General features: G+C 40.8%; 2 protein-coding genes and 1 long non-coding RNA gene across 9 annotated transcripts; 1 reads left to right on the forward strand and 2 right to left on the reverse strand.

Moving 5' to 3' along the window:
* Nucleotides 1–6,273: 6,273 nt before the first annotated feature.
* TRA2B (transformer 2 beta homolog) lies at nucleotides 6,274–28,029 on the reverse strand. Of its 7 annotated transcripts, none has more exons than XR_014263501.1 (10): nucleotides 27,818–28,026; nucleotides 16,215–16,348; nucleotides 15,004–15,166; nucleotides 12,946–13,134; nucleotides 10,435–10,550; nucleotides 10,010–10,093; nucleotides 8,541–8,600; nucleotides 7,908–7,955; nucleotides 7,746–7,816; nucleotides 6,274–7,269 (listed from the first exon to the last, which is right to left on the reverse strand). XR_014263501.1 is itself a non-coding variant. In XM_082461564.1 (9 exons), exons 1-9 carry the CDS (start codon nucleotides 27,851–27,853, stop codon nucleotides 7,259–7,261), a joined length of 864 nt encoding a protein of 287 aa, XP_082317690.1. In that variant the 5' UTR covers nucleotides 27,854–28,025; the 3' UTR covers nucleotides 6,274–7,258. The 7 variants fall into 7 exon arrangements, 5 of the variants coding, with proteins under 5 accessions (XP_082317690.1, XP_082317689.1, XP_082317688.1 ...); XR_014263502.1 differs by having other exon boundaries at nucleotides 7,746–7,819; XM_082461564.1 differs by lacking the exon at nucleotides 7,908–7,955 and having other exon boundaries at nucleotides 27,818–28,025.
* A 5,474-nt stretch (nucleotides 28,030–33,503) lies between these two features.
* On the reverse strand, nucleotides 33,504–88,370 carry LOC309660683. Its single transcript, XR_014263540.1, has 3 exons — nucleotides 83,047–88,370; nucleotides 78,888–78,959; nucleotides 33,504–33,731 (listed from the first exon to the last, which is right to left on the reverse strand). It is a non-coding gene; the product is annotated as an uncharacterized lncRNA (long non-coding RNA).
* LOC309659567 (nmrA-like family domain-containing protein 1) lies at nucleotides 47,048–76,594 on the forward strand (the record flags this gene model as incomplete). The annotated part of the gene is made up of 6 exons (XM_082459447.1): nucleotides 47,048–47,087; nucleotides 57,409–57,775; nucleotides 57,996–58,072; nucleotides 58,756–58,872; nucleotides 62,688–62,863; nucleotides 69,607–76,594. 6 exons carry the CDS (start codon nucleotides 47,048–47,050, stop codon nucleotides 69,784–69,786), a joined length of 957 nt encoding a protein of 318 aa, XP_082315573.1. The 3' UTR covers nucleotides 69,787–76,594.
* Nucleotides 88,371–126,248: the final 37,878 nt, after the last annotated feature.

Consider the following 126,248-nt stretch of genomic DNA (forward strand, 5'->3'; position numbering starts at 1 on the left):
CCACTCTTCATCGCGGTGCGCGGGCCTCTCACTATCGCGGCCTCTCTCGTTGCGGAGCACAGGCTCCAGACGCGCAGGCTCAGTAATTGTGGCTCACGGGCCCAGTTGCTCCGCGGCATGTGGGATCTTCCCAGACCAGGGCTCGAACCCGTGTCCCCCGCATTGGCAGGCAGACTCTCAACCACTGCGCCACCAGGGAAGCCCCCCTGTCTCTTTTTTAAGTTAGCCTTGCTAGAAGCTTATCAATATTTTTGAAATTTTCAAAGAACCAGCTTTTGTTTTGCTTTTCTCTATTGATTTCCTGTTTTCAATTTCATTGGTTTCTGCTCTAATTTTTGTTGTTTCCTTTTTTCTGCTTACTTTGGATATAACTTGCTCTCCTTTTCCTGATTTCCTAAGGTGGAAGCTTAGGAAATTGATTTTAGACCTTTCTTCTTTTCTAATATTCACATTCAATGCTATAAATTTCCCTCTAAGCACTGTTTCCATTGCATCTCACAATTTTTAATTCAAAGTATTTTAAAATTTTTGAGATTTTCACAATGACCTATGTGTTATTTAGAAGTGTGTTGTTTAATCTCCAATTATTTGGGGATTTTTCCAATTCTCTGTTATTGATTTCTAGTTTAATTCCATTGTGGTCTGAGAGCAGGCATTGTATGTTTTTTTTTTTAATTTGTTTAGTTTAATTTTACGGCCCAGAATGTTATCTAGGTGAACTTGAGAAAAATGTGTATTCTGCTGTTGGTGGTGATGAAGCTATCTATAGATGTCCATTATATCCAGTTGATTGTTGGTGGTGCTGAGTTCAGCTATGTCCTTACTGATTTTCTGCCTGTTGGATCTGTTCATTTATGAGAGGGGAGTTGAAGTCTCTATCCAAGCTAGTGGATTTATCTATTTCTTCTTGCAGTTCTATCAGTTTTTGCTACACATATTTTGACACTCTGTTGTTAGGTGCATAAGGATTCTTGTATCTTCTTGAAGATCCCTTTATCAGTATGCCTCTTTTTATTAACCCTGGTAATTTTCCTTGCTCTGAAGTCTACTCTGTCTGAAATTAGTAAGAGTACAGTAAGTCCTCTACATACGAACAAGTTCTGTTCCGAGAGCACGTTCATAAGTCCAGTTTGTTCCTAAGTCCAACAAAGTTAACCTAGGTACCCAACTAACACAATTGGCTGCAGTGTACCAGCTATATCACTGCTTTTATGCTTGCTTCCAGACATCATGGGCTTGAAATAAAGATACTGTGCTCTATACAGTAAAGTACACAAAAGCACAACCACTTGTAGAGGATGCACACACATGACAATGTACACTAGGCACATGAACTGACGTATGTGATTGGACATGCAAATGCACATTTGCATCTTTGAAAGTTCGTAACTTGAAGGTTCGTGTGTAGGGGACTTATTGTACTCCTGCTTTCTTTTCATTAGTATTAGCATGGTACATCTTTCTTCATCCATTTACTTTTAATCTATACTTGTCTACAATAAACCCACTTTATTTTTTTGATCCACTTTGATAATGTCTTTTGTGTATTTATACCATTGACATTCGAAGTGATTACTGATATAGTTAGATTAACATCTACCGTGTTTGTTACTATTTTTATGTTACACTTGTTCTTTGTACCTATTTTTGTTCTTTTTGTGGTTTTGAGCATATTTCCATTTTCTTTTCTTAGCACATCAGTTATACATTTTTACTTTTAAGTGGTTATCCTAGAGTTTGCAATATACAGCTAATCCAAATCCACTTTAAAATACTACTACACTGCTTCACCAGTAGTGTACTTTTTAATAAAGTAATTATAGTTCCTTCCTAGCATCCCTTGTATCATTGGTCATTATTTACATATAAGAATATGCAAATATACACATATATGACATATGTAAGCATAATCAAACACACTGTTAACATTTTGTTCAAAATAATTGTTAGGTCAATTAAGAATAAAAAATTTTTATTTTACCTTCACTAATCCTTCTTTGATGCTCTTCCTTTATGTAGATCTGTTTATAATCTATATTATTTTCCTTTTCTCTCAAGAGCTTATCTTGCAAGGCAGGTGTACTAGCAACGAATTCTTTCAATCCTGATAGTCTGAGAGTCTTCACTGTTCACTTTTGAAGGATAATTTCACAAGGCACAGAAATTCTACATTGGTGGGTTTTTTTCTCTCAACATTTTAAGTAACACATCACTCTCTTCTTTCATGGTTTCTGAGAAGTCAGATATAATTCTTATCTTTGCTCCTCTATAGGTAAAATGCGTTTTTCCTCTGGCTTCTTTCAGGATTTTTAATCTTCAATTATTTGTAGGTTGAAAATGACATGCCTTGTTGTGGTTTTGGGGCATTTACCCTGTTTGGTGTTCTGAGTTTTTTGGATCTGTGCTTTGGCATCCAGTCTGTTCAGGCTGCTCTAACAAAGTATCATAAACTGGATTGGCTTATAAACAGAAATTTCTTATAGTTCTGGAGGCTGGGAAATCCAAGATCGAGACACTGGCAGATTCAATGTCTGGTGAAGATCCACCTCCTGATTCAGTTATCTTTTCACTGTTGTGCTTGCATGGTGGAAGGAGCAAGGGAGCTCTCTGGTGTCTAATCCCATTTATGAGGGCCCCATCATCATGACCTAATTACCTCCCAAAGGCCTAAGCTCCAAATAACATGACATTAGAGATGAAGTTTCAACATATTATTCTGAAGACAACACAGTCTATAATACACATTAACTTGGGTAAATTCTCAATCATTGTTTAAAATATTTCTTCTGTTCTTCTTTTAGTATTACCATTACATATGAGCTATACCTTTTGCAGTTGTCTTAGTTCTTGGGTTTTGGGAGGTTTTTTTGGTGTTTTTTTTTTTCCAGTTTTGGCAGTTTCTATTGAGAATTCCTTAAGCTCAGCAGTTCCTTCCTTAGCTACATCCTGTTTTATTATCTGGTAAAGGCACTTCTTTATTTCTGCAGTGTTTTTGATCTCTAGCATTTTTTGATTTCTTCTTCGTTTGCATCTTTGCTTGCATTGCCCATCTGTTCCTGCATGCTGTCTACTTTATCCATTACAGTCCTTTGCATATTAAACAGTGGTTTTAAGTTCCCAGTCTGTTAATTCCAACATCCCTGCCATATCTAAGTCTGGTTCTAATGCCTACTGTCACTTCAAACTGTGGCTTTTGCCTTTTAATATGCCTTGTATTTTTTTTTCCCTGTTAGCTGGACATAATGTACTGGCTATAAGGAATTGCTGTAAGCCTTTAGAAATGTGGTGGTAAGGTATGGGTGGAGGGAAAACCATCTATACTCCTGTGATTAGTGTGTCTTCTAGTGTGCCTATGCCTCTGCCCTGTAAACTTCACAAGTGCTTCTGAGCCCCTGCCCCCACACACCACCACCATTCCTGGCCTCTTATTTGGGACACGATAGCTAGAGCAAGCTGGAGTTGGGTATTTCCCTTTTCCACATCAGCTAGGCTCTGATAAAATCCCAGCATGTTGGGCTCTAGGTTAAATAGTTTCTCCTGGGGCCAGATCTTTACAAGGTACAGAATGCTCTGGTGAATGGTTTTTGCAGAGGTTTCTGCTTGTGGGTTTCAACTCCACTAAGTTGAGATTCCAATGTATTTGCCCATCTCTCCAATTCGGGGGGCAGCAGTTTGCCCTATGACCTTACCTCTCTTACGGATGGAAAAAGCGCTATTGATTTTTTGTTGTTCAGCTTTTACTTGTTGTTAGGATGGAGTGGTGACTTCCAGTTTCCTTACATGCAGGACTAGAAGTCAGAAGTAATTTGATAACCTTTAAATTCAAATAGCACATTTAGACTGGAGAGAATTATCATGATATACAATTATCAGATAATTTGCTTTATATTGCCTAACGGGACAATCTTTTTGCATGGGGAGAGAAAAGAGATACAGTATTTGTCTTATCAATCAGATAATTTTTAGCTTTAAATAAACTATATAGCCATTACATTGAAAAAATAAAATCAACTTAAACTTAATTAAGGAGACTCTTAGCTTTTAATAGCTTAAGGAAATTCAGTTTAAAACTTTTTGAAGGTTAAAAAATTTTAAGCTGCTTACATTTTAAAGTATGTTTTAAAACAAACTGTAATTATAAAGGTCAAGCAGGCAATAAGCAAGAATCAGCATTAGGGAATTGGTCCCAAGCCTAAAAAGTACCATAATAGATACTCAGTTCCAAGTTTTCTGTCTCCATCTTGCCTCCTCCTTCCTCCTCTCCACAAGTGGCTTATTGTTGGAATTTCTACTCCAGTTTAGTAAAGCTGAGGAAGCTCCTGCTTCTAATATCCAAAAGAAAAGTTGCAAGATGAGGTTGGAGAGACCTGGTGGGTTGAGGGGTTAGTGAAGGTCCTTGCAGATCACTAAAAAAAAAAAATTGGATTTGTATCTAAATGCAAGAGGAAACCATTGAAGGATTTTAAAACAAAGGGATGATGTGATCTGATTTACCTCTTAAGACATTGACTGCTTAATGAAAAATGGATTAGAGGGAATACAAATTGAGACTAGAGATGGCTACCAATTAAGCATCACTAATGACAAGGAGTTATCAGTCAAGATTCTTGATTATAAATAAAAGATGCCAGCTGACTTAAGCAGATACAGGAGATTTTTGGGGTCTGTTTTCAAGTTTGCAGACTGCAGGAGGAAAGAAAAATCAGGCCTGGAAGGAAGTTTAATAGCCACATCACGAAGTCAGTCTGGTGAGGTCATCACCACTGCCAAACTGTGGACACCACAGCCTGTCCCACTGCTGCCACTGACACAAGACAAGGAATCTGCCGGCTAGAGAGATAACCACCTCCCTATCCCCTAGTTCCACACTCCCCCTCACATATTGCTGACATGTTTAAGGCACTTATCATCCACTCTACTCACCTGAATAATTTTCTACTATCCCTACTTCTTGGGTTTAAGGTTTAAAGTTTGCATACACCTGACTGACCAAGCCTAGGTTCACAGGCATATGCTGTAGATGCAAAGGATGGGTAAACAAGCATCTGGGATTTGGGGCATCTATGGTGTTAGGTGGGCTCTGCCTCTCAGCAGGACTCAGTTTGGGGAATATCCCAATGGTAGGTCTGCATGCTGGGAAGCTGAGAAAATGACACCTATCTAATACCAGCTTGGAAAACTTGCTTTTGCCTATGAGAAAAGATGTAACGTTACTCTTCCAAGGAGGCTGAGCCATGTGGAACAGATACACACACCTGCAGTCTATCAGTCAACCCCAGCTGTCCTACAGATGAGTGAGAGCCTGGATGAGATCAGCAGCTAAGTACCTGTTGTGTGCCTCTGAGTTTTAATGACTGATTATGCAGCAACAGTTGATCAGATACACTCAGAGTATTCTGAGATTCCCCCAAAGGTGACAAAAAAGGTTGGCAATTAAATGTAAGAAAGCTTTAATTATGGGAACAAAATGTTCCATAATGTGAACAGTAAGTCTTAAAGGGACCTGTTTGTACCAAATTCTACTGTGAGGGAGTGACCATTTACCTTCCATACACATGGTCTTCAAAATTCTTATGCTTATATACTATTTTATGGCTTACAAAACCCCTTTTTGTAAACCAGGTGACCACCATCACAGCACACTAACAGATTACTACTTGCTTTCTTATCCCAGAACAGGAAAGGAGTCTCACCACTCTTCAGCCTATCTCAACCTGTCCAGTAAGTTTAGCAAATTTAGGCCTACAAATAATGCCTACACTCCATTACCAGTATATTTAATCATCTGGTTACCCAGATTAAAGGCAGAATGACATCATGATTAAGAGTACAGAGTATGGATTGAGACTGGTCAAGTTCAGATCCCAGCATTGCTGTTTTAATAGCTGTTTGACCTAAGGTGAATTACCACACCATTTTGATTGATGCAGACTGAATATATTAATATATGGGAAGTGCTTTACAAAGTACCTGGGACACGCTATACTGTATTTAAGTAACAATACAAAGGTCAGCAGGCTAACAAACTTTAATTACCTGCCTATAGCAATTTCCCTAGAATTGACCATGACCTAAACTAAGAAGAATGTGCATTTCAGGCACCTTCAGGGCAAGTGTGGAGATGATCACTCCATTACCTAGTTACTCACTTCAATTTATCTGCCAGGAATACACAACTTATCTATTTAAAACATCAATAACAACAAAAAGAAATCTTAATTATATATGTAGCAAGGTTAAAACAAAATCTTTATAAACTGAGTTGTACCAGCCTTTTACTCTTTTCATTTGCGTTTATTTAAACACAGTTCTCAAAACATTTGAGTGAAATTGGGCCTCCTTTGGTAAGCAAAGGACCTGAAAATAATATTTAAAAAATGAACAGGCAAAGTCTTCAGTTCATCCACAACACAGGTGTAGTGTTCCCTTCTCTTTTTCTCAATCTCTGAAGCACCCAGTTTTTCCATATAATCTAAAAGCTAAAAGAACAAGAGTACATTTGTGGTGGAATGTATTGTCACTTGCTGATAACTAGTTGAAATACCATTATCCCCTTGTAACAGCTTTAAGAAATAGCCTTTTAAAGGCATTCATTGTGTAACTCTTATTCCCTGCTATATATATAATACAGATTATATAAACGCCGACAAATTCACATTTATGTTAAGCATTAGCTGTATTGAAAGATCTTTAGGTCTAATACTAGCAGTATAGAGTTACAGAGCATAATTTATCACTTAATTGCAGGTATATTAAGTATGGTATGTTTTATGGACTGGAGGAAAACGGGCATTTTTGTTCTTGAATTTACTACTGACAGTCTATTCTGAACAGTTCTGCTAACCATTGATATGTTAGAAAGAAAAGTAAAAACCAAACTTTATTGTTGCTTTTTGCCATTTGGTAGCATTTTACACAGGCTTCGATCTTCAGAATACCCTGGATTCAGTAGAAAAACCATTTAAATGAAGTTTTGTACAATAGAAACTTCTCAGCAGTCAAAATTTAGACTGTAAAAAAATACATGCAAAACATACTTTTCTGAAAACACTTAACTTTGAACAAAGCACCGAACTACACAAATGCAGAATGAAAACAGCATTTCAACTCCACCAAAAGTAGTCATCATAAAAGGTGTAAAAGTCACCTAACTTCACTAGGCACTGTTCACTTTTTAAACAGGAGACAATAAAAAATATTGTCCACAAACAATATCCCAACTCTAGGGCAGGTTTCAGAAAGTCTTCAACTTCATGCTTTAATAGCGACCTAGGAAGAAAAGAAACAAATATGCTTCAATACTGAAGTGTGTACTTTTAATGTTGAGAATTTTAAACTACTCTGCCATCAGGAAATTCCTATGCACCAGATTCTCTCCTGTGAAAATAGAGGAAAACATTCACATAAAGATTACACTAAGACAACCAATGTTAAACAGAAATAGCTGGGAGTATATCTAACTCAACCTGAAAGCTAAGGTTTTAAGTCACTCAAATGTTTCCAAGCTGTACAAACATTACAAGGACTCCTAAAAAGAAAAGCTACAAATGGTGACAGAATATATTTACTATTTTAATAAGTAACAAGAGTAAGATCCAAGGGTTGTTTTCCTATACTTCCTTGAACCAAAAGTTGGAGATAAATATAGATAAAACTAATTGAATTCACCCATTATCTGCTGTGTTTGGTAAGTCACAGCAAGCCATGCTATTATAATAAAATCATATAAATCAATAAAAACTTACGAGGTGAGTATGATCGAGATCTGGAACGTGATCTGTATCCTCCACGACTATAGTAGGGAGAAGGTGACCGTCTTCTGTAAACAAATGTCAACACCATCTAAGACTACTGATATTATATATGATCCCTTTGTCACTTTCCAAAACTAAAAGACCCTCACTGACCTTGAAAAATATTGCATTAGTCACAGGATTTCAAGGTCTGTTTTAGTCCTGAGAATGAAGCACACTATCAGGCCCAGTACCAAATAACCCCTCAAACTATCAGAGGTTGAATACTCCTTGCTATATTTCATCCACTGATCATCCGCTAATTAACATTATACTTAACAGAATTTAAAATGGCTTAGAGAAGGAAAAAAAAAAAATCTTTACCACTAATTTTAACTATACGCTATGAGCACCCAAAACAAAATTTCATTCATAGTGCTTCAAAGTGATTTAGTTCTGCGTAAGAAAGATCAACTTGAATACTCACTTGCTATTCTGAGATACATATAAAAAGCTAATAAAACTATCAGGAATAATATTATCTTAGTTTCTGCCATATCTCATGTTAAGGTACAAAATGGTACCACTGAGTAAATGACCTAGTGTAAGCACAATTAATTTCTGTGAACACACAAATTAAGCCATGTACACACTGTCATTTGGCTTCAGTTACAGTATATTCATAAACTTCATGCAATCCAATTCTGTGTAACGCCAACTATAATTTACCAAAATACTAATAACGAAAATGTCTTTATGTGAGCCATTCTACTATTGTACAGATTTTCAAATCTTCTCCTGGCATACCTGTATATCTGATCCCTGTCTTGAGCAGCTCTCCATCCTCCTCCTCCTCCACCTCCTCCTCTGTGAAGGCAGAAAAGCAACATATATTCATTTAAAGAAATTTTGAAAGTATACAATTCATGCAATAAAATTAAAACTCACAGAAGTGAAAGCTAGCTGCTTTTGCCACCTCTTTACAAACTGGCATAGAGCTCTCCCTGGTGGTTAAAATGAATATCATTAGAAGTAAATGCTCATATGAATTAAAATAAAAATAAAATATTAAGACCCTAATCTTTGCAGCCTGCACAAATCAATCCCTTAAGTGTCACTCAGTACAGAAATGCCACTTTTAAGAAAGTTTCTTTTTGTCAGTGTTAAATGTCAGGACTGTCAACTTCTTAAAACATTACTGAATAGTGTGCAAAAAAAGACATCCACACCTCAACACCACACTAAAATAAGGTGTCATGGATTAACTGTTGTGGTCAATACTTATTACACAATTTACATTTTGACAAGCAAGGCAGGGTCTGAATTACCTGCTGTTGCTAATAAAATAGAGAACTTTACTTCATTTTTGCCTTTCAAAGTATTCCCAGTGTCATGAACATTTCCCTGCCAACCCCCAAAAAATATATCAATATTTTTGGTAATAAACTTCTTACCATTATTACACTAAATTATTGTCCTTAAATAATTACTTCTTTGGATTCTTCCAAGAATCAATCTCCCCTGCCCTTTAGTGCACGATTCCCTAGATACCAAAAATTGCTTTATAAAGCAATAACATTCAAAATACAGCTTATGAAACTCACTTTAAAAACAAAAAAGGGGGGCTTCCCTGGTGGCACAGTGGTTAAGAATCTGCCTGCCAATTCAGGGGACACGGGTTCGAGCCCTGGTCTGGGAAGATCCCACATGCCGCAGAGCAGCTAGGCCCGTGAGCCACCACTACTGAGCCTGTGCTCTGCAATGGAAAAGGCCGCGACAGTGAGAGGCCCGCGCACCGTGATGAAGAGTGGCCCCCACTTGCCGGAACTGGAGAAAGCCCTCGCACAGAAACGAAGACCCAACACACCCAAAAATAAATAAATAAATTTATAAAAACAAAAAAGGGGGGAAAAACTGAAGTATAGTCTATAATTTTGTTTTCACTGTCATGTTTTGAAACCAAGGATTTCAGTTGGTTTACAACTTGGTATTTAAAAAATATACATACGAAGATAAATTAAACCGTGCCGCCAATGCAGGGGACTCGGGTTCGATCCCTGGTCAGGGAACTAAGATGCCGCATGGCGTGGCCAAAACAAACACCTAGTGTAAACTCTGGGCCTGGATTTTAGTATTAAAGGTAATGACTTGTATCAAAGGCTAAAACTCAGGTATGTATAGTGCTGCTTTAAATTATGTTGCAACTGATTCAGGAGAAGAGCTGGCTTGTCCTTCAATTTTTTGGCAACTTAAACTTTGTATTATGCTTAACTTACCTGTATGACCTGCTGTAATAGTCCCGATCATCGTAGCCTCGATCATATCCCCTGTCGTAGTAATCTCGACGGCGTGAGCTGCCACTATGAGCAACAGTAAGTAAGATTCGTACGAACTTAAAATCTTACCTATAATAATGGTTAAGTTTCCAGCATGGGAAAAATGGTCTGGTGAAAATCAATTACCCAGCAAAGCCAAATCTATGGCATTTCTTTATGATAAAAGTGGGATGTGATCTATTAAATGATACCAATCAAAATGTGTGGTACCAACAGAATGTTTCCACTGAATATACTGTATTGACTTTGAGTTTTAGCCAGTTTGAAATGCCAAAGGTTCCCCCCCCCCCAACTATGTGTAGTTCTTGGAGAAACTGAACAAACTGAACTGTCAGTATTTTTAACAACCTTGAAAATAAACTTACTAGGTAGGTCTCCCCATGTAAATTCCTGGTGTTGGGGTATGTGGTCTCTTTGTTATAGAGAAATCAACTCTGATCCTACGTCCATCAAGCTCCATTCCATTGGCACGCTCTTTCGCCTTCAAAAGGTATGTAAGTTGTTATATACACCCTGGACAAAGCCCCAAATTATCCAACAGCTATAAACAGGGTCCAACTGGATGTTTCAGCTAGGCCACAACATTATGGCTGACAGCTTATTAATAGGCTTTTCCGCCTATTAAATCTTTATTTATAAAAGCTAGCCCAGAAAAGCTTACCCAAAAAACCACAAAAGCCAATTTAACCCATGAAATATTTTATCTAACACAGTGCTTGTAGCTCTAAAGCAGTACATAGCTGGCAACTTATGACCCATGAGCTAAGAATTTAAATGGGTGAGGGGAAAAACAAAATCAACAGTATTTCATCATAAATGGAATTCAAAATTCAGTGACCATAAATGTTTTACTGAAGGATAGCCCCACTCATTAATTTGCATATTATATGGCTACTTCTACATTACAATGACAAGGTTGAAAAGTTGTCATTAAGATCTTATGGTGCACAAGGCCCCAAATATGTACTGTCTAATCCTTTACACAAGTTTATGGCTCCTTGCTATGGAAGCAAAAGGTTGGAATGAGGATGAAGAAAGCTTGAATTACATATAGTTCTCTTATCTAGAACACAGACTGAATAAAACAGTATGTACTTAAGAAAAAAATATCCCATTCCAAAGACTTAGCAGTTTGTTCACAATTTAAAGAAACACCCCTCCACCTAAATAGAATTTAAACTTCTAATTCCAAGTATGCTATTTTCTAGTTTGATTGTTTCTGCCTCAAGATAGTTTCTGGCACTACACTGATTCAGATACAAAATATGCTATCTTTAGCAAAAAAAAAAAAAAATTTAGGGAAACCAGGAAGCTTATACTGTTCAATTATTACCAAAATGAAGTGAACGACATATTAAAGCATCCCTTAAATCTCTTAAATTATAATTACTCGCATTTCAGCTTTCAATTTCAATTCTTCTTTTAGTAGATCAGCTTTATTTTAAAATCTATGGTTTTTAAAAATTATATAATCTTTACAAAGTTACATATACATATAAAAGAAAATGTATAACCATATAATCTCATTTAGAACTCAATTACTCATCTCAACATTGACCTCAGATGGCCTGTCATTTAAGTTTCTCAAGCTTTTCCTTATACTGTATCTAAAGTCCAGATTTCTTAAATGTGGCCTAGATTCTCACACTGAATTTTTACTTTAGTCTACATAATAAAAAATTTTAACTGGCAGTCCAGTGGTTAGGACTCAGTGCTTTCACTGCCATGGCCTGGGTTCAATCCCTGGTTGGGGAACTAAGATCCCACAAGCCATGCAGCACGGCCAAAAAAAACCTCTAAATATAAAATCACTTGCTAGTATACATTCAAAACCAGTTCCTTTCTCCTGAGTCATAGTCATAGCTTTATCACTTTTTAATGTTTTTCTCCATTTTAGAAAGTAATTTGGGGGGGACTTCGCTGGTGGCGCAGTGGTTTAGAATCCACCTGCCAATGCAGGGGACACGGGTTTGATCCCTGGTCCAGGAAGATCTTACATGCCACGGAGCAACTAGCCCATGCGCCACAACTACTGAAGCCCACGCACCTAGAGCCCATGCTCTGCAACAAGAGAAGCCACTGCGATGAGAAGCCTGCGCACAAGAGTAGCCCCTGCTCGACACAACTAGAGAAAGCCTGTGCCTAGCAACAAAGACCCAATGCAGCCAAAAATTAAAAAAAAAAAAAAAAAGAATTTGAGGGCTTCCCTTGGTGGTGCAGTGGTTAATAATCTGCCTGCCTATACAGGGGACACAGATTCAAGCCCTGGTCCAGGAAGATCCCACATGCTGCAGAGCAACTAAGCCTGTGCACCGCAACTACTGAAGTCCATGTGCCTAGAGCCCATGTTCCGCAACAAGAGAAGCCACCAGGATGAGAAGCCTGCACACCGCAACGAAGAGTAGCCCCCGCGTGCCACAACTAGAGAAAGCCCGCACACAGCAACGAAGACCCAACGCAGCCAAAAATAAATAAATAAATTTTAAAAAACAGTAATTTGATATAAACAGTGATTAAATATTCCAAATGAGTATTAATATTCTTATATTTTAGAAATATCTGTATCTAGACACATATCACACCTGGAAACAGTTGACTATGTTGGGATTTACTTCAAATAATGTGGTGTAGAGGACTCAGTTGGAATATAGAACCAAACTGTCATACTTTTCTGTTACTCTAACAAATATTTGAAAATGTCCACATTAGAAGGTTTTTTAAAAAAATTCAACATTGATCAGTATATCTTCCCAAACGAATGTATTTCCTTTAGCTCAAGCTATATATAGTTACTAAAGCAAAAACTGTCCTTATCCAAGTAAAAATAGTTAAAAATAGAACTGGTATTTTTAAAAAGATACAAGACTTTTACTTACTTCCTTGGCATCATCTACATTTTCAAAATATACAAAGGCAAATCCTCTTGAACGTCTTGACTGCTGGTCATATACAATAGACACATCAGCAATTGGGCCATATTTAGAGAACACTTCTCTTAGATCTCTTTCTGTAGTGTATAAGCTCAATCCAAATACTCCAAGACAACAGTTGGGATCAGGATTTGCCTAGAAATAGAAAAATGGATTTTGAACTTTAAAACGTGTCATAAATCAAAGTTAAAAAAAAAAAAAAAGGAACTATGCATAAATTAGCCAAAAATGTCACACTAACCCTAAAAGACAACGAAATAAAATGCTATTCTAAATTAATGTTACAACACCACCACAAGCATGTTTAAGAACGTGTAGGGAAAACGGCAAAAGGGGTAATTTCAACTTAGAGTCAAGTGGACGGGAAACAGCAGCTCATACTACTGAAAAGCACCTGACATTTTTTTTTTTGGAGATTGGAGGACAATTTGCCCAAGGGATTCACCTTCTAGGGCTTTATTCTAAGAAATGGCCACACACTCAACAATATGCACACATATGGATAATCAGAATAGCACTGTCTCTATAAGCCAGAGGGGGAAAAAACGGCATACTGTTAAAATGTTGAATTACGATATACCACTCACACAATGGGAGGCTCTAAATCGCCAGAAAGATATAGAAGAGCATGTTCAGCCTGATTTTATTTCTATAGAAACATCGCATACATAAAGTGTTTATATATATACACATAAATGTAACCAAAGATGAGTACCAAACTGTTTTTAACAGGTATTAAGTAGCTTGCAATTATAACCGTAAGGAAAATAATGAACCAAATGTTGCTGACACTCACACTCCAGTTGCCGTAATGAATTTGCCCAAGGTTTCATTTATGTCATACATACATTTACTGCAGTCAAATTCCATCCCACTTTCAAAAACAAACACTCCCTTTAGATATACTTGTATTATATTATACAATGAAATCACAATATGAAAACACTAAACGCCATCTCATTTGGAACTTCTTGTAGAAGATAAAGAAGCCTCAATACCTGAAAGAAACTTGCTTAAAAGTAAATGGGAGGGGCTTCCCTGGTGGCGCAGTGGTTAAGAATCTGCCTGCCAATGCAGGGACACGGGTTCGAGCCCTGGTCTGGGAAGATCCCACATGCCGCGGAGCCACCAAGCCCGTGAGCCACGGCTACTGAGCCCGCGCGTCTGGAGCCTGTGCTCCACAACTGGAGAGGCCGCAACAGCGAGAGGCCCGCGCACCGCGATGAAGAGTGGCCCCCGCTCGCCGCAACTGGAGAAAGCCCTTGCACAGAAACGAAGACCCAACACAGCCAAAAAAGAAAGTAAACGGGAGGACTTCCCTGATGGCGCAGTGGTTGAGAGTCTGCCTGCCAATGCAGGGGACACGGGTTCGAGCCCTGGTCTGGGAAGATCCCACATGCCGCGGAGCAACTAGGCCTGTGAACCACAACTACTGAGCCTGGGCACCTGAAGCCTGTGCCCCATAACAAGAAAGGCCGCAACAGTGAGAGGCCCACGCACTGTGATGAAGAGTGGCCCCCGCTTGCCGCAACTAGAGAAAGCCCTCGCACAGAAACGAAGACCCAACACAGCCAAAAAAAAAAAAAAGTAAATGGGAAAAAATCAGGACAGCATTCTGTAAAGTGTATTAAAACAAACCCAGAAAACTTGAATAACATTAGTATGAAACATACAGACCTATTATCTAGTCTACTAATAGTAATGTATAATAGAGATTTTTTTTATTTGATGGGCTGTTAATATGACAATACCTTGTTAATGTGACAATATCTTAAATGTGACCAATAACACAAATGTAGACAATTACGTGGGTGGTGTCTTTTAAAAAGAGACAATCTCAAAACACCAAAAAGGCTCTACAGGTAACTCATGCTAAAAGCTCCACTGTCAAATAATATCAGTTCTAACATCAAACAAAACAAAAAAAAGAAGGGAACATATTATTTATTATTATAAAGTGGCTTTAAACAGTCCACTGCTTTAAAAACATTTTTTTCATCTTACCCGATTCCCAACATGACGCCTGCGAGTAGACATGGGAGAATGACTGTGGCTATGCCGTCTTCGATAATCTCTACTGTAAGATCTGCTACGGGATCTTCTATGGGAGCGGGACCGAGATCGTGACCTTGTATAATGCCTTCGAGAACTTCTTCTGGATCTAGACCTGAAAGACAAAGGCTTCAAGGTTATGACTAAATAGCTAACAGTAAGATATGGCTTTCAATTCTTTCAATACTCTATTCTAGAGTTAAACTACAAAAGTTGGAACACACAATTCAGGCGTATAGCGGGATCGATAACTTTTCTTCTGTATATAGTCATTTCTACTCTGTTAGGAAGAGTTCCAAAAACCACTACCAACTAAAGCTCCCTTACATCATATCTTAAAATAATTTAGAGATTAATCTTAACACAATTATCTTTCGAAAACCATAAAACATGCATTTCATACTAGCTTGATTTGCACCCACCTTTACCCCTCAGAATACCACCCTCTATTTTTCTGCTTCTTGCATTATGCCCACTATTCACTTAAGATAAAATCACCATCACAGTTTTCTCCAACAGTGTTTTAAAACCAGTTACTCTTAACTACAGTGATCATATGAACTGTCATTTAAACCAAGGAGGATACATTTTAAGAGAGAAAGGGGGCGCTGTTAATTATGCCTTACAATAGGCATAAACTCGGGCTGACCTGGGCAAACCAAGATGTATAGCTTACTCTTGACGAACATTAAAAAAAAAAAAAAAAGCGCTGCATTAAGGTGTTTTTGTTTTATACATACATTTGTCATACTAGACTATACCTATTTATCAAGAATTGCAGTTACTGAAAGCCAATGTTCTGCAGTCTATTTGCCATACTAATAAGCAGTTCACTTAAACTCAGTGAATCCTCACAATTCTGAACAACTGGTACTATTACTAATTCGCCTTTTATAGATAAGGAAGCTAAGACTGAAAAAGGTTAAGTAATCTGCCCAAGCCAGAAAAAAATAGAGGTAAGATTTGAACCCTAACGCCAAAAACCCAGGCTCTTAACCACTTAGTCTTCTATCTCCCAGATCTTAACGATTAAGTTCATTTCTAGTACCAATATTAAATAAGCCAACAAATGAACTGACCCTCTCTATCTTCCTAGTTTACAAAAGCACACACCAATTTGAAAGCTAAGAGTAACAAGAAAATCCCAAGACAGTCTTTCTTACCTAGATTCAGATCTGGACCTGGACTTTGATCTGGAACGCCTGGAATCTTCCTTGGAGCGAGACCTTGCAGGGGTATGCCTTGCAGATTTCCCAGATCCATGAGCACTTCCACTTCTGGAAGCAGAACGGGATTCCTACACGTAGATGTCAAAAGTTTAATTTGTATACTTTCTGGGCAACTTTAAAAACAAATAAGCTGTGGTGAGATAAATGGTGAGGGAAAGCAATCCCCTTCCAAGATAAGAAAACATAGGTAAGGGCAGGAACTGAATATACCTGGTATAATAGTTACGTTGCTCCAATTGACATAAGCCAATTAACTTGAACTTCCACCTTTTTTTAGGGAGCAGGGATAAGAGTTAACTGACCCCACTCTTCAGAAATGGGTGCCAAAGCCAAGCAGTTAAGGGAACTGCCCAAGGATTGTTTTGGGAATGTTACTCCATAAAGACTAGGGTGAGAAAGAACCTTATTAACTATCACACCTATACCTCACACCTATTTCAATCAAGTTGCCACCAACAAAAAAAAAACCCTATGAAATTCATTAAAACTTACTGTATAATCAAGTTTTATTTATTGCTGAGTGGGAAAAGACAAGGACGGTAACTGTTTCAAGTCCCAGAGAAAGGTAGAAACCTAGTGGAAAGCAAGAACCAGCTTGAAGGACACTAGATCTGTAGAGCCTGTCCATCTAACCATGGTAGGAAGTCCTTAAAAATCTCAAAGCAACCAGATGGAGCTATAACAAAAAGGCAGTGAATTAACTGCAGAGGTAAGAATTAAGAGGGTACCAGAGATCTTACTCAGTTAAGTGTAGATGAGCCAGTGCCAATCGATGGGGAACTGAGAATAAGCAGTTAGAAAAGTTACATAAAGGACATATTAAAACCAGAACAGTTTAGATCATGGGTTCCTAATCTAGGTTTAGGAAGGGAAGTTCAGGAAATCTAGGTATATACTGTATACCCAAACTTTCCCCTATCGTAACTGGAACCAGCTGGTAGGTAGGTAATACAAAAAAGATTTCTAAAAGAAACTAGCAAAGAAATGGGTAAACAGGATAACTAGTTCATCAGTGAACCAAAGGCATATAATTAGTGGAAAAAGCAAATATGTATAGAAAGAACTGGACCTAGTGAAATGTTCTGCCAAGACACCAAAACAAATAGTGGAATGGACAAGAGAATCCACTCAGTCTGATAGCTAACCAAGGTAACATCAAACCAAGACAACCTTTATTCCAGGTTATCCATCTTCAGCAAATTAAAAGGCATTAGTCTAATGAATCTTCCTGCCCAACACAGGATAAACAGCCAGACTCAAAAGGAATCAACACTACAGGTAAGTCACTGTAGGGGTAAGAATCAATGTTGAAGTTGCACAGAAGTTATCAAAGAGACCTCCCTGCGTGGAAGACCCTCAGAATAAATACTCTGGCCATTCTTGAAAGGATAGAAAATACGAAATTCTTTTAAATCACAGCCCAAAACATTTTAGAATATGTTCTGTGACTTAAGAGCATAGTGGAGAAAATCTGGAAGATCCTTCCTATGATGCAACACAGAAGAGACAAATTAAAGCTTAAAGTTTAGAACAGGGAACATAAGAGTTAACTCAGTGGGCAAAATGAGTTCTGGTCTCTACACCCAAAACAACTCTAAAAACTTTACAGATTTCAAAGTCATTATGAAACATGGTGTGAAGTGACATGAAACACGACAGCCCCGTCTCCTTCCTGGCATGAGTTAGTAAAGAGATTCAAAGATGGTCCCTAATTATTAGTGAAAACAGCTGCTTTTACCATCAAGGAGTGGTTAGAAGTGGTTAAAGTGGTTTGGGGACCCCAACCAACAATCCCTTAGCTTTCTCTGGCAAATATTCTAAAGAGACATTTTAAAGGACAATCCACACCTCCTCCTCCTCGAACAAAGAAGTTCTCAAACTGGGGATGCACTTTCTGCCATCATGTCAACAGGCAAAAGCTAATCTAGAAGAGAAGGTAGAAATAGGGACCCAAAAGCTATTTACTAAATACCTTTGTTTACTCCAATGCTAGAAAGATTACTTCACAGAATGATCATGACTTTTAATGGAAACCAACGAAAACAATTTGCTCTGGCAGGAAGAGAATATGGGTGCCTCACAGTAAGAGTTAAAAGATTACCAATAAAGTAACTGTAGTTAACAGAATCAGTCTAGGGATCTGAAAAAGGAAGAAAGAGTAGAAAAAGTCAAGATCCTCTTTTAAGCCTCTTGCTTCAGTAAACAGAAAAGCCTTATTCCAAGTTGAGATGCTTTACCAGTCCAAGAGGAAAAAGAAAGTACTTCTAGCCTCAGAATAAACCTTAATGAGGTTTCCCCATGAAATTCTAGCAGATCAAGAGTCAAAGATACAGTATTTGTGAAATTATCTTAAGACTTTTCACTCAACCTCTAAAACTAATTGGCTATATGCAGATCCATTTTGTGAGCAATCACTTCTCAGACCAAGAATAGGGGAAACCACCAGAATGCTAAGATTTTTTTTCCTTCTGTACTGACACTTGTTAGGCTAACACAGAAAACAATGCCTCTACCTCCTACCTTTCTTGTCAGGGGTAGTCTTAAAGTTAAACCTTTTTGCAGTTATGTTGGCCATTAGCTGGTTTGGAACTATGCGCAAGGATATTTAGCCTGTCTAGAAGAAATGACAACTAAAATTATTAGCCAAATCTAAAAGCATAAAGTTAGCTTTAAACCTTGGTCCATGGTCAAATCTGTAAAACCAGCTGGAAAAGCCCCTACACGCAAGGAAAATTTCAAGTCCACTTTCAGGGCTGTCAAAACAATAAATGTCAACACATTAAAATCCTACCAAAAGAAGCACTACTCTGAACATCAATATCTCAAGGAAAAGGGTCATATACTTAAAGTTAGCATGAATAACAAAGCCAAAATTCCCTGAAAGCTGCTCAGGGAATCAAGTTCTTATAGATTGGATCTTAATCATATACTAATACACAATCTATACGGAACACATCAGGGAAAAACAAACTCAACCTTCCAACAAAATACCAACCAGTGTCTACTTATTCTGATAATGGCAGTATCTTAGAAAAACTTTCTGAAAGAAATGAAAGAAGTGGGAAAAACCATCCAATCACTAGGTTTCTCATACATTTTAAAAACTAGATGCACTAAATTACATTTTGAACAGTGGCTCTTAGAGCTATGCAGTAAATGTACCTAGCACTTAAAAACACATCCCTAACTAAAACTTATGTTAGGTCTGGAATTGAGCATCTGTATTTCTTAGAAACACCATAGGTGTTTATAATGCTTAGTTAAGTCTCACTGACTTAATCAATTTCAAGCTTTATACTTCTTACCTGATTTTTTTCCCCAACAAAGTCATTTTCCTGAAACCTTGTTTTTTGTCACCTTCTCTGCCCCCACCTGCCCCCTGGCATTAATCAGCCCTCCTGAGGGCATGTACCTTACACCTGTCCCAGAATAAGAGGCCTGTCTCCCCCATACTCCCCAGACAGGGGGTAGAGGGATGCACTCTCATACTCAAAGATGCTTTGGCCAGGGCAGGAGAGGAACCTGAATGGATGAGATGGTCCACTAGCATCAATGTTTATTTTTGGTTTACATCTTTCCAGCTTGTGCCATATAATCGAATTCCAAACTGCTTCTTCCCCTTAGATGACTAACAGGTCTTTTCTCTATTGGACCCCAAGGACCTTTCAGATCTCTTGATAAAAGAATCCATGAGCTTAAATAGAAATATAACATCCATTCTCATCACTTGCCTCAGCTTTCTGCCTAAACTGTAATTCAGAATGCAAAATCAACATTACCAATTTAATGTTATTAGTTTACATGTGGCAAGTTTTACAAAGCAATAATCGGGACAAAGCAAATACTGGAAACTATTGCCTATAAATGGAAATAATTTTCTTCTGCTTGTAAGATACAGAAATATTACAAAAGCACAAATCTGACACTAACAGGCCCTAAAATCTCAGAAAATGGATTCCTCTAGAATGTCATTTAGACCACTTTTTCCAAAAGCTGTTAAGGTCTGACAACTCTCAAAGTTTTTTAGGCTATCTTCATTTCAGGGAGAAGTGATAGCCTTGGCTTTCCCAATAGGGTAGAAGCCATCTGTTGGTTGGCTACTACTGGGTATTATTTTGACACATGCACTTGTCCCATCCAACTGAAAGTAACAAGACTGCACCAATCATTTTTTTCTATTCAGCTAAAACATAACAAACACACAGAAGGGAAAATGACAGAACTTTGGCGTCTATTTCCCCAGTAAGTGGAGGGAGTAGGGAACCAGAATAGAGCTACTTTATGATCTGTATCTCTCACATCATTTTAACGGTTAAGTGTTAATAACAGAAAATGAGAAAAGGGAAAAAAACACCTACTACTTTTGCCACTTTTCAGTTAGATATCCTGTTCACTTATGTGACCCACCTCATTCTAAGGGAAGTCCCTATAACTTTTTAGCAGTAACCCCAGTCACTGAGCTGGAATAACAATTAAACAGAAAAGAATTAAGAATCATCTTGTGAATTTAGCACACATGCACCTTAAAGTTAGGGCCTAAGTGGTCACAGCTTTCCGCTACTGCCATCCAGAAAGAAATTAACGCTTTCATAAACGCCAAAAGAAACTATCCTGTCCAATGCTTTGCTTGGATTTTCGGGGTTTGGTTCTATAACCAACCTGGTGACATTCTTTAGGAAAACTTCGACAAACTTAAGAAAACATTCTACTATGTATTACTCTGTACTGAACGATAGGGGTCTGTGCATTAAGAGTCCAGGGGGGTGGCACAGACAGACCACCAACTCCAACTCTGGAGGTACTCACTCATGCCCCAGGACCAGCAAAGTTAGAGATGAAAAATTCAGGAGACAACATGAAGCTGGCTGTTACCCAAACTGAAGAGCTCATTCCTGCCTCCTATTTGACTACAAAGGGTTATTATTATTTCTTAAAATTGCATTTCAATCATTTGACTAAGAAGTTAAAATTAGAATTACCTAATTTAAACGTTTCCCCTGGAAGGCACTTCTTTACCCTGTATATATTTCTTCTATTAAACAAATAATGCATGCATGTTTAGCAAAATATACAGGGACACATAAACAGACTAGTAATTACTTAGCGTAGTGCTTTCTGATTCCAGATTACTTCTTATCTTAACTTCATTTTTATTTCTTTTCTTCATTCTTCCGTTTCAAATTCTGACTTCTTTCATCTTCCCCACTTCACACAAATTGCTCAATATTCTACAAGTGGGACTTCTGGTCTGATAATTAGCATGCATTCTTTCTTTTATTTTTTCAAATTTCAGCTTCACTTATTCCTGAGCTTCAAATACTCATTTATAAAACTTGTCAAATGACGACTTCCGCATTTTCCTTCTTCAACATTAACCTTAATAGAAAAAGAACAGGATGAAGAATATTTTAAAACTCCAGGATAAAATCCAGTGCCAAAACTGAAACTAGAAAAAAAAAAAAATCCCTCTTGTTGTTTTGGATTTTTAGAAAAGCTAGAATACGCAGCTCAAAAAACTGAAACTAGTTTCCTGTTGGCTCTAAAATATATAATCAATCTCTTTTGTCTACTCCAAGTAGATTTATCATGCTTAAACTGAATGTGAAGTGCACAACTGAACATTTACTGTTCAACTGACATTTTAAGAACTATAATTACATTTCACACTTCTTATCGTATTCATCAATAGAAAGTATGTTCAGTGTCAAAAGCACATCTCTAGTCAAAAAGTGACATGTAAATACAAAAGTGCAAGAAAGGAAAGCACGGACAATTCATTTGCACAATGATGACAAGGCTGAGGGGTGAAGAAGTTTACAAATTGTGACTAAGGGCAAGATATGTATTTAACGTCACACATTTTTTTTAACTGCAAAAGTAGCTCTGTAAAAAAACAATTATCAGGGAACTTGAAAATTTGGACTATAGTGTTCAACCCACCCCTAGAAAGCTGCTCTAGTGAGATTTTATAATATAAATGGCCCAACTTACTAAATTTAGAACTAAAATCATTAAAAAGACCAAATCAAATCAACCAACTACTATATGCAAGTAGCTATGAAGAAAGCCAAACAAACTTGAATCCAACAGTGGTGTTTTCAAAGAATTTTTGGTAAAATCTCCCCCCTCAATGAACAAAGTATTAAAATCTTCTGCGGTCCAAAGCAATCCTACTTTTAAAGGTGGCAATATTGGGAGAAAATTACAGCTCACCTCCTGAAATTATTAAAAAGACTCAATATCACTTAACAGATCAATAAAGTATAATAGTGTCTACTGAACACCTTAATCAAAATAACTGCCCTCATAAAACATCCTAGTCTCCCTGAACTTCACCTTATGATCTTTCACTGTTAACAATTTCCTCTCCTAGTTTTTCTGAAAATAAAACTTTCTGGAAAAAAAAAAAAAAAACCAAACCAGACAGAGAGTGAGAGATAAATTTTTATACCTATCTGATCAAAAAGACAACCATGCATGGCTATGATGGAAGTGTTGTGATGTCTTTTCTAAGAGGGTAAGCATAATCTTCAGTCCAGTTTTTCAATGTTAATCATTGCTCATTTAATCCAAGGAAAAATTTAAATAACTTTTTATTTAAGGGAGTCACAGTAATTCGTTTTAATATCCATCACTAAAATGTAATGGGAAATGTTTACTGCCAGCACAAATGTAATCGTGGAATCAGAATGCCCAAGCAGGTTTCCTCTTAAGGCCTCCTAAAGTTTAAATACAGGGCTTCGGTGCAGAAGATGCTGGAATAGAGGCCAAAGCTCTAGATACCACAAGTTCTCAATATGGACCCCTTCCTGCTATTTCATTACTCCTTCCCAACATTCTCCCTTCTTTTATATTTGAAAAACAAAACACACCGCTAGATAATATAAATACTAGGTTCATTCAAACCTCAGCTAAGTTCAAGTGGCCACTTCATAAAACCAGAACAACAACTACTGGGCTAATGTTATACACATATGGTTAAGAGATCCTACTTACAAATAAGCAGAAATTTGTCCCATCACCAACACAATTTTTGTTAAAATAATTCTAGGGACTACAACTGGAATTTATGTAACATTAAAAACGTGCAAACTCATTAGGTTGATCGACAAGGTAGTATTTTAAAAACTAGGAGGAGGTAAAGAAAAACTCATCGAATCTGCTATAAAGATCAATGCTAATATCAACGTAAGGACTATTCTATTTCTTTCTGCAGCTAAACTCTACCGGAAGGTTGGTTGGATAGAAAAATCCTCAAAGACTGAAAATTTCTGAAAAAACTGTCATCTGACACGCCTAAATGAGCTCTAAGCCCAAGCTTTTAAAAGACCTCTTGCAAAAACAGTACAGACTCTGAATTTACATTCATAAAACATTCAGTGATTTCCAGAAGCGCAAGTATGTTTTACTGTTTCAGAAGACTACTTTTTAATCTAATATCTAAGGAAAAAAACAAAAAACCCAAAAAGGGTCCTCATCCATGCTGTCATATTCAGCAATCTTGTTGATAAAAATCAGAATGTAACCTCCAAAACCCAACTCAAAGCAAAGATTTTTGGGGAATTTAAAGACTAATTTGCTATAATGAAGAACTCCCCAACCCCAGCTTAAAAACAACACTAAGTGACACCCTCCCCCAAAAAACTAAATTGGGTGAACACTTAAAATTCCCAATCACCACATCGCTGTAGGTCATAAGAAAATAATACAATTATGAGTAAAAAACTAATCAACATAATACGCAATGCTAAGGCTCAAAAGATATACACAACTGTAGCATTGTCCTCTTGGGCAAAATGTCAACAACTATGCAAGTATTAATATTTACCAGGCTTTGGATTTTATTGGAGATAAGGAATGGGAAAAAGCCGTACAAGGCAAATTCCATTTAACACACCTCTCATCTTCTGAATTCGTCTTCACTCTTTTCACAAAACCAATAGTACTTACCTTATAATTACTTGTAATTTCAGTATGAACATGCCACCTTCTAGTTCCAGGCCATATCCGTAACATTAAATCATTCTTAGTTAAGACCAAGAAAAATATTCTTCAACCTGGTTTCAAGAGACTTGTGCCTAACCAGACTCACACCAAAACAAAACTATTTCCTCCCACCAACATTAATTTAATCTTCTAGGAAGACACAGATCGATGTTTTAGTTTTCAAAATTTGGATTTAGAGTTAGGAGCTAAAAATAATTCAAAAAGACAACCCAAGATTAAGCAGAAGAGGAAAAAAACTGCAGAATCTGAAAGGCAGTTTGATGGGATAGTATCCAAATGCTATTCATCTCTACAAAGAAAAAGACTAAAGATAATATACCTATATTGTATACACATTACTTCTACAAAAATAGGCAACACCATCAAGAGTATTTATTGCAATCTTGATAGCAAGCAAATTAAAATGATGTGGTCCATACAAATAGCATTTCCTTAGTTTCTGGTTTCTCTAGGTAAAGACCCATTTGTACAAGCTGAAGAAATTAATTAGGAGGGTAGAACATTAAACCAGTGCCAAGAACAAACGTCACCACACCCTAAAGAGTGTGACCATAATTGGGCCTTACAAGATTTATCACCCCCCTCACTATTACCATGCACCTCTAAACTTGGCTACATGACTCTATCATGTTCTTATTCTCCCAAATTGTGGCATGACATATCTGCTAAAAGCACCTCTCTTTATTCCAAAGGTGCTTTGCAAAAAATGTGAGCAATTTTGGGAAATGACTGGAAGAAATTAGAACTTGGAAATGAATAATATCTTACTTTAACATGGATTTGGCCAGATCAGGGAAGTCAGCTCTAATTAGAAACAGGTTTTAATTTAAATCTATCAACTCTGACATGAAAAATCCCAGATACAGGTTAAAAGGTAGATTCTACCTTAACTGAAAGTGTGAAATGAACCACAAAAATTCAGGAACGCACCCTAGCTGCACATTGAAAACAAGACAAAGGAACAGAAGGAACCACAACTCTAAGTGTCAATATTCACGCAGTAAGTAAACACGCTATCAACAACCAAGTCAAGGATAATTTATTGCTCGCACCCCACCCCAGTCTGTATAGGAATCGAACTTATAATAAAGTCTAAAGGAGAAGAAAAAACATTTCTAGAACGGCGGGGCCGGTGGGGCAGGAGGTGGTTCCAGCTGATAAGATTTTAGTGATTACATTAACATTAGCTGATTAGACTGGTAGGTATTAGTGATTTACATCAACAATTTGTAATGTTTGAAAACTCAGAGTGGAATGAAAGTAATTTTTCAGGCTCCAGATAAGCTATTCATGGCAGGCCATGTCCAAGATTATTACCCCGAATGCAACGGTTTTCCCACTGTTTTCAGGCACTTTCAAAAGGAAGTTTCTAGCCAATCCGACCTGAGTGTTCTACCTAGTGTTTTAAATGGCATTATATTTAAATCATTCCACTAAACTTTATGGTTTTGCCACGCATTCTTTGGGAGTCCCAAAGTATTTGTTTTAGGTATAGTCCAACCATTTCAGGTTCCAATAAACCAACTGGAAAGCAATCTACATACAAAACAAACGCCAAAGAAAACAATGTGGAAGTACTCAACAACGTCAGAGTTCAGAAAAACTCTTCCAACAAGTCAAGACTCTGTAAGACAAAATGTCAATTTCTAACAGGTACCTTTAAATTTTTTATTACTTTGTCTCCCTCCTTCCATAAGAATTTATTGAATAACCATTCTATGTAATGGGATTGTGATATAACTAGGATGTATATTCTACTAACAAAAAGTACCAATTCAAAAACTTGATTAGCGGGATGACAATGTCTCTTGAGCTGCCTCAAACCAGGACCTAATTCTTGAAATTGTTTCCTCCCTTACGTAAAAAATACCCTAACTTTCCTTTGGGGAATTTTTCATCTTCTCAAACACACCAGCACAAGTAACTTAGTCAGGTTTATTCAACTGAGAGCTCTAGTCAGGGACCATTTTGTAGTCTCAAAACAATGCAAAAGTATCCTATAATTGCTTTAATAGCTGAAGACTAAAATTATTATTTGCTTTCCAGTCCAAACACCGACGCCTAGTTTCGACAGTATATTCAACCGGCAGAAACCATAACCCACAGCTTTAACAACTTGTGAACTTGATCCAAGCTTTCTCACCCTAAGACTGAGCTTAAAAAATAATCGCACACACACCGGTGACAGTGGCAATCAATCGTCTTACGGAAAAACATATAAAGCCAATACTGATCTACATAGGTAAAGGCGGGGCTGATTAGTTCAAACCAAATTAATCAGACTTGGCTCCAAAGTTACACAGTAAATTCACTAAGACTCGAAGAGCTAAGAAGTTTCTCTATAAAAACGCCCTTCTAATGAACCAACTAGAATTTGTTTCATGAGTTTGAGAAGATATTTAAATAGATTTACCTGACAATTACAGATAAACTGTAAAAACACCCAACCTAATCCCATCAAGTAAAAGAAAAAAAAAAAATCAAGTTCCATGGTGCTTTTTATTATCCTTCTTCTAACAAACCTCCAAATAAGCAAGATCCTGGCAAGACTGACATTTCTGCATCTTAGTACTCACGGACCCGCAACCAAGCTTTGTATCATGCTTTCCAAGCCCGGGAACTTTCTTATTTCTGCAGTTTATCCAACCCTCACCGAACCCCACATTTTGGAGTGGAAACTTTAAAAAGTGCACCAACACAACTTGTGCTTCACAGAATAGAAATGCCTCAAAACAAAGAAAACAACGGCGGCGTAAATTGCTGCCCGCCAATTTCTCCTCCACCATCTCGCAGAAAAAAATCTACTCCCTCAAACAAGAAAATCTCAGCGACCCCGTGGTCTACTCTGTATACGGAAAACGATATTGGATTTGAAAGCCCTTTCGGTATCAAAGAAAAGCACTCCATTTAGGCCGAACACAAAGCTCGCGCGCAATCCCCTCAAACTAACGGGTCCAGAACTTAGCCTACCTCAGACTAGTTTCCCCGTTTTAAAAGAGGCCCCCAAGAACACCTTAGATTCCGATTCTTTCGGGGCCCGGAATATGATCCTGTCTTAACCTAAATTCTGAGCAAAAAAATCCCAACGAACGCTGCCTTTCTGCCCGCCCCTCCCCCGCGGCCTGGAGATTGTCGCGCGGCTCCTCCGCCATTTTGTGCCTCTGGCAGCGCGCCCGGCCCGCCAGCCCAAGATGGCTGCGGCGAGGTTTCACAGGAGAGCAACGGCGAAACGAGATACCGCTCCCCTCCCCCACCACGGAGGGGACGCAGCGGCCATTTTTAATTCCCCCCCACCCCCATAACGGAAAAAACCGCCGTTTCGGGTAAAGGGCCACCTAAACCCGCCGGCGGCCTCCTTCACGGATAAAAACACTATCCACGAGGGCTTTTAAACCTCTAACTCCCATCCCTCCCGGTCTCAGACTTCGGAGTCGAAATCGCCCCAGTCTCCCGGTCCGAGGCCGACGGGCCTGGAAAGAGATGCAAGAAGCTGGGACCACACAGCCGCCCCCTGCACCACCGCTACGTACCCGCTCGCCGTAGTTCTGCTCGCCGCTGTCGCTCATGACTTCTAGCTGCTGTCGCCGCCCGACGTGCTTCAATCGAAGCTGCCAACCTCTTGCGCCTTCTATCTAGAGGCTCAGCCGCGGCCCCGCACCACGCACTGGTTCCCGAGCCGCTGAGAGAAGAAACGCTGCGCACCGCCTCCGCTCGGGCTCTAAGTCTCCCGGATGTGACGCGGCGCTCTTTAACCAGGCCCCACCCCCTCCCAGAAGGCGCGCTTTCTTGGTTCCGCCCCTCCGCGCTCGGCTTTCCCTTTCCAGCAGTGGCGCGTCCCGAACTGTACGTGACGTAAGCCCCGCCCCTCGCGCCGCGCTAACCCCATCTCCGGGTCTTTTTGAGGCGGGAAAGAAAGCGCGCCAGTGGCCTCAGTGGTGGTCGCCACGGGCGTGGTGATGTCACCGGCCACGCCTGACTCTCTTCTGGAACTTTCTGGGAAGCTGTCGTGGAGGGTGGGGGAAGGGAGGGAGGAGAGGCCCGCCGTTTCTCCCATCCTTATTTCCGTTCTTCCGCTTTGTTCGTTTCTCTTTTTGTGTGTCTTCATTTGGTTGGAGAGGGAGGATGTCCGTATACTGGGTTCCGTGCTTTACTTTGGTTTTCTGTAGCTTCAGTTGTGGATCTTTCCTACCTGAAAACCCTTCATTTGAGCATCTGTTAAATACCAAAGCACTTTACCAGATCTTGATGTACTGAAATCAGACACAATCTCTAATCTGAAGTTAGTGGTCTAATAAGGGAGAACTGTTAAACATACATTTGCAAACTAAGATTTTGCGTTAGAGAGATGTACAGCTATAGCGGTGTCACAAGGAGTGAAGATTAATTATGCCATCACCCAACAACATGACATAGTAGAAAGAGTCCAAACTTGGAAGTTCAGACATCCCTCTGGGCCTGTTGTTTTCCTTTAGAAAAAACAAAGTATGGTACCCAGCTGTTGAGGTACTTTGATACCTGTAAAGGGCCATTTGATTTTTTAAAACAGCTTTCTTGAGATATAATTCACATGCCACGCAATACTCCTGTTTAAAGTGTATAATTCAAGTGGTTTTTGTATTTACGGAGTTGTGCAACCATCACAATTTCAGAACAGTTTCATCACCCCCAAAAAGAAACCTGTCATTAATAGTCCTGGTACATCTTCCCCCTCACATTTCCCCCCCACCCCCCCCCACACACAACCCTCCCAGCTCTAAGGAATCTAAAATCTGCTTTGTCTATAGTTTTGCCTATTCTGGACATTTCCTATAAATGGAATTGTATATGTAATATGAAATCCTTTGTGACTGGCTTCTTTAACAGTATAAAGTTTTCAGTGTTCGTCTGTGCTGTAGCATGTATCACTATTTCAGTCCTTTTTATTGCTGAGTAATATTTCGTTGTATAAATGTATCACATTTTATTTATCCACTCATCAGTTGGTAGACTTTTGAGTGGTTTCCACTTTTTAGCTATTATGAAGTATGCTGCTGTGAACATTCATGTACAAGTTTTTGGATGAACATATATTTTCAGTTCTTTGGGGAATATACCTAGTAATGGAATTGGTGGGTTGTATGGTAACTCTATGTTTAACTTTCAGAGGAACTGCCATTTAATTATAGCCACCCTAGTGGGTGTGAAGTGGTATGCCATTGTGGTTTTGATTTGCCTATCCCTAATAATGATGTTGAGCATATTTCATGTGTTTATTGGCCATTTGTAGATCTTGTTTAGGGAAATGTCTATTCAGATACCTTGCCCATTATTACTTTTATTATTGAGTTGTAAAAAGTGGCAGTTTGATTCTTGCTTGTTTAAAATAGTCATCTGGGGACTTCTTGGTGGCGCAGTGGTTAAGAATCTGCCTGCCAGTGCAGGGGACACTGGTTCGAGCCCTGGTCTGGGAAGATTCCACATGCAGTGGAGCAACTAAGACCATGTGCCACAACTACTGAGCCTGCGCTCTAGACCCTGCGAGCCACAACTACTGAGCCCGCGTGCCACAACTACTGAAGCCTGCACACCTAGAGCCTGTGCTCCGCAACAAGAGAAGCCACCACAATGAGAAGCCCGTGCACTGCAACAGAGTGGTCCCTGCGTGCTGCAACTAGAGAAAAGCCCATGCACAGCAACGAAGACCCAATGCAGCCAAAAATAAATAAATAAATAAATAGTCATCTGGAACAGTATTAGGTTTTTAAGGTACCTGAGACCCAGAGATTTCATGATGACTTAAGGTGACAATTGTCCTCTCTTTTTGCATACTCTCCAGAGCCAACCTCATCTGCTTTCATGGTTTCAATCAGGGACCTATATGATTACGGTTTCCAAATCTGTATTTTTAGACTTGAACATCCCCCACCCGTCCAGTTCCATGTTTAAATTCTAGTTGGAATATTTACCCGGATACTTCAGAGGCTTACAAAAATTAGCATATCCAAAATTAAAATAAGCATTTTAATAATCTATTCCTCCTTTGCCCTCGAAACATCTCTGCTAAAACTTTCTTCTCTCTCTCCCTAATTTAATTAGTTAACACTTCTCATCAATTCAACTTCCCATACATTTTTAAAATTTATCTTTTTTTTCTCCATTCCTCTCATCACCATTTGTCAGGGCTTCATCAACTCACTTATCTGGTGAAGTGCATATTATCTTAGAAACTAAAGTGTTTGTAGAGTTTTTACCTCTTTAAACACTGTATTTCAAGTTCTAATAAGAGGAAATCAGGTTATAAAAAAATAAAAATATAACCTTGGACCTGGAATCATAGTTCACAAAGATGAAATGATAAAGGGTGTATCTGAGAAAACAACTCTAGTACACTTTTCTCCAATAACTGTGTTTGGAATTTTGCAATGATCCCTTGTGCTTTTGTGCATTTAATAATTTCTAATCATTTTATCAGCTAGGCTGTACCATTTCTAAACTTTTTTGTATCCTCCCTGGGATGAAGAGATTAAATTTATTTCCTCCTTTTTAACACCTACATACTTGTCAGTGTGATGTAATTTAAAAATTAAGTCAGGAGCAAAATGTTAATTGTAAAATCTATGTGAGTCAGTAATATGGGTGTTTATTGTACAATTCTCTTCACTGTTTGAACATTTTCATAATAAAATGTTGAGAGAAAAAAATGTAAGTCAGGTCATGGTATAACATGCTTTGAAACCATCAATGGCTTCTCAAAACTTTTAGGACAAAGTCCAAAAACCTTAATACAATCTGCAATTCACTGCATGATTCATTCCTTATCTGCCACTCTCTCCCTTGTTTGCTATGCTATAGGCATACAGTTTCTCATGCCCCATGTATGCTCAAAGCTGGACCTCTGAATGAGCTGTTCCCTCTTCCTGGGACACTTAACAACTACCTTCCACCCAGCACACACCTAAACCTGGGCTCCTACTCAGATCTCAGGCCTTGTCTTTCTTCCTGGTTTAGAATAGATCAGATCTCTTGTTTATATACTCTTATAAGCACCCCTCATATTGTTCACAATAATTGTAATTAAACAATAGTAATTATATAATTATTTTTGTGATTTTGGCTTTTACATCTGTCTTCCCCACTAGACTAAATTCCTTGAGGACAGGGCCCATGCCTAGTTTGTCCACCTTTATACCTAGTACCAGTGCCTGGCACGTAGTAACCCTTCAGTAACACTTGAGTGAATGAAAGAAAGCAAAGTATGAATTTAAAATTTAAAACTAAAATTTTAAAATTAAAATGGGTAGGCAACAACATGCCTTTATAGGTCCCTGAGGAGGGGACTGACTTGCTGAAAGGAGGGAAGATTGTCCTGGCAAAGATATGGACGTCAGGCTGGAGGGTTTATGTGTCAATTCATGTCTGTATCTTCAGCACCTTGCACAGGGCCAGGCTGTTGAATGAGTGACCTTGTGGAACATGGTTCCTGTACAGTAACTATGAGGTGAGGAGGACTGGACTCCCATGGCAGCAAGAATGGAGATTAAGCAGTGGGTGGGGAGACTCTGAAAGGGTGGACTTGACTGGTCTTGATGATGGGAATATGAGGAGAAAAGGAAAAGAGATAGTAAAAAAAAATGACCACAAAAAGTTTATGTCTTGGTTGGGGAGATATATACAGGAGTAAATAATGTGCCCACTTGCGAGTACTCTCTAACTGAGGCTTACTCCTACAACTTAGGGGAAAGCCAGAGGCTGGCCCCAAATTTAATTATCATGTCCCTTTATAGAATCTAGGCCCTCTCCCCCAATGTCCCTTTATATTAAACTTTCTCTATTCATATTACTATGTGGCTTATCTCTCCTGATTGGACCCTGACTGATTCAGAATTGCTCACAGGAGGGGTCCCCCAAGATACTACTGGGATGTGGAAGTGAAGGAGGGAGAAAATCTAGACCAACTTCTGGGTTCTGGCTTGGGTGACCAGGTAGAAGGACAATGGTACCATTATCTAAGGGAAAATAAGGGAAGGTGGGGCAGAATGATGAGTTCAAGAAACATCCAAATGAAGATATCTAGTGAGTACTGGTTATAACAGTCTGGGGCTCAGGGTAAGTCTGGGTGGAATATACAACCAGAACTAGGATTACCAGTATAGAGATGGTCAAGAAAACCTTACACTGAATAAGCAAGATCCTCAAAGGAGTGATGTGAGGATGTCCTCATGTAACAGAGAAGAACAAACCTGACTCCATATTGGATCTATTCTTTTAGCTCTAACCTTTGTGCTCTGGTGCCTGTGCTTAGTCATGCTGGCTCTGTACCTTCCTTTAAAAGAATGTTGCCTATAGCCTGAAATATACATAATAGCCCTGTCTCAAGGCTCCGTCTCCCAGGCTTGACCTATAAAGCCATAACACTTTTCATTCATATAAAGATAAAGAGTTGTAGATCGTTCATATAGAGATAAAAAGTTGTAGAACAGAAAATAACATTTGTCTTATTGGAGGTTTTCAGGAACATAGTGACTGGAGCTACATGGACAGCGACAAGATCAAAGGATTATCACATCCCCTCTGGGGTCTGGCTGGCACCAAGAAGTCTGCAACCACCAGCCACACCCCCTTCCCTTTTACCATAAAGAAGCCTGAATTCTAACTTGGGTAAGATGATTCTTTGGAACACTAGCTGCCGTCTTCTTGGTCTGCTGGATTTCTGAACAAAGTTGCTATTCCTTACCCCAACACCCCATGTCTCTATTTATTGGCCTATCATGCAGCTAGCAGTATGAGCTTGGATTCAGTAACAGAGAACTAATAGCAGAGAAAGTGACTGAACACTCATTCATTGCTTGGAAACATGAATATGGAAATCACAAGTTGGAGACTTAGTTAAGGCTGGTTTTCATGAACCAGCTAATTTTTTATTTATTTATTTGTATTTATTTATTTTTTTGGCTGCTTTGGGTCTTCGTTGCTGCACGCGGGCTTTCTCTAGTTGTGGTGAGCAGGGGCTACTCTTTGTTGCCGTGAGTGGGCTTCTCATTGTGGTGGCTTCTCTTGTTGCGGAGCAAGGGCTCTAGGCGTGCAGGCTTCAGTAGTTGTGGCTCGTGGGCTCTAGAGCACAGGCTCAGTAGCTGTGGCACATGGGCTTAGTTGCTCTGCAGCATGTGGGATCTTCCCGGACCAGCGCTCAAACCCGTGTCCCCTGCATTGGCAGGCGGATTCTTTTTTTTTTTATAATGAGTGAGTTCTCTTTCTGTTTTTTTTTTTTTTTTTTTTAAATTATTTATTTATTTATTTATTTTTGGCTGTGTTGGGTCTTCGTTTCTGTGCGAGGGTTTTCTCTAGTTGCGGCAAGCGGGCCCACTCTTCATCGCGGTGCGCGGGCCTCACTATTGCGGCCTCTCTTGTTGGCAGGCGGATTCTTAACCACTGCACCACCAGGGAAGTCCATGAACCAGCTTAGAACTGAGAGGAAATTAGAAAAACATTTATTATTATTATTGTTGGCCACACCACGTGGCATGCGGGATCTTAGTCCCCCGACCAGGGATCAAACCGGCGCCCCCTGCAGTGGAAGCACAGAGTCTTAACCACTGGCCCACCAGGGAAGCCCCTAGGAAAACATTTAGTTAGTAATGATGGCTATGGCTGTATAATGTAAATAATTGTGGTGAAACAACCAATCATTTTGGAGAGTCCTGAGCACTAAAGAAAAACTCAGCCTATGAAAAAATAAAAGAATTAAATTAGACACCTTCTCCAGATACCTAAGAGAAACCTGGGAAAGGGATAAAAGTAGCAAAAATTAGAATACCAAAATAACAAAATGTAGCAATCAGACATTTAGCATATAAAGAAAACATTTGCCTTAGTATTATTATTACATTACTAATGTAGGCTGAGGATAAAAAAATTCAAACAATGTGCAATGTAAAAAGTGAAAATCCTTTTTCCTATTCTTTTTTCTTTCCAGCTCACTCCTCAGAGGTTACCTCAGTTAAAAATTTAGTGTATAAACCTTTAGACCTTTGATAGGTAAAAAAATTTTTTTTTAATTTTAATAAAACACATATATCTGGACTTCCCTGGTGGGCAGTGGTTAAGAATCTGCCTGCCAATGTAGGGGAGACGGGTTTGATCCCCAGTCTGGGAAGATCCCACATGCCGCGGAGCAACTAAGCCCGTGTGCCACGACTACTGAGCCTGCGCTCTAGAGCCCGTGTGCCACAACTACTGAAGCCCGCACGCCTAGAGCCCACGTTCCGCAACAAGAGAAGCCACTGCAATGAGAAGCCCGCGCACCACAATAAAGAGTAGACCCCGCTCACCACAACTAGAGAAAGCCGCGCGCAGCAACGAAGACCCCACGCAGGCAAAAATAAATAAATAAATAGATTTCTTTTTTAAAAAAAAACACATGATATCATGGTATACATATTCCTTTATTTTAACATACTATTCTGAAACTTGGCTTTTTTCACTTAGCGATCTAAAATACGCTAAATATCTTTCCATATTAGTATATACAGATTTAGCTCAAATTTTAAAAATAGTTACATGGTATTCCATTGTAAACATGTACCATGATCTATTTTACTACTCCGTTTTTATGAAGATGAGAAGCCGGTATTTCAAGAGCAGTGAAAACAGTGTTCCTGGGAGGAAATCAGCCAGGGCACACATGCACTAAAGTGAGAACGTTTGTCAGTTTCCAGGAGCCTAGAGACCAGATCACGGGATCCCTGTGAGTACAGCTGAGTACCGGAGGGGGCTGGTGGTGCTGAGAGCAGGGTCTAGACTGTCTGGGGTTAAACACTGCCTCCACCATTACTGAGAGACCCTGGGCGAATTTAAACCCTGTGCCTTGTTTGCCTTGTCTGTAAATTAGAAATTATAAGCATACCTACTTCATAGGCTTCTTGTTAGGATTCCTTGAGTTAGTAAATATAAAACATTTAGAGTAATTGTCAAGCTGATAATAAGTTAGCAATTATTATGTAGGTCATAGAAAGGGTGTTGGATGTTATTTTATTTTATTTATTTTTTAACATATGCAATCTAAATTAATTAATTAATTATTTTATTTTTTGGCTGCACTGGGTCTTTGTTACTGCGCTCAGGCTTTCTCTAGTTGCGGTCAGCGGGGTCTACTCTTCGCTGTGGTGCAAAGGCTTCTTTCTCATTGCGGTGGCTTCTCTTGTTGCAGAGCATGGGCTCCAGGCGCGCAGGCTTCAGTAGTTGTGGCACGCAGGCTCAGTAGTTGTGGTGCATGGGCTTAGCTGCTCTGTGTCATGTTGAATCCTCCCGGACCAGGGATCGAACCCATGTCCCCTGCACTGGCAGACAGATTCTTAGCCGCTAAGCCACCAGGGAAGTCCCTGGATATTATTTAAATGTAATGGAAAGCATTGAAATGTTTTCAGCAGGGGAATGGCTTAACTCAGTTTTTATTTTTACAGGACCACACTCTCCATTGGATGGAAAATGGGTTGGAGGGAGGTGAAAACTAGACCAGTTAGGAAGCTATTGCATTGGTCCAGGAAAGAGACCATTGCAATAGGGTGGTGGCAAAGGAGATGGAGAGAAATGGACAGATTTTAGATCTATTTTGGAGACAGAATTGAGCGGACTAGTAGGAGGGTGAGGGGATGGAGACGTGAAGAAGCACTCAAGAAAGGCTGTGGGTGCTCCAGACTGAGATGCGGGAGCCTGAAAGGGAAAGAGTTAAAGACAGGAAAGGGGGAGGTGGGAGGGGGAGGGGGGGATTAGTGTTTGATTTTGAACTCAGTAAGTTTGAGATGTTATGATCTATCAAAGTGGAAGTTGTCAAGTAGGCAGTTTGATATACAAATACAAAATTGGATATACATTAAAGTCATAATACATCTGGACTTCATAAATCATATTTGTTGTCAATCATGAATTTTTATTCTGCAGGTAGTTATTAAGCAACAAATTATGCATTGAACACTAAAATATTTTGTTGGCAATGGAACATTTTAATTGGATTCTTTTCTCTAATTAGAAAAGTGATGTATCTTGCATGTATACTATTGACTATAATATTCTACCATATGGCTGCACATAATTTAATTGTTTCCTTGTTTTTTCTAATTTTTCGACATTTGAAATAATGCTTCAATGAATATTTTTTGTACATAAATCTATATCTGAGATCTTAATTTTTTTTTTTTTTTTTGCTTAGGATAGGTTTGTAGGAAAATAAATAATTTGTCAAGTGTGATTTTTTTAGTATTTTTTTTTTTAGTAGTACAATATTATTGTCTATATTCACTATACTGTGCATTAGATCTCTCTTTTTTAGGACTTTTGAAGCATATCGTCAACTTACTTTCCAGAAAAGTTGTACTAATTTACACTCCTAGTCACAATCTATGAAAGTTCACCATATCATTCATCAAAATTAAAATATTCGTTAAACTAAGAGGTGAAACATGACATCTGGTAGTTGTTTAATTTGCATTTCTTTAACAACCAGTGACAGGATTATCTCTGCTAATCTCCTATTGCTTTTACCACTGACAGATGGCTGTGATTCTCCTGGCATGCAGTCTTCTCTCTGCCCTCATTATCCCTTTCACCTGGTTTATTCCTACCCAATTCTTCACTTTCATCTCCAGTGACACCCCTTCAGTTCTGACTGCCCTCCTTCCTGCCTCTAGTGTATGTCTATTTTCTTTGATTTATGTTCTCATAGACCCATGCTCCTCTCCTTCAGAGAACTTATTTCAGCTTGTAATTATATATTTATTAGCATAAGTGTTTGATTAATGCTTATTTTCCCCCAAATCCTAAGCTTCAAGAAAGTGCAGGAATATTTTGTTCATCATTGAATCCCCACTCCATAAACAGTTGTGGAATGAATTGATAGACAAAACAAATGAATAGGAGGTGGGAAGAGAGAGGCACTATAATTGGGTAACCTGGGTCACGTGCCTACCCCTGTGCTGGGAGGTAGGTCTATTACTGAGAAAAGAAGCAGTGGCACAAATAAGGTTAATGGGAAATTACTGTGAGCTGGGCAGCTGTCCCAATTTGTATTGACCACAAGACATTCTAAATTTTCTTGTAGTCAGAACTACAGATTTTCTTTGTTAGGAAAATCTTTATTACATATAGGCTGAAAAGGTTCTATCTCATCCTGAATAAAATTAATGTACCCTTACGTTTTCCTCTAGGTATTTCCTTTTTATGGTTTCCTTTAAACATTTGATAGCAGTTGGACAGTTCTTATGATGAAAATGTAGAAAAAAACACAAACAAGGTTTGGCATACAGGAATAAATTTTCTGAACTGGATAGAAGTGAAAGAGAGAGTAAAACTCTCTTTGTGTTCTTATACATGACAGACAAATCTGATATATTTTTGGGGGGCGGGCCACACTGTGTGGCTTGAGGGGATCTTAGTTCCTCCATCAAGGATCAAACCCGTGCCTTCTGCAGCGGAAGGGTGAAGTTGTAACCCCTGGACCACCAGGGAAGTCCCACCTCTCAGTTTTCTTATGGAGACTCTGGTGCTATAGCTTTTTTGATACCCTCCCTATTAAGGTCCTAAACTGGCTACAAGTGTACTGAGAGATTTTGTTTATGAAGTCTTTCCTTACTCATAATTTACAAAGATAATCTATACTTTCTTCTACTTACTGTTTTCATCTGTCACATTTAGGTTAAATTCCATCTGGAGTCTACTTTTGTGTGTGGTGTGAGATATAGATCATTTTGTTTTTCCCATATAGATATAACCAGTTTCCCCAACATTGGATATTTAAATAACTTGTCTTTTCCTATGTGGTGCTGCTTTCATTGTATATTACATTCCCATACATGTTTATCTTGAAGCTATCTATTCTGTTCCATGGGTCTATCTGACTGGGCTTACAACAATACTGCATTTTTTTAAAAAATTGGGCTTCATAATACATCTTTTTGTTGTTGCTGTTGTTGTTTTGCATAGTACATCTTTAAAACTGGTAGGACAATCCCCCTTTTGTGATGGTCTTTTTGATGTGTAACCTTGGCTGTTTTTTTTTTTTTTTTAACCACTATGCACTTTCCTTGGCTGGTTATTTACTCAGTCAAAACGAATCTAGGTGTTGTTGTGAAGGTATTTTGTAGATGTGATTAAAGCCCATTAATCTGTTAACTTTAAGTAAGGAAAATAATCTTAGATAAACTGGGTGGGCCTGATCCAATCAGTTTAAAGGCCTTGAGAGCAGAGCTGGGGCTTCTCTGTAGAAGAAGACATTTGTCCTCTGGACTGCAGCTTCAGGCTGTACCTGAGAGTCCCAGCCTGTCCTCTGTGACAGCCTGCCCTATGAATTTCAGACTTGTATAGGCAAACCCAAAATTATGTGAGCCAATTTCTTGCAATAAATTTCTTAATATATATCTCTGACTGGTTCTGTTTCTCTGGTTTAAGCCTGACTGATACGTCCTCTTTATGCTTTTACATTTTTAATTTCTTTTTTTTTCTTTTGTTTTTTTCTCTTCATTTCTTATGTTTTTTTTTTTTAAAACAAAGATTGACTTAGTTATTTGTAAAACTTTATTCTATAAATTTATTTATTTATTTATGGCTGCGTTGGGTCTTCGTTGCTGCGCGGGGCTTTCTCTAGTTGCGACAAGTGGAGGCTACTCTTTGTTGAGGTGCGCGGGCTTCTCACTGCAGTGGCTTCTCTTGTTGCGGAGCATGGGCTCTAGGCGCGAGGGCTTCAGTAGTTGTGGCACGTGGGCTCTAGATCACAGGCTCAGTAGTTGTGGCACATGGACTTAGTTGCTCCACGGCATGTGGAATCTTCCTGGACCAGGGCTCGAACCCGTGTCCCCTGCATTGGCAGGCGGATTCTTAACCACTGTGCCACCAGGGAAGTCCCAAACTTTATTCTTCTAAACAAATCGTAGAGATGTTTACTGAGTTCCTAAAAAAATCCATGTGAAATTTTGATTGCATCAGATTTATTGGTTAACTTGGGGGGAACTGACATCTTTATAATATTGTTATCCATTCCAAGAGGATGGCTGCCTTTGCATTTATTGAACTTCTATATATCCTTCATAAAAGTTTTAAAGTTTTTTTTTTTCACATCTTATGCAGTCTTCATTAATGTCCACATACTTTACATTTTGGGGGCTTATTGTGAATAGTATTTTATTTTAAATTATATTTTCTGGTTGGTTATTGATGCTGTGAGAAATGCTATTGGGTTTTTGAAAGGTTGGTTTTAATATGCAGAAAACTTATTGACCTTTCTTATTAGTTCTAACAGTTTGTATCTAGATTCTATTGCTCTTTCTATATAGGTGATACATTCATTTACAAATAGCAGTAGTCTTATCTCTTCCTTTCCTGTTTTTATGCCTCTTATATCTTGTCATTACTTGATATAAGGTAGAAGGAGGGATCTAAAGATTTAAAGAAATGGGAACCTTGTAGTGGATTTCTCTTTTTCAGTCTGTTCACCTACCTTCTAGCTATGTCCTGAAAGAACCCAGAAGATTGTTCTCTCACTAAAGGAGAAATACTTTCATGAAATGAATACTGACTTCAAAAAATAGAGGTATAGTGACTGTTCTTTGTCAGTAAAAGCTTTTGTGGATAATATGAGGTAGAGGATGACCCAATATTCCTAATATGGACCAATAAAACGAATGCCAACTAGTCAAGATATTCCTGGAATTACTATAGTTGTTCTGGAGGTACTGGCCATTCACAGGATTCAGAATCACACCATCAACATTTAAACCAGAATAGATCATTTCTACCATGTGGTGCCAAACCTTAACCAGAACAGATATGTTTGGAAAGCACGAGATCCAGATGCCTAGATTTACATCGGCTCATTTTACCCCAAACATTTTATTAGCTTCTCAGTAACGTGTTTCTGCATTTTTGGCAATGGATAATTTGCACTCCACATACAGTGTTTTGTTGGAGTTTTACCATCGCAATTTTACCATATTTAGCAAGTGACATAAACCCTGTACTGGATTTCTGACTTATAGACTAAGAGTTATTATGGGAAGAAGAGCCAGTGGAAGCCCCGGGAACTCTCGCTTCCTATCAAAATGTGGAATTTTGTAGAATCACAGGCATTAGTGCCCATACCAAAGGCTTCTGAGATACAAAGATGGCAATTCCTATATTAGACGTGTTTAAAGCACCAGTTTGACAGTGGAAAAGGCAGATGAGTCTTAGCAGGTGAATATCAGCGGATTATCTTAAACTTAATCAGGTGATGACCACAATCACAATTGCTATTCCAGATGGGAGCTTCTTCGGGGAGGAAATCACACAAGTCCTGGTGACTGGTATATAGCTATTTATCTAGCAGGTTATATTTATTTTTGATTCCAATAAACTGAGGATACCTTTAACCTAGAAGGGACAGCAATACACCTTAATTGTCTCCCATTGAGGTTAGGTCAACTGGCTGTGTGCTACAGGAAACTATTGTTTCATCAATCCACAGGTTGGTACACACTAGTCTATTACATTGATGACATTTGGCTGCAATGACCTATAGAACTGTAAGCAGTTACCCTAGATGCCTTTGAAAAAAAAAAAAAAGAAAAAAAAATATATGCCAGACGGTGGGAGAAAAATCCCATGAAATTACAACGGTTTGTTGTCTCAGTGAAGTTTCTGGGGACCAGATGATTTCTTTCTAAATGGAAGGACTAATTATTGCGCCACTAAGAAAGAGGAATAATTCTTGGTGGGTTGTTGACCAGAGCTGCCATGTTTAGTGGTAAAAGTTCATGGAAAACTTCAGTAATCTTACACAGGCAGATGTAATTCTAAGATTAGTGGTAAAAGTTCATGGAAAACTTCAGTAATCTTACATAGGCAGATGTAATTCTAAGATGTAATTTAATTCCACTAAGATTTCAAGTCTCTGAGGAATAAAAGTTTGATCAGCTGAGATTCTGCTGGCTATAGACAAAGATAGGGATGGGTAGTTGAGAAGTCAAGTTATAAATACCAACTGTGGCCTTGGATTCACTTGCAAAATTGAGAACTTTAAAATCTACTGGCATTTTCAGGTACATATTTATATATTTTAGAATAGTTTTTGTCTTTGTTCTCCCTTTCCCCCAATATTTTATATAGAAAAAGATGCCTGTTAATTTTATAATTTAAAGAATAGTGGACAAATTTTCAAGAGAATTAGTCAACTTCTTTAATTAAACAATTGAAGAGAATTAAGAGACTTAAAAGACAGATAAGCATCACTCCAAGATCCTGGATCCTGGGTGCAATAATTGAGATTTTGGCTTAAGCACTTTTAGGAATAGCTAAAGACCTAAGAGGTTGTTGCATTATGTTAGATGTTATTTTCTTTAAAGAGGTGTAAGTGTGGGAAGAAACATACATGTTGATTTCGGGAAGCCAAAGGGGTAGACCATCGTGGAAATTCGTCTCTCACTTAGCATCTGAATTCCTTCCCTATGTTTGGGGGAATTGTCACACGCAGCAGCATCTGCCCCCCATTATAGAAGCCATGGATCCCAGATCTCTGCTTTCCCTGCAGCCAGCAACCACCCCAGTCTTGGAATCAGAAGTTAGTGATACATCAGTACCGCTTTTTTAGAGTCCATATATATGTGTTAGCATACAGTATTTATTTTTCTCTTTCTGACTTACTTCACTCTGTATGACAGACTCTAGGTCCATCCACCTCACTACAAATAACTCAATTTCGTTCCTTTTTATGGCTGAGTAATATTTCAGTGTATACGCCAATAAGGATGTGAAGAAAAAAAAAGAAGTTAGTGATACAAAGAAACTGATGTTGTACAGAGTACATTCTGGAAGTGGTAGCGACACAGCAGCAGCTGTCTAGTTGAGGTTTTACTGGGTCAAGTTAATCACACCCGGAGGTAAGAGGCAAACTTAGGCAAAGAAGTGCACAGCTGAGTGTTGGGAGCAAAGTCCTGCCCATTCTCTTCACTGGGTGGACGGAAAAAGCAGACTCCTTCCATCAAGGGGACCCTAAATGAATGCTTTGCCATCAGCTTAGGACGCCTTCAAACCACAAAGAAAAAGGCATCACTGACTCTTCTCTTCGAGCGCATAGTCTCTTTTTTTTTTTAAACAAATTTTATTTATTTATTTATTTTTGGCTGTGTTGGGTCTTCATTGCTGCATGCCAGCTTTCTCTAGTTGCGGCGAGCGGGGGCTACTCTTTAGTTGTGGTGCACGGGCTTCTCGCTGTGGTGGCTTCTCTTGTTGCGGAGCGTGGGCTCTAGGTGTGCGGGCTTCAATAGTTGTGGCACGTGGGCTCAGTAGTTGTGGTGCACGGGCTTAGTTGCTCCGCGGCATGTGGGATCTTCCTGGACCAGGGCTTGAACCCGTGTCCACTGCATTGGCAGGCAGATTCTTAACCACTGCACCACCAGGGAACCCCCGAGCACGGAGTCTCTTAACGGGTTGCTACTTGCCCTGGTAGGGATTAGCCTAGTTAAAAAGCCACAGGGTGTTTTTTTGTTTTGTTTTTCCCACCCATCATAAATGTTTACAGGCTGGTACATGCCCATTTTAGCTTTTCCTGTTCCGTCACTTTAAACTCCTTATTTTTCTTTAAACATGATTTTTTTTTTTTTTTGGCTGTGTTGGGTCTTCGTTGTGGTGTGTGTGCTTCTCATTCGGTGGCTTCTCTTGTTGCAGAGCATGGGCTCTAGGTGAGCGGGCTTCGGTAGTTGTGGCACGCGGGCTCAGTAGTTGTGGTGCATGGGCTTAGTTACTCCGTGGCATGTGGGATCTTCCTAGACCAGGGATCTAACCCGTGTCCCCTGCATTGGCAGGCGGATTCTTAACCACTTCACCACCAGGGAAGTCCCCAAACACTGTTCATTCACCTTTTTTTTAACTGTGTTGTATATTATATCCCCAGAAATTATTATCTTATAAATGAAAGTTTGTACCTGTTGACAGATCTGTTCTTTGTTTCTATGAATTCAGTTTTTTTAGATGCCACATATAAACAAGGTCACACAGTATTTGCCTTTCTCTGACATTTCACTTAGCATAATGCCCTCATGGTCCATCCCTGCTGTCATGGTGTCGCAAATGGTAAGATTTCCTTTTTGTGGTTGAATAACATTCCACTGTGTGTAGATACTACATTTTCTTTATCCTTTCATCCATCAATTTACACTTAGGTTGTTTCCATGGGTTGGCTATTGTAAATAATGCTGAATGAATGTCTCCTCAAAATAGTGATTTTGTTTTATTCGGATATACACCCAGAAGTGGAATTGCCGGGTAGTATTGTAGTTATGTTTTTAATTTTTTGAGGAACCTCCATACTGTTTTCTGTGATGTCTGCATCAATTTACATTCCCACCAACAGTGCGCAAGTGTTCCCTTTTCTCCACATCCTTGTCGCCGGTGCTTGTTATCTCTTGTCTTTTATTTTTTTTCCCCCTGTGCTATATAGTAGGTCCTTGCTGGTTATCTATTTAAAATATAGCAGTGTGTACATGTCAATCCCAAACTCCCAATCTATCCCTCCCCCCAGACTTCCCCCTGGTAACCATAAGTTCTTTCTCTAAGTCTGTGAGTCTGACAATATTTTATTTGTGAGATTCTTCCAGGTTGTTGCATGTTGCAATAGTTCATTCTTTCTTGTTCCTGTAAGGTATGCCAGTGTATGAATATGTCACACTTTATCCAACCCACTCTTGATAGACATTTGGGGTGTTTCCAAATTTTGGGTACCATGAACTGTGCTCTATGTCCTCATAGATTTTTAAAAAATTTTGTTTAATTTATTTTTTAATAAATTTATTTATTTAGTTTTTGGCTGCTTTGGGTCTTCGTTGCTGTGTGCAGGCTTTCTCTAGTTGCAGCGAGCGGGGGCTACTCTTCGTTGCAGTGTGTGGGCTTCTCATTGCGGTGGCTTCTCTTGTTGCGGAGCAAGGCTGTAGGCGCGCGGGCTCAGTAGTTGTGGCACACGGGCTTAGTTGCCCTGCAGCATGTGGGATCTTCCCAGAAGAGGGATCAAACCCGTGTCCCCTGCATTGGCAGGTGGACTCTTAACCACTGGACCACCAGGGAAGTCCTCCTCATAGATTTTTAATTTTCTTTGCAGTCAACTCTTACGATGTGCGTGTCATAGTACTATGCTGTAATCAAAGTGTGAGAGCAATCACTGTCACGCCAAGTCCTCTGGCTCTACCACCAACAGATTGCATAAAATCACTCAGGTACTCTTAGGCTGTATATGTGTGAGTGTGTGTGTGTGCATACATATTTTTCTTTACAACATGGAATCACAACATATATGTGGTTCTCTATTCTGCTGATTTCATATAACTTTATATTGTGAGCATTTTCCCCTATTGTGAAAATTCTTAGAAAACGTAATTTTTAATGGAGATATACCATTCTGTCTTACGGCTTTGCCATCATGTATTTAATTAATTCCCTAGTGGCAGACATTTAGATCATCTCCAGTTGTTTTCAATACGAATAGCGCTATGGATAAACTTCCTTGAATATAAATCTTTGTCCATTTTGCACGTCTGTTTGGAATGGCACTGAGAACTCTCCATACGGCTAGGGTATGGCTGTATGTAGCTTAGGGTAGCAGAGGTACCATATATCTTTCCTGTGACATGAAATGGACAGATGTGCATGATCAACTCTTCCAATCTGTAACAACTCCAGAATTTACCCTCAGTTTCCTTATGGGTTATGCAGTAGAGTGGGGCAGTTGGGAGAATCGCTTCCTCTTGCAAGGATAATCAGGCAGGAGCAGGTGATATGAGTAGGAGGGTGGAGGGACAGGCAAGGGGCAGACAGCCTGCAGACCCACGATCTTCCCCCTGTTTCGAATCCATCTTCATATCCTTTTGGCAGAGGGCCCCAGGTATTCCTGTGGTAGCTGCTATTTTCAGCTCCTCTTCATCTGTGCTGCAGAGTCTGTGCCCTACATCTTTCCCATTAACTTCACTCCACCAATTATTCATTCATTCATTCAACAAATATTTAATGTGCACCTGCCATGTGCCAGATATAGCTGTAGGCATTGGATATATACACAAGTGAATAAAACAAAGTCAGTGCCCTTGTTGAGTACACAGTCTAGTTGTTGGGGGGCGGGGAGCAGAAATAAACACATGAGCAAATAAACACACCTGTAACATGTCAGGTCATGAACGTTATGAAGAAAAATAAAGCAGAGTATGAGGGAAGGAGAGACCCATCTTTAATCCACAAATGTGTTCAAGTGTTTCCTGATGAAATAAAACTTTATTGCATCTTGTAACCACAGTTCACTCTCATTTCCTTTATAGGGAGATATCGACACTTGCTTTCGTCACTTCCCCACCTCACAATCTCTCAACCAGCTGCAGCCTCAGACCCAATAGTTCCAGTTCTGAGCTCATTCCCCCCGCCCCCAAGTCCCATTCCTGCTCCTCCAGTTGGCAGAATTATATTTAGTCCTTTCTCACTTTCCCTTTCTCCACATCCAATCAATCATGAAGACCTCCTCAACTTACCTCCTAAATATCTTTCACTTCACCCCCATTGTCACTGCCTCTATTGGTTTGCTAGGGCTGCTATACCAAAGTACCACAAAGTGGGTTGATTAAACTACAGAAATTTATTGTCTCATAGTTCCGGAGGTTGGAAATCCAGATTTTGGTAGGGTTGATTCCTTCTGAGGGCTGTGAGGGAAGGATCTGCTCCAGGCCTCTCTCCTTGGCTTGTAGATGGCCACCTTCATGTTCACATGGTGTTCTCCTTGTATCTCCACATCATCTTCCCTCTGTACTTATCTCTGTGTTCAAATTTCCCCTTTTTATAAGGACACCAGTCATATTGGATTAGGCACACTCTAATGATCTCACTTTACCTTGATTACCTCTGTATATACTCTCTCTTCAAATAAGGTCACATCCTGAGGTACTGGGAGTTAGGAATTTTGGAGGGACACAATTCAACATAGGAATTTTGGAGGGACACAATTCAACCCAAAACATTGCCTTTGTTCAAGCCTTTGTCATTTCTCACCTGTATTATTTCTTTAGTCTCCTTAGGAGAGTCCCTGCTTCCAGCATCATCTTCTTTCAACCCACCCTCCACTCTGCTGCCAGAGGACCACATAAAACTTGCTGTGGCTGCCAGGAAAATTCAGGCTTCTTGCCAATGCCTACCAGCCCTTTGTGTTCTGGCTTCTGCCATCCTTCCTAGTCTTACTTCCTACCATTCATATAGCATTACTGCAGCCATCGTTGAGCTCTTTGCCATGATTGCCCTGCCTCTGAACTTGACTATGTGTGGTTCCTCTTGCCTGGGATGGTCTCTCTTCCTCCTCTCCCTGACTGAACAACTCATGTGGTCTTCAGGCCAGCTCCAGCATCATCTCCTCTAAAAAGCCTTCCTTAACACCCCCAGTCTGGGTTTTGTGTCTTTACTCCAGGACCTATGCTCCCTCTGCATTTCTCTCTGCTGTACTTTTACTTATTTACTCACTAATTCAATGCCTAGTATACCAAAGGCACTCAATACACGTTTGCTGAACACATGAGTAAGTGAATAAATGAATCCTCCTGTAGAAAATTGCAGTGTTAGAGTGAGTAAGCTAGCTGGTGAGAACAAAAGTTTTATAAGGGAGAGGCAAAATTAGCGGTGGGTGTGGTAATCAGACGTGGTTTATAATCCTCACACTCGAACAGAAATTGCATTTCAGCTGCTGTCGCTGCTGGGAGAAAAGTCCTGCTACTGCACTGACTCTCCCTTTGTTCAGTAACATGACCAGTAAGAAAATAATTGCAGTGTTTGGAGCAACAGGTAAAAAACTCCTTACTTTTAAAGTGCGTGCTGACTTTGCTTACTTTCTTGTCTTCCTGTTTTTAACTTCAGAGCCTGCAAGCATGGACTGAACAAAGGGCCCTTTGGAGGAAACTGAGAAAAGTATCATTTGCTTGAATTTCTGATGTGGTAAAGGGGGCAGGGTGATTTGACTTGATTTGTCAGAAATGATCTCAGCGGGACAAGGACAACTGACACATTCTCTTGTTCTTGATCATGTGCTGATCTGTTGGTGTAAGTTTCATTTCAGCATAAGTAATATGCTAGAGACTTTTCTCCACTCGCTTCCTGACAAGCACGGGAGCAAGTGTGAGAGGCCCGTGGGTACGTAGGAGATATCCACATGCCTGACCAGTACTCCAGCAACTCTGAAAGGGTGGAGTGGGTGGGGATTAGGAGAACGTGTGGCGGGACTTCTCTCACCAGAGAGCTGCCCCAGCCTTTCAACTGGCATCTCTACTTCCCTTCTGCCTCCCTCACAATCTGTTCTCCAACAGCCAGACCTATCTTTGCAAAATGTTGTTCCAATCAGGTCACTCTCCTTCAATCTATTCTCATTTCTGCCTCTCGATGATCTGTTTGAAACTGTCAGATCACGGCATGCTTCTGCTCAAAATCCTCCCCCCCATCTCACTCCAAGTGAAATGCAAAGCCCAGTTAATGACCTGCAGGACCCTTCTAGGATCTTGTCTTCTACCATTCTCCCTCGCTCACTCTGCGTGTTCCTCAAACACACTCCCACTTTAAGGCCTTTGCATTGGCTACTCCCTCAACCTAGAGTAATCTTCCTCTAGTTACCCATGCTGCTTTCTCCCTCGTGTCTTCCAAGCCAGATGTCGCCCTCTCCATGAGTGCTTTCCAGACACATTTATTTAAAATTGCAACTCCGGGGACTTCCCTGGTGGCGCAGTGGTTAAGAATCTGCCTGCCAATGCAGAGGACATGAGTTTGAGCCCTGGTCTGGGAAGATTCCACATGCCGCAGAGCAACTAAGCCCATGAGCCACAACTACTGAGCCTGTGCTCTAGAGCCCGCGAGCCACAACTACTGAGCCTGAGTGCCACAGGTACTGAAACCCACACGCCTAGAACTTGTGCTCCACTACAAGAGAAGCCACTGCAATGAGAAGTCCACGCACCGCAACAAAGCGTAGCCCCTGCTCGCTGCAACTAGAGAAAGCCTGCACACAGCAACAAAGACCCAACGCAGCCAAAAATAAATAAATAAATTTATTTTAAAAATTGCAACTCTGCTCCACCCTGCCGCTGTCTGATTCTCCTCCCTGCTTGATTTCTTCTGTTACCATGTGTCTCTCCACACTAGGATAGAAGCTCTGTGAGGACAGGGATTTTGTCTGAAGGGAGGCTAAAGCAGGGAGAAGAGAGAAGTAAAATCTCAAAAACCAACAGCCAGGTATGACATTAACTTTAAAAGGAAAAAAAAAAAGGTAATGCGAGGAGGGTTGATTGTATACAGCATTAGGGTGATAGTGAAGTTGTTGGTTTTTCCTGAAAGAGATGAGAAGCCATTGAAAGGTTTCGAGCAGAGTTGTGACATGATAAGACCTGGTGTTAAAAGGTTCATTTTAGCTTCTGTTTTGTGAAGAGACTGTAGGGGGCAAGGGCTAAAGCAGGGAGACCTCTTATGAGGCCAAGGCCGTTGCCCTAAACCAGGCAAGATGATAGTGGCTTAGACCAGGGAGTGGTCAGATTCCTAATATGTTTTTTTTTTTTTTTTGAAACATCTTTATTGAAGTATAATTGCTTTACAATGGTGTGTTAGTTTCTGCTTTATAACAAAGTGAATCAGTTATACATATACATATGTTCCCATATCTCTTCCCTCTTGCGTCTCCCTCCCTCCCACCCTCCCCATCCCACCCCTCTAGGTGGTCACAAAGCACCGAGCTGATCTCCCTGTGCTATGCGGCTGCTTCCCACTAGCTATCTATTTTACATTTGGTAGTGTATATATGTCCATGACACTCTCTCACCCTGTCACATCTCACCCCTCCCCCTCCCCATATCCTCAAGTCCATTCTCTAGTAGGTCTGTGTCTTTATTCCCGTCTTGCCACTAGGTTCTTCATGGCCTTTTTTTTTTTTTTCCTTAGATTCCATATGTATGTGTTAGCATACTGTATTTGTTTTTCTCTTTCTGACTTACTTCACTCTGTATGACAGACTCTAACTCCATCCACCTCATTACAAATACCTCCATTTCATTTCTTCCTAATATGTTTTAAAGAGAGTTGACAGGTTCCCTGATAGGCCAGATATCAGAGGTTAGCAGAGGGGAGAAGAGAATGACTCCTAAGCATTTTGGCTTGAGCAACTAGAAGAATAAATTTGTGATTCACTGAAATGGGGAAGACCATGGGGGAAGCAACTCAAGGCAGGTCAGGAGCTCTGTTTTAGTCTCCTTAATCCTGACTTGCTGCTAAGCATCCAGAGTAGGAGGCTGGATAAGAGCGGGGGGAGGCTGCTAAAGGAATCAGGTCAGATGTGTCAGAGTTGAAGAAAGTTGAGTCATAGTTAGCTAAGGAAGTGCACTGATTGCTTTACTTCCCAGTTCTTGTCCTTAGTTCAGTAACCTTGGAGCTCAGGGTGTGTTTGGGCATTTGAGGAAGGGTTGCCAGATTTAGCAGATAAAAATACAAGATGCCTAATTGAGGAACCAAGATGGCGGAGTAGAAGGACGTGCTCTCACTCGCTCTTGTGAGAACACCGGAATCACAACTAACTGCTGAACAATCATCGACAGGAAGACACTGGAATTCACCAAAAAAGATACCCCACATCCAAAGACAAAGGAGAAGCCACAATGAGATGGTAGGAGGGGCGCAATCACAATAAAATCAAATCCCATAACTGCTGGGTGGGTGACTCACAAACTGGAGAACACTTATACCACAGAAGTCCACCCACTGGAGTGAAGGTACTGAGCCCCACGTCAGGCTTCCCAACCTGGGGGTCCAGCAACGGGAGGAGGAATTCCTAGAGAATCAGACTTTGAAGGCTAGCGGGATTTGATTGCAGGACTCTGACAGGACTGGGGGAAACAGAGACTCCACTCTTGGAGGACACACACAAAGTAGTGTGTGCATCGGGACCAAGGGGAAGGAGCAGTGACCCCATAGGAGACTGAACCAGACCTACCTGCTAGTGTTGGAGGGTCTCCTGCAGAGGTGGGGGGTCGCTGTGTCTCACCATGAGGACAAGGACACTGGCGGCAGAGATTCTGGGAAGTACTCCTTGGCATGAGCCCTCCCAGAGTCTGCCATTAGCCCCACCAAAGAGCCCAGGTAGGCTCCAGTGTTGGGTTGCCTCAGGCCAAACAACCAACAAGGAGGGAACCCAGCCCCACCCATCAACAGTCAAGTGGATTAAAGTTTTACTGAGCTCTGCCCACCAGAGCAACACCCAGCTCTACCCACCACCAGTCCCTCCCATCAGGAAACTTGCTCAAGCCTCTTAGATAGCCTCATCCACCAGAGGACAGACAGCAGAAGCAAGAAGATCTACAATCCTGCAGCCTGTGGAACAAAAACCACATTCACAGAGAGATAGACAAGATGAAAAGGCAGAGGGCTATGTACCAGATGAAGGAACAAAATTAAACCCCAGAAAAACAACTAAATGAAGAGGAGATAGGCAACCTTCCAGAAAAAGAATTCAGAATAATGGTAGTGAAGATGATCCAGGACCTCAGAAAAAGAATGGAGGCAAAGATCAAGAAGATGCAAGAAATGTTTAACAAAGACCTAGAAGAATTAAGGAACAAACAAACAGATGAACAATACAATAACTGAAATGAAAACTACACTAGAAGGAATCAATAGCAGAATAACTGAGGCAGAAGAACAGATAAGTGACCTGGAAGACAGAATGGTGGAATTCACGGCCATGGAATGGAATAAAGAAAAAAGAATGAAAAGAAATGAAGACAGACTAAGAGACCTCTGGGACGACATTAAACGCAACAACATTTGCATTATAGGGGTCCCAGAAGGAGACGAGAGAGAGAAAAGACCCAAGAAAATATTTGAAGAGATTATAGTCGAAAACTTCCCTAACATGGGAAAGGAAATAGCCACCCAAGTCCAGGAAGCGCAGAGAGTCCCAGTCATGATAAACCAAAGGAGAAACACGCCAAGACACATAGTAATCAAATTGACAAAAAGTAAAGACAAAGAAAAATTATCGAAAGCAGCAAGGGAAAAACGACAAATAACATACAAGGGAACTCCCATAAGGTTAACAGCTGATTTCTCAGCAGAAACTCTACAAGCCAGAAGGGAGTGCCATGATATACTTAAAGTGATGAAAGGGAAGAATCTACAACCAAGATGACTCCACCTGGCAAGGATCTCATTCAGATTCGATGGAGAAATCAAAAGCTTTACAGACAAGCAAAAGCTAAGAGAATTCAGCACCACCAAACCAGCTCTACAACAAATGCTAAAGGAACTTCTCTAAGTGGGAGACACAAGAGAAGAAAAGGACCTACAAAAACAAACCCAAAACAATTAAGAAAATGGTCATAGGAACATACATATTGATAATTACCTTAACATGAATGGATTAAATGCTCCAACCAAAAGACACAGGCTTGCTGAATGGATACAAAAACAAGACCCATATATATGCTGTCTACAAGAGACCCACTTCAGACCTAGGGACACATACAGACTGAAAGTGAGGGGATGGAAAAAGATATTCCATGCAAATGGAAATCAAAAGAAAGCTGGAGTAGCAATACTCATATCAGATAAAATAGACTTTAAAATAAAGAATGTTACAAGACACAAGGAAGGACACTACATAATGATCAAGGGATCAATCCAAGAAGAAGATATAACAATTATAAATATATATGCACCCAACATAGGAGCACCTCAATACATAAGGCGACTGCTAACAGCTTTAAAAGAGGAAATCGACAGTAACACAATAATAGTGGGGGACTTTAACACCTCACACCAATGGACAGACAAAGTGAAAATAAATAAGGAAACAGAAACTTTAAATGACACAATAGACCTGATAGATTTAATTGATATTTATAGGACATTCCATCCAAAAACAGCAGATTACACTTTCTTCTCAAGTGCGCACGGAACATTCTCCAGGATAGATCACATCTTGGGGCACAATTCAAGCCTCAGTAAATTTAGGAAAATTGAAATCATATCAAGCATCTTTTCTGACCACAACGCTATGAGATTAGAAATGAATTACAGGGGAAAAAAAGTAAAAAACATAAACACATGGAGGCTAAACAATACGTTACTAAATAACCAAGAGATCACTGAGGAAATCAAAGAGGAAATCAAAAAATACCTAGAGACAAATGACAATGAAAACACGACGACCCAAAACCTATGGGAGGCAGCGAAAGCAGTTCTAAGAGGGAAGTTTATAGCAATACAAGCCTACCTCAAGAAACAAGAAAAATTTCAGATAAACAATCTAACCTTACACCTAAAGGAACTAGAGAAAGAAGAACAAACAAAACCCAAAGTTAGCAGAAGAAAAGAAATCATAAAAATCAGAACAGAAATAAATGAAATAGAAACAAAGAAAACAATAGCAAAGATCAATAAAACTAACAGCTTGTTCTTTGAGAAGATTGATAAACCATTAGCCAGACTCATCAAGAAAAAGAGGGAGAGGACTCAAATCAATAAAATTAGAAATGAAAAAGGAGAAGTTACAACAGACATCGCAGAAATACAAAGCATCCTAAGAGACTACTACAAGCAACTCTATGCCAATAAAATGGACAACCTGGAAGAAATGGACAAATTCTTAGAAAGGTATAACCTTCCAAGACTGAACCAGGAAGAAACAGAAAATATGAACAGACCAATCACAAGTAATGAAATTGAAACTGTGATTAAAAATCTTCCAACAAACAAAAGTCCAGGACCAGATTGCTTCACAGGTGAATTCTATCAAACATTTAGAGAAGAGCTAACACCCATCCTTCTCAAACTCTTCCAAAGAATCTCAGAGGAAGGAACACTCCCAAACTCATTCTATGAGGCCACCGTCACCCTGATACCAAAACCAGACAAAGACACTACAAAAAAAGAAAATTACAGACCAATATCACTCATGAATATAGATGCAAAAATCCTCAACAAAATACTAGCAAACAGAATCCAACAACACATTAAAAGGATCATACACCATGACCAGGTGGGATTTGTCCCAGGGATGCAAGGATTCTTCAATATATGCAAATCAATCAATGTGATACACCATCTTAACAAATTGATGGATAAAAACCATATGATAATCTCAATAGGTGCAGAAAAAGCTTTTGGCAAAATTCAACACCCATGTATAATAAAAACTCTCCAGAAAGTGGGCATAGAGGGAACCTACCTCAACATAATGAAGGCCATATATGACAAACCCGCAGCAAACATCATTCTCAATGGTGAAAAACTGAAAGCATTTCCTCTAAGATCAGGAACAAGACAAGGTTTTCCACTCTCACCAATATTATTCAACATAGTTTTGGAAGTCCTAACCATGGCAATCAGAGAAGAAAAAGAAATAAAAGGAATACAAATTGGAAAAGAAGAAGTAAAGCTGTCACTGTTTGCATACGACATGATACTATATGTAGAGAATCCTAAAGATGCCACCAGAAAACTACTAGAGCTAATCAATGAATTTGGTAAAGCTGCAGGATACAAAATTAATGCACAGAAATCTCTTGCATTCCTATACACTAATGATGAAAAATCTGAAAGAGAAATTAAGGAAACACTCCCATTTACCACTGCAACGAAAAGAATAAAATACCTAGGAATAAACCTACCTAGGGAGACAAAAGACCTGTATGCAGAAAACTATAAGACACTGATGAAAGAAATTAAAGATGATACAAACAGATGGAGAGATATACCATGTTCTTGGATTGGAAGAATCAATATTGTGAAAATGACTATATTACCCAAAGCAATCTACAGATTCAATGCAATCCCTATCAAATTACCAGTGGCATTTTTTACAGAACTAGAACAAAAAAGCATAAAATTTGTATGGAGACACAAAAGACCCCAAATAGCCACAACAGTCTTGAGGGAAAAAAACGGAGCTGGAGGAATCAGACTCCCTGACTTCAGACTATAATACAAAGCTACAGTAATCAAGACAATATGTTACTGGCACAAAAACAGAGATATAGATCAATGGAACAGGATAGAAAGCCCAGAGATAAACCCACGCACCTATGGTCAACTAATCTATGACAAAGGAGGCAAGGACATATAATGGAGAAAAGGCAGTCTCTTCAATAAGTGGTGCTGGGAAAACTGGACAGCTACATGGAAAAGAATGAAATTAGAACAATCCCTAACACCATACACAAAAATAAACTCAAAATGGATTAGAGAACTAAATGTAAGACTGGACACTATAAAACTCTTAGAGAAAAACATAGGAAGAGCACACTTTGACATAAATCACAGCAAGATCTTTTTTGATCCACCTCCTAGAGTAATGGAAATAAAAACAAAAATAAACACATGGGACCTAATGAAACTTCAAACTTTTGCAAAGCAAAGGAAACTACAAACAAGACGAAAAGACAATGCTCAGAACGGGAGAAAATATTTGCAAACGAATCAATGGACAAAGGATTAATCTCCAAAATATATAAACAGCTCATGCAGCTCAATATTAAAAAAACAAACAACCCAATCCAAAAATGGGCAGAAGACCTAAATAGACATTTCTCCAAAGAAGACATACAGATGGCCAAGAAGCACATGAAAAGCTGCTCAACATCACTTATTATTAGAGAAATGCAAATCAAAACTACAATGAGGTATCACCTCACACCAGTTAGAATGGGCATCGTCAGAAAATGTACAAACAGCAAATGCTTGAGAGGGTGTGGAGAAAAGGGAACCCTCTTGCACTGTTGGTGGGAATGTAAATTGATACAGCCACTATGGAGAACAGTATGGAGGTTCCGTAAAAAACTAAAAATAGAATTACCATATGACCCAGCAATCCCACTACTGGGCATATACCCAGAGAAAACCATAATTCAAAAAGACACATGCACCCCAATGTTCATTGCAGCGCTATTTACAATAGCCAGGTCATGGAAGCAACCTAAATGCCCATCGACAGACAAATGGATAAGAAGAAGTGGTACACATATACAATGGAATATTACTCAGCCATAAAACGGAACGAAATTGGGTCATTTGTTGAGATGTGGATGGATGTAGAGACTGTCATATAGAGTGAAGTAAGTCAGAAAGAGAAAAACAAATATCGTATATTAACGCATATATGTGGAACCTAGAAAAATGGTACAGATGAACCAGTTTGCAGGGCAGAAATTGAGACACAGATGTAGAGAACAAACGTATGGACACCAAGGGGGGAAAGCAGTCGGGGCAGGGGTGGTGGTGGTGTGATGAATTGGGCGATTGGGATTGACATGTATACACTGATGTGTATGAAATTGATGACTAATAAGAACCTGCTGTATAAAAAATAAATAAAATAAAATTCAAAAATTCAAAAAAAAAGAAAAGAAGATGAGATATAAAAGGAAGTGCTACTACTTTCTAAATATGGTATTACACTAATATGTATAAAATGGATAACTAATAAGAACCTGCTGTATAAAAAATAAATAAAATAAAATTTAAAACAAAAAATACTAGATGCCTAATTAAATTTGACAAGGGACGTGTTAACCCTTACCTGTATGTATGTTTGCATGTCAAACTCTTGAGCAGTATCTCCAGTGCCTGCCATTCAAATGCCACTCTCAACATGGACTCACCTGTAGAGGAACTGGGTCCAAGAGGGCACAATCCAGAAAAAGCAAGGAGGGTCTAGGACAGTTAAGTACAACAAAAATGGATGCTTTGGGGGTTGCTTTCTCAAGCTGATAGGTTTATCGGTGTGTCCTGCTAGTTTCAAGGAACAGGGCCAACCAAGATGGATGAATTCCTCTCCTGGTTTGGGTCTTAATGAAATATTAATGTGGGAGTGGTTAGGAGAGCCAGTCCTGGTTTTGGTCCAACTCCTCTTATTTTTACATACTGGTCCATATCATTTGCTTCTCCATCTCCATCTCCTGGCGGGTCCAGGCAGGACTATCCACCCCCAAAGCTGAGAATGGAGAGCACAGAGATTTCGTTTTTTCTACTTCATTCATTCATTCAATAGATATTGGAAACTTGCAATGTACCAGGCACTAGTCTCAGAACACGGTTGGCAAACAGGGATAAAGAGTTTCTCTCTTCAAGGAGAATGTTATTTAGGTTACAGTACAGTTATGAGGAAATAATTACAACAGTCAATGTTGTGGGTTGAATTGTGTCCCCTCCCAAATTCATATGTTGAAGCCCTAAGCCCCAGTACCTCTGAATTGACGGCATTTACAGACAGGGCCTTTAAAGAGTCAATTAGGGACTTCCCTGGTGACGCAGTGGTTAAGAATCCACCTGCCAATGCAGGACACGCGGGTTTAAGTCCTGGTCCGGGAAGATCCCACATGCCGCGGAGCAGCTAAGCCCGTGCACCACAACTACTGAGCTTGCGAGCCACAACTACAGAGTCCGCGTGCCACAACTACTGAAGCCCACGTGCCTACAGCCCGTGCTCTGCAACAAGAGAAGCCACCACAATGAGAAGCCCGTGCACCGCAACAAAGAGTAGCTCCAGCTCACTGCAACTAGAGAAAGTCTGCGTGCAGCAATGAAGACCCAATGCAGCCAAAAATAAATAAATAAATTTATTTAAAAAAAAAAGAGTTGATTAAGTTAAAGCAAGGCCGTGAGAGTGGGCCATAATCTAATTTGACTGGTGTCCTCATAAGAAGAAGGAATTTTGACACAGAGGGAGACACGTGGAGGGGTCACCTCTCCTTCAACCCTTGGGTCCCCTTCTGATGCCTTTCTCTGGCCAGACCCAAACTGAGGGCAAGAGGGCCCACTGATGGAGTCCATACAGGTTGGCCTCCCAGGGCACTAGGCAGGATAGAGATGGTGAAGGTGGATTTTGAGGCACACACACACAAAAAAAATTCAGGACAGGTATCCAACCAATTTGATGGAGGATTCCAAATGTCAGTAACCCTGCACAGTACCTGGCCTCCCTGTTGCCTCCAGCCTCCCCCATTCTCCACCGCCCCCCACCCCATGGCTTCTGCTAAGCTACCACTGAGGAGGCTGTGAGGAACCTAGCTTGAAAACCACTCTTGCGAGGCCATGCGGATGCCTCCCAGAGTAGTTACAACAGCAGCTCTACTCTGAGTAACGGGACTCCCTGACCAACTTCTTTTAGTGAACCTTCTTCCTGATCCTTCCTGTATTTCTTCTTCTCCAGTCCTGCAGGGTGGCTCTGTGGCCAGGGCCGTTTTGGAGAGCAAAAAGTATGAGGTGAGAGCACTGGCCAGGGATGTGACTCAACCAAATGCACAGGTGCTCCAGGACCTTGGGGCCGAGGTGGTAAAAGGCGACCTGAATGACAAAGCATCAGTGGAGGCCTCCTTGAAAGGAGCCTTCATGGTGACCAACTTCTGGGACCATTTCAGCAAAGAGAAAGAAGTGTGTCAGGTGGGAACCACCTTTGAGCCCTTTCTTTTTCTCCTCCCTGGCTACTCTGCCCTCCCTGGAAGGCGGTAGGCCTTCAGCCTGGGCAAAAATGTAAGCCTCATCCCAGAACATCTCTCTGGCATTTATGAAATATATGTACTTCAGGTACTTGTTAGAGGTGGATTGTTAGGTGATTGTAAAGTCAGTGTTATGTGACATCTGTCCAAATGTGACCTTGGGGATCTGAGAGTGACCGGGTAGTGGAGCCAGCCATTAGAGCCTCTGGTTCTCACCATTTGTTTGTAGATGGCACGTGAGGGGTGGCAGCAAGGACACCTCACAAATGAAGGTTACTCTGAGAGTGAGATGGGAAGAACAAAAGTGTAATGAATATGTTCAGACTTCTGGCAGAGAATTGGGGATGAATTAGTAATGGGTACATAGGAAAAGAAGTAAGCAAACAAGCAAATAAGCCCGCAGTGATTAACTCCAGGGAAAATGAAAATTTGTAGAAAAAGTAAATGTAACCATAGAATATCACATGGCTCAGCTTCAGCTGTGTAAGCACTGATGAATGATGTAGTCCCAAACTGTGATATTCTGAGGATGAAAAAAAGGGAATCATGTTTGTGTATGTGTGTGATGGTCGTGGTGGGCTGTGTATGTGTGTGTGTGTGTGTGTGTGTGTGTGTGTGGGAGAGAGAGAGAGAGAAACTGAGAGAGAGAGAGCCGAAGATGAGGACTCATGTGTCATGGTAGAAATTTGGTAGACGATCTCTTAAACTGAGAAAAATCAAGAATTAGCAGTATAAACATACTATTTAGAAATAAAGAAGCAGCTAAAAGAGATGAAAATGGTTATTTCTGGAGAGTAGTTATCAGCATGAAGGTGCAGGGAACTTCTTTGTCATTATGAGATCTACTTTCTCCCCCAAGACAGTACTATTTGAAAATTATACATATGTATAAACTGGAAAAATACGAAGATTAGATTTTAAAAATGTAATGGATGGGATCAGACTCTCTCAGAAATGGTACAACTAAAAAAGTTAAGAGCAGGATTGAGCCAGTTTAGGTTCGTTTGGCGTTCCCAGGACCAGTGTCCCTGTGGCAGCTTACTTTGAAAACTTTCTTGGCCCGTGGAAGCCAGTGGAAGCCTCTGACGGAGAGTACGACACCCTGGGTAAGTGGAAGGTTGCCGTGAAAGCTAACCAGACACCTGCTGTCCTCCCCGCATTCCTCTCTTCAGTGGACGCGTGCCATCTGAGTGCCTGCCATGTGCTCAGCTCTGTGTGAAGTGCTAAGAGGGATCCCACATTGTCCTAGACTTACCAGAGAGCTGAATCTTGGGCTGGAAACACTAAGGATCACACTTCCAGTCTTATCGTGCTGACACCCCTCATATAAGCAGTGAGCCATGTGGCCTCAAGCCTCAGTCTCCTCATGTCTAATGGGGAAGCTGGACAAGATGATTTCTCCTACTAGCTCATCTCTCTGCCCTTCTGTGGCAACAGGGAAGACATTCTCCTCTTGACCTGGGTCCCAGGGTCAGAAATCCCTAGAGGGACCCTGACTCCCGGGGATGGGTTTCCAGCCCTGCCTGCAGAGTCTGATTCCGTAAGTCTGGGGTGGGGCCTGGAAGACTGTAGTTTTAACAAGGACTCCTGGTAATTCCAAAGTTGCCAGTCCACTGGCCGGCACTCCCCTGCCCTTTGGGGACATTTTCTTTGCCCATAGTCCAAGGGTGGCTCTGTGGAGTGGAAGGAATATGGGAGAATCAGTGCCAGCAAGTCAGTCTTTCTTCCTTGGCACATAATTAAGACTCGTCAGGGGCATAACTAGTGGCAAAGTAGACCTGAGCTAGAACAAGGAGCACATGCCACACATCACAGATGACTTGGGTAACAGTTCAACAAGTGACGAGATAAATGTATAAAGGCGGGCTTCCCTGGTGGCGCAGTGGTTGGGAGTCTGCCTGCCGGTGCAGGGGACACAGGTTCGGGCCCTGGTCTGGGAGGATCCCGCATGCCGCGGAGCAGCTGGGCCCGTGGGCCACAGTTGCTGAGCCTGCACGTCTGGAGCCTGTGCTGCGCAACAGGAGAGGCCGCGATGGTGAGGGGCCCGCGCACCGCGATGAAGAGTGGCCCCCACTTGCCGCAACTGGAGAAAGCCCTCGCATAGAAACGGAGACCCAACACAGCCATGGATAAATAGATAAATGAATAAATAAAATTTGAAAAAAAAATGTATAAGGGTGACGTATCTCTTAACCCGCCCTTCTTCCTATGCCCTTACCAGGTTTCAGAAGCCAGCTCACCTGACGTTTCCCAGGTCCTGAACTAGGACATTGTAATCTATGGATTAGATTGGCCCTAGGTGAAGAGGTGATGCCTTAAACTTCTGGTGGTACCCAGTCCCATTTGGGGTCTTCACATCTGTAAAACCCAGCCTCAGGTATCCCGGAGCCTCATCCCCTCCACCCCCCCAGAGGAATAGCTAACATTTACTAAGCACTTACTGGGTGTTTGGTGTCTGTTTTACAGATGGGGAAACTGAGGCACAGATAGATTAACTTTGCCAAGATCACTAATAAGGCAGAAACAGGTCTTGAACTCAGGCAGTGTGGCTCCAGAACCATATTCTTTTTATTTTTTATTTTAATTTTTTTGGCTGCGCTGCAAAGCATGCAGGATTTTAGTTCCCCGACCAGGGATGGAATCTGTGCCCCCTGCAGTGGAAGCACAGAGTCCTAACTACTGAACTGCCAGGGAATTCCAGAACCACATTCTTTACCGCTGTCCCTTAGCTGCTTTTATTTTATTTTATTTTATTTTATAAATTTATTTATTTATTTATTTTTGGCTGCACTGGGTCTTCGTTGCTGCGCACAGGCTTCCTCTGGTTGCGGCAAGAGGGGATCACTCTTTGTTGCAGTGCGCGGGCCTCTCACTGCTGTGGCCTCTCTTGTTGCGGAGCACGGGCTCCAGGTGCGCGGGCTTCAGTAGTTGTGGCTCGTGGGCTCAGCAGTTGGGGCTCACGGGCTTCAGTAGTTGCGGCGCACAAGCTCTAAAGCACAGGCTCTAAAGCACAGGTTCAGTAATTGTGGCACACGGGCCCAGTTGCTCCGCGGCATGTGGGATCCTCCCAGAGCAGGGGTCGAACCCGAGTCCCCTGCATTGGCAGGCAGACTCTCAACCACTGTGCCACCAGGGAAGTCCCCCCTTAGCTGCTTTTAAACTCAGCCCAAGAATCTCAACCTTCACATAAAAATAAACCTCAAAGTCAGAATAGACTTGACTCTGAGTGACTCAAAAAACTCAGACTGCTTTTTTATAAATATAAATTACAATTATAATTTAAGCAGAGGAATGAACAGACATTTTGCCTATCAAGAAATTCAGGCAGGAAGTTAATTTTGCTGCAAAAGACAAGCTATGATATTTAGTCCCTGGCTGCTAAGCCTGAAGTCACTTTTATACTGGACTGAAATTCAGAGACCTTGATTCTTGTCCTAGGTTGTTGTTTTCTAACTGGGAGGCACTGGGTGAGTCAATAGACTTAGATTCTTCAGTTAAAAAAATGAGAGTGCTGGGGCTAGATCACATCTACATTGGGTTCCAACCTCAGGAGTCTGGGAATCTATGAGAGGCTATATCACACTGCAGGAAGGGCACAGGCTTTGGAGTGACAGGTGAGGGTTTGAACCCCCTTCTGCTGCTTACTGGCTGAGTAACCTCAGGCAAGTACCTGATATTCCTATATTTCAAGGTTGTTTTGAGGATTAAACAAGCCAATATGTTTGCTCATTCATTCATTCAGTAAATATTTGAGGGCCTAGTATGTGCCAGTCACTTACTGGGGAATCAGTAATAAACAGCTCAAAATGGACAAAGCTGAGCCCTCATTAAGCTCATATTCTGGTGGAGGAGTTAGCTAATAAACATAATAGATAAGTAAAATATATTATATGTTAGAAGGTGATAAGTGCAGTAAAAACATAAGGCAGAGTAAGGTATTTGTGGAGTGCTAGCAGTAAGGGAGTTGTGTGTGAAATTTAGATAAGGTGATTGGTGGGCTTCTTTGAGAAGGTGACATCTGAGCAATGTCTGATGAAGGTAAGTAATGGGCTTTGTGAATATTCAGGGGAAGAGCTTTTCAGGCAGAGAGAACAGCCAGTGTGGCTGGAACAGAGCAAGTTGGGGGGTTGGGGAGAGGGTAGTAGGAGGTGAGGCCAGAGGTAATAGAAGGTCTGGTCCTGTAAGCCATTGGTTTTTCTTCTGAGAGACACAGAGAGCCATTGGAGGGTTCTGGGCAGACATGACATGAGCCGACTTTAGTTTTTAACAGAATCATTCTGACTTTTGTGCTGAAAAGAGACTGTGGAAGGGCAAGAGTGGAAACAAGGAGCCCAAATTTGTAATAATCCAAGTCAGAGATGATGGTGGCTTAGACCAGGGTGATAGCAGTGAGGATGGCGAGAAGTGGTCAGATTCTGGACATACTACAAATAGGACTTCAAAAAAAAAAAAAAAAAAAGAAAGAATATGGGGTGGGAGAGACACCTCAAGGTTGACTTCAAGATTTTTGACTTGAGAAACTGGAATGATAGGGTTGCCATTAACTGAGATGGGGAAGTCCGTAGGGGGAGTGGGTTGTGCAGGAACTCATTTTGGAGCACCTAGAGTTTCAAATGTCTATTAAACAGTCAAGTAAGGATGTTGAGTAGGAAGTTGGACATATGAGTCGAGTTGAGCAGAGATGTCTGGGTTAGAGATAACAACCATACTTTGCACACAGGATATGCTTAGTAAATGGTCACTCTCTTTTTTTCTTTAAATCAACACCCAGGCATTATGGTATTTTTCTCCAGCAAACCTTATAACTGTGCATAGATAGTGGTTACTCAGTGTTCCCATGCCTCTTGTTTAAGTGGTGGGACCTACCAAGAATGTGAAGTAATTAGCTATTTTTATCTTTTTTTTTCCTTTTTAAAACTAGCACTGCCCATGGGGGATGTACCAATGGATGGTATCTCTGTTGCTGATGTTGGAGAGGTCATCTGCTGCATTTTTAATTTGCCAGAGAAGTTTGTAGGCAAGGCCGTGGGTCTCAGTACAGAAGCACTAACAGTACAGCAATATGCTGATGTTTTGTCCAAGGGTTTGGGGAAAGAAGTCTGAGTTGCAGAGGTGAGTTCTTAAGAGATATAAACGTGATCGCAAATGGTCACATCCCACTAACTTACAAATTCTGGGAGACTTTCGACAGATTTGGGCAGGGTTGAGCTTCGGCTGTGGGAAAAAATTGAAGAGGATTCCTGTTCCACGAATCTGTCTTCATCTGTTGGTGTACCTGAATTCCACCCTTATGACTTTATCGCTTTGGCTTCAGGTTAATCAGTTTATTAAAGTAAAAGTCCTTTTGGGTGGAAAGAACTTAAACTCTGAAGACCGAGGTACAATGTTTCCGTATATGCTGTACCAACCCTCTCCTCCCAGGAGCTCCTCACTGATTAGGCCAGTCTGCCAGAGCTGGTCTGCGTGGGGCATGGCACTTAGCCTCTCTGAGCTGCCGCTTCCTCATTCATAAAGTGGGATGAAAGCATCTACCTTGGGACGTTTTCTGAAAATTAGAGAGGATATATTTAAGGGGGTTAGCTTAGTGTTTGGCACATAGTAAGTAAACCTCAAGGACCTATTATGTACCTGGTGCTATCTTTAAAGCGTTTACAACAGAGTTGGGGTGAAAATGGTAATGCACGTGAAGTCACAGTGATCAGTCCAAAGCAGAACTCTGTGGGTGCTTAATTGTGTTGCCCACACACTCTGCGCTATAGGTGGTCAGAGAGGGTAGGAGAAGACCTCATGGAAGAAGTAGCCTTGAGATGGTCCTTGAGGGTGGGCAAGACTGTGTATGGGTGGAGGGAGCGATAGAGCTGGCCTGGCTAAATTCTAGAAACAACAGGAATGAACCAGAGGCAGTCTGGAGAAATAAGCAAATCCTAGCTCTGCCCTTATCTATCTGGGGAATCTTGGCATTTACTTAACCTCTCCAGCCTCCCTTTATTCAGATGTTAAAAAGGTTATTATGGGACTTCCCTGGCAGTCCGGTGGTTAGGGGTCCTCGCTTCCACTGCAGGGGGCACGGGTTCGATCCCTGGTCGGGGACCTAAGAGCCCACAAGCCACGCGGTGCGGCCAAAAATTAAAAAAAAATAAAAAATAAAAGGCTATTACACCTGCCATAGCCTTGTTGTGAGGATGCAATGAGACACACATGGGAGGGACCTGGCGCTGGGTCTGGCACTTAGTAAGCCTGCAATAACTGATCAGGCTGGAATGGCTACAACAGACCTTTTATAGAGAAGTGAGGGGAACGGAAGATCCTGAGCACTCCCAGCCAGTTCTCCAAGCAGGTGTTGATAAGAGGAAGGAGAGAGAACAGGGTTTCTGAGAAGGGAGTATGTGTTTGTGTCTGCCAGGCAGAGACACCGTGGCAGCTGAAAGGAAGACGCGTACCTTCCCTCAAGCTAGCAGGTGGCTCTTCGCCTCTCTCGGCTGCTGTTCTCCCGTCTGTGAAGGGGGAGGGTGGTGTGGATGACTACTAAGGCTCTACCCAGCACTAACGTCTCTCCAGAGTAGACAGAGTCCCTTTTTCCTTACAGGGTTCCAGCCTGCTTTTGTAAATTAAGATTCATTGGAACACGGCCATACCTTTGTTTATGTATGTCTCTGGCTGGTTTCAGGATACAGTGGTAGAGCTGAGTAGTTGTGACAGAGACCATATGGCCGGAAAGCCTAAAATATTTATATGTAGCTCTTCAAGAAAAGGGTTGTTGACCCTTGCTCTAGAATGTTTCCTAGGGTTAGGGATAGAGGGTTGGTTTTTGTTTTCTTCTGCAACTCTTGGGCCCTGAGTCTTGAGGGGTATCTATATTCTCAGTTCTCCTCAGGGACTGGAGCTGTGAGGAGACTGAGAGATCTTTTGGGGGGAAAACTGCGGTAGGTGTTAATCCAGCCATAAAACCACATCTGGGGAGCTCCTAAGAAGGCACCACCCACTCAAAAGATGGACTTGATGAGAAGATCTGCAAAGGCTCTTACACCCGGGTGCAAATTTACTTTTCAGTGATTGACCCTTCTCCCAGTGCCTTTGAATTCGGGTCTCCTATTCATTTTTGTCTGTGGGGTCTGAACTCTGTAAAGAAGAAGGGGAGGAAGGTGAAGAGTGTGGGCATATGGCGTGTATGTGTTCATTCTCAGAGGACGGGGTAGACCTTGTTTGGGAAGGCTCAGGACTGTCCAAGCATCTCTCAGTCACATACCTGGTTTCTGATTGATTTTGGTACATCAAGCTATTTCACAATGCAGCAGAAACTTCTCTGGCACCCAAAGTTTCAGGGGATTAGAGGCTGGAAGTTCTACAAAATGGTTAATACTGTTCTTAGTAACTAGTTTGACTTGAAGCCGCTGCCCACTGGTCTGGAGTGGGAAAATGCTTACAGGCTATGCTACTCTGGCGGAGGATGCATGTGGCCACAAGGTGGCGCCCCAGCCTTGGCAGTCTGGCTTTTCCCCAGTCTGATCAGAAGGCTGTTTGCTTAATTATTTCAGTGACTACTCCTCTCTCCCCCAGAACAAACTCCCACCAGAAACTCTGATCTGGCTGAAACTGCCTGTCTAGCCCCAAAAGGAACATGGTTCTCTCAGAAAGCGAGACACAACAGAAACATCTGTTTCCTTCAAAAATCTGCAGAAAAGAATCCCTTATTTTACTGAGGGATATTAATTACCAAAGTTACAGGATGAGAGAGTAACTCAAGGAGACGGACATTTTAGAAGTCATCTTCCATGCTTTTCTTATAGCCTTCTATTTCCAAACTCACTAAAACTTAAAATTTTTTTCTGATTTCAAAAATTACAAATGCTTATTGAAGAAAATACACAGAATTATAAAAAAGAATATAAAAATCATATTGTTTAATCTATCAGAGATAGTAACTGTTAAGATTTACACATTTTCTTCTAGACTTTTTCCAGTATATATGTAATAAAATTAAAACAACATGATATGTACAATTTTGTAACCAGCTTTTTCACTTGACATTATATTATGAGCATTTTTCTATTTTGTTAAACTTCTTCAAAAATATTAATTTTAGTAACTGCATAATATTTTTAGAGTAGATGTACCATAACTTATTTTACCATTCCTCTGTTTTTGGACATGCAGGTTGTTCTTGGTTTTTCATTATTATAAATGGCATATGACGAACATTGTTTTATATGAGTTTGTGTCTGTCACATTTTTCTAAGGCCAGGTGGAATAGCGAGATTAGAGTTTATCTCTGGGGGCTAAAGACAGATTATACTGGATCCAATAGTTAGAAATGGTCTTAGCAGGAATTCCCTGGCTGTCCAGTGGTTAGGGCTCTGCACTTCCACTGCAGGGGGCATGGGTTCGATCCCTTTGGGGAACTAAGATCCTGCATGCCACGTGGTGCAGCCAAAAATAAAAAAAAAAAGAAATGGTCTTAGCTGATTGATTCAGGCAGTGGAACTATTGATCTATTGATCTATTTAGTGTCAGAAGGGACTAAAGGGGTGGGTTTTGTGGAGGGTGATAGAAGGTGGGTGTGTGATGGGCAGCATTTGTTGTGTCCGGCCCTGGCCGAGGCTGGGATGGCTGAAGTCGAGATGCTCATTTCCAATCAAGGCAGGGAGTGGTGATGGAAGGGACATGGGTCAGGAGGGAAGGATGGAGAGTCCGGTGCTTTGATGCTGCATGCAGGGCCGGATGGGTAGAAGATCTCAGAGGGCTGCTGAGGGAATCCCAGGAGAAAATGTATATGAAAGCTGGTCAGATGAAGGGGCTACAGATGCATAATACCTTATCCCAAGCGCTTGGGGTCAGAAACAATTCCACTTTCAGAATCTTTCAGCTTTTAGATAGGTTATATCTGTGTATATTATGTAACATCAACATCAGGGGCTGGGGCAGGACCCTGTAATCAAACACATCAATATCTCTGCAGACAAAAAGACATGACTATTTCCACTAAATGGGATAATTAAAGACCATAAATAACTTCCCATAAGTTCAGATCAGGTTTTGCCACCAAATCAGTTCAGAAAAGTCAGTATGTTGCCAAATTGCTTATGAAAATACTTCCGTGTTTCTTGGGTCTTGGAGTTAGGCTAAAGAATTGTGGACCTGTATCATCATGAAAGTGAATAAGTTCTTCTCAAACTGTTTTAAATGAGGGCAATGACATTTCCTGTTTTTTCTTTTCTTCTTTTTTTTTTTTTACTTGTTCTTAAAAGATCACCCTGGTCCAACAGCACATTAAAAGGATCATACACCATGATCAAGTGGGGTTTATCCCAGGAATGCAAGGATTCTTCAATATACGCAAATCAATCAATGTGATACATCATATTAACAAACTGAAGGAGAAAAACCATATGATCATCTCAATAGATGCAGAGAAAGCTTTCGACAAAATTCAACACCCATTTATGATAAAAGTCCTGCAGAAAGTAGGCATAGAGGGAACTTTCCTCAACATAATAAAGGCCATATATGACAAACCCACAGCCAACATTGTCCTCAATGGTGAAAAACTGAAACCATTTCCACTAAGATCAGGAACAAGACAAGGTTGCCCACTCTCACCACTATTATTCAACATAGTTTTGGAAGTGTTAGCCACAGCAATCAGAGAAGACAAAGAAATAAAAGGAATCCAAATCGGAAAAGAAGAAGTAAAGCTGTCACTATTTGCAGATGACATGATACTATACATAGAGAATCCTAAAGATGCTACCAGAAAACTCCTAGAGCTAATCAATGAATTTGGTAAAGTTGCAGGATACAAAATTAATGCACAGAAATCTCTTGCATTTCTATACACTAATGACGAAAAATCTGAAAGTGAAATTAAGAAAACACTCCCATTTACCATTGCAACAAAAAGAATAAAATATCTAGGAATAAACCTACCTAAGGAGACAAAAGACCTGTATGCAGAAAATTATAAGACACTGATGAAAGAAATTAAAGATGATACAAATAGATGGAGAGATATACCATGTTCCTGGATTGGAAGAATCAACATTGTGAAAATGACTCTACTACCCAAAGCAATCTACAGATTCAATGCAATCCCTATCAAACTACCACTGGCATTTTTCACAGAACTAGAACAAAAAATTTCACAATTTGTATGGAAACACAAAAGACCCCGAATAGCCAAAGCAATCTTGAGAACGAAAAATGGAGCTGGGGGAATCAGGCTCCCTGACTTCAGACTATATTACAAAGCTTCAGTAATCAAGACAGTTTGGTACTGGCACAAAAACAGAAATATAGATCAATGGAACAGGATAGAAAGCCCAGAGATAAACCCACACACATATGGGCACCTTATTTTTGATAAAGGAGGCAAGCATATACAGTGGAGAAAAGACAGCCTCTTCAATAAGTGGTGCTGGGAAAATTGGACAGGTACATGTAAAAGTATGAAAATAGAACACTCCCTGACACCATGCACAAAAATAAACTCAAAATGGATTAAAGACCTAAGTGTAAGGGCAGACACTATCAAACTCTTAGAGGAAAACATAGGCAGAACACTCTATGACATACATCACAGCAAGATTCTTTTTGACCCAGCTCCCAGAGAAATGGAAATAAGAACACAAATAAACAAATGGGACCTAATGAAACTTAAAAGCTTTTGCACAGCAAAGGAAACCATAAACAAGACCAAAAGACAACCATCAGAATGGGAGAAAATATTTGCAAATGAAGCAACTGACAAAGGATTAATCTCCAAGATTTACAAGCAGCTCATGCAGCTCAATAACAAAAAAACGAACAACCCAATCCAAAAATGGGCCGAAGACCTAAATAGACATTTCTCCAAAGAAGATATACAGATGGCCTACAGACACATGAAAGAATGCTCAACATCATTAATCATTAGAGAAATGCAAATCAAAACTACAATGAGATATCATCTCACACCGGTCAGAATGGCCATCATCAAAAAATCTAGAAACAATAAATGCTGGAGAGGGTGTGGAGGAAAGGGAACACTCTTGCACTGTTGGTGGGAATGTAAATTGATACAGCCACTATGGAGAACAGTATGGAGGTTCCTTAAAAAACTACAAATAGAACTACCATACGACCCAGCAATCCCACTACTGGGCATATACCCTGAGAAAACCATAGGTCAAAAAGAGTCATGTACCAAAATGTTCATTGCAGCTCTATTTACAATAGCCAGGACATGGAAGCAATCTAAATGTCCATCGACAGATGAATGGATAAAGAAGATGTGGCACATATATACAATGGAATATTACTCAGCCATAAAAAGAAATGAAATGGAGGTATTTGTAATGAGGTGGATGGAGTTAGAGTCTGTCATACAGAGTGAAGTAAGTCAGAAAGAGAAAAACAAATACAGTATGCTAACACATATATACGGAATCTAAGGGGAAAAAAAAAAAAAAAAAAAAAAAGGCCATGAAGAACCTAGTGGCAAGACGGGAATAAAGACACAGACCTACTAGAGAATGGACTTGAGGATATGGGGAGGGGGTGGGGTGAGATGTGACAGGGTAAGAGAGTGTCATGGACATATATACACTACCAAATGTAAAATAGATAACTAGTGGGAAGCAGCCGCATAGCACAGGGAGATCAGCTCGGTGCTTTGTGACCATCTAGAGGGATGGGATGGGGAGGGTGGGAGGGAGGGAGATGCAAGAGGGAAGAGAAATGGGAACATATTGTATATGTATAACTGATTCACTTTGTTATAAAGCAGAAGCTAACACACCATTGTAAGGCAATTATACTTCAATAAAGATGTTAAAAAAAAAAAAAAAAAAAAAAAAAAAAAAAAGATCACCCTGGAAGCTTACGAGAAGCTAGAATTTCCTGCAGCGAAGGAAATGGCCAACATGTGTCATTTCTATCAAATGAAGCCAGATCGTGATATCAAGCTCACCCACCGACTGAACCCCAAAGTCAAAAGCTTCAGCCAGTTCATCTCAAAGAACCAGTCAGCCTTGAAGGGCATTTAAGCTGTTCACACAGGCCCCTGAGCAAACAATGTCCTTCCTCCCAGATCCTGGTCCTCTTTATAGCACAACATCTATGTTTACAGAACAGATAGGTTAGAATACAATGGTTTACACCCCCAAAGGCTTCCCTGGTGGGGAACACTGCAGAGCTGATCTGACACAGTAATTTGACCCACATATAACTTTCCAGCTACTGATAAGCATGGTACACCTGTTAGGTTAAATAAGAAGCACACAGCCTGTGACCTTTTGTAGCTCTCTGCCCAACAGCCCATTGCCTCAGAAGGCTCTGGCCTGAGGAACTTGGAGCTTCTTCCCTAACAGTGGGGATGGGGGGCACTCAGCTTTCTCCTGCATAAGTGATCCTGAGGCCTGTCTCTGGAACTCCCCTAGGCAACTCCTAGGACTTTTTCAAATGCATTGTCACATTCTCAGTGAAGTTTTAAGTGATTTTAATTTCTTAAAATAAAAATCTTTGTAGAGAGTTTTCTGGGGAACATGGTGCTCAATGAACTGCACGAGTGTTGGAAACTGAAATTCAGTTTTGCTTCAAGGTTAGAAGCTCATTTCTGATTCATTCATTAAATCATCTATTGAATCATCATTCAGTTACTCATCTTTTTATTCACCTACCCCTCATTTATCCATTCCACAAACTTTCTTTTTAGCACCTCTGCTTCTGTGTGTTTTCTTATTGGAGTGGTCCACTCTCCAAAGGCCGCCATGGCTCCTTTTCAGTTTGTGGTCGGCTTTGTGTCACTCCAGGGCAAGAGGGGCTATTGTGCTACTTAGCTACAAGTGAAGCCCAGAGGCTCTGCAGTGGGTAAAGGCCAGGAGCTTGAGGCAACATCTGGGGAAAGGTAGGGAAGTGGAAAGAGAAGGTGATGGAAGGGCTCCCATAGTATCTTTGTATGTCTCTGGCTTAGCATTTTCTACCCCATATTGTAATTGCCTTGTTTACTTATCTTCCTCTTGGCTGTGAGAGACTTGCCCCCCTCTTTATCCCAGTGCCTGGCACATGATAGGCGATCAATAAATGCTGATTGACTAAATGAGTGAATAAAGTTATTGATCATACCGTTTCAAGAAAAGGGAAATAAACAGGTGCATGGGTTGGAGAGTGGTGAGAACCAGCAACTGACACTGAAAGGGCAAGAGGCTGTCCACTTCCGGGAGAGGAGGTGAGTCCCTACTACTCTGGGGCAGGCAGCGGATGGGGCTGGCCGTGGCTAAGCAAGAACAGGGTGGCGGAGCCTGTGTGAGAGGACACAGTGGCCTGGGACCCGGCTCAGAGGGGAGGCCCAGCAATGCCAAACATCAGCCTTTTTGTCTCTTAAGGCATCAAGTGGTATTTGTTGAATGAATGATGTTGAGGTTATTGCAGACAAATTTGGTTCTTGAGGGGAAATTACAGTCAATTTGAGGACCACACTCCTTTCCAAAAGGCACTCTCCTTATCCCCCGACTAATCAACTCTATCTGGCTCAAGCTCTCAACCCTGGGAAACGGGTCTGGATAAATTTCTAAAACGGGAGAAGAAAAACAAAACTCTAAACTAAAAATAAGTGGTTTATTACTCTTCTGGGTGGGCCAGGCAGGAAGAATGGCTGCTGTTTCCTAAATAAACCTCAGCATCCCCTAAATGGGACTGTCTGTAGGCCAGTGCATCCCCTGGCCCCCTTGTATGTTCACTGGGGTGGCAGGTTGGTTCTTTCAGCCTTTGGGACAAGGCTGGGGTAGCCCTGGGACAGCCCCACTATTGTTCCTGGAAAGCACAAGAAACCCTTCCTGGGTTTAGAAGCAAACTTTACAGCAGCCGATCTGAAACGAGAGTGCATTTTATGGAGATGCATCTCCATCTCACACAACCAATAAGGGGAAAACTGTTAAAGTTGGTCTAAAACATTTAAACATTTTTAAAGAAAAGATGAGGGACTCCACCACTGCCCTCTCTTTTCTCCCCCTACAATCTCCAGGCCTAGGGAGAGAAAAGCTTCCCTTCCGAGTTGCTCAGAGTAGAGACTTGGGGACCCACAAGAAGCACAGCAGGTGGAAATGGGCTGTTCGCCACACAGAATGCAATCACCCTCTGTGGTCCAGGGAATGGGTTGGGTGGGGGTGAGGGTGGAGGTGATGGAACAGAAGGGATGCAGAAGGAGGTATCTCTCTCTGATTCTAGAAATGTTCCTAGAAACGTTAGCTATGAAGTCAGAGGATGCTGAATTTGATTCCTGTCTGTGCCACTGACTAGTTATGTGAATTTGGGCAAGTGTCTTGACTTCTCTGGATTTCAGTTTCCCCATTCTCACAAGGTATGCTGGGAGGGCTACAAGAGTAAAAGTGTAAAAAGCACTTTGGACAGTCTTTAGCAGATAGAAAGTGCTCAATAAACAGTAGCTATAATTATTATTGAGAATAACTCCTGCTTTCGCCTCCTTCGTATAGCACCCTGAGTTCTGAGGTGCTCACAAGATGCTCTGGGTCTCCCCCTTACCTGCCACCCACCCGTGACTTCCTGGACGGCAGGTTCATCTTGCCCTCTGCCGGGGGTCTGGTCCCTGCCATCTCCCTTTGCCCACCACTAGATGGCAGGACGAGCCTAGCATCTAGCACGAGAAAGGGTCGCTGCAACCTCATCCACCGGGATTTCTCCAGAGGCCTTCTTTTTTTTTCTTGAGGCAAGGAATAACAACTTTATTCAGAAAGCCGGCAGACCAAGAAGATGGCAGACTAAAGTCTCCAAAAAACCATCTTTCCAGGGGCCTTCTTTGGGAACAAGTCTCCAGGAGACATTTATATGGTGCATATTACAGCCCTTCAGCCTTTCTCAGGCTCTCTCAGTCACTCTCCACGGTCATTTCAACAAACAAGTGCTGGGCACCTTTCCTGAGCCTGGCATTGTGGGATTAAGGGCCTTCTCCATGCCTGATGTGGGATTAACAAAAGGAAAGGAAGAGCCAAAGTATTATCCAATACTGGGACCACGCTCCAGCACTGGGACCACAAAGGGTCCCCTCAGGCCGAGGGTGAGTCCTCTATGGAAAGGGGGCCCCTGGCCCCCAGCCCAGGAGCACAGAGCTCCGCTTCGGCCTGGTAGCGAGGGGGCGGAGCCTGGGGACGGCGCTCCTGCCGCCGGCTTCTCCACCCGCATCCTTTCTCCCGCCCAGGGGACCCTTCCGACTCTGATGTCCCACCGAACTGCACAAAGAGCAGAGACAATTCCCCAAAAGGAATTCGGGGCCTGCTGGGCCAAACACTGTGCACTCCCCAAAGTAGCTGTTCCCCGGCAACCGAGCCAACTCCTGGATTCCTCGCAGAAGTGAACAGGCAGGCAAGAGCATAAACTTTAAAACACCCCAGAGTATTTCTGAAGGGCTACTCAGCTAACTGTTGCAAGAGGACTAAAAACGTGCACACCCTTTAACTTGGCAGTACTTCTAGGAAGCTATTTTAAGTAAATAAACACAAATATGGATAAAAATAAAATTTCCAGGATTTTATATAGAAGTGTTGCTGCTCATGAGAGTAAAAAAATGGAAATAACCTAAATGTTCAGCATTAAAGGAATGGATAACTAAATTACTGAATCGTTTTAAAGTTCCCTTAAATTTTAAATTCTTTAAAACTAGAATTTGTAAGTAATTTTACTGAACAAAGCTTATTATGTTTCAAGTGAAAAATGTTGGACGTAAAATAACGTTGTATCTAGGTTAATTAAAATTGTGTAAAGTACACAAGCACATAGGAAAATATTGAGAGGAAAACCACCAAGACGTTAAAAGTGGTTTTCATTGAATGGTGAGATTTTGGTCGGTTTCTACTTTCTCCTTTTATGTTTCCCCTTTCCTCCAGGTTTCCATAATAAAAATATGTTAATTAGATATTGAAATTTTATGTAAAGAAGTTACTTTTAAAGTTTAACAAATGCCATAGATGATCTTAACTCTTCCTCATGTTTTGGCAACTATAATAATTGTTATTTACTATGTGCCAGCCACTATGATAGGAGCTGTATGTACATACTTTCACTAAATCTTTGTACCAACACTCTAAACAAGATTATCTTCTTATTTGACAGATAAAGGAACATACTTCAGAGGGTTTAGGTAATTTGCCCAAAGTCACACTATTACTAGGTGGCAGAGCCAGGATTTAAATTCAAGTCTGTGTGTCTGCAAAGTCTGTGAGCTTTCCACCATATCAGAACTTTGATCAATGCAATTCGCAACTTATGAAAGGACTGGGTCATCAAGTTCATTCAGAGTTCAGTTGTTTGGAATTTGGGACATATTTTTCTCTTAGAAACACTGTAGAAATGCTAACCTGCAACATTGTGTAAAGATCAACCCTCCAACACTGGTGAAACTACATCTACTCATATGCTGTGAAACCACAACTTTCAATAAGGTGTTTCTTGCTAACCCTTTCTCCCAGATGTACACCCAAGAGAATATCGAAACTAATATCGGAGTGAGGACAAGGCAGTACTTGGGGAAGTCATGAAAAGGGTATCTCAAAAGTGTATGTGTGCAGGGGATTCCCTGGCAGTCCAGTGGTTAGGACTCTGTGCTTCCACTACAGGGGCACAGATTTGATCCCCGGTCAGGGAACTATATGATCCTGCACGGCACATGGCGTGGCCAAAAAAAAAAAAAAGTGTATGTGTGCCGAAAGAGAAAGCAGAGTCAAGGTGTGACCTGGGGTACAGGCAAAAGCCATGAGGTCTGAATGGCTGACTGTGTGAAGGCATCCAGGATAGGTCTGGTGGGCTTGAGTATGGAAGCCCAGCATGGAAACCTAGGGAGCCCCCAGGAGGTCTTGTGGGCATCAAATTCAAATGTTTCCAAGAGCCAGGCAGGTAAATTTATGAAGCAGCCGGATGTACCACAATACAGGATGGTGGAAACCATGGCAGTGAGAGCCTGCATGACTCAAGTTCAGGCATTAAGAATAGAATTTAGCAGAAACACAGTGCCACCGAACATCAGTTGCCTCAGCTGTTCCTAACATGATGGTTTTCTGACTTTAGGGTTTAACAGTTGAATCTTCCCATTTTGTGGAAGGAGAGGTACCTGGTGAGGCTGTAAGGACAGCGGGTAGAGGGCTTGATCATGAGAGGAAGGAGCAAGAACAAGACTCCGGGGTCCCCTGCTTTGGCAACGGGGAAAATGTCAGGCGAGGGCTGCGGGGGTCAGGGAGCTTCTTGGCAGCAGCTGGTCCTATCTGTGTCATTACAAATGAATCATTCCCTTATTGCTTCCAGCAAAAGTTTGGCCATGGGGGAAGAGAAAGAAGAAAGGAATCAACGTTTGTTGAGAGCCACACTGTTTCATAATCATCATCTCATTTAAGCCTTATTATCTCCCTGAAAAGTTGGTGTACGTGGCAAAGACTTGCTAGATGTTTATCAAACCTGTCTCCTCATCTTCCTGGGTACATAGCTGGACCTCATTTCTAAGTGTTCTTTGTAATTCATTGCAGCCATGTGATATAGACTGTGATATAGACACTAGCCCGTGAGTGGAAGTGATGTGGGACATTTCTAGACCCAGCAGAAAGCTCTCCCACTTGCCACTGTCCTACATCATCTCCCTCCTACCTTTGGATTGACATGTACAAGCCTGGTGACCTTGAAAGCCATGTTTAGAAAATGGTGAAGTCGGACAAAGAAAGGACCCAGTCACCTATCTCCCCTCTTGCAGGAGAGCAGCCCACAGATCAGGAACATCTGTTCTAGACTTTATGCGCATCAGAAATAAACTTCCATAATGTTAGAGCCAATTAACTCTGTGTGTGTGTGTTTATCACAGCTGCTAGCATTGCTTTAACCAACATGGCATTTTTAATGCCCGTTTTATAGAGAAGCAAACCTAAGCTCAGAGAAGTAATTTGCCCAAGGTCACACAACTGAAAATGAAAGAAATTGAACCCAGGTTTATCCAGTTCCCAAGCCCAGGCTCTTTTTACAACAACATATTGCTTCCAAGGCAACAAATAAATGGTGTAGTCCTAATTTGTGATTTCATATCTTATTTTAACTAGCCCGCCCACCCCCAAATCTGATGGGTGCCTCCAAAATGAAAGCAAGTGGGATGAAAGAGAGTAATGAATGACTCACCAAGATCTTGTTCTAACATCAAGTTGCAGGCGGGGGAAAGGCACAGGCAGCTCCCAGGTCTTTCTCCTGAGAGCCAGGTGGGGCTGCTGGCAGAGCAGCGTGGGGCCTGACAATCCTGGGGAAGTTTTTCCCTTCCCAGTAGCACTCTTGCTTGGTCCCCTTGTTCATTAACATCTGTGTCCCTCCAATTTGGGCTCTGGCTTGAACTCTGTGAACTGCTCAAAGAGGCTCTTGCTACCTCTTTGTTCAAACAGACAATGGTTGCAGTGACAAAGAGGAAAATCAGATGCAGGTGAAAGTTTATTTTTAACATTTCCAAGGCCAAATGAGGATTTAACATGAAAATCAGAGCCCTCACTTCCGCCAGCTCTCTCCCAAAGTGGCTTGGGTGCTTTTGGCTGGCCGGGACTCCAACATGCTTGGATATTTTCCAAGCAAGTGCACCATTGATGAGGTAGACAGTTCAGTCTTTTCTGGGGCCTTCGTTTGGCCAGAAATAGACATTTGTTTGGAGATGGTGTTCAACTTGGGCTGACAGAATGTGATGAGCCTAGGAAGGAAGGCATGCTGCTCTGGCCACCCAAATATGTGAGGTTTCTTTACATTTTAGTCAAGTCAGAATGAAACCTGAAAAAATGTGTAATAAAGTGAAAATTCTTGGAAATCACTAGGTGAAAAGCTCCCTTGGGGACTTCCTTGGTGGCGCAGTGGTTAAGAATCCGCCTGCCAATGCAGGGGACACGGGTTCGAGCCCTGGTCCAGGAAGATCCCACATGCCGCGGAGTAACTAAGCCCGTGCACCACAACTACTGAGCCTGTGCTCTAGAGCCCACGAGCCACAACTACTGAGCCCGTGAGCCACAACTACTGAAGCCTGCGCTCCTAGAGCCTGTGCTCTGCAACAAGAGAAGCCACCGCAATGAGAAGCCCACGCACCGCAATGAAGAGTAGGCCCCGCTCACCGCAACTAGAGAAAGCCCATGCGCAGCAACAAAGACCCAACACAGCCATAAATAAATAAATAAATAAATAAATAGATAGATAGATAGATAGATAGATAGGGAAAAAAAGTCAGACCTTTGCCCTTCAGCGCCCCTCAGGAATGAGGAGCAGTAACAAGGGAAGCAGGGATTTTATTGCCAGAGCTTCTCCAGGTCTTTACTCAAAAAAAAAAAAAAAAAAAGAAAAGCTCCCTTGGGAGTGTGCCCCTAGTTCATCCCTCCTCTGTGGATCCCCTAGAGGCCTGCAGATAGCAGAGGCTGGGAGGTTCCTGTGAGAAACATCGAGGACCACCAGGAGTAGGTCTTCAGGGAGCACCTGCATGGAGCAAAGTACTTGACTATGTTACCTCCTCATCATATCATCTTGGGAGGTTAGAGTCATTGTCAGCTGTGTTTGATCAATGAGGGGACTAGCTCTGTGAGGTAATGAGTCAGCCAGTAGGTGCAGAGCACATGTAAGATTATTTGACTCCAGACTCACTCACCTTTGGTCAATTAATCTACAACGAAGGAGGCAAGAACATACAATGACTGAAAAGACAGTCTCTTCAGCAAGTAGTGTTGGGAAAGCTGGACAGCTATGTGTAAGTCAATGAAATTAGAACACACCCTCATACGATATACAAAAATAAACTCAAGATGGTTTAAAGACCAAAACACAAGACGACACCATAAAACTCCTAGGAGAGAATATAGGTAAAACATTCTCTGACATAAATCTTAGCAATATATTCTTAGATGGGTCTCCCAAGGCAAAAGAAATAAAAGTAAAAATAAACAAATGGGACCTACTCAAACTTAAAAGCTTTTGCATGGCAAAGGAAATCATTAACAAAACGAAAAGACAACGTACAGAATGGGAGAAAATATTTGCAAATGATGCAACCAACAAGGGGTTAATATCCAAAATATACAAATAGCTCATACACCTCAATATAAAAGAAAAAAAACAAAAACAAACAACTCAATCAAAAAATTGGCAGAAGATTTAAATAGACATTTCTCCAAAGAAGACATACAGGTGGCCAACAGGCACATGAAAAGCTGCTCAACATCGCTAATTATTAGAGAAATGTAAATTAAAACTGCAATAAAAAGTGTACAAATAATAAATTTGTACACTTTTTATTATTTGTACAAATAATAAAAATTGTACAAATAATAAATGTGCAGGAAAGGGAACCCTCCTACATTACTGGTGGGAATGTAAATTGGTGCAGCCACTGTGGAGAACAGTGTGGAGGTTCCTTAAAAAAAGAGTTACCATATGATCCAGCAATCCCACTCCTGGTTATATAGCCAGAAAAAATGAAAACACTAATTCAAAAAGATACATGCATCCCCATGTTCATAACAGCACTATTTACAATAGCCAAGACATGAAAAAAACCCAAGTGCACATCAACAGCCGATTGGCTTAAGAAGATATGGCATATGTATACAATGGAATATTACTCAGCCATTAAAAAAAGAATGAAATATTTCCATTTGCAGCAACATGGATAGACCTAGAGGATATCACACTAAGTGAAGTAAGTCAGACAGAGAAAGACAAATATTATTTGACATCACTCATGTGGAATCTAAAAAATAATACAAATGAATCTATACACAAAACAGAAACAGACTCACAGCCATAGGAAAAAAACTTATGGTTACCAAAGGGGAAACGGAGGGAGTGGAGGGATAAATTAGGAGTATGGGATTAACAGGTACAAACTACTATGCATAAAATAGGTAAGCAACGAGAATTTATTGTATAGCACAGGGAACTATAATCAATATCTTATAATAACCTATAATGGAAAGTAATCTGAAAAAAAATATAACTGAATCTCTTTGCTGTACACCTGAAACTAACACAATATTGTAAATCAACTACACTTCAATTAAAAAAAGATTATTTGACCCCAAAGTAGATTTTCCCCGTTGTCCCATAGTGAGATGAGCATTAGTTTTCTTTTCCCTGATTTTCTACCTACCAGGGGGAGGCAGAAACATGCAGAAATGGGTCTGTGCTTTCACTCTCTTGAGCCCCAGCAGCTGCAGTTTTCCTGCAGAAATGAAGAAATGAGAAGTTGTGGGTTCACAGTAGCCATGACTGTAATAAAATATTTCAAGAAAACAAAACAAAAATGAAATGGTTGTTCTTTTTGTGCTTCACTTTAAGCTAAGTTGGCTTTCTGATATAAAATGGCTTTCCTTTCTGATGTAATTCTTCCATTGGCAGGTCTTGGGTGAAGTATGGATTGAGGAAGAAAGGAAGAGGGGAGTAAGACAGATGTGGTCCCCGAGAGCTAAGAGCTGCCTTTCTGTTTTTAGGACACTTGGCGAATGTGCCTTCTTCTTGCTTGTATTTTATTTATGTTTTCCTTTGTGAAGCAGGGAAAAGGTGGAGTGACCAGCCAAGGGAAGGGAAGAGCAAGGATGGGCAGTGTGGGGAGGTAGGGTGGAGGTCGATGTCGAGCAGGGCCAAGGATTGGCTGGAAAGTCAGCTCCACCAGGTGGATGGGGCTGCCTGAGGCAAAACTGACAGGCTGGGAATGACGTTACATCCAAGCGCCTTATTGCCAGATACCTGTTTCCTCTCTGCTCTAAGCCCCCTCTGACTGTCTGTCCCGCCTGCCTCCTGGTGCTCACTCCTTTCCCAGGGAAGAGGCACTCATTGAGGGTTACCAAACGGGTTCTTCCCAAATTCCCATCTCCAGCCAGTACCTCTCACAATAGTACTGTATTACTCCATTTTCCTCACCAGCAACTTTTTTTTTTTTTTGTGGCTGTGTTGGGTCTTCGCTGCTGCTCGTGGGCTTTCTCTAGTTGTGGCAAGCAGGGGCTACTCTTCATTGCGGTGCACGGGCTTCTCATTGTGGTGGCTTCCCTTGTTGCAGAGCACAGGCTCTAGGCACGCGGGCTTCAGTAGTTGTGGCGCACGGGCTCAGTAGTTGTGGCTCGAGGGCTCTAGAGCGCAGGCTCAGTAGTTGTGGCGCAGGGGCTTAGTTGCTCCGCGGCATGGGGGATCTTCCTGGACCAGGGCTCGAACCGGCGTCTCCTGCATTGGCAGGCGGATTCTTAACCACTGTAGCACCAGGGAAGTCCTCACTAGCAACTTTTATGAAGCTCAGCAAGGGCAAAGTCACTGCCAAATCTTCTCTTACAAGCCAATTTCTCCTTTCTTTCTTCCCATTTCTAAAGGGCCATTGCCAGTGTCCAGGAGTCCAGGATTGGGGTCAACATTGACCCTTCCTTTCCCATAAACTCCCATAGTCTGTCATTCACAAAGTCCTATCTGTCCTTTTTCCCACTTGCCTCTTGCATTTCTTACTCCCTCTGCCTCCATCCTAAGACAGCATCTTGCATCTGACTCTTGGCATCTGCCATTGGCTGGTCTCCCCTAGACTCTTTCCTCTTCAAACTATCATCCCACATTCATTTATTAGTCACTCATCAGAAGAGTATTTATTGAGCACCCACCAAGTGCCAGACAATGTACTGGACACAAGATGTACCAGTGAGTAAGACAGATGTGGTCCCTTTGGGGAGGCAAGTAATTGTCAGGCAATTACAGTGCCTTGGGGTGAGTGTGGTGATGGACGAGGCACAGGCTGCTAGAGAAGTCCTCAGAGGGGCTCCTAGTTCAGATGGGGAAAGGTGTCAGGGAGGCCTGCACACTCCTGCCAGACTCATCCTCCTAAAACAACACTTTTTACCCTGTTTTAACTACAATTGGCCTCCTATTACTTTTGCTCCTTCAGGAGCATTTTGCATTGGGCTGACTATGTCCCCCCAAAGTTCATATGTGGAAACCCTAACCCTCAATGTGATATTATTAGGAGGTGGGGCCTTTGGGAGGTGATTAGGTCATGAGGGTGGAGCCCTCAGGGATGGGATTATTGCCTTTGTAAAAGAGACCCCAGAGAGCTCTCTTGCCCTATTTCTGTTATGTGAGGACACAACAAGAAGACAGCAGTCTGCAACCCAGAAGAGGGCTCTCACCAAAGCCTGACTCTGCTGGCACCCTGATCCTAGACTTCTAGCCTCCGGAACTGTGAGAAATAAATTTCTGTTGTTTATAAGCCATCCAGCCTATGGTACTTTGTTGTAGCAGCCTGAAAAAACAAGGTTCAAACTCTGCACCTTGAGATCCTAAGCCCTCCCTCTTCAGCCCAGCCTTATCCCCAGGACTCTCTGATGGCAGAAGTAGTAGTAGTAGCAGCAATCATAACAATAGCACAATAGCAAAACTTCATTATGATTATATATGCCTCGGGCCCTCTTCTGAGTGCTTCTCCCATGTCCACTTTCACAGCGTTCTCCATGAGGGAGGCACTATTACTATCACCACTTCCAGATAAGGAAACTGAGGCATGGGTGGCCTAAATGGCAGAATCTGGGTTCAGATCCCAGTGGTGTGGCTCCAGGCCTGACACAGGACCACAACACCACTGTGTGTCAGTGTAACTCTGTGCACGCCCTAAATTCTCCCTTGGGGCTTTTCCCCTGGTTCTCTCTCTCCTGGGAATGCCCTTCTCTTTCTTATCAAACCCCTTATCTTTTACAGAGCCTCCCTCTATGGAAAAAGAGCTGAGTCTCTACTCAGTTCTATGTTCAAGTCCCAGCTCCCAGCTGTGAATCCCCTTCTTCTCCCTGACACTTGGTTCCCTCATCTCTACAATAGGAATATTACTATCCTCCTCCCAGGGCCTTTCTGAATATGATGTGAGAATACTGTATGTGAGTGTGCTTTGCAAACTCTAGTATCCTATGCAAATGTAAGGGAACTGACATCATTTTTTCCTCGTGTTTCCCAAAGCAAGACTATTTCTATACAGGCTGTACTTCATTATAACAACATTTGCTTTTATTCCCTTGGGCACATGACTTCATCTTTCTAAACCTCAGCTCTCTCATCTGTGAATGGGCATAATACCATCAGCCTTATTGGACGACTGTGGGGATTAAATGCAATAGTGCTTTAAAAGGATTAGACACACAAGAATGTGCATTGCCTGTCTCCCAAACCTTGACTTTTCTCCAGCTGCTGGGGCTAAATGGTTTTTGTCTCTCACTAGAAGAAGGCCGTCCAAAATCGTGCCTTCTCTCTCCCTCTACTTTTTAATAAATGAAAGGCAGCTGTCTTCTTGGAGCTTCGGATTTAATCAGCATCAACAGTGGAATATTTATTTACCAAAGAAAAATACTTTTCATGCTCCTTTTGACCATGTCGCCCACATGCACCGCCACCAGCTGCCCAAAGCCCGTTCTGAAGCAGCAGAGCGTTTTGCAAGCACAGCAGCGCTCTGTGACCCTCCGAGTGCTTGTTCAGCTGAAATTACTTGTGCCTGGCACAGACCTTCTCTTTTGATTTTGGCAGAACTTCAGGGAGTGAAAAAGCTGGGTTAGTGTTAGGGCTGGGTTTAGAATTTGAGACTCAACAGATCATACTGTTAACACTTCTCCTCTTTGCTAACTTTACGAAGTTCGAGAAAAGCTTTCTGGGGAACGACACCAGTTTTATTTGCCAAAAGCTGAGATGGGCCAAGGAAGATGTAGTCAGCATTTGGAATCTCCTTGCCTTAGAATCTAACAGCCAAGGAGGGAAGAAGGATGCTGGCGAGCTGGGAGTGGGGGGCTGAGGGGGTAGGTGCGTAGAGAGGATTTGGAAGGATTCAGGATGCTGAACGGGCTTGGCTCCTTGTGATTCCACCCCCATGACATCTCTTAAACCACCCCTTCCTCTCCTTCTCTAGCACAGCCCCTGTCCTCGTCCCCATCATCCTTACCAACAACAGCGATACTTTCTAATACGCCTCCTTGTCCCTCTTGTTCACTCTAAACACGGCTGCCAGTTTCTATTCCGCTGCCTAAAAACAGTCAGCCCCTCCCAGTGCTTATCAAACAAAAGCCTCGCCTTTAGGTGAGTGCTCAAGGCCCCCCACCTCCTTCCCCCAAGCAGGGCCCAAACTACCCCTGTCCTCATCTCATCCCTCATCTTCCACGGAGCCTCTACCTACACCAGCCAGGTAGATATGTGCTATCCCACCGACTTGCCAGTACCGTCCCTTCCAGCTTTCCAGCCTTCCGGCCTTCCGGCCTTTGCCTGGGCTGGCCCCTCTGCCTGGATGGCTCTACCCGAGTTCCCACTTTTGCCTGGATTCCCCCTCAGCCTCCAGGACCCAGTTCAAAGACGCCTCCTCCTGCGAAGCCTTTCTCAGCTCCTCCAGGCAGAGCTGACGCCACCTCACCTCTGCTCCGTGGACCTGCGTACTGCACTTGTTCGTGTGTGCCACTAGGTGACCTTGGGACCGGACTAAGCCTTGTTTATGTCTCCCGCACCCCTACCTAGTGCCTTGTTCAGCGTGTGCTACTTTATTTGAATTTTTGAAAGCTGATGGGACGAACTACCATGATGCCAGGGAGGAGCCAGAGCAGTAGGCGGAGTTTTGGGCCGTGTCGGGCTCACGGATTCTGCTGCCCTAATCTCCAGAGCAGTGCCGTTTACTGGGTCAATGCCTTCTCGTTTACCCTGGGTTACTGCTCACTGAGAATGTGTCTGTCTCCAAGACAGTGCCCCAGCTGGCAGGTACTCCAGCCCAGTTAAGCTCCTGGAAGTGATCCCCATTATGTTGCAAACCCTGTGTTGGACTCTGGGCACACGCACATGACTGTGACTCTGTCCCTGCCATGGGGCTCCTCGCGGATAGTGGGGGAGAGACACACACATAATTTCAAGACCAGGCAGAAGCTTGATGGGGAGCTCGGTCAAGCCTTGGAGCATCAGGGTAGGCTTCTTAAAGGAGGTGATACCTGGACTGAACATTAAAGAATGTATAGGAGTTAGGCAAAGACAGTGAGTCTAAATAACACAGCCTCAAGCTACCATGAGCATTCAGAACTGCAGATTACTGGTAGGGTGGGGAAAGGGGTCAGATGAAGAAAGAGAGAGATATTGACAGAGAAGATGAAGGCATTTGAGCTGGACTTTGAAAGATGAGAGTTTTGGATGCATAGAGATCTGAATAGGATAGAGGTTGGAGGACAATCTGGGCAGAGGAACAGCATGAGGAAAGGCATGGAACAGTGATGTAACTTGCTTTAAGTGGTCAACTCCAAGAAGGTTATCACTGGAAAAGATGAAAGCTCTAATTCAAAAAGATACATGCACCCCAATGTTCATAGCAGCACTATTTACAATAGCCAAAACATGGAAGCAACCTAAGTGTCCATCGACAGATGAGTGGATAAAGAAGATGTGGTATATATATATATACATATATATATACAATGGAATATTACTCAGCCATAAAAAGAATGAAATAATGCCAACATGGATGGACCTAGAGATTATCATACTAAGTGAAGTAAGTCAGACAGAGAAAGACAAATATTACATGATATCACTTACATGTGGAATCTAAAAAATAGTACAAATGAACTGATTTACAAAACAGAAACAGACTCACATAGACAACAAATTTATGGTTACCAAAGCAGGGGGAGGGATAAATTAGGAGTATGAGATTAACAGATGCACACTACCATATATAAAATAAACAACAAGGATTTACTGTTACAGCACAGGGAACTATATTCAATATCTTACAATAAACTAATTATAAGAAAAGAATTGAAAAAAAGAATATATGTGTATAAACAAATCACTTTGCTGTGTACCTGAAACTAACACAATACTGTAAATCAATTATACTTTAATGAAAAAAAGAAAATTATCACTAGAGTATGGACCATGGGGTCATAGGGAGAGATGGGGCTGAAGAGAGAAAAGGGTCCAGGTCACAGAGGGTCTAAATGGTGAGACTTGTATATTCTGATCATCTCCTGCTAACAGTGGGATCTGCAGAAGTGGGACACAGGGGGCCTGGGGTTCAACCAGCTCTTATACCAACCAGCAAAACTGCAGCAGGTTCATCACTTCTGTTCTCATCTTCTCAATTACCATATTGGTATGATCAAGCTGACCCATCTCCTAGCAGCAAAGGCAGGAATTAAAGCAACCCAAGGCCCCACAGTGCTAAGATGCTGAGGACAAAGCTTGCTGTTCTGCTCTCCCAATAATAGTCACCTAAACGTCCCTCCCCGAAAGAAGAGGCTGAGCTCTTCCTTCCAGGCTAGTGTGTTTTTAGAAAGTTAAGTTCTCCAGGTGTTGCGCATTTCAGATGGGTCAGGGACATGTTGGAAATTGAGAGGCCCTTAGCCTCTTGCAAACAGGCTGGGAGAGTCTTAGGTCAGAGCCCAAAGGAGAGGGCTGTGAGATTGTTCATTGGCATCCAAGAGAGATCAAGCTTGTTCCAATAATTCTCTCTGCTCTTAGCTCCAGGCTCTGCCAGAATGCAGGTCTGTTGGAAAGTGGGAATCCTGACAGGTTCTGGGAAACAACAGTAGTCTGGCTTAAACGGAAGAAACTACCTTTTTTTTAGGTGCATGGCAGTCCTGGGGTCCTTGAGCTCAGGTTTAACATTCGGCCCTCATGCAAAATATATAAGCAGCACCTCTTGCTTAGCTGCAAAATAAACAGCTCTTGTGTAAAGCTCTGCATTTCAGGGTCTACTTTGGGTGGGAGTGGAGCAATGAGATGGGTGAAACTGGCCTCTATTGTTCCAACTAGAGCCTCCAAGTTGACCATGCAGTCATAACCCACACTGTAGCTTCCCTTGTGACTAAAACCTGAGCATCTCTGCTGATGACTCAGGAAGGGTCCTAGCCTTGCATTAGTACCTTCCCAGGGAAGGGAAAAAGGCTCTTCTAGTTACTCTGAGCCCTGGGATTCTATTAGAAATGTCTTGTGAAGGCAGCCTCAAGCCCATCCAAGAAACTCTCCTTCAGTACCTGCTGTGTGCCTCGCACTAATACGGCTGCCAGGAACACAAATGCAGATAAGATCCAGTCTCTGCTCTCACACGATCTAATTGCAGCAGGAGGAGTGGGGAAGAGGATTTATCAGTTAGGACACTTTTGTTTGTAAGTGATGAAAATGCTGCTTCCATCTGACTTAAGCAAAGAGAAAGAGTAGGCACAACAGGGGCGAGGGGCTCAGGGTCCAGTTTTTCTCTTTCTGGGTTGACTCCCTTCTCAGACAGGCTTTACCCTTATGGTTGCAAGATGGTTCCTAGCAGCTACTGGGGCTACCTATCTGGCTCATGTCTAATGGGAAATAGAGGAAAATTTCCTTACCAGGATTCCTAGCAAAAGCCTCATAATGCATCACTGGCTATAAACAGGAAACATGCCCATTTCTCTACCCATTGAAGGTCAGGGAGAACAGATGGCATGCTGATGAGCTTCTGTCTAGGTTACATGCTCCATCTTTGAGCCAAAGGTAGGACCCCAGCTGAAGCCATAGACTTGCAAGTTGGAGAGGGTAATAGGGTTATGGTTACCTAGAGGGTGAATGGAAACTGGTGACAAAAAATGAGATACTCCAAGGTAGACTTAGATAATAGTTAGTGATCTGATTGGAATGAATAGCAACCCAAGGCAAATAAAGCAAAAAACAAAACCAAAAACAAACCTAATAATAAGTGGAAGTGTACTGGGGTAGGGGTCACAGGATCAAAGGAAGAGTTGAACAATAAATTTTCTAGAAGGAGAGCTCCTGGGTTCTGTGGAGATCTTTGTGAATGACTCCATGACATAGCTTGAGGCTGTGCTGGCTAGACTCACTGCTTTTGCCTGTCTAACTCTTTACATTACATTCTTTAATCTTCTACCCCCATGATTAGTCTATGCCAATCATAATATCCAAGTAGTAAGAGCAGAGTGATGGAAAAAACCCAGGTTTTGGTGAAATTGTTCCGTGGCTGGATCAGCCAGTCCTAGAGCCCACTTTATATTAGGTTATATGAGACAATTAATTTTTTTAATTTTGATTTTTATTTTGTTCATGGTTTGAGTTCAATGTCTACTACTTTCAGCTAAAAGTGTCCAAATTAGTATAGGCTCAGACAAACACCTTTGGGACTCTGTATTTCATCTAGGTTTCTTTCCAATGCTGGCTATACTCCATTGTAGGAAGGCTCCACACATACATCTTAATGGTTCTATGTTTGAAAAATCATGGTGGAGGGTTCTGATTGGTCTGGCATGAGCAGCTGGTCTGCCCTTTGGACCAGTTCTGTTCCCAGGGGCATGATATAGTCTGAAGGGCACAGCTTGTGTGAATTGTCTCTAGTCTTGGATTAATCAGCCTGGGGTAGGGGTTGAGGTAGGAATAGAATAGGCATTGCTCCTGGGGGTGGGGATGCTATTACATCTGCATCTACTCCTACAAGGTTTCTCAGAGTGTGGTCCCCAGACTAGCAGTATGCGCATCCCAGGGAAATTGTCAGAAATGCAAAGTCTTAGACTTCACACAGATCTCCTGAATCAGAACCTCTGGGGGTGAGGCCCAGCAATGACCACCAGGTGTTCTGATGCACATACAAGTTTGAGAACTACTGGGTCACAATCACACAACGACTAAAACCAAACGCCACGGTGGTTCAAAGAAGAAACAATAATGTTTGATCAGAAGATGAGGAAAGCCTTAAGAAAAGAGGAGGTCTTTGAGATGAATCTTGAAGATTGGTAGATTGGTTGAAATGAATATAAGTTCACAAATAATACTGTAATTACAATAAAGAATTAAAAAAATCCTTCACCCAAACAAATCAACTGTTTGCTTTTACCTATGGTCTTTTTCATTCTTGGTTCATGAGAAAGCATACATATTCTTCTTTTTGTACTAACACAAAAAATTTCAATTTTGCTTCTCTCACTTAACAGTTTTATTCCTAGTACACTATGGTTTGTATTATATAAACATTTGACCATTTACAATAGCTTTGAGGAAATGCATTTAAAAAAACCTTAGAAGTTATCCATGGATTCACCACCCTAACCCAATCATTATGATCATTTCCTTCTAGTATTTTTTCCTATGGAAATTATTTACATAATTGGGATAATAGCAGATATATTTTATACATATATACTTTACATTATAGCACAAGCATTCATCTTCATTACTGAACAGTTTCATTATGTACAAGGGGTCAACAAAGAAATTTATCATAACTTATTTAACCAATCTCCTGTTATTAGACATTTTGGTTCTTTCCAGTTTCTGCTGTGATAAACATCTCTGCGTATGAAGCACTTTCTCCCACATTTTGAGTTATTTCCTTGGAATAGATTTCCAGAAGTGGAATTACAGGATCACAGGATACAAACTCTTTTATGGTTCTTTATGCATTTCGCCAAATTTCTTTTAAAAGGTTTGTACCAATTTATACTGCCACCAGTGATGTGTAAGAGTGCCAGTTTTCCCCCATCCTTGGCAGCTTTGGGCATTTTAATTAAAAAAATTTTTTTACCAGTTTAATAGGGGAAGAACTTTACGTTGTTTTAATTTGCTTTTTTTAAAACTTTACCTAACATTACTTAATAAATGTTTCCCATGTTGCTTCAACATTCTTAATAAGCTCTTTTATGGTCGCAAAGCCTTTTTATGGTTGAGATTTGATTACTCAATATAAGTGTAGGGCATTTCAGTTTAGTGACCACCAGGAGCCATTGCAGAGGGTCAGGAAATCTCCCACACAGGCTGTCAGGAGCTGAACTCATTGTTTTCAACACCCTCCTCCTTCTGGGCTTCCCATCTTAGTGAATAGCACCACCAGCCATCAGGTCATTCAAGCCAAAGCCTGAGTGTCATTTTTGACTTCTCTCTGTGTTACGGAACCAAACTTGGGTCTGCTCGCCTGTGTGCAGTAAAGCCGATCTACTGACCCTGGGTTGTGGTAAAGGAAAGTGCAGCGTTTATTGCAGGGCACCAAGCAAGGAGTCCAGGGCAGCTAGTGCTCAAAACGCTCAAAGTCTCTGATGGGTTTTAGCAAAGCATTTTTAAAGGCAAGATGAGGGAGGGAAGCCCCAGGGTATGTGATCAGCTTATGCACAATTCTCTGATTGGTAACAGGGCGGTGTCACAGGGGTTAACATTATCAATCCTCAGGTTCCCATAGGCCTGGGAGCTAAGTGTTCATGGTCATCAAGTAGTTTACGTCTTCCTTTTGGTGGGAGTTTTCGTAGCTGTAAAACAACTCAGGAAATGTGTATCAGATACTATTATTTAGGTACTTCAGAGAGGAGATAAAGAAGATGATATGGGGGAGGGGTCTGCCCTGGGAAGGCCCTATAGGGTCCTGCTCAGTTACACCTGCCCTTCATCACCTACATTCAATCAGTAACCAAGTCCCCTAAATTGCTCTTGAGGGACTTCCCTGGTGGCGCAGTGGTTAAGAATCTGCCTGCCAATGCAGGGGACACAGGTTCGAGCCCTAGCCCGGGAAGATCCCACATGCCGCGGAGCAACTAAGCCCATGCGCCACAACTACTGAGCTTGCGCTCTAGAGCCCTCGAGCCACAACTACTGAAGCCCGCGCGCCTAGAGCCCTAGAGCCCGTACTCCGCAACAAGAGAAGCCACCGCAACGAAGAGCCCACGTGCCACAATGAAGACCCAACGCAGCCAAAAATAAATAAATAAAATAAATAAATTAAAAAAAAAAATTGCTCTTGAAACCCTACTGCTATTACCTGAGTTCAGGCCATATCATCTCTTCCCGAAACAATTGCAGAAGCCTTCTAATTGGTCTCATTTCCCTCTAAACCATGCTCCACATTGCAGGCAAAACCATCTTTCTTATACTCAAATATGACTCAAGTGTGTTAGCTTCCCATTACTTTTGGGATGAAATCCCCAGATTCCTTAGTCCATTTTGGAAGCCTGCCATGATCTGAACCCTGCCCTACTCTTTCCCAGGTGGTGCAATCAGAAGGTTGTGTACCTGTCTTTCCCCCTGAGGTGTACAGAGACCATGACCCAGACCTTTGAGGACCATAAACACATTCTCAAAGTGGCTGACTGGGGCTGGGATTAAAAGATGGGAAGCAGTACCTGGTTCACATGAGCAGCCTTACTGACATGCCCTGTATCCGGCAACACTTGGATGGTGATTTACCCTGGAGCTCCTCAAAGTAGCTCCAAGACGTGTCCATGAAATATTTGTTACTGGTTCATGATGGGGTGAGCTCAGGAATAGAAAGTAGGCATTTAGAAACTGTTATAGAAATTTGATAGACTAATTTTCTGTTTAGCATCTAATAATAAAAAAGTTTGTATTTTGTGAGTCAAAAATTTCTCTTGTCTATTAATTGAATTTTATGGTATTTTAAAATTACTGGTCTACAATGTGATGAATTGGAAATTTAAAAATAAAAGCCCTTTGACCACAGATAGTGTGACTTGAATTCTCCTGGAAAAGTTCAGTCTGAAACAATCTTTCCATGAGTTTGTAAATGCATTTTCTGAAGTAAAGAGATATTTGAATGCCCAGCTGGGAAGAGTGTGTTTCAAAGATTGAAGAAAATTACAAAGAGAAAGAAATCACAACTTTATATCTTAACTTCATTATTTTCATAGAGAAACTGGTTAAAATAGAAAGTTCTGGCTTCTACCATCAAGTCAAGATATAATAGTTCTGGATATATTGAACAGGATGGTAACTTGGAACACAAGAGGGGGAATTGGTTTCAAGCAATTCCTCATTTTCCTGGTCTGTAAGATGAGGGGGTGGGATGAAAAAAAACTTCCAATATTTCTTTCAGCTCTAAGACCATGTGCTTTCACAACTCTATGCTTGACTATTTAGTTTAAAACTTTGCTAATAAGGTAACTGCTGGTATGTGACATGGAGTAACAAGAAGGCTTGAAAAAAGAAGCAGATGGGTAATCATTATTCAATCATCATTGTACTTTGTACAAATTTAACAGCTTTCTAATGGAAGAAACTGCCGAACCATGAGTCATTTAACAGAGACCTGAGTTCTCTACCACTAACTAGCTGTGTGACTTAGGACAGGTGGCTTCACTTATTTGTGCCCTCTGCTTTGTAACGAGGAGACTGGACTGTTGCCAGCACCCCTAAAATGTCAAGGGGTCCCCCAAGGGTACAGGGGAGAAGGGTAGGGAATAGAAGTAGCCAAGCAGGTTGGCTCCTTCTTGGGGTTTTCCCCACCCTCAGCCAGAACAGCTCCTGTTTTAGAGATCAGGTCTTTGTGTAAGACTTTGTTAGAAGAAATACTTCACTGCTATAAAAAGTTTGGAAAAACAATCAGGCTATACGATTGTTAGTGTCCCTTTTAGCTTTATGTCTACCTAAAAGCACTGTACCATTTTGTGGCCGATGCCTGACTTGCAGTCATAATGTCTAAATGGAGGGATTGAAAAATGAAATGCACAGGAGACAGGTAAGCTATGTAAATGAAAGAAGGAGGCTGGGTGTCAGCCCAATAGGGAGCTGTGGGGACTATGGTGAACTAGAAAGTGCATGCCTTGTCTGAAGGGAATCTCAGAAATTCAGCTCCTTCCCATTGTTGCCTGTGGGGATGTGGGCACCTCTCTAGGGCCTATGCATCCAGTATGTATTCTGGGACCTGAATGTGACTCATCTGCCTCCAAACTGTGGCCCACCTGAATTTCCTAGAATTTTTTTTACGCTAAAGAGTGGCACACATGAACTATCAGTCTGGTAGGCCTAATCATCTTCCCAATTGTTTGGCACTGTATTTGGCACATGGTAACCAGACTACAGATGTTAGCTATCATTATTATCAACATCATCATTATTACCTAATAATGATGTGGCAGACTTGGATCTGTTAGTAATTGCAATTGAATTCTAACATAATTATACAATTTTGTGCTATTCAAGTTTAATTCCTTTAAAAGCCATATCATAAAACTGGAGCATTTTGGAGTATTACTGACAAGAGGAAAAAGGAAATAAATGATGTCTCTCTATGAACTTGAGTCATGTCCAAGGTCTGTCCTACAGTACTCTGCCAAGCGTGGCCCTTCAGCCTCATCAAGGCTCACAGTGAAGTGTGTTGGCCTCCAGCACTACTGCACACTTAGATGTACATGCTCTGTGTGTGTCTTAAAGTCAGGCCTATTCCAGTGATGACACAACCACAGTCACACTCAGATAGGTGCCCAGATCGCTGACGTCTTTCTCAGTCACATGATCACTGTAGCTTTAAAGAAGTTATCATCTCTACAGAAATAGGCCCCTTCCTTACTTTTTTTCAGAAATGTCTTGGCTTGTTTATCAACTTATTTTTCCAGACAAGCTTGCTTGCTCATGTGGGACATAAATGTCTAGAGCCTGATTTCAGATAGCACAGTGAAACCCCACCCAGGAAATTGGGGTTCTATCATTAAAAAAAAAAGTTGTAAAACAAAACATAAAAGAAAAAAATTTTAAATGCTCAGTTCCATCAGCCTAACAGAATGATTGTCGTTTCTCTGCCTTCTCTCTCATACATGTTTGTACATTGTTAAGTAAATTAGACAATCATGACTTTATTGAATTTGTTGGTGGCTGGTGAAGGGGTAGGTGGTTTCAAAAACGACTAGGATATAGTTTTTACCCTCAAAGGGAGGGAGACAGAGAGGTAAAAAAGAATCTTAAAATGGAATAAAGCAAGCAGGGGATGACAAGAGTGGGAGGTGGCTAAGGAATAAAGAAGCATAAAAGAGAAGGGGTCATTAACTCTGACTATGGGGTAATCTATCTGAAAGTTTCCTAAACCATTTTGAAACCTGTTTTAGCTGAGGGTTTTTGATGCTGGAGTCTAGCTGCATCTGGAGGCTGGAGTTATATTTATTATTATATACAGTGTTGTGTTTTCCTTTTATTAAATTTTGTATCAAGAAGTAAACCATTTCTCATGCTACTACAGAGCCTTTATAATTATTTTGTGTACTCTACTAAAACAGTCCCCTTACATTAGGTATGTATGTTATAACCAGTTTATCCCTAAGGTAAATAACAGTGACAATAATATGTAATAACAATACAAGTAACAGTGACAAACATCTTTATATAGTTTTTTCCTTCATTACAATTATTTCCTTAGGATAAATTCTGTGGAATTGAGAGCCTTGGTTTTAAAAATATAGTTATTATTTTGACTTGTGTCATATTGCCCAACTATCTTCCAAGAGGTTTGTATACATTTGCATTGCTACTGGATTAAGTGAAGTTTCAATGTTTCTGTAGACTTCTGAGAATTGGATTTTATACATTTTTGCTTTAGTTTTTGTCTCTGAAGACTAATAAAATAGAGGATCTTTTCAAACTGCTTGTTCATTACTTTTGTTATTGTTGTGTTAGTTGCCTGTTTTTGTCTGTTCCCATTTGTCTAATGCGGTTGAGGTGATGTTCTTATATATATTTTACCCACTTTTATATAGTATAAAAAATAGCCCTTTGATAATCACTTTTACAAACAGTTATACTGACCAGGTGTTTTCCTTTTTAAATCTTAGTTTAACTCAGTGTGTGCCAAATTCACCCTGAGCTTCTGTGTACTTTCTTTCTATCTCATTCTGCTACCTAACAGGTTGTGCTGCAATTATTGGTTTAATGTCTCTCTCTCCTGTTAAACTGCGATCTCCTTTCTATATGCCCAACACCTTAGATAGAATCTGTTACATAATATTTGCTCAAAATTGCTTGTTGAGGTTTGGAAGAAAAAGAATGTTTGAGTGAAAGAATTGAGGGAATGCTCCATAGCCCTTTTGAATTTGATACTGCCCTTTTGAATTTCTAGAACCAGAGGGAGTCCCGAGTTTTCCTCCTTCACTCAGGAAGGCAGAAGGCAAACCTCTGGCTGACCCTTGGGGAGGCCTATCTGTGGGAGTGCGGGTCTCCCTCTCTCCCCTGGGGCCTCACCCAAGACTCAGGTACTATGTGGACAGTCCCTGGGGGTCTGGTTGGGGAGATGATTTCCTTTGGCGCCACTTTCTGGGCAAAAGGTTCCAGTGTTTGGATTTTATTAGCCAATAAAATTAAGGGAAAAATGCTGGAAAAAAAAAATCACAGTGCACTGTTGTTACTCTTGTGAATGAATCACATAACTTGCAGCTACACTATTAATGTCTAAATGGATTTTCTGTGCTCCAAGCCAAAACATGTTTCATAAAGTTACCCAGAGGTGGATGGTATCCCAGTTAATGAAAACAGTTGTGGGTGAAGGGTGCATGGTCTGACGGAAGGGGAGGTGATTGATGCTAGGTTGCTGGGATTGTTACATTTAACTGTGATTTTATTTATTTTTAAAGAAAAATAAAACATTTTATTAAATAGTTGAACTTCAACGTTATTACCAAACCCTAACTGAAAACAGGGAATTTATTGAGTGTTTGGAGATACGAATATGCAGATGGAATTTTATGAGGTGTCTTGAATAATTTTCCACATTGTATTATCAACCAGTTTAATCCAATCCTAGTTTGTGTCTAGTCAGGGTAGGGATGTTTCTTTTTAATTCACATTGATTTGTCAGAGTAATATCCCTCCCAGAATTGATGCACAGTCCTAAAGTTTAGTCAATACTTGAAAACAAAAATAAACAACTCTACAGATTCTGACAGCTGTGGATACCTTAGCTCAAAGAATTATTTCTGTGATCCTCTCCCTCCACAATATTTTGTGATGGTATATTTCAGAGTTTAATTTCTTTAGAGCCTCCATCATAGCCAGAGAAGAAAAGAAAGAATGCAAGTCACTGTCCTGAAAGCTTAAAAAACCCAGGACGTTGATCTGAAAAAGGTAACTTTTCATTACAAGAAATCTTCCCCATCCCAACAGATCTCATTAGCGGTGATCGGTGGCTCGTGGCTGTTGTCTGGATATCACCTGAAATTGCAGCCACCTCTTCCAACAAGGCTATTTGTAACAACGGCTAGGAAATACGTGGCGTGGGTCACAGACTGCTTGGCCAAAGTAGTTAGATCCTATATGTAACAAATATCATTTTCCTTTTCTCACACGTGTAGTACAGATACAATGTAGAAAAGTAATAAAATATGAAAAATAAATTCGATGTATATGTGGAAACGTACCAAATGTGAACAGTGGGTTACTTCTGGGTCATGGAATTAGAAGTGATTTATTTATTGTTTGCTTGCTTGTATTTTTTTTGCTGCAATAAGCCTGTACTTTTTAATAGCAGGAAAAAAGGAGCTACTTTTCCCTTTATTTTTCTTTTTTAATTTTGGAAAATTTTAAACAAATATAAAAATAGCAAGACTAGATTAGTGGGCTTCCCTGGTGGCGCAGTGGTTGAGAGTCTGCCTGCCAATGCAGGGGACACGGGTTCGAGCCCTGGTCTGGGAAGATCCCACATGCCGCGGAGCAACTAGGCCCGTGAGCCACAATTACTGAGCCTGCGCGTCTGGAGCCTGTGCTCCGCAACAAGAGAGGCCGCGATAGTGAGAGGCCCGCGCACCGCGATGAAGAGTGGCCCCCGCTTGCCGCAACTGGAGAAAGCCCTCGCACAGAAGCGAAGACCCAACACAGCCAAAAATAAATTAATTAATTTAAAAAAAAAAAAAAAAAAGACTAGATTAGTATACCTAGGCCATCACCTAGACTTGTGCACTGGGTTTCAGGCTTGCTTGGGACCCATGAGCCCCTTTTTCCCTTCCTCTTTCTCCTTTTGGACTGGGAATATCCATCCCATGCCTGACCCACCATTGTATTTTGGAAGGACATAACTTGTTTTCTGGTTTCACAGGTCCACAGATAGAGAGGAATTTTGCTCCATGAGGTACCATATCCCAAGTCTCACCCATAAGTGATTTAGATGATGAAATTTTTGACTTTTTGAATTGATGATATTTAGATGAGATATTGGACTTAGATGCTGGAATGACTTAAAACTTTTGGGGATGTTTGGATCAGGTGAATATATTTTGTACATGGGACAGATGTGAATTTGGGGAGGCCAGAGGGCAGACTATATTGGATTGGCTAGTGTCTGCCGAAATGCATGTCCTTCCTGGAACCTCAGAATTTGACCTTATTTGGAAATAGGGTTGTTGCAGATGTAGTTAAGATATAAGTTAAGGGACTTCCCTGGTGGCGCAGTGGTTAAGAATCCTCCTGCCAATGCAGGGGACACAGGTTTGAACCCTGGTCCAGGAAGATTCCACATGCTGTGGAGCAACTAAGCCCGTGTGCCACAACTACTGAGCCTGCACTCTAGAGCCTGCGTGCCACAACTACTGAAGCCTAGAGTCCGTACTCCACAACAAAGAGAAGCCACTGCAATGAGAAGCCCGCGCTCCACAACAAAGAGTAGCCCCTGCTCGCTGCAACTAGAGAAAGCCTGCGTGCAGCAGCGAAAGACCCAACCCAGCCAAATAAATAAATAAATACATTTATTAAAAAAAAAAAAGATGTAAGTTAAGCTAAGCTCATGTAGGAGTAGGGTGGGCCCATAATCCAATATGACTGGTGTCCTTATAAGAAGAGAAGATACACAGAGAGACACACACAGGGAAAAGGCCATGTGACAAAGGAGGCAGAGATTGGAGGTATGCGTCTAGAAGCCGAAGACCACCAAAGACGAGACGCCAGAAGCAAAAAGAAGAGGCATGGAACGGGTTCTCCCCTCCAGCCTTTAAAGACAGCATGGCCCTGCCCATGCCTTGACTTCACACTTCCAGCATTCAGAACTGTGAGACAATAAATTTCTGTTGTTTTAAGCTATGCAATTTGTGGTACTTTGTTACAGCAGCTCCAATAAACGAATACAACTTGGATATGTGCTACTGTATTGGTATATTATGCACATTATAAAACATATATAGAAATAGATATTGAAAACAGGTAAAAATGAAAAAAACTAATATTTGAAAACAATTTTACCTTGTTTCCTGCATGCAAAAAGTTTGAGAGCAATAAGACTGAATATTTGCTGCTTTAAAATTAACTTGTTTTGGAATATGTTTACATTTTCAGAAAAATTGCAAAGATAGTACAGCGAGCTCTCCAGAGCCCCTCCTGGTGTGGACCCGGTGGGTGGGAGAGCACAGTGCCTCCCAGATCAACAGGCAGCTTGACACCCCCGAGCACTGACCTTGGAGTAGCAGACCAACGTGAATGTCTAACGCAGCTGCCCACCATCTTCCTACCTCTGTTTCCTCATCTGAAAACAGGGATGATAATACCTCCCTCATAGAGTTGTTGTGCAGATGAAGTAAATCCTAGCTTATCCGGTGCTAAACGACCCTGGAGAAGACATCTGACTCTTTAAGGCACAATTTCCTCCTCTGTAAAGTGGGGAGAGTCATACCTTCCCTATAAGTTTATTAAGGGCATGCGAAGTTGTTTAACTCTAGGCCACCGGGTCTTGGTTCTTCCCGTTCTTTATCCGACATGTTTTCTAGGCTTTTCCTTAAGCAGAGTACTTGGTTGCGGTGGCAAAAATGCCAAAAGGCAGATCAAATATCTACATGGTATGTTAGGATGCACCAGGAAAACTTTTGTGAGACATACAGCTTGTGGCACTAACAGTATTGAGATGTGGGCATGTCGGGTCGGGGGCGGGGGTGGGAGAGGGAGAATGGCGCCCCCTTAAGGACCTTCCAGTCTTGAGATTCTTTGTACCTACCAAGATAAGCCAAATCCAGGCTTGATGCTTTTATGCTGGGAGTAGTCCTCAGCTCTGTCTGGAAAATTCCAGGAGGAGGCTTCTTCAGTATATATGTCTGAGAAGAGCTGATTTGTTCTAAAACGAGCAAGTGCGTGGGCTGCTACGCACCACTGCTCCTCGGCACCTCCCCGCCCCCACTTCTGCCAGCGCCAGTCTTGCTTTCAGCTGAGGAACCTCTGCCACCCCCGCTCCTTTTCCCCCTGGACTCCCTCAGGGGGAGGGGACACTCCCAGAGTCTGGACTTCAGCCCTTTTCTCCTCCTTTTTCCATGATGACTAAGATCACAGAACACTCATTTTAGAGCAGGTTGTTCTTAGATCGTTTAGTCAACGTTTCTCAATCCTGGTTATACTTTGGAGTCTCTTGGTGGAGCTTTTAAAGCATACACACTCCTGGGTCCCACCGTCGGAGTTGCTGGGGAGAGGCCAAGGCATTGGTATTTTAAAAAAAACTCCCCAGGTGATTCTAAAGTCCAGCCAGGATCGAGGACCAGCCCAGGGTTTCAGGCCACCTCTTGCTGAAGGCAGATGTCTTGTCCCTCTTGTTTACCACTGTATCCCCTAGCAACACAAATATTTGTTGAACGAATGATCAAACTTACTCCTTGGAGCCCTGGGCAGTCCCTTGGATGCCGTGGCCTGTTGGGGAGATGAAGGCCAATTTCCTGGGCTCCACGCCCTCATTTTTATCTGTTAATTTTTTAATATATACTTCCAGGTAGGATATGGAAACTTGTCATTTACTATCAAGTCTGGTGGTTTTAGACAAAAAAACCCAGAAAATTTCTCCTGATGCAGCAAGATGGCCTAAGAACAAGCGTTCTCATGATAAAACTCCAACACATGTTCATTAATAAGAATAATTTAAGTTTAAGAATAATTTAATTACACATTTATGGAGTTCAATACAACACTATAGCCATTTTTCCTACTAGACTTTATTTTTTAGAACAGTTTTAGATTTACAGAAAAGTTGTTAAGACAGTACAGAGTTCCCACATACCCTGTACCCAGTTTTCCCCTACTATTAATTTTTTACATGAGTAAGGTATATTTATTATAATTAATGAACCAGTATTGATACATTATCATTAACTAAAGTTCATACTTTATTCAGATTTCCTTAGTTTTTACCTAATGTCCTTTTTCTGTTTCAGGATCCCATCCAGGACACATTACATTAGTTGTCATGTATCCTTAACACTCTTCATGGTTGTGACAGTTTCTCAAATTTTCCTTCTCTTGACGGCTTTGACCAGTTTTGAGGAGTACGGGTCAGATTTTTATAGGATTCCCCTCTATTGGAATTTGTCTGTTTTTCTCATAGTTAGGTTGGGGTTATGAGTTTGGGGGAGGAAAGCCACAGAGGTAGGGTGCCATTCTCATCACATCATATCAAGGGTATGTACTATCAACATGACTTATCACTGTTGATGTTGACCATGATCATCTGGCTGAAGTAGTGTTTGTTACGTTCCTCCTCTGTATGGTTACTCTTCCCATCCCTGCCCTTTTCCTACTGTATTCTTTGGAAAGGAATTGCTATGTGCAGCCCACCCTTAAGGGATGGGTAGTTAAGTAACCTTGCTTGAGGGAGTATTATCCACATAATTTATTTGGAATTCTTCTACTTGGAAGATTTCTCTCTCTTTGTTCTTTCTTTCCTTCCTTCCTTCCTCCCTTTCCTTCTTCCTCCCTCTCTCCCTCCCTCCCTTCCTTCCTTTCTACTTATTCAATCATTTATTTATATCAATATGGACTCTGGATATATATTTTATACTTTAGATTATAATCCAACACTTCTTTATTTATTTTTTTTACTCAAATTGTTCCAGCTTTGGCCATTGGGAGCTTTTCCTGTCGGCTCTGATAGATGACCATCTTTTTTTTTAGTACTTCTTTACTCTCTGGCATAACAACATGCTACAGGCTCATCATGCATATTTCCTGCCAGATTGTAGCCATTTAAAGTGTATTTGAATTGTTCTTGTGTACTCCTTAATTTCGGGTTAATGTATATTTTTCTCAGAATAATTTAAAAATTTAAAAAGTATTACAGGGAGATTGGTTCGAGATGGTGGAGTAGAAGGATGTGTGTTCACTCCCTCTTGAAAGAGCACTGGAATCACGACTAAGTGCTGAACAATCATTGACAGGAAGACACTGGAACTCACCAAAAAAGATACCCCAAATCCAAAGACAAAGGAGAAGCTGCAAAGAGACAGTAGGAGGGGCACAATCACAATAAAATCAAATCTCATAACTGCTGGGTGGGTGACTCACAAACTGGAGAAAACTTATACCACAGAAGTCCACCCACTGGAATGAAGGTTCTGAGCCCCACGTCAGACTTCCCAACCTGGGGGTCTGGCAGTGGGAGGAAGAATTCTTAGAGAATCAGACTTTGAAGGCTAGCGGGATTTGATTGCAGGACTCTGACAGGACTGGGGGAAACAGAGACCCCACTCTTGGAGGGCGCACACAAAGTAGTGTGTGCATCGGGACCTGGCGGAAGGAGCAGTGACCCCATAAGAGACTGAACCAGACCTACCTGCTAGTGTTGGAGGATCTCCTGCAGAGGTGGGGGGTGGCTTTGGCTCACCATGGGGACAAGGACACTGGCATCAGAAGTTCTGAAAAGTACTCCTTGGCGTGAACCCTCCCAGAGTCTGCCATTAGCCCCACCAAAGAGCTCAGGTAGGCTCCAGTGCTGGGTTGCCTCAGGCCAAACAACCAACAGGGAGGGAACCCAGCCCCACCCTTCAGAAGACAAGCAGATTAAACTTTTACTGAGCTCTGCCCACCAGAGCAACACCCAGCTCTACCCACCACCAGTCCCTCCCATCAGGAAGCTTGCACAAGCCTCTTAGATAGCCTCATCCACCAGAGGACAGACAGCAGAAGCAAGAAGAACTACAATTCTGCAGCCTGTAGAAGGAAAACCACATTCACAGAACGATAGACAAATGAAAAGGCAGAGGACTTTGTACCAGATGAAGGAACAAGATAAAACCCCAGAAAAACAAATAAAGGAAGTGGAGATAGGCAACCTTCCAGAAAAATAATTCAGAATAATAATAGTGAAGATGATTCAGGACCTCAGAAAAAGAATGGAGGCAAAGATGGAGAAGATGGAAGAAATGTTTAACAAAGGCCTATAAGAATTAAGGAACAAACACCTAGAAGAATTAAAGAACAAACAAACAGAGATGAACAATACAATAACTGAAATGAAAAATACACTAGAAGGAATCAATAGCAGAATAACTGAGGGAGAAGAATGGATAAGTGACCTGGAAGACAGAATGGTGGAATTCACTGCTGTGGAACAGAATAAAGAAAAAAGAATGAAAAGAAATGAAGACAGCCTAAGAGACCTCTGGGACAACATTAAATGCAACAACATTCACATTATAGGGGTCCCAGAAGGAAAAGAGAGAGAGAAAGGACCCGAGAAAATATTTGAAGAGATTATAGCCGAAAACTTCCCTAACATGGGAAAGGAAATAGCCACCCAAGTCCAGGAAGCACAGAGAGTTCCAGGCAGGATGAACCCAAGGAGAAACATGCCAAGACATATAGTAATCAAATTGACAAAAAGTAAAGACAAAGAAAAATTATTGAAAGCAGCAAGGGAAAAACGACAAATAACATACAAGGGAACTCCCATAAGGTTAAGAGCTGATTTCTCAGCAGAAACTCTACAAGCCAGAAGGGAGTGCCATGATATACTTAAAGTGATGAAAGGGAAGAATCTACAACCAAGATGACTCCACCTGGCAAGGATCTCATTCAGATTCGATGGAGAAATCAAAAGCTTTACAGACAAGCAAAAGCTAAGAGAATTCAGCACCACCAAACCAGCTCTACAACAAATGCTAAAGGAACTTCTCTAAGTGGGAGACACAAGAGAAGAAAAGGACCTACAAAAAACAAAACCATAAAAATTAAGAAAATGGTAATAGGAACAGACATATCGATAATTACCTTAAACATGAATGGATTAAATGCTCCAACCAAAAGACACAGGCTCCCTGAATGGATACAAAAACAAGACCCATATATATGCTGTCTACAAGACCCACTTCAGACCTAGGGACACATACAGATTGAAAGTGAGGGGATGGAAAAAGATATTCCATGCAAATGGAAATCAAAAGAAAGCTGGAGTAGCAATACTCATATCAGATAAAATAGACTTTAAAATAAAGAAAGTTACAAGAGACAAGGAAGGACACTAAATAATGATCAAGGGATCAATCCAAGAAGAAGATATAACAATTATAAATATATATGCGCCCAACATAGGAGCACCTCAATACATAAGGCAACTGCTAACAGCTATAAAAGAGGAAATCGACGGTAACACAATAATGGTGGGGGACTTTAACACCTCACTTACACCAATGGACAGATCATCCAAAATGAAAATAAATAAGGCAACAGAAACTTTAAGTGACACAATAGACCAGATAGATTTAATTGATATTTACAGGACATTCCATCCAAAAACAGCAGATTACACTTTCTTCTCAAGTGCTCACGGAACACTCTCCAGGATAGATCACATCTTGGGTCACAATTCAAGCCTCAGTAAATTTAAGAAAATTGAAATCATATCAAGCATCTTTTCTGACCACAACGCTATGAGATTAGAAATGAATTACAGGGAAAAAAACGTAAAAAACACAAACATATGGAGGCTGAAAAATACGTTACTAAATAACCAAGAGATCACTGAAGAAATCAAAGAGGTAATCAAAAAATACCTAGAGACAAATGACAAATAAAACATGATGATCCAAAACCTATGGGATGTAGCAAACGCAGTTCTAAGAGGGAAGTTTATAGCTATACAAGCCTACCTCAAGAAACAAGAAAAATCTCAAATAAACAATCTAACCTTACACCTAAAGGAACTAGAGAAAGGAGAACAAACAAAAACCAAAATTAGTAGAAGGAAGGAAATCATAAAGATCAGAGCAGAAATAAGTGAAATAGAAACAAAGAAAACAATAGCAAAGAGAAATAAAACTAAAAGCTGGTTCTCTGAGAAGGTAAACAAAATTGATAAACCTTTAGCCAGACTCATCAAGAAAAAGAGGGAGAGGACTCAAATCAATAAAATTAGAAATGAAAAAGGAGAAGTTACAGCGGACACTGCAGAAATACAAAGCATCCTAAGAGACTACTACAAGCAACTCTATGCCAATAAAATGGACAACCTGGAAGAAATGGACAAATTCTTAGAAAGGTATAACCTTCCAAGACTGAACCAGGAAGAAATAGAAAATATGAACAGACCAATCACAAGTAATGAAATTGAAACTGTGGTTAAAAATCTTCCAACAAACAAAAGTCCAGGACCAGATGGCTTCACAGGTGAATTCTATCAAACATTTACAGAAGAGCTAACACCCATCCTTCTCAAACTCTTCCAAAAAATCTCAGAGGAAGGAACACTCCCAAACTCATTCTATGAGGCCACCATCACCCTGATACCAAAACCAGACAAAGGTACTACAAAAAAAGAAAATTACAGACCAATATCATTGATGAATATAGATGCAAAAATCCCTAACACAATACTAGCAAACAGACTCCAACAACACATTAAAAGGATCATACACCATGATCAAATGGGATTTAGCCCAGTGATGCAATGATTGTTCAATATACGCAAATCAATCAATGTGATACACCATAGTAACAAATTGAAGAATAAAAACCATATGATCATCTTAATAGATGCAGAAAAAGCTTTTGACAAAATTCAATGTCCATTTATGGTAAAAACTCTCCAGAAAGTGGGCATATAGTGAACCTACCTGAACATAATAAAGGCCATATATGACAAACCCACAGCAAACATCATTCTCAATGGTGAAAAACTGAAAGCATTTCCTCTAAGATCAGGAACAAGATAAGGATGTCCAGTCTCACCACTATTATTCAACACAGTTTTGGAAGTCCTAGCCACGGCAATCAGAGAAGAAAAAGAAATAAAAGGAATACAAATAGGAAAAGAAGAAGTAAAACTGTGACTGTTTGCAGATGACATGATACTATACATAGATAATCCTAAAGATGCCACCAGAAAAATACTAGAGCTAATCAATGAATCTGGTAAAGTTGCAGGATACAAAATTAATGCACAGAAATCTCTTGCATTCTTATACACTAACAATGAAAGATCAGAAGGAGAAATTAATGAAACAATCCCATTTACCATTGCAACAGAAAGAATAAAATACCTAGGAATAAAACTACCTAAGGAGGTAAAAGACCTGTACTCAGAAAACTATAAGACACTGATGAAAGAAATCAAAGATGACACAAACAGATGGAGAGATATACCATGTTCTTGGATTGGAAGAATCAATATTGTGAAAATGACTATATTACCCAAAGCAATCTACAGATTCAATGCAATCCCTATCAAATTACCAGTGGCATTTTTTACAGAACTAGAACAAAAAAGCATAAAATTTGTATGGAGACACAGAAGACCCCAAATAGCCACAACAGTCTTGAGGGAAAAAAACGGAGCTGGAGGAATCAGCCTCCCTGACTTCAGACTATACAACAAAGCTACAGTAATCAAGACAATATGGTACTGGCACAAAAACAGAAATATAGATCAATGGAACAGGATAGAAAGCCCAGAGATAAATCCACGCACCTATGGTCAACGAATCTATGACAAAGGAGGCAAGGATATACAATGGAGACAAGGCAGTCTCTTCAATAAGTGGTGCTGGGAAAACTGGACAGCTACATGTAAAAGAATGAAATTAGAACACTCCCTAACACCATACACAGAAATAAACTCAAAATGGATTAAAGACCTAAATGTAAGACCGGACACTGTAAAACTCTTAGAGTAAAACATAGGAAGAACACTCTTTGACATAAATCACAGCAAGATCTTTTTTGATCCACCTCCTAGAGTAATGGAAATAAAAACAAAAACAAACAAATGGGACCTAATGAAACTTAAAAGCTTTTGCATAGCAAAGGAAACTACAAACAAGCTGAAAAGACAACCCTCGGAATGGGAGAAAATATTTGCAAACGAATCAATGGACAAAGGATTAATCGCCAAAATATATAAACAGCTCATGCAGCTCAATATCAAAAAAACAAACAACCCAGTCAAAAAATGGGCAGAAGACCTAAATAGACATCTCTCCAAAGAAGACATACAGATGGCCAAGAAGCACATGAAAAGCTGCTCAACATCACTAATTATTAGAGAAATGCAAATCAAAACTACAGTGAGGTATCACCTCACACCAGTTAGAATGGGCATCATCAGAAAATCTACAAACAACAAATGTTGGAGAGGATGTGGAGAAAAGGGAACCCTCTTGCACTGTTGGTGGGAATGTAAATTGATACAGTCATTATGGAGAACAGTATGGAGGTTCCTTAAAAAACTGAAAATAAAATTACCATATGATCCAGCAATCCCACTACTGGGCATATACCCAGAGAAAACCATAATTCAAAAAGACACATGCACCCCAGTGTTCATTGCAGCACTATTTACAACAGCCAGGTCATGGAAGCAACCTAAATGCCCATCAACAGAATGGATAAAGAACATGTGGTATATATATACAATGGAATATTGCTCAGCCATAAAAAGGAACGAAATTGGGTCATTGTTGAGATATGGATGGATCTAGAGACTGTCATACAGAGTGAAGTAAGTCAGAAAGAGAAAAACAAATATCGTATATTAACACATATATGTGGAACCTAGAAAAATGGTACATATGAACTGGTTTGCAGGACAGAAATAGAGACACAGATGTAGAGAACAAACGTATGGACACCAAGGGGGGAAAGCGGTGGGGGTGGTGGTGGGAGGAATTGGGAGATTGGGATTGACCTATATACACTAATATGTATAAAATAGATAAATAATAAGAACCTGCTGTATAAAAAATAAATAAAATAAAATTCAAAGATTAAAAAAAAAGTATTACAGAGGTGTGTCAGACAGTTACAGATTTTGTGATGTTGGTCAGCTTTTAAAATTCCTAACTTGTGATTTCTTTCCATGGTTGAAATAAATATAATTTTTATACCTAATTTAATATTCATAATTTTGCATATTTTTCTTTTTAAACATTCCCCTAATTATAAAAGTTTTAGACCCTGGTGAGCCCATGGTGCCCCTTGGCTGCATAAGTGAGCCAAGACACTTAGGAATTAAGTCTAGGTCTTCAACAGTCAGGGTCAAGAAAAAGAATGACGAAATATGGACATGGGAAAAGCTGGCCATCCCATGGGCCAGGACAGCTGAGCCTTCCCTTAAACAGGTTGCTGACCATGGGCCTTTGTTAAGATAAGATCTCTGCTTTGCCAATAATGTAACTTCAGTTGTTGTATTTGTTATTTTACTAAGCACATGGTACTAGTGATTCATTCAATAAACATTCAGTGACAACACTGCCTATGTGTTAGGCATCTTGCTGGGCATAGCTGGAAATAATAAGTAAGACAAAATCTTCAACTCCAAGGAACCTACACTGCAGAGAGTGTGATAAGATAGGGAGGTATATAGATGATTACCAATGGAATGCGACAGGAGCTCTGGGGCCATAAAATTCTTCAGGAGAGACTTATTCTTTCTTGAGGGGTCAGAGAAGGCTTCATAGAGAAAGGGATATTTGGATTGGGTCTTGACATATGAGTAGAAGTATGCCAGGCAGAGAAAGGGTCATTTCTGGTAAGGGAGTAGGGTGGCTGTATTAGTAAGACAGGGTTGTGAAAGGGCCTGCCAGGGACATCAGGACACCTAGGGGATTCAATGAGGCCAAAAATGTAATTGTGATTCTTCAGTATCTTTACCTAGATTAACAGTTCCTGTGCCAGATTCATCTTTATAACTCTAGCACCTTGACAGTTTACAGTGAATAGTAGGTGCTCAAGAACAGTTGTTCAGTGAATAAAAGAAAACATGCAACACTTGTTCTAAATTGACTTCTTCAATGAATGTGAATATTTGGCTATAAAGATGTCCAGTATAGCATCATATGTAATAATAAAAATCTCAAAAGAATCTAAATTTCCAGGCAAAGTGGATTGGTTAGACAAAGTGTGGTATATTTATTAATACAATAGAATTCAAAGTAGCTAATAATAACAATAAAGTTATATTTGGTAATATGAAACAGTAGTTATAGTATATTATTGAGTGGGAAGAGGAGATTACAAAACAAAATAAACAATATGAGCCCAGTTTTGTAAATTATGTGTGTGTGTGTGTGTGTGTGTGTGTGTATACACACATTCATGAATGTCTATATATGAAAAATTTGGAAGGATTTTTATAAATAAATTACAGATTATTTCAATTTTCTCCTTTCCCCCCCTAATTTCTCTATAATGCATATACATTAAATATATAAAAAGAAAAATGTTTTTCGAAGACTCACATTTTGGCAAAAAATGTTTATTGATAAAACATAAAATAGTAACTGAAAGAGTTCCCTATTAAAATGCTGATACTTGTGCAGGTACGGGTGTATGCATGTGTATACGGTGTAGCTACATCAATATTTTAACACCTTGTTGACTCACATTGAATGGTCTTTTCCTACGCATCGTCTCATTTAATCTTCACTACATGCCTGGGTTAGAGGCCAGGATGGCATTATTGTCGGTGAGAAGGAGTAAGTGTTGGTAACCAACGCTCACAGCCTCAGTCTTACCTGTGTGCAGACAGCTGGTAACTGATTGAGCTGGAACACATCCATAAGCCTCTTGACTCCAGAGGCCAGAGCATTTTTCTTTATTATTCTAGAGATTATCCTGGGAGAGGCAAAAAATAGCCATATTAGCAAACCAGGGCTTTTTCCTGACGTCATAGCCCTTAAAAATCATGCTGTAGAGTATTTGATGATATGCAAACATTTCCATAAAAATTCTTAAGTGAAAAAAGCAAATTACAGAAGTATGATCCCATTTTAGTAAAAAACTAAAATGTTTGCATAAACACATGAAAAAACTTGAACTAGGATATATTGTCAAGTGCAAAATGCTAGATGCAGTACATGTAATATGCTGCCTTTTACAGTAAGAGAGGTGTAAAATAAGAATTTATGTTTGTATTTGTATCTTCATTAAGGAACAATAGAAGGATACACAAACGACCAAAAGTGTTCACCTAAGAGGGTGGGAGTGGGAGAGAAACATGATAGAGGGAGGAGGGGTGGAGACAACACTTCTTAAGGAATATCTTTTAATTAATTAATTTATTTATTTTTGGCTGTGTTGGGTCTTTGTTTCTGTGCGAGGGCTTTCTCTAGTTGTGGCAAGTGGGGGTCACTCTTCATCGCGGTGCGCGGGCCTCTCACTGTGGCGGCCTCTCTTGTTGCGCAGCACAAGCTCCAGACACGCAGGCTCAGTAGTTGTGGCTCACGGGCCTAGTTGCTCCGTGGCATGTGGGATCTTCCTAGACCAGGGCTCGAACCCATGTCCCCTGCATTGGCAGGCAGATTCTCAACCACTGCGCCACCAGGGAAGCCCAGGAATATCTTTTTAATACCACTTTGATTTTGAACTATTCAAAAACCTAAAATTTAAAAAATCTAGTAAACATACCAAAATGCATATTTTTGGGTGGTGGAGAAACATGTAATGTTTATTTCCTTCTCTTGGTACATCTGTATTTTCTCAGTGTTTTACATATGTAAGAAAAGGAGTTATTTTAAAACCATTTCTTCTAAACTGATTAAAGTCTTTGTACCCTTGGTTGAAAAGAGGACTTGAACGAGATTTCTAAAGGATTTTGGGAAAAGGGCATTCTGTAGTATACTGTAAATGTGAATTCTTTTTTCACCTGAAACTGTTTATTACTTTAGTCTGCCAAGATACATTCTGGACCTGGTTTCCATTGTAAGAAAAGTAGTAGTCCCCAGAACTCCTCCTAGAATTACATTCAAAACATGGCTCCAGCTGAAAGATGAAATGCAGATTTCCCACTGAAGGCCAGTCCTCCCCACCCTCCACCGCTGCATGTTGATTCAGGTAATGCTTTAAAAAAAATCCCTTACCACTTATTCTCAGGGAAATGGAAGAAGTCTAATCCAAAGATATTCCCTGAGCTGTTAGCATTTTTGATTGATTGTGAATTTAATATATTTTTAACTCCATTCAAGTGCTTTTCTCTCAAGAGACTGCTCCTCTGTTTCTGGTCTGTGTTGCCTGAGTTGTAGGCAGTGAAGTCTGGCTGGGTGTTTGTGGACACATTTTCTGGGCAAGACTATTCGAGAAATACTGACATTTCCCCTAGCTTTCTCCTTAGGCATCAACCCAGTTTGTCTCCCCATCCCTGTTGGGGATCCAGTCTCTTTCTTGGAAGATAAGAGTCTGCTTTCATCTTCACAGTCTCTCTCAGATTTTTTTCTTTCTCTCCTTCTCCAGACTTGTCTCTATTCCACAGCCTGGGTCTCTGCCCAGCCAGCTTCCAAACCATGCTGTCTTCCTAAGCACAGAGGCCTCTGCTTCAAATTTGGAGGGACCTCAGAGACTTTTTAGTTTGCAAATCAGGAATTTCCTCTACCACATCTTTGCCGGAGAGTCCTCCAATGTCTCCTTAAACACCCCTAGTGACAGAGCTGACTACCTTTCAAATCAGTTGTCCATCCCATCCCTGGTGTCAGAAAGCTGTTTTGTAAGGAAGCTGAGAGCAAGCCTGTGGTCCTCTTGTTTGTTCTTTAGTTGATTTCTGATCTGGTCTGAGAGAAGGAGGATGGGGAAGAGAGGTTGTTGCCCAGCCTGACCAAAGGGAGTGGGTCCAAGACTGGCACTTGTCCACAAGGCAATGGGGGGCAGTGGGGAGGGGACCTGAAAAGAGCTCTGAATTTGGCCTCAGGAGACAAGGCTTTGTCCTAGCTCCATCTTTCAACTACTGACCTAGTTATCTCGGGCAAGTCATTTGTACTCTGAATCTAGTTTCTCTCATTTATAAAAGTGGAGTTGTAGAAATAATGATGTCACAAGGTTAATGGGAGGATTGAATGAAATCATGCAGGTGAAAATGCTTTGTACCTAAAAAGAGTTTTACAAACAAGAGCACAGTTACCATCTAAGATGCTAGATGCCTAGCTTAGTGAATCTGTGCGCCAGCCCCGCCCAAGGAGTTTACAAAGTGGAGAGTTTTGGGATTTACTCTGCCTATACCTGTGTGTCATTGGCAGAATCAGCTCATGGCCACTGTTGGCTTTCTCTGAGGGGCCAAGCACATGTGATGACAGAATCTGGGCAAGTCAAAGACTGAAGGATGTGAATTTCCATCTGGTATAAAATGCTCATTTTCAAGATGAATGAGAAGGATTGGTGACTTGCCCAGTCACATAGCTCAATAATGGTGGGCTGGACCTTGATCCCAGGAGTCAGATTTCTAGGCACAGCTCCTGGAAGTTTTCCTGACAGAAGGGCATTTGGTGTTTTGGACAGTGCTCTTTTCATTGTTCAGGTCTTCCTGGCCACTGTAGCAAGTTTAACATCTGTTCCCCATCCATTAAATGGCAGTAGCATCCCCTTGTCTTATGACAATCAAAAAGGCTCCTACACATCTGCTATGGCTTCGAGGGGACAGTACCTCCCCTGGTTGACAACTTCAGTGATAGCTCCTATAAAACACTGAATTGGGGGTTAGAAAATGATGTTTGCCATTAACTAGCTCTGTAATCTAAAGAACTTTAAGTCTCCAAGCCTTAGTTTCCTCATCTAAGAAATGAGGGAGTAGGCCTAGAGGCCCTCTGGAGCCTCCTGCATGCCTCTGTGCTCCCGGCCTCCCCTTAGCCTGCCTGCACCTGAAATACCTCCATCAGTGAGCCTTGGTGGTTAGGTCTTAACAGCATGAGTGATTTGTGTTTGTATTTATATAAACCGTTCTGCATTCTACATGTATTCTACACGTATGGAATGTGTATTATTTTCACAGTCATAGTCATTTCCTCATTCTTTCTATTCTGTTTCATTTTTGCTCTTTCTCACCCTCTTGTTCTCTCTCCCCCATTCTTATGCTGTCCCCTCCACCGACATCTTCCCATTGGTATTTAAGTATGCTCAAGTTTCTGTCATTCATAAAACCAAAAAAAAACCCCCCCAAAACCCCAACCTTTGACCAACTTCTCTCTTTCCTCATCACAATCAAAGCTGTTTAAGAATTACAAAAATAGTACAAAGAATTCCCACATACTCTTCACCCAGATTTCCCAAATGTTTGCATTTTATATTTGCTTCCTCTCTCTAATTTAATATAAACGCATAAACATGTTTATATTTATATATATTTTATTTTTCCCTTTCTTTTATTATGTCTTTGATTTCTTCTTATTTCCACTATTTTTCCAATGTGTTTTCTAACACATGGATTTATTCTTATATATATTTTCTTGAACTATTGCACATAGGATGCTCCTTTACCCCTAAATACTTAATTTTCTATAAACATAAGTACAATTATCAAAATAAGAAAATTAATATTAACATATTATTTAATCTGCAGACCTTATTCAGATTTACCCACTGTCCCAATAATGTCCTTTATAGCAAAGGAAAATTCTGGATCATGCTTTGCATTCATCTGTCATGCTTCTTTAGAAGATTTTTTGTTTTTTTTGTTTGTTTGTTTGTTTAAATCAAACAGTTCCTCAGTTTTTTCTTTGTGTTTCATGACACTGACAGTTTAAAAACTGTAGTGGCCAGGGGTTTTTGTTTGTTTGTTTTTGGTCTGGTTGTTTTTGTAGAAAATCCCTCAATTTAAGTTTGTCTGACGTTTCCTTATGATTTGAATAAGGTTATACTTCTTTGGGAGGAATACCACAAAAGTGATGCTGTGTTTTCTCAGTGCATCATACCAAGAGGCACAGGATGTTCATTTGTCCTATTATCAGTGATATTAATGTTCATCACTTGGTGGTGTTAACAGGTTTTTCCAGTATAAAGTTACTACTTTTTCCATTGTAATTAGTAAGTATCTTTGGGGAGATACCCTGAGACTTTGCAAATATCCTGTTAGCCCTCAAACTTTTCACATACTAATTTTAGCACCCACTGATGATTCTTAGCTTGAATTAATTATATTACCATAATGGTTGCCAAATGATGATTTTCTAATTCCTTCATTCCTTCTACATTTATTAGTGATTTAAATGCATGCTCTTTTACTTTTGTCAAATACCTTTTCAGTGTCTATCATATTATTTTTCCTCTTAGGTCTATTAAATTATACTGATAGATTTGCTAGTACTGAACCATCCATGCGTTCACAGAGTAAAACTCACATAGGCTTTATTATTATTTTTAAAATTAATTAATTAATTAAATAATTTTTGGCTGCGTTGGGTCTTCGTTGCTGCACGTGGGCTTTCTCTAGCTGTGGCGAGCGGGGGCTACTCTTCGTTGCGATGCGTGGGCTTCTCATTGTGGTGGCTTCTCTTGTTGTGGAGCACGGGCTCTAGGCACATGGGCTTCAGTAGTTGCAGTATGTAGGCTCAGCAGTTGTGGCACACAGGCTCTAGAGCACAGGCTCAGTAGTTGCGGTGCATGGGCTTAGCTGCTCTGTGGCGGCATGTGGGATCTTCCTGGACCAGGGCTCGAACCCGTGTCCCCTGCATTGGCAGGTGGATTCTTAACCACTGTGCCACCAGGGAAGTCCCAGGCTTTATTATTATTTTTTAAAACTGCTGTTGGGTCTATTTGTTAATATTTTATTTATGATTTTTGCACCCATATTTATAAATTAGATTTATTTATATCTTTTGTGTATTCAGTTTGTTATTTATGTGTATCGATATTATATTCTTATTATGAAAAACATTTACAAGGTTTCTTTTTTTTTTCCTAAGCTGTGGAACAGTTTAAATAACATTGGCATTATCAACTCGAACGGCTGGTAAAAATTCCCTGTGAAATTCTCTGAGTGTGCTGCTTTTTGAGGGAGTAGCTCTCTGATAAATTTCTCACCTCCTTTTCTGGAAATTGGTCTATTTTTATCTTATATCTGTTCTGGGGTTGATTTTAAAGAATTGTATTCTCCTAGAAATGTATTCATTTCATTCAGGTTTCTGAAGTTATCTGCATAGAAGTAACAAATTAGTTTCATGATTTTTAAATTTTCTCTAATGCTTGGTTGATTTCTCCCTTGTCATTTCTTATTTTGTGAAGTTTCACTTTCTCATTGTATCAGTTTTGTTGTTGTTGTTGTTTTTCTGCTGTAACAAATTACCACAAACAGAGTGGCTTATTATCTTATATTTCAGTAGGTCAGAAGTCCAACTTGGGTGTTACCAGGCTAAAAATCAGGATGTCCACAGGACTGTGTTCCTTTCTGGAGGCTCTAGGAGAGAAGCAGATTCTTTGCCTTTTCCAGTTTCTAGTGGTTGCCTGCATTCCTTGGCTTATGGTCTCCTCTTTCCATCTTCAAGCCAGTAATGGCAGGACAAAGTCTCACATGTCTCTCTGACCCATCACCCATTGTTACCTCTCTCTCTGGCCTCAACCAGGGAAGGTTCTCTGATTTTAAGGACTCATGGGTTAGGTTGAATCCACCTGGATAACGCAGGAAACTCTCCCCATCCTCATGTCCTTCACCCCAATCACATCTGCAAAGTTCCTTTTGCCATGGAAGGTAACATATTCACAGGTTCTAGGGATTAGAGTGTGGACATCTTTGGGAGGTCATTCTGTGTGCCATACACTTTTTTTTCTTAATAAGATCGGTTAAATTTTAAGCTATTTTTTTTCTTTTATTCATTTCATCTTGATTTATTCTTATTTCTACTATTTTCAGTTTCCTAACACATTGGTTTATTCTTTTTCTTTCTACTTTTCTATTCTTTATTTTGTTGTTCTTTTTATAATTTTGGAGTCATATGCTTAAATTAATTTCTCTTCTATCTTCTCTATCAGTACAAATAAAGATATGGAATCTCCTCTGCACATTGCTTTAACTCTAGGTTCTGATATGTTGTTTTCATTATTATTGTTTCTAGATAGATTACACATTTAGTTGTTATTCTCCCTTAAGCCTAAGAAATGTTTAAGACAGAATTTTAACATTCTTTTTGTTTTCTGAAGGTGGAAGGGTCTTTTTATTTTCTGATTTTCTTATTGTTACTGGTTTTATTGTACATTGATCTGAGAATGCTTTCTTACAGCCTAACACTTAGTTGAGTTTTGTAAATGTTTCATGGGCCCTTGGGGGGGCTGGAGAAAGTATTCTTTTTTTTCAGGGTACAGAGTTGAAATTTTATCTACCAAATTCCTTACTAATAATTATATATATATAAGATCTTATCTATCATTGTTTATCCACTTGACCTGTCATCACTGAGAGAGGTAAATTTTCCTACTAATGTGTTTGTATCTATTTCTTCTTGTATCTTTTATAATTTATGGTATGTGATGGTTGTTATATTACTTGGTATATAGATTTTCATAACTATTATATCTTCATTGTGGACCTTTCTTATCTCATTCAGTATGATATTTTTGATGTACAAAAGCTTTTAAGGTTTTATGTGGTCAAATTTTATCAATATTATCCACTACGGTTTCTGTGTTTTGGGTCATGCTTAAATAGGCTATCTTTACTCTCAGCTTTTAAAATTATTTAGTCATGCTTTCTTCCAGTAGTTTTGTGGTTTTGTTTTTTACATAAAAATTTTTTTAAATCATCTGGAATTTATTTTGATGTAAAGAGTAAGTAGGTGCCTCCCTTCACTCCCCAACCTTAGTCTTTTCAGATGGCTTATCAGATGTCTAAGCATCTTTACTGAATAATCAGTTTATAGGAAACATCTGTTGTTTTTGCCTCCTGCCCAGAGTCCCTTGACTCTTCTTTTAATAACAGGCCCTCGATTTTCCTCGGGGAACCACCTTTCAGTCCATACGATTTGTTTGGAACTGACACTAGCTCCTGCTCCAGGGTTGGGTATATAAATCAACCTTGGTATCATTTCCCTGGCCATGGTTATTGGTTCAGGGCTGGGGCATGACCCAAGCTAAGACGATCAGAGTCAAGATGACTCAGCATTAAGACTTTTATTGGTATTATTTCAGAAGAGATAGTCTTTACTGTTGGACTTGAAGCTGTAAAAGTGTAAGCCTGGGCTTTCAGGGACTACCACCATGTGTAGCCCAAGCATGAAACTAACCCAATGAAAAGCAGAGTCTGTGTGATGGAGACTAGGTACTGATGAAATTATCTGAGCCTCTGGATCCAACTGTGTCTTACCCCTGGACTTGTCAGTGATCTGAGCCAATTTATACATATACAGCTGGAGTTTTCACTTGCTAACAGAAGATCCTCTAAATGAAAAAAAATCCGCTAACTTGAAATAATGTTTTTTATCATATATAAAGTTCTGATATGAGCATATCCCTCTAATCTGTTCCATTGACCTATTTATCTGTTCTAAGTTTCATAAATTAGAGGAAATTTGTTTTCAGATAACTTTTGTTTAGTTAGCTCAATGTTTAAAAACATTTTGAATTTGAATGTTGCTGTGAGTGTTGGCTGGTAACTGATTTTGGCTGCCCCCTTCTTCAGAGAATCATTCTCGACCAAATAGGAGCCCTCCCACCATGGAGGCTATGCCCCCTGGCCACCCCAGACGCTGCTAATGACTGACTGGTGGGCGTGGCATAAAAAAAGGCCAATTCTCTTTTCTCAAAGTGAGACTGTGTTCTAGAGCATTCTTGCTTAGCTTTCTCCCTTGCCCTTTCCTACTGCCTTTACTCCTCCTCTCCTGAGAATACTTCCCAATAAATCACTTGTGCAGAATCCCAATCTCAGGCTCTACTTCTGGGGCACCTGACCTAAGAAAGAGGGAATTCTTTTCAGCTATCGTCAACACTCATTCCTATTCTCAACACTCACTAACTGGAAGGAGTAGCCTCTCTAACAACTGAAGCAATGCAGATTAAGGACGTTAATTTTTAAAAATGTATCTCAAAGTTTTCTGGATCTACTCATCTTTCAAGGCATACCAGAAAATCAACATTGGACAATGGCCAATGGGTATATTTATTTATTCAGGCAAGATTTTCAGAGGATGATCAAACAATTAGGCGAAATTTAGTTGAGGAATGGGCTGCTTATTAATTATGAGTAGGGAAAGAGTACTTTTTGGCATCTCTGAGTTAACCAAGTGACCGAACTCAGCATCAGTTACATCAGGGCAAATTGACATCATGTGCCTCTTGAGGTGATGTGATAGGAAGCACACAATAACACATTAAGTAGCAGTCCTGCCAAAAATGTTTAACCTGAATGCAATCATGAGAAGTCATCAAATTCAGCTTGTGAGACTTTCTACTGGACAATAGGCTCAGAGAATGCCCTTTCGCTCAAGAGCTTGCACTTTTCACTTTTTGTTGAAAAGTACATACATAGGTAGGAGGAAAGATGAATTTAAATATTCACATGTGTTCATTATATTATCCTTACAGCTTTTCATAGACTTGAAATAAAAAAACAAATTTGCGGGCTTCCCTGGTGGCGCAGTGGTTGAGAATCTGCCTGCTAATGCAGGGGACACGGGTTTGAGCCCTGGTCTGGGAAGATCCCACATGCCGCGGAGCAACTGGGCCCGTGAGCCACAACTGCTGAGCCTGCGCGTCTGGAGCCTGTGCCCCGCAACGGGAGGGGCCGCGTTAGTGAGAGGCCCGAGCACCGCGATGAAGAGTGTCTCCCGCACCACGATGAAGAGTGGCCCCCGCTTGCCGCAACTAGAGAAAGCCTTCGCACGAAATGAAGACCTAACACAGCTAAAAATAAATAAATAAATAAATAAATAAAAAGAGTAGCTATTAAATTAAAAAAAAAAAAATCACAATCTGCTACCCTCACTTCTTTAAAAAAAAAAAACAAATTTGCAAAGGAAATAAAGTATCTTTCATATAAGCACACAAAAATGTATTCTATTTAAAAATCTCACGTGCTTGCAAATTTGGTGTCCATCATTCAATTAAATAGTTAAAACCTATTTTGTCAAATCATATTGTGAAATGTGCATTACGATTATAGTCAATACTCATCTTATTTCAGCTTATAATAAGATTTTCCAGCTCCTATTAACAAAAAATAAAATTATATGCTAGCTGCCAGACCAGTTAGTTTTGTAACATATATACCTTTCTTTTTAATTAAATACATGCGAAATTTAATCATAATGTCTAATGAAATAAATGGAGCTATTTTGGCTTTTTAATGCATTATTTTATTGCATTATCCCCAAAAGCTTTCCACTAGAGTTCAATATTCACATGAACACACGTTTACTGAAGTGTGAAGTACACATTACTTGCCTTCGGTAATAGTCATCCCGTTAATAATTGATAACTTTAGCCACATATCACACTGGATAATTAGAAGATAATGAATACTACCATTATCATCTTGTTTTGATAACTCCAATATGATTAATTATATTCGCTCTGCATCAGTTTGATCTTGACCTGACTGCTTTTAGTAATCTTTCTTACATTATGTGCTACAAAATATATTATTCCAAGCTTTTATATTGTTTCTTAAAATTTTTCCTAACACATTTATTTGATTTGAAAAATGACATCAGACTCTTTCTGACAAAAAGTAGTACATAGTCGGGTTTGGCTGATAGGTTTGAACATGAGGCCCAGCTTTGCCAGAGGTGTTCTAGTAAACATTTTTTCAGAATGTTTAGTACTGAATGATCTAAATGGAACCGCTGAAGTTTTGATAAAATAGAGGTAAAGCATGCGATAAAACAAAAGCATTTAAACAAAAAATATTGAGTAATATGGCAGAGTATGAAGTGGCACCCATGATCCCTGTTTCCTAGGATTCCTGCCTGTGTGTCATCCTCTCCCCCACCCCTCCCTTGAGTGGGTGTGGGACCTTGGGATTGCTTCTGACCAAGAGAATACAGCAAAGATGATGGGACTGAGTGATTGTGTTAATGTGATTATGTTAGATGAGGTTGTAGCACCAGTTTTGTTAGGAGAGACTCTTTCCCTTGTGTTGAAGAAGCAAGTGGCCATGCTGGGAAGACCCGTGTGGCAAGGAGCTGAGGGTGGCCCCTAGCTGGCAGACAGCAAAGAACTAAATGCTGCCAACAACCACGTGAATTTAGAAGTGGATCCTGTCCCCGTTGTGCCTCAGATGAGACTGCTGTCCCAGCTGACACCTTGATTGCAGCCGTGGGAGACCCTGAAGTAGAGGACCCAGTTAAGTCATGCCTGGACTCCTGACCCGCAGAAATTGGGAGAAAGTAAATGTGTGCTGTTTTAAGCCACTGTGTTTGTGGTAATAGTGTTGTGCACTAACAGATACCTAAAACAAATGGCAAAGGTATGTTGAAATCCATATTTCAATATTTAAACTTTTGGAAACTATCAGATTAAGTACAAGTCCAGGTGAAAGAATTACAGACATAATGGGCAGCAGTGATTCTCAAACTTGAGCATGCATCAGAAATACCTGGAGGGCTTGCTGGTAAAACACAGACCACTGGTCCCACCCCCAGAGTTTCTGATTCAGCAGGCCTGGGGTGGGGCCTGAAACTTTGCATTTCTAACAAGTTGCCAGATGATGCTAATGCAGCTTGTCTGAAATCCACACTTTGAAAACCACTGATGTAGAGGCATTTGGTAGCTAAGTCTTGGTAAAACTTTTTTGGTATACTCATCAGAAATTGAGAAAATGATTAGATTCTAGTAACTGGTAACTTTTACTTTTGTAAGTTAAATTGTTTTCAACAGACCTAAGGAGCTGTGAGTTGATAGATCATTTAAAATAATTTCTGATGAAAGATCAGTATGTGAATTTTGGCATATAATTTGGAAAGACTTCCAAGAATGGAGTGGCATTTCTGTTAAAAACCACATACACACAACTCCTTCCAACTCCTTCCATTCCTAAGTACTTGTTTAAGTGAACAAGGTATATTGGTTGGGGTAGGTTAAACTGCTGTTACAAATGGACTCAAACATGGTTCAAACATCGCCAATGTTATTTCTTAATTGGCAGGTGTTCTGCATGTGGTGAATCAGAGACCCTGGCTTCTTCAACTAGAGGAGAGCATGGAGGAAGTACACATGCTTTCTTAATAGCCCTAGCCCATAAATAGCACACGTTATCTGGGTCCAGTCAAGAGAGAAACCACGAAGTAATTTGAATAGGAAGAATTTATTAACTGTAACAGGAGATTGGAATAACAAGAGATTGGCAGTTCAGAAGTAAAGAAATAGCAGATAAAGAACAGATACTACTCACAGAGCTGAGATAGGGTGCCCAAGGAAGGGTCCCTCCTTCTCCTCCACCCTCAGGGCTGAGTCACCCTTGTTGGACAGGTGTATTTGAGGGCCCTCAAAATCACACTCAGGTTCAATGATTTGTGAGAATGACTCAAAGAACTCAGAAAAGCTGTTGTACTCAGGGTTATGGTTTATGAGAGTGAAAGTATATAGATTAAAATCAGCAAGGAAAAAGGCACTAGGGCAGAGTCCAGGGGAGACCAGATACAAGCTTCCACTTGTCCTCTCCCAGTGGAGTCATATGGACAGCATTTAATTCTCCCAGCAACGATGTGTGAAAACATAAAGTACTGCCAATGAGGGAACCTCACCTGAGCCTTGCTGTCCAAGGCTTACTGCCCACATGTGTGACCTTACTTACTCAGTCTCCAGCCCTTCCAGAGGTCAGTTGATACTGTGAGGTCCAAAGCCTCCCCTCACTCTCCACATAAATAACATTGTTAGCATAGACTGCCTGCATGGCCCAAAGTCCTAGTTAAAGGAAGTTACCCTTTTCAAGCAGAATATTCCAAGGACTTAGAGGTTAATTCCCAGGAGCCAGGCAAAGGTCAAGCTTTTTTTGGAATGTGCAGGGTTTGGACAACGTAAAACTGCAGTAGAGGTCATGGCTATGGCTCATTGAAAGGCAGAGGAATGTCTGGCTGGTGGAACTTGATGGAAATCCACCCTTTTGGATGCCAGAGAAAGCTGCTCAAGGCACTTTGCTACAAAACTGCCTGGGAGGGTATGATGCCAGGGGAGCTGCTCATTGCTGGGTGCTGCTGGCTACTGTGCATTGCAGGAGCCCTCACAGGAACTGGAGAAGCTATGAGCATGGCAGGGGGCAGAGGCACTCTGCTACAAAATCACCCAAGATAAGTGGCACCAGAGAAAACTGCTGGAAGCTGATTGCTGTGCACTGCAGTAGCTGGACACTGGAGAAGCTGTGGTCACATCAGCAGTCTGCACACAGGATCTAGGAAGTAAACCCTCTTCTCCTTTAATGTCACACCAGTGCCCTTTACTGACAAAGCTTCAGTGCCAACTAGCAAAGGAAAGATGTTTAAAGGGCCCAGATCCATTTCACAGAGCAAACAAAAAGGACGAATTTGAGCTGAGAGGCAATAAATTGACAACCGGCACAGCCAACTACAAGGGATGCTGGGGAATGTAGTCCAGCCAGATATCTGGCTGCAATCTTATTACCAAGAGAGGAGAAGAAAAATGACTTTGGTGGACAGCTAGCACTCTGTCACATATTTCTTAGCACTTACTTGAAATTGAAAATCAGGAATAGAATTGATGCTAAACCCTATCTCATTCTTGCAATGAACAAATGGAAAAAACAATAACACTCCCACCCCGATGAGATCATCGAGCGATTTATTTCTGATAAATTTTTACTTTTTCTGTTTCATAATTATACATCAGATTTGGCTATATATTTATGTTGTCTTGATAAATTATGAACTAATAGTTACAATAATCACTCAATACAGAATAATATTTAACTTGTAAAGCCTTATCATCAAAGGAAATTATTTAAAATAATTTGTTGTGTACAAGTATGATAAGTAAGATATAAAAGCAGGATAAAGACTTCCAAGCATAAAAATATATTGGGATAAAATTTGGGGGGTGGGCACACATGGAAATATGGATTCAAGAATAAAAAGGAATGACAAAATTCGGTTAAGGAAGAGATTGTGTATTTTGGTGATAGTTAATGGTGATAATTTAGTGATGGTGGTAATTACATTGCTGGTGTATATAGAATCCATTGTTAAATTGGACTAATTATAGTTTAAAATTTCATAATTTGCAATATATTGGAAATTATATACTTTTCAACTTTTAACAATGTGATGGAAAATATTAAATGTCAACTTAAAATAGTGCTAAAGGGTGCCTTGCTTTTCAAAATTCTTTTAGAGGGTATGTAAGCAAAAAATGTGAAAACTACTGATCTAATTCATCCACCTTGGTACATGGTATGTAACAGGTGCTCAATAAATAACATTTGAATAAAGAAAGAAGAGACGGGAATGGTAAATAGATGTGTAAATGTAAATAATGCCCAGTGTAGACAGAGGCTGTAAGAACCAGGTAGTCCCCTACTGATACAGGTACAAATTAATACAATCTTTTTGGTGGGCCTTTTGCAATTCATATAAATAACCTTAAAATATGCCTACCCTTTGCCCAAACAATCTATCTTCTAGGAATTTATCCTGAAAGTCATATATGAATAAAGATGCATATTACTGTATTTACTTGTTCAATAGATATTTTACAATCATCTACTCTGTATTGGAGAGAAAGCAGTAGCAAAATAGATATGGTCCTGCCTTCATGGAATTTATAGTCTATTGGGGAAGACAATCAACTAATCTTTCAAATAAGTGAATAATTCAGAATTGTGAGACGTGCTATGAAAAAAAGATAGCGAGTGCTGAAAAAGTATACAATGGTAGAAAAGAACATATCTAGGAAGGTCAGGCAATTAAAATTATTCACTTAGGACTTCCCTGGTGGCACAGTGGTTAAGAATCTGCCTGCCAATGCAGGGGACACGGGTTCGAGCCCTGGTCCAGGAAGATCCCACCTGCCGCGGAGCAACTAAGCCCGTGCACCACAACTACTGAGCCTGCGCTCTAGAGCCCACAAGCCACAACTACTGAGCCCACGTGCCACAACTACTGAAGCCCGTGCACCACAAGGAAGAGTAATGCAGGCTTGCCACAACTAGAGAAAGCCTGCACGCAGCAAGGAAGAACCAATGCAACCAAAAATAAAAAATAATAAATTAATTAAAAAAAATTATTCACTTATTTCCTGGATTAGTAGATTGTCTTCACCTGCGGAGACCTTGGAATTGGGATTAAAGTATGTGTGGAGGTTGAGCTGGTTGGAGGTTAGGGATGGACTTGGAGGCAGTGTAACATTTCAGGTGCAGGGAACAGTTTGTCTCAGGGCTGGAGCAAGAGGGAGTAACGTACAGTTGAGATACCAGAAGAAGGCCAGGGGCACTTGAGCAAATAAGGGAGAGAATTGTGCAGGGTGAAGCTGAAGAGATAGGCAAGGACTTGCCTTGTAAGGTCAAGTTAAGGATTTTGGTTTTATCCCAAGAAATGACTATACGTATTTTTTGGAGGAATAATTAATGTAAAATAAAATGCCTACCCAACCCTTGCTACCACTTTCTGATCTCTATCACCATAGTTCATTCTTTTTTTTATTGCTGAGTAGTATTCTGTTCTATGGATACCACATCTTGTTTATCTGATCTCCTGTTGATGGACATTTGGGTTGTTTTAGTGCCTAGTGTGAATAAAGCTTATATAAATGTTCTTGCAGAGGTCTTTTTGTGAACACATGTTTATCTCTCTCATGCATAAATACTTAAAATAGAAATTGCTGGATCATAGAGTATATGTATTTACTTTGATAAGAAATTGCCAAACACTGGAGCACTGCCACACTGTGTCATGCCACGTGGCTTTCGAGGAGCCACTAAAACTTTCTGTGCCTAGACCTCACCATCTGTAGAATGGGGTCAATACCACCTACCTCACAGGGTTGTTGTGAAGACTTAGAAGAACAATGTCAAATGGTTTTAATACTTTGGCGAGAGAGATGGCATAAATGAAACCAGTACTTCATGAGTTACACAAAAATGGACATTTGGTTCACTGTACCAGATACCGGAAATGTGTGTTCAGAAAAGCATTTTACCAACTCAAAATATTACTTATTTGTAGAAAAAAGAGAAATTGCCAAACAGTTTTCCAGAGTGGTTGTATCGCTTTATAGTCCCACAAGCATTGCATCCTTGCCAACATTTGGTGTTGTTAGTCTTTTTAAATTTTAGGTGTTCCTGTGGGTATCATTAAAGTCTCAAGAAGGGGAATGACTTGGGCTTAAAAAAGAATCCCTCTGACTACAACATGGAGAAGGGGTGGGAGTGGGATAAGAGTGGATGTGGTAAGACTGTTAGGTGGTGATTGCAACAGTCCAGGTGAGAGATGATGGCAAATTGGTTATGGCAGTGATGACGGAGATGGGTCTGAGAAATATTTAGAAGGTAAAATTAATAGGATTTGGCTGCTAGTTGGGAACACTAGGAAAAGCCCAAATTGTTATTTTTTGTTTATTTGATTTTGGGGGATGAAGATCACTTGGCTTGGTTTTGGATATATATTTGTGGTGCCTTAATCTCCAGTAAAGGGGACTGCTTAAATATGTCATATTACCCACGTACTTTGGGATAGCATGCAGGCAGGTATTGTAGGAGAATATTTCATCATATGGAAAGATGTTCAAAATATATTGTTAAAAAATAAACTTCAAAACTACGTACAATATATAGTATAACCACATTTTCCATTTGAATAACAGTACAGAGAAAAGACATCTGAAACGAAGTAAAGTGTTAACTGTGAACTCCATGTTGAGTTTTCAGAGTAGTTTTAAATTTGGGCTATGTCTTTTTCTGTTTTTCTACAAAGAACATATGCTAATTGTGTAATATGAAAAAAAGTTATTTAAAAAACACTTAACATTTCAAAAAAAGAAATTTAAGAGCACAAAACAAGAATAGAATCTCATAGGGATGGGAAAGGTGTTGGTAACAGCATCCTCACCTCTTCTCCTTTATCCTCAAGTGGCTCACCCTATACCTTCTGGGCAGGATACCTGGCCGGGATTCCTAAGCCTCTCTCAGATTTTGAGAATCTGAGAATGGAAGGGCTTAGTGAGAGAGACTGGGCTGAACTCAAACCCAAGATTTTGGAATCCATCGAGCTTTCTCTGATCCCTGTCCCCAACTGAGAGTAAACGCAAACCTCCTTTGGATTCCAGTAGTATCAACCAGTTCTGTCTATTATCTCTCTCACTCCATGGAAATGGCTTGTGCAAGTTACCCGTGACCTCCATTGTTGCCAGCTCAGTCCCCATCCTCACCCTACTTGACACATCAGAAGCACCTGTTGATCTGTCTCCTGGAAATATCCTCCTGGTTATCCCTACTTCACCAGACACTCTTTTGCAGTCTCCTCTGTTCTTCATCTCCCCAACCTCTTAATCTTGGAGCATCTCAGGGCTTTCTTTTTTCTCCCTAGACCTATTCCCTTAGTGATCTCATCCAGTCTCAGCTTTAAATACTCTCTTACATACTGATGACTCCTAATTTCTCTCTCCAGCCTGGATCTCTCCCCTAAACTCCAGACTTGTATATCCAAGTCGACATTCCCATTTGGATTTCTAATAGGCATCTCAAAGTTATTTTGTCTAAAACACAGTGCCTCTTCTTCCCCTACTCCCACTCTCCATTTGTCTTCCTCAGGCTTTTCCATCTTAGTAAATGGCAACCTCACGCTTCCCTGTACTCAGGCCAAAAACCTTGGAGTCGTAACTGACTCCTTTCTTCCTCTCACTCTACAATCCAAAACCTATTGGCTCTACCTAAAAATACATCCAGAACATGACCTCCTCGTGCCCTGGTCCAGACCACCATCTCGCCCCACCTGGATTACTGCAATAGCCTACTCCTTGGTCTTGTTTCCTTCCTTACTCCCCTGCAATCGATTTCAACTCAGCAGCCAGTGATCCTTTAAAATATAAATCAGATTATGTCACGTCTCTGCTCAAGACCTCTAACAGCTAAACATTGACAGAGTAAACGCCAGAGTCCTTAAAAAACCTACAGGGCCCTAGATGATACGTCCCCAGTTACTTTTCTGACTTTCTCTCTTACTGTGCCCTGTCTCACTCCCTCTGACCCATTGTCACAGGCCTTGTTATTCCATAAATAGTCCAAGCATGTTCAAAGTCTCACAGTTTGCTCTTCCCTCTGGCTACATGCTTTCCCTTCAGATAACCATCTGGCTACTTCTGTATTTATTGTCAAGTCTTTGCTCAACTGTGAGGTCTTCCCTGACCTTCCTATTTAAAATTGCAACCCCCATCCCCATCACTCATCATATCCCTTCCCTGCTTAATTTTTCTCCATGGTACTTAACATTATCTAATGAGTACTTTTATTACTTTCATTTGTTTTTTTGCTCCCTTCCCCAGATGTAAGATCCTCAGCAAAGATTTATATCTATTTTTTCCCCTCCACTAATCCTAGAGCAGTACCTGGCATAGAACAGGCACTATTTATTGGGTGAGTAATACTCAGTATGCTATAACTTGTATTCTAGTTTCATGCAGACAAATGTTTCCCCCACTAGCCTGTGAGCTGTCTAAGGGGAGGGTGGGTTTCACTGCGAGGTCCCTCTCCCCACCCCCTGCGGAAACGTCTTTCATGGTGTCTCACAAACAATAGATGTTTGATATATGTTTGTTAATGGAATGATGGAAGCAAAGAATCACCCACCTTAAGTATGGAGACAAAGAAGCCAGGTCATGCAGGAGAGCCCTGCTAGTGTTAAAGGTGGGCATAGCGAACACCATGATGTCTGCTCCAGGTCTCTTTGGCCCCCTGAGTTACTGTATCTGCCAGCAGTGCCCAGCACACTGATACCTGCTCTTCTTTTCTTCCTGGAAGGAAGTACATTGGAGTGTTAGCCTCCCTGGGGTTGACCCTCAACCAGTAGGGGCAGGAATTGGTGGATAAATGTCCCAGCCTCCTTGGCCTCTGGTCAATGTGGTCAGAATAAGACAATGCCAGTAGTGTTGAAGTAGGAGCTGGAGAGTAGAGCATTTAAACATTTACAAGGTCAAGAACAGGGATTTATTTGAAAATGCCAGCCTAAACCTTTATTTTCAGTATCTAGCAGTGTCTGGCGTCTAGTAGGTGCTCTGTGGATGCTTAGGGAATGAACAAACATATGCCTTTAATGGTGGGACTGAGCAATCTTCAGAGCTTGCTCAAAGGTGAGAATGATGTTAACTGTTAAATCTGCCTACACACTCACACACACACACATGCACACACACACACACACCCCCTTTGAATTTCCAAGGAACTCCTTTCTCCTTTACCTCCTAACAGATTTGGTAAGTAACAATTCATCAGTGTCCTCACTGATGTAGGAGGTTAGGCCAGGATGGCCCTCTGAGATCATCTAGTCAAATCCAATCAATCCCTGAACTGGGGCCAGAGCCCCAATGTTCCACCTCCCAGTGTCCAGTCCTCTTTCCACAGTAGCCACTGAGAACATTCCAAGAAAGTAATTTTGTAGGCTAACAGCCGTGAATATTTTCAGATTCAATTTCAGCAAAGTGTTACCATTTAAGAAAGTCTGCCAAAAAGATAATGCAGATGAAAATGTACTGTGTAAACTGTAAAGTGCTATCCAAACGTTAGCTATCTGAGGTCCACTGCCAAGGTCAACAAGGCCTGGGTGTAGAGCCAGCTCTTAAATTGGAGGAGCTAAGTAAAGGCTGGTCATTCAAGGGGCCCCTTCCGAATGGGACACTGGTGTCTTTGCTGGGCTCAGAAGGACACAGTGGCTTGTCTGTGTGCCTCTTT

The sequence above is a fragment of the Balaenoptera physalus genome (assembly GCF_965194825.1).
Source record: "Balaenoptera physalus genome assembly, chromosome: 4".
NCBI classification, from domain to species: Eukaryota; Metazoa; Chordata; class Mammalia; order Artiodactyla; family Balaenopteridae; genus Balaenoptera; species Balaenoptera physalus.

Bases quoted from the DNA above. Each gene is read 5' to 3' on its own strand.
- TRA2B (XM_082461561.1), bottom strand. From the start codon at position 27,853: ATGAGCGACAGCGGCGAGCAGAACTACGGCGAGCGG. The intron at 10,094-10,434 runs GTAAGTTTATTT...TGTTGCTCATAG, and splicing joins TACATGGGGAGACCTACCTA to TGGCAGCTCACGCCGTCGAG. The intron at 8,601-10,009 runs GTAAGTTAAGCA...CTGCCTTCACAG, and splicing joins TATTACAGCAGGTCATACAG to AGGAGGAGGTGGAGGAGGAG.